Genomic DNA, 144,179 nt, shown 5'->3' with positions numbered 1-144,179 from the left:
CCCGTTTCCCTCTCTTCTCAGCTCCTGGCAACTACTATCCTAGTCTCTGCTTGGATAAGAGTTAGACTATTTTAGTTACCATGTAAGTGGTAACTAACCTGTTGTATGTATCCTGTGCCTGGATTGTTTCACTTAGCATCCTGTCTTCCACTTTCCTTCGTGTTGTTACAAATGGCAGAAGTTCCTTCCTAATACAGCTAAACAGTATTCCATCATATAAAATGGAATATTACTTTATATCATATATGTGAATATGTACTGTGCTGTGCTTAGTCGATCAGTCATGTCTGACTCTTTGCGACCCCATGGACTATTGCCCGCCAGGCTTCTCTGTCCATGGAGATTCTCCATGCAAGAATACTGGAGTGGGTTGCCATTCTCTCCTTCAGAAGATCTTACCAACCGAGGGATCAAACCCAGGTCTTGCACATTGCAGCCAGATTCTTTACCAACTGAGTCACCAGGGGAGTAAAATTTTCTTTATCCATTCATTTCTTAATAGATACTTAGATTGTTCCATATCTTGGTTCTTATGAATAATGCTGCAAGTAATGTGAGAGTGCAAATATCTCTTTAAGATTCTGATCTCAATTCCTTTAAATACACACCCAAAAGTGGGATTGCTGGATAATATAGTAGTTCTATTTTTAATAGAAATTTCTCCAAATAAAATATGCAGATTTCCAATAGGTACTTGAAAAGATGCTCAGCATCACTAATTATCAGAAAAATGTAAATCAAAGCCACAATGAGATATTATGTCACACTGTTAGGATGACTATTTTTAAAAAAAATTAAAATAAAAAAGATAAATAGTATTTGAGAAGATGTGGAGAAAAGGAACACTTGTGCCCTGTTGGTGGGAATATAAATTGGTGCAGCCACTATGGAAAACAGTAAAGCGGTTCCTCTAAAATTCAAAATTTTAGTATTAATTTATTGTCTATCTTAATGTTGTGTAACACCACTATTAAAAGCAAATATAAAAACATTTAATATTTATGCTGAATCAGCCAAGTCACACAATTTGCATTTTGTGACTTGCCTCAGAAGGTGCCTTGAGCTGGCCAGAATGAAGAACACAAGTCAGACCCAGAATGGTTAGAGGGAGGAACATCGGCATGGGGCGGGGCTGAAGGGGGCCCCTTTAGACTCAGGGAGCCCAGCACCAAGTGCAGGCCCCCCGGGCTCCTGTGTGCCAGGGCCTCACCTCTGCTCAGTGCCAACACTTGGGTGTGATGGCTGCCCGATGTCCTTCCTGCGTTTCCAAACTCACCCAGGGTGGGAAAGCCGAACCACGCATCGCCCCTTCGTCACCTGCTGCCTAAACCAAATCTAACAGGCGACTTGCAAGGCCACCGCATCTTTGCTCTGAGAGGGGCTGGGTAACAGGTCTGGGGGGTCATCTCAGGTGGAGTGCACATGTGCCCCACCCTAAACTGCTACCGCATGGGGTGCTCCCAATCCTGGCCCCCTCTGTGCCTGGGGCAGGAGGAGGGCCCCAGGGGTCTTTGGGTGGGGATGGTGAGGGGGAGGCAGTCTAAGAGGCCCAGAGGCAAGTGGCAAAGAATCTTCATCCAGGAGACAGGGGAAGTGGGATGTCCTGTGAGTGAGCTGAGGCCCCAAGCCTTTAAAGGCTTCGTGTTCTCTTTTCCCACCAGCTGTCACATATACAACACAAATTCAAAGACAAAATTATCAAGCATTTCAAGACAGTGACCACAGAGAATTAACTTGGAAGTCCCCAATCCTTTCAGCAACAGGGACAAGTTTCATGGAAGACAATGTTTCCACAGACTTGGGGGAGGGGGGATGGTTTGGGGCTGATTCAAATGCATTACATTTACTGTGTGCTTTATTTTTATTATTATTACATTGTGATATATAGTTAAATAATTATACAGTTCATCATAATGCAGAATCAGATCATCAGGCATTAGATTCTCAAGAGGAGTATATAACCTAGATTCCCTCACATGTGCAGCTCACAGGAGGGCTTGTGATTCTGTGAGAAACTAATGCTGCTGCTGGGCTGACAAGAGGTAAAGCTCAGGTGACAATGCCAGTGATGGGGGGCATCTGTAAATACAGATGAAGCTTTGGTTGCTCGCTGCTCACCCCCGCTGTGTGGCCTGGTTCCTCACAAGCCATGCACTGGCACTGGTCTGTGGCCCGGGGGTTGGGGGTCCCTGTATTAACCCCCAACTGTAGGACCCTTCTCGGCACAGGGGCCCTGCACAACTGCATGGGTCACCAGCCTTTGAAAACAGCCCCTGTGCATCAGGTCCGTGCCAGCACTAGTCACAAGCAGCATCCTGCTGTTCTGATAAGTGTAACACGCTGCAGTTCTTCCTATTAATATTCTGATTGCTTCCTTGTTCCAGTTTTAGCGAGTTTAGTTGAATATTTTAAGCCATGTATGCATACTCAGACTCAGTCGTGTCCAACTCTGTGACCCCCATGGACTGTAACTCACAAGGCTTCCCTGTCCATGGAATTTTCCAGACAAGAATACTGGAGGGGGTTGCCATTTACTACTCCAGGGGATCTTCCTCACCAAGATTGAACCCTGTCTCTTATGTCTCCTGCAGTGGCAGCTGGATTCTTTACTACTGCACCACCTTATATTTACACATCTGTATCTCGGTAACCATCGGAGAAAACGTTAAATACAGTCAATTTTTGTTTTTCTGACATATATTCTATAAAATCTCTTCCAACAGTAAGTTCATAAAAACTGAACCATTGCTCCTGGGGGATATATGTACACATATCTTACATAAATTATCATTTCAAATTCTAAAAACTAGTTCATCATAGTGGATTCTATTTTCTTTATTCTGCAACAGAGAAAGCTGGTTCAGAGATGTTAAGTGACTTGCCTGAGGCCACTCCACTGACAAGCTGGCTACTGAGCTAGAATTTCTGCTCTCACTGTACTGTCCACTTCTGTCTCCATCCTCTGGTCATCTCTGAGTGAGAGCCAAGACCAGACAGAGCCTTGTCTTGTTCAGTTGCAGCTGAAAATGGATGCATCAGAGGACTCAATGTCTTCACTGTTCAAGCACATCTGCAAATGACCACAAAAATGATGCAAGCATTACAAATAAACTTTTGCATGTAGGGTGACTCACAAATACTAATATGAAATCTGTAAATAATGAGTGTCAACTGTATTGTAGTAGACAGATAATCTTTATGTACTTTTAATCACCTTATTTCTTAACAGTGTTGAAGTAGCTCACAGTGTCAAATGCATAGTGTCAAAGAAGATTCAAAAAGAAGCTAGCAGGCAAAGCCTCCCCAGGAGATTCTGATGCAGGCCACAAACATACCTCTTCAGCATCACATATCACATAGCTTTTCTGAGGAGTAATTCTTATCTTTTAAAGTGCTTGATGCTTCCCCAGTGGCTCAGATAGTAAAGAATCTGCCATGAATGCAGGACATCGGCTTTGATCCCTGGGTCAGGAAGATCCCCTGTAGATAGAAATGGCAACCCACTCCAGTATTCTTGCCTGGAGAATTCCATGGACAGAGGAATCTGGTGGACTATATAGTCCAGGGGGTCTCAAAGAGTCAGACACAATTGAGCGACTAACACAATCCACTAAATATTAGGAGAACATGGCAGAACCTCTGAGATCTGCATGGTTTTTCTGATTGCTTTTTGTTTACATGATGGTCTACACTTTTTTCATGTTATCACAGATGCTTTTGAATGACCCCTCTCCACAGCTTTCTCCCAGGACCTTGGGTCCTTAGGGAAAATTATGTTCTTTAAAGTCAGCAGACCCATCACCATCACCCCTCATGTGGTGTTACACTTAGTACTTTTCAGAAGTCATCCATGTGAATTGCTTTGTTAGATTTTCACAGAAGCGATAGAAAGAAGGCAGGGTGCAGATTGTTATAATCCTCCTTTACATGTGTGTTGGCTAGATCTCAGGGAGCCCGTGAAACCCATTGGCTGGGCAGAGGGAAAGAGTCAGGACCCCCCAACGCACTCCCCCAGAGTGATGGCATGGAACCTTAAACTACTGAAATGCCAGTAGATTTTGTGCAGAAAGGTTTCTATTTCTATGGCTTTTTCAGGAACCTTGTAGCCTTCGAAACCAGAGTCCTGGTGACTTGCACCACTCAGAGGTGTTGTGGAGACAGCAGCTCTTCCTCTTTTGTTTTCTTCATTAGCCCAGCTTAGTGTATTAAGCATCATCACTGATAAATTATTCATGCCAACACATGATAACTAGCTGTCATTAAAATAAAATGGTAACTGAAAAAAATGAGAAGATTAAAAAAAGTGATTTCAACTGTGGGCCACCAATTAAATAGATGTGATGCTTTGCCAAGCAACAGTAACTAATCACAAAGCAGAGAAGGCTGGCAGAACTAGCTAGGGACAATAGGCTGTTGTTTTAGACATTTATACAAATGTTTGTCCATTGTTATGTAAAAATGAAAACAATACATGAAAGCAAAGCCTAAACTTCGATCCTTATTCCTACTCAATCCCAGGCCCCATCCTAAATGCAATGGCTGTTACCAATATCCAGACATTTTCTATGTTTTGATGAGCATGATATGTATGTATAGCCTGTCAAGCTTCTCTGTCCATGGGATTTCCCAGGCAAGAATACTGGAGTGTGGTGCCATTTCCTTCTCCAGAGGATCTTCACAACCCAAATATCAAACCCACCTGCACTGGCAGGTGAATTCTTTACCACTGAGCCACGTGGGAAGCAGAAATATATACGTGAATGGTGTTAAAACTCATTAGATAACCAATCCACATTGTTCAGACGTCCTCCTACCAAATTAATAATAGCAACATACTCAATGTGGGCAATTTACTGTGAAACAACTCCCTGTCAACATTTGGCCATATTTACCAAGTAGTTCCTTTCTTTCATAATTTCCTTGTGCAGAGAAACATTCCTTTAAATTACCCAGTATGTGAAAGAAGGTTAAAAAAATAAATAAATTTTCTTTCTCATCCCTGGTTTTGCTTTAAATATTGGGAAAACATAATGAATATTTTAAAAAGTAAACTAATATAGATGATTAAGTCAGTATAAAAATAGAATTTTTGTAATATTATAAATACATTTCTCCCCTCCTCCTTACCAAGATGTGGGCTTTGATTCTCCTGAATACACTCATCCCTCTGTGATTGGTATTCTAGTTTTACTCTAGTCTTGTTTGTGTGCATTCTAGAATAGAGTGAGATGGGTAGCTTTGGCCATTTGGGCTCTTTCATATAAATATGCATTTTCTTTTTTTTTTTTTTGATGTGTAATTCCATTAAATTGAACTCTCATTTGTAAAACACTTATCTAAAACAACTTTAAAACCAACTTAATTTTTTTTAATGAGGGGGAGCTTCTGGCTTTCAAAACCGTCTCTTTAAAAAAAATTATTTGAAACATGATTTTCAGCAAGCAAAGGGTATAATTATTGCATAATTTAAAAATTGCTTGCAACACTACTATTTGGATAGTAACAGAACATTTAGGGAGATTGAACTAATGTACTTCAGATTTTCAGTTACCATGAGGCATTACTAGAATCAGAGTTTTATATTTAATTACCGAGCTTAAATTCTGAACTCCAGACACCATGACTTTGAAAAAAATCTTAATATATCTATAGCATATCAGATTCAAATCTACAGGTTTCCCAGAGATCTCTGGAGATTTACTCTAACCTTTAGAATCTTTGTACTCTGTTTAAAGAAAGAAAGAATGGTTACCTGGACAAGATAGAAGGACAATGCAAAATGATGGTCACTAAGCCAAGTGGTTACAGTATGTTTGTCACAGACTTCCTTCACATTTAAGCATTGAACTCTGTTTCCTTCTTCCTTATATCATGAACATATACCAAATTTGCATTTTGAATGAGCCATGTCATATTACTCTGGTAGTAAAATAACTTTCTCAATAAAAATACTTCTTTTTTCTCCTCTTATGCAAATCTAGTTTCATGCATATTAATGGAAAATTATGTTACATATCTATCATAGAGTAGTGATTTAAAACTGAGAATCTGTTGAGGTCCTTATTAAAAATATTAAAGGATTTATTCTGCTCCATTCTATTTATAATAAACTGTGTTCTTTTGCAGATCTCTATGAGACTCTAAGAAACCCACAGGACAGAGGAAACCGCTTGGGCTTTCTTCTTCCAGGCAGATGGAAGTGGTCTCTTGGGGGTCATTTCCTGTGCCTTGCAACATTACAGGCAGGATAACAAGCATTCACTCACATTCATATACCTCTCTTTTATATGCAACATCATAATAAACCAGGTGGAAGAGTTAGCTATTTGCCCCTTTGTTTGATGTGCATTTTTGTAGCTATGTTTAATTCTTAAGGAGAAGTGTTATATGCTATCTTCAGAACACAGTCCAAAGGTAATAATCCAAAATCAAATCATTACTACTGTCATCTTTGTGGAGCATCTAATAAAATGTCCTTAATGATCTGAAACAATATATGGAATTGCGAGACAGCAAAAGAGACACAGATGCATAGAACAGTCTTTTGGACTCTGTGGGAGAAGGCGAGGGTGGGATGATTTGAGAGAATGGCATTGAAACATGTAAATTATCATATGTGAAACTGATCGCCAGTCCAGGTTTGATGCATGAGACAGGGTGCTCAGGGCTGGTGCACTGGGATGACCCAGAGGGATGGGATGGGGAGGGAGGTGGGAGGGGGGTCCAAGATGGGGAACACATGTACACCCATGACTGATTCATGTCAATGTATGGCAAAAACCACTACTATGTTGTAAAGTAATTAGCCTCCAATTAAAATAAATTGCAAAAAAATTTTTAAAGGGTAAACAAGGAAAAAAATAATCTGAAACCAAAAAATCACTGTATTTTCTTGATCAGATCCATGACTATGAAATCCTAGAATAATTATAGGCTCACCCAAAATAAAACAGCAGTCCTTTAGTAGAACTGTCTCTGTGTTTTGTGGGTGGTTTGAAACAATAATTTTCTTCAGCAGTGGCAGTGGTCAGATAGTGTACAAATATTTAATTTTTCTCTTATTTTGCTAAATCCTGAGGACAAGTTGAGAAGAAAATGTCCCCAGTAGGCATTAGGGTAGTTGGAGTCATTATATCAGCTCTACTTTAGGTGCCCGAATAGAAATACAGTTTCCCCAAGGAAAGAAACTTTCATGGGTAGATTTACGGTCAAAGTTTGTGATGGCTTAAAAATCATCAGGAAGAGTACTACTTATAATCTTCTCCTTAGGCAATGGACAGTCTGAGCTTTTCTGAGGTGGTCAAGAAATTTTATTAGAAGTGATCCAGTGAAAGTGACACAGCGAAATCCAAGATCTCAGGATACTGTCACTGTACATGGATACTCTTCCCTGGGATTTTGGCAAGCATGAAGTCACCAATACTGAGAAAAATTTTGCAGTGTGAATGACATAGATTTTCTTTTAGATTGCATATTAGAAAGTTGAAGATTGAAACAACAAGTTTTCTATAGGATCTTTGCATTGAAGAAAATCAACAACTAGAAAACTGTTTAAAGAAAAAACCATTAGAGAGTTGCCATATGATCCAGCAATCCCATTCCTGGGTACATACCCAGACAAAACTAAAATTCAAAAAGATATATGCACCCATATGTTCATAACAGCACTATGTACAGTAGCCAAGACATGGAAACAATCTAAATGTCCATCAACAGATGAATGGGTAAAGATACGTATATATATATGTGTGTGTGTGTGTGTGTGTGGAATGGAATACACATGTATGGAATACTACTCAGCCTTAAAAAGAACAAAAAAATATTGCCATCTGCAGCAACATGATGGGCCTAGAGGTTTTTGTTGTGCAGTCTCTAAGTTATATCTGACTCTTTGCAACTCCATGGGCTGCAGCATTCCAGGCTTCTCAGTTCTGGAATTTTCTGGAATTTTCTCAGACACTCATGTCCATTGAGTTGGTGATGCCATCCAACCATCTCATCCTCTGTCACTCCCTTCTCCTCCTACCTTCAGTCTTTCCCAGCATCAGGGTTTCTCCAAAGAGTGTGATGTATGCATCACATGGCCAAAGTACTGGAGCTTCAGCTTCAGCATCAGTCCTTCCAATGAATATTCAGGGTTGATTTCTTTTAGGATTAACTGGTTTGATCTCCTTGCTCTCCAAGGGACTCCCAAGAGTCTTCTTTAGCACCACAGTTTGAAAGCATCAATTCTTCAGTGCTCAGCCTTCTTTTTGGTCTAACTCTCACATCTGTACATGACTACTAGAAAAATCATAAATCATACCTTTGACTATATGGATGTTTGTCAGCATTGTGATGTCTCTGCTTTTTAATACACTTGTCTAATTTGTCATAGCTTTCCTCCCAAGGGGCAAACATCTTTAACTTTATGGCTGCAGTCATGATCAGAATCAATTTTCCAGATTTCTTAAAGGAGACTCTTTTGACAAAAATGTGAATTATCAGCTGCTGAGAGAAAGGGGATTTTGCCCTCACTTTGTTGGAGATAAATTTCCAAATCATGAATGACAGGTCTTATAGTGGCATCAGTTTTCTTGACATGGTCTTTATTTTCATTTTCCTCTTGGGCCCAAGGGAATGAGTGCAACAAATGTGCTTCTGATTTTTGTTTTGTTTTACACTATGTGAAAAATCAAGGTTTGCTTTCTTTTCCATTAGAACATCTTTTTTTTGTTTGTTTGTTTGTCTTTCATATTAAAGATGGGTTGTAAAAGACTCTCTTATGAAATGAAGAAACAATTTCTTTAAATGTAAGAGAATGTTGCAAAATAGCAAGGGATATACAATTTCACAAAATGAAACAAAACTGGAAGGATTTTTAGAATATTTAGAGTAAATTTTATTAATATTATTTGCATTCTCTAAAGCCAATCAAATCATAGTTAATTAACTTAGTTTACTAAATTTCACATTTATTTGACTGAGTTTTAGAGAGAAGACAGGGGTCACCTATGGAGAAGGAAATGTCAACCCACTCCAGTGTTCTTGCCTGGAAAATCCCATGGACAGAGGAACCTGGCAGGCTACAGTTCATGGGGTTGCAAGAGTCTGGCACAACTTAGCCACTAAACCACCATCAACCAAGGGTCAACTAATAATTACCCTCCTAATGAGCTAATAAGATAGGTTCCAGTGAGTCAGAATAAATTAATTCTGAAGTGGTCTGACTCAACTGCATCATAGAAATCTTTTCTAAACTTAACCATTGTTGTAATTTATCTCCCTGCACATAATTGATGATTTTAAACCACATGAATATCAAATATAATATTTTTTATTCTGCCGGTCACTTGAGGATAGAGCTCTTTACCAGTAAGATAATAATATATATGTTTATATTCAGTTCAGTTCAGTCACTCAGTCGTGTCTGACTCTTTGCGACCCCATGAATCACAACATGCCAGGCCTCCCTGTCCCTCACCAACTCCTGGAGTCTACTCAAGCTCAAGATCATCAAGTCGGTGATGCCATCCAGCTATCTCATCCTCTGTCGTCCCCTTCTCCTCCTGCCCCCAATCCCTCCCAACATCAGGTTTGTATTAATGACCTCTAAAGTATATTCCAGGGTCTTGGCAATATTCTCACAGACTTTGAGAAGAGCCTGTTGTGAACTCTCAGGGAACTGTAGCATGGTTCTGTCCTTACTTGGCTGTTTCCAATAATGATGTGATAAGAGACAATGATTTCAATGGAAAGAAAATACCTCATAGTCGATTTTCTAGTCTACTTTTCAGAAAGGCAGTTTTATAGATATGGTTTCATTCAGCCCTTCCCTCCTTTTCACTTGAGGGAGATTTCTGTTATTACTTTTTAACTATGGGTGACAGAAAATCTATCACAGTGACTGACCCCCTAGCCAAGAAGAAATATATGGTATACCAATTTTCTCCCACTGCTGTAACCCATGAATGAAATGACCAAAATGTGCCAGATTGATTAACTTGAAACCCCAATTTAGTATTCTTGAAAGTCTCCTTTTACTTGAATCATTTGATGGAAGAGACTCATAGTGAGAATATAGAGTAGATAATGTGTAAGAAATGATAGGTCCATTGTTAACAATTTCCCATGAAAATTTTAAAGTACAAAATGCCTGAAAAGAATGTGATTAAAGAGGGAAAAAAATCGATGAAACTTAAATTATTCTAGCAATATTCACAGAGTCCTTTAGTGAGTTCAGTAAGTCAAGACGTACTGAAGACAAGACATTTTTTTCCTTACCAAATTTTTAATTGTATTAATTACTTTGACTTATATTAAAAAACACGTGTGAGTCAAGTCAGAATTATTTCGGCAACTTTAATAACATTTGGGTCTTTCTTATGCTTTTTCTTCCTAGATCTCTGCTTTTGTTTTTGTTGTTATTTTTATTTGTTTTGGTGAGGTGAAAGTGAAAGTGAAAGTTGCTCTGCTGCTGGTGCTGCTAAGTCGTTTCAGTCGTGTCCAACTCTGTGAGACCCCATAAACAGCAGCCCACCAGGCTCCCCCGTCCCTGGAATTCTCCAGGCAAGAATACTGGAGTGGGTTGCCATTTCCTTCTCCAGTGCATGAAAGTGAAAATTGAAACTGAAGTTGCTCAGTCATGTCTGACTCTTTGTGACCCCATGGACTATACAATCCATGGAATTCTCCAGGCCAGAATAATGGAGTGGGTAGCCTTCCTTTCTCCAGCCTTTCCCTTCTCCTCTCCCTAACTCCAGGGGAGTTAGGAGTATGTCAAAGTCAATAAGGCTGTTATATTTGCCTATGACCACTTGGGAGCCAAGCCATTCAAAACTCCCTAGGATGTGAAGGAAGGAGAATGGATTTGTATTTATATATCAGTTTGCTTTTTAATGTTCAATTGACTCCTAATGAGTGTGAGGTTATATCTCATCATGAGTTTGATTTGCACTCCCCTGGTGGCTCAGACAATAAAGAATCTGCCTGCAGTGCAGGAGATTCGAGTTCAATCCCTGGGTCAGGAAGATCCCTTGGAGAAGGGAATGGCTCCCCACTTTAGTATTCTTGCCTGGGAAATCCCATGGACAGAGGAGCCTGACAGGCTACAGTCTGTGGGGTCAAAAAGAGTCAGACATGACTGAGCCACCAATGCTTTCACTTTTTTTTAAGTGATTAATCACATTGATCATCTTTTCATGTGATTATTGACAATTTGTATATCTCCTTTGAAGATATGTTTATTTCAAATTCTTTGCCCATTTTTGCCTGGTTGTTGCTTTTGAGTTTTAGGAGTTTTATATATTCTAGATATTAATTATTTTTCAGGCATATGATTTGCAAATATTTTCTCCAATTTTGTGGGTTGTATTTTTACTCTACTGATAGTGCCTCTGTTTCACAAATTGTCTTAATGTTTGCAAAATCTAATTTTCAAATTTTTATTTTGTTGCCTGTGTCTGTGGTGTCATATCCAAGAAATCTATGCCAAATCCAATATCATGATGTTTTCCCCTGGGTTTTCTTCCAAGAGTTTGCATAACTTTATGCCTTATATTTAGATAATGGATTTGTTTGGAATGAATTTTCATGTACGGTATTAGGTAAAGACTCAAGTTCATTTTTGCATGTGCATCTCAAGTTTTTCCAGAAGCGTTTATTGAAAAGACTATCTTTTCCCCATTAAACACTCATGGCATCTTTGTTTAAAATCATTTGACAAAGTTTATTTCTGAACTGTCTATTCAGGTCCATTGGTCTAAATGTCTGTCTTTAGACCAGACCCACACTGCTTTTGTCACTAGTTTTGTAGTAAACTTTGAAGTCAAGAAATATTAGTGCAATTTCTTTAACTTTATTCTTTTCTTCAAGATTATTTTAGCTATTCAGAGTTTCTTGAAATGTCTTGTAAACTTTAGGATGAGCTTTTCTAATTTTCTAATATCAGGGCTTCCCTGATAGCTCCTCAGTTGGTAAAGAATCTGCCTGAAATGCAGGAGACCATATTGTCCATATACTCTTTTATAATCTTTTTTATCTCTGTAGAATTAGTAGTAATGTTCCACTTTCATTTCTGATTTTAGTAATTTGAACCTTCTCTCTTTTTTTCTTAGTCAATATAGCTAAAAGTTTTTAAAATTTTTTTAAAGCAACTTTTGTTTTCATTGATTTTCTCTGTTCATTTCCTATTCTCTACTTTTTAAAAATCCTTGCTGCAATCTTTATTACTTGCTTTTTCATGGTAGTTTTGGGTTAACTTTGTTCTTATTTCTCTAGTTCCTAAAGTTGTAAAATTGAGTTGCTAATTTGAGACGTTCCTTTTTTTCTAAATGTAAGGATTTATAGCTATAGATTTCTCCATATAATAGTTCTTGATGTTTCCCATGAGATTTGGTATTCTGGGTTTTCATTCTTATCCATTTTCACATATTTTTTAAAAACAATATGGAATTCATTTCATGATAAAAGTCATGAGCAACATCAAAAATATACTTAGAAGAAGTCATAGTCTTAAATGCTTTCATTACTGCTCAAGAAAGACTAAAAAAAAAAGTTATTCCATAATATTAGAGATAATATAATAAATTTAATGAAAGTGAAGGCAAATAGAAAATAATATTTAAGCACAACTTAATGGGGGAGGAGAAAGTAGAATTTGTTGACATGAAAAATCAGACCAAAGTGTCAGACAAGCACTTGCATACAGAACAAAGCCTTAAGCAGAAATAACAAAACCTTAAAACAGACCCCAAATAAGATCTGCTACTGCTGCTAACTAAACAGTCAGTAAGTCATGTCCAACTCTTTGCAATTCCACAGACTGTAGCCTGCCAGACTCTTGGGATTTCCTGGCAGGAATACTGGAGTGGGTTGCCATTTCCTTCTATCTCCAAGTATTTTGAAATTTCCCTTGTGATTTCCTTTTTGACACACTGATTGTTTAAGAGTGTATTGTTTAATTTCCACAAATTCATGAACTTTTCAATTTTCTTTCTGCCATTGATTTTGGATTTCATCATGTTATAGTCAAAAAACATACTTTGTATGTTATCCGTCTTTTAAAATTTGCTGAGATGTAATTTGTGGCCTATGAACTATTTTTGAAAAATGTCTCATGCATTTGATAAGAACGAATAATCTGCTGCTGGATACAGTGTCTTATGTGTGTCTATTAGATGTAGTAGGTGCATTGTGTTAAGTGCTCTGTTTCTTTACTTACCTCTGTCTAGTGGTTCTATCTATTTTCAGGAGTTGGGTATTGAAGTCTCCAGCTATTATTGCAGAACTTTCTTCTTTACATTCTGTCCATTTTTGTCTCATATGTTTTGGGGATTCATTATTTGATGTGCAAAGTTTATGATCATTATAACTTATTGCTGAATTGAATCTTTAGTATATAACATACTTCTTTATTTCTTGTCATCTTTAAACTCTGCCTTGTCTGATTTTAATATAGCCTCCTCTCTTCCCTTTTGGTTACTATTTGCATGGCATATCTTTTTTTTTTCTTTCCATCCTTCAGTTTCAACCTATATGTGTTTAGATCTAAAGTGAGTCTCTTGTAGACAGTATATAGTTGGATCATCTATATGTTTTTAATCCTTCTGCCAATCCTGACTTTTGATTGAGAAGTTTGACTAACTTCCATTTAAAGTATTTACTAATTAGGAGGAATTTACTTCTGTCATTTTGCTGTTTATTTACCATATACCTTATTTTTTTGTTGTTGCAGTTTTCCATATTATTGTTTTTTTCTGTATTTAGTTGATTTTTTGCATTGAAATATAAGTTATTTTCTCATTTACTTTGTATATATTCTTTAGATATTTTCTTCATGGTTTCCACAGGGATTATATTTAATCTGAAATTTTAACACTCTAATTTGAATTTATACCAGTTCAACTTCAACAACAAACGAAAACTCTGTTCCTTTAACGGTTTCTGTCCCCATTCCTTTTAGTTGTTGATGTTAAAGTTATATCTAGGTAGATTGTATGCCCAAAAGGTAGAAAAATATTTTTAACTGCATTAGTCAAATTATGTAGAAAACAATTTGGAGTCACAAATTCAAGTTACAATTATACTCTTTGTCTAAAATATACTAGTCTCTTAAATCATGTGGAAAACAAAAAGTGGAGTTTCACACCTTTGCCGCAATGATATTAGCTTTTATAATTGCTCATTTATTTACCTTTACTGAGAACTTTTAAAAAAGTCATTTATTTATTTTTGACTGTGCTTTTGTTGCTTTGTGGGCTTTTCTTGAGTTGTGGCTAGCTGTGGCTGCTCTTTGTTGCTGTGGGTGCGCTTCTCATTGTGGCGGCTTCCCTTGCTGCGGAGCACAGACTCTAGGGCCGGAGTGCCAGTAGCTGCGGCCCGTGCGCTCCACAGCTGCTGTTCCATGCTCAGAGCACAGGCTCAGCAATTGTGACTCGTGGGCTCAGCTGCTCCACAGCATGTGGGTACTTCCCAGACCAGGGATTGAACCTGTGTCTCCAGCGTTGGCAGGCTGATTCTTGACCACTGAGCCACCAGGGAAGCCCTGCTGAAGTCTTTATCTTTTCACATAGTTTTAAGTTGTCCTTTCATTTCAAACTACATGACTCCCTGTAGTGTTTCTTGCAGGGCAAATCTAGTAATGAGCTCCCCAAGATTTTGCTTATTTGGGAAAGTCTTAACTTCTTTCTTATTTTTGAAGAACAGTTTTGCCTGTTCTTCAGAAATGATAATATAAGTACAAAATATAAAGTATTCTTGGTTGACAGTTTTCTTTTCTTTTTTAAGCACTTTGATTACCTCAGCTCACTTCCTTCTGTCCTCTGAAGTTTCCAATAAGAAATCCGCTGATAATCTTATTAAGGACTCCTTGTATGTGCTGAGTCCCTTCTCTCTTGATGCTTTCAAAATACTTAAATTTGTCTTTGCCTTTTGACAGCTTGAGCATGATGTGCTTCAGTGTGGATCTCTTTGAGTTCATTCTACATGGAATTAATTGTTTTTCCAGATGTCTGCAATTACTTCTTTTGTCAAATTTTGGAAGTGTTCAGCTGTTACTTCTTCAAATATTCTTTGCTCCTTTCTTTCTTCTTCTGGGACTCCCACGAGGGGTATATTGGTCTGTTTAATGATATCTCACAGGTTCCTTAGGCTCTCTTCACTTCTTTTTAATCTGTTCTTTTTATTTCGTTCTCTTCCTCAGACTGGATAATTTCCATGCTCTTGTCTTTCAGTTCACTGATTCTTTCATCTCAAATTTGCTTTTGAACCCTTCTAGTGAATTTTATATTTCAATTACATTTTTCAGTTCTATAATTTTACTTTTCTTTCTTTTTAGGTTTTCTCTCTATTTATTTATATTTACATTGTAGTAGTACATTATTTCCTTGACTTTCTCTGTATCTTCTTTTAGTTCTTTAAGCATCTTCAAAATAGCTGTTTCCAAGACAGGTCCAATAGACCTTTAAAATAGCTGTTTCCAAGACAGGTCCAATAGACCTGTCATTGTCTTTTTCAGGGACAACTTCACTTGGTTTATTTATTTATTTATTTTCTTTTGAATGGGTCATACTTTTCTATTTGTTTGTATGCCTTTTGTTTTCCTTGTTGAAACGAGGACATTTAAATCAAATGTGAGACTTCCATGGTGGTCCAGTGGTAAAGACCCTGCACTTCCAATGCAGGGGCTGCAGGTTCCTTCCCTGGTTGGGGAAGATTTCCCATGCTGCACAATGCGGCAAAAAAAAGTGCAGTCTCTGGCTCCAGTTGAGCCTGATGATGACTACAACTCTGCTTCCAGGCCATTGGCCACCTGAGACCCTGAGCCAGAACCCAACTGAGCTGCTGTCCGGTTCCAGACCCTCAGAAGTTGTGTGAGGTAATAAATGTTTTAAAAAATCATATAATGTGCTAACTCTGGAAATTAGATTCTCTCCCTTCCCCAGAGTTTGCTGGTATGTGTGTGTGTGTGTTTAGATTACAGTCTGTACCTGTGCTGAGGATCAGCTTGAGGTATAAATTTAGTCTCATCAAGTCTTTTCTGACCACACCTTCTCCTGTGCTGAGTTCTTGAAGGCAGAATCAGCCAGACCAAGAACTATGAACTTAATTGGCTCAGGTGGCCATGCCTCAAATTGCCAAGCAGTCAGTCACACTCTAGGGCTTCCCAGGTGGCTCAGAGGTAAAGAACCTGCCTGCCAGTGCAGGACACACAAGAGGTGCAGGTTGATCGCTGGGTCAAGAAGATTCCCTGGAGGACAAAACGGCAATCCACTCCAGTATCCTTGCCTGGAACATTCCATGGATACAGGAGTCTGACGGGCTACAATCCATGGTGTTGCAAAGAGTCAGACATGACTGAGCACATGCACACACACACACACGCAATCGCACCCTGACAAGCTTGAGCCTACTTGGCTCTGCCAAAGCTATATTAATGTATGTCCCCCTTAGAATGAAGAATGCTACTTTTACAGTAAAATTTTAATCAACATGAATATTCTGGTAGTGTTAGTATTTTCTGAATTAAGAAGAGGAGCTTTAAGCGAACATCTGTGTCACTCACCTTAAATTTACGCTCAGCGCTGTGGAAGCTTGTTTGTGAAACACTTTTTTCACATGTGTTTTTGTTTAACCATAGGTTTGGCATTGATTCTTTATTACCGTGACCTCTTGGATAGACTCTTTGTCCTGGTGTTGCTGGCGCACTCGGCGCCGAGCTCCCTCCTCGCACAGAGCGTGACTGGCGGCGCGAGCAGGGGGCCCGCGGCACAAGGCACACAGCGCCTGGCTGCGCTGGCTCTGGGGCTCCCTGTGCGCCCTCCGCCACTTCAGGACCAAAGGCGCAAAGCTTGCGCAGACGAGGAGGTGGGGACTGGTCCTGCAGCTGCTGCACTGAGGGCATCTGGCTGAAGGGCAGAGGAGAGCTTTGCAGTACTTTTTCAGCTGCAGAGAAACCCATAATTACATTCAAAGATAATGCTTAAATAAAAATTATAATTCCTTAAGGGTTTAAAATGCACATTGGTAGGCCAGTCTGGGGCAAGTTTTCGAATCTCGGAGGGCAACCTAACTGGGAGGAAAAAATAAATAAAACCCACAGATTACATGCCTAAAAGCAACCCCCAGCAGAAAAGTACCCCAGACGCTCGCATCCACCACCAGCAAGTGGGGGCTGAACGGAGAGGAGCGGGCAGCATTGCTCAGTGTAAGGACCGGACCTGAATGCCCTGAGGGCAATCGGAGGGAGCGAACGTGAGATAGCAACTTAAACTGTGGGATAGCAAGAGAGAGAGCAAATTAACTGGCCAAAAAAGCTAACTGAACACACTGCCAGCCCGTTTGTAGAACAAAGGAAGGACTGAGCAACTCCAGAGAAGAGTTAGCTGGCTGCGGACCGGCCCATCCCCCACTGGAGGCAGGAGGCAGGGGGGAGGGGAAAGGGGCAAACTCGGCCCCAGAGACAGCACCCCCTACCAAATTATGCAAACAGGCTGCCAGTTTCTAACCAAAGACTTCCTGAGATTCTGGATGGTCGACATCTGCGGGGAGGGTCACAGCTAGAGTCCAGCTCCCCAGAACAGATACAAGGCGCACCCAACCAGTGTGCGCAGAAACTGAGGCTGGGAACGCGGAGGGGATAAGGCGCACTGCATCTGGTGAGAGTGCGCCCGTCAAGCTCCTGGCTGCCTGAGCTGCTCTGGCCGGGGAAGGCACCAAACGCAGGCCCAACTGAGTCTGGACTTTTGTGGAGTACCTGAAAACAGAAACCGCACACAGCTCAGGGCCCGCTCCCTGTAGAGCAGCCTGGAGCCTGAGCAGTGTAGATGGGGAAAGCACAGGCGCCGGAAGCGAGGGCAAACCCAGTGTGGCCGGAACACTGCGAGTGCCCCCACACACGCCAGTGAGATTTGTCTGCAGTGCCCCTCCCTCCCCGCAGCATGACTGAACAAGCAAACCTAAACAAGAGACCACCTCAGCCCGCCTGTGTCAGGGTGGAAATTAGACACTGAAGAGACTTGCAAACAGAAGCCAAATAAACAAAGGGAACTGCTTCAGAAGTGACCACTGCAACAGATTAAAATCCCTGGAGTTAACACCGACTACACTGGAAGGGGCCTATATATATCAAGTAGTGTAAGGTGGAACAAGGAGCCATCTGAAACTGAACCGAACCCACACTGCCCACAACAGCTCCAGAGAAACTCCTAGATATATTTTTAATATTTTTTTTCCATTTATTTTTATTAGTTGGAGGCTAATTACTTTACAATATTGTAGTGATTTTTGTCATACATTGACATGAATCAGTCATGGATTTACAAAGCCACAGTCATCAAGACAGTATGGTACTGGCACAAAGACAGATATATATATATCAATGGAACAGAATAGAAAGCCCAGAGATAAATCCACGAACCTACGGACACCTTATCTTCGACAAAGGAGGCAAAAATATACAATGGAAAAAAGACAACCTCTTTAACAAGTGGTGCTGGGAAAACTGGTCAACCACTTGGAAAAGAATGAAACTAGAACACTTTCTAACACCATACACAAAAATAAACTCAAAATGGATTAAAGATCTAAATGTAAGATCAGAAACTATAAAACTCCTAGAGGAGAACATAGGCAAAACCCTCTCCAACATAAATCTCAGCAGGATCCTCTATGACCCACCTCCCAGAATATTGGAAATAAAAGCAAAAATAAACAAGTGGGACCGAATGAAACTTAAAAGCTTTTGCACAACAAAAGAAACTATAAGCAAGGTGAAAAGACAGCCCTCAGATTGGGAGAAAATAATAGCAAACGAAGCAACAGACAAAGGATTAATCTGCCCTAATTTTTAAGATTTCTTTCCTTCTACTAACCCTGAGGTTCTTCATTTCTTCCTTCTCTAGTTGCTTTAGGTGTAGAGTTAGGTTATTTATTTGACTTTTTTCTTGTTTCTTGAGGTAAGCCTGTAATGCTATGAACCTTCCCCTTAGCACTGCTTTTACAATGTCCCATAGGTTTTGCATTGTTGTGTTTTCATTTTCATTCGTTTCTATGCATATGTTGATTTCTTTTTTTGATTTATTCTATGATTTGTTGGTTATTCAGAAGCATGTTATTTAGCCTCCATATGTTTGAATTTTTAATAGTTTTGTTCCTGTAACTGAGATCTAATCTTACTGCATTGTGGTCAGAAAAGATGACTGGAATGATTTCAATTGTTTTGAATTTACCAAGGCTAGATTTATGGCCCAGGATGTGATCTATTCTGGAGAAGGTTCTGTGTAGACTTGAGAAAAAGGTGAAATTGATTGTTTGTGAAATGTCCTATAGATATCAACTAGGTCTAGCTGGTCCATTGTATCATCTATCCTTAGGTGTGAATGGGGTATTAAAGTCTCCCACTATTATTGTGTTATTGTTGATTTCCTCTTTCATACTCTTTAACATTTTCCTTACATATTGCCATGCTCCTATGTTGGGTGCATATATATTTATAATTGTTATATCTTCTTCTTGGATTGATCCTTTGATCATTATATAGTGTTCTGCTTTGTCTCTTTTCACAGCCTTTGTTTTAAAGTCTATTTTATCTGATATGAATATTGTGACTCCTGCTTTCTTTTGGTCTCCGTTTGTGTGAAATATTTTTTTCCAGCCCTTCACTTTCAGTCTGTATGTGTCCCTTGTTTTGCGGTGGGTCTCTTGAAGACAGCATATATAGGGGTCTTGTTTTTGTGTCCATTCAGCCAATCTTTGTCTTTTGGTTGGGGCATTCAACCCATTTACATTTAAGGTGATTATTGATAGGTATGATCCTGTTGCCATTTACTTTGTTGTTTTGGGTTCACATTTAATCACTTTTTCTGTGTTTCCTGTCTAGAGAAGATCCTTTAGCATTTGTTGAAGAGCTGGTTTGGTGGTGCTGAGTTCTCTCAGCTTTTGCTTGCGTGTAAAGCTTTTGAATTCTCCTTCATATCTGAATGAGATCCTTGCTGGGTACAGCAATCTGGGTTGTAGGTTATTCTCTTTCATTACTTTAAGTATGTCTTGCCATTCCCTTCTGGCCTGAAGAGTTTCTATTGAAAGATCAGCTGTTATCCTTATGGGAATCCCCTTGTGTGTTATTTGTTGTTTCTCCCTTGCTGCTTTTAATATTTGTTCTTTGTGTTTGATCTTTGTTAATTTGACTAATATGTGTCTTGGGGTGTTTTGCCTTGGGTTTATCCTGTTTGGGACTCTCTGGGTTTCTTGGACTTATGTAACTATTTCCTTCCCCATTTTAGGGAAGTTTTCAGCTATTATCTCCTCGAGTATTTTCTCATGGCCTTTCTTTTTGTCTTCTTCTTCTGGGACTCCTATGATTCGAATGTTGGGGCGTTTCACATTGTCCCGGAGGTCCCTGAGGTTGTCCTCATTTCTTTTGATTCTTTTTTCCTCTCTGCTTCATTTATTTCCACCATTTTATCTTCTGCCTCACTTATCCTATCTTCTGCCTCTGTTATTCTACTGTTGGTTCCCTCCAGAGTGTTTTTGATCTCATTTATTGCATTATTCATTTTTAATTGACTCTGTTTTATTTCTTCTAGGTCCTTGTTAAACATGTGTTGCATCTTCTCAATCCTTGTCTCCAGGCTATTTATCTGTAACTCCATTTTGTTTTCAAGATTTTGGATCATTTTTATTATCATTATTCTAAATTCTTTTTCAGGTAGATTCCCTATCTCCTCCTCTTCTGTTTGGCTTGGTGGGCATTTTTCATGTTCCTTTACCTGTTGGGTATTTCTCTGCCTTTTCATCTTGTTTAGATTGCTGTGTTTGGAGTGGCCTTTCTGTATTCTGGTGGTCTGTGGTTCCTTTTTATTGTGGGGGTTTCTCCCAGTGGGTGGGGTTGGACGATTGGCTTGTCAAGGTTTCCTGGTTAGGGAAGCTTGCATTGGTGTTCTGGAGCATGGAACTGGATTTCTTCTCTCCGGAGTGCAATACAGTGTCCAGTAGTGGGTTTTGAGATGGATCTGTGTGTTTGGTGTGACTTTGGGCAGCCTGTATGTTGACGTTTAGGGCTATGTTCCTGCGTTGCTGGAGAATTTGCGTGGTATGTCTTGCTCTGGAACTTATTGGCTCTTGGGTGGTGGTTGGTTTCAGTGTAGGTATGGAGGCTTTTGGATGATCTCTTATTACTTAATGTTCCCTGTAGTCAGGAGTTTTCTGGTGTTCTCAGGTTTTTGGGCTTAAGTCTGTTGCCTCTAGATTTCAGTCTTATTCTTCCAGTAACCTCAAGACCTCTCCAACTACACAACACTGATAATAAAAGTTCTAGGTTAATGGTAAAAAGATTCTCCACAGTGAGGGACACCCAGAGACGTTCACAGAGTTACATGAAGACGAGGAGAGGGAGGAGGGAGATAGAGATGAGCAGGAGGAGAAAAAGGAGGACTCAAGAGGAGAGAGACAGATCTACACAGTTCTCTGTTCCCTAAGTGTTCTCCTTAGCCCAGAACACCCACAGCGATTCACAGAATTGGATTGAGAAGAGAAGGGGGAGGGAGGAAATAGAGGTGATCTGGGGGATAAAAAGGAGAGTCAAAAGGGGGAGAGAGTAATCATCACACTCCTGAATAAAAATGGGTACTGAATATTGGATTCTTAAATGTCCACAATTGATATCAAATACTGAAAAACAAAGATTGAAAATCTAGAGTAGAGGTTAGAATCTTAAAAATACAATAATAAAAACAAAAACACAAAAAAATTTAAGAAATATAAATGAAGGTTGCTTTAAAAATAGGGTCTTTTTTTTCTTTTTGCAAGGTTATAGTGAAATGAAAATGAAATTTAAGGAGAAATAGAGGAGTAATAGAGGACTTTAAAAGAAAATAAAAGAAAAAAAGAAAAAAATTAATTAAAAGAAATAATAAAAATATATGAAAATGAAAATTAAGGACGAGTAGAGGAGTAATAGAGGACATTAAAAGAAAATAAAATTTAAAAATTTAAAAAAAATTAAAAATTTAAAATAATAGTAAAAATAAATGAAAATGAAAATTAAGGAGTAATAGAGGACTTTAAAAGAAAATGAAAATTAAGGAGTAACAGAGGAGTAATAGGGAATTTTAAAAGAAAATAAAAGAGAAAAATTTTTTTAAAAAAGGAAAAACAATTTTAATTAAAAAAAAATAGTTTCATTCTTTTACAAGTGGGTGACCAGTTTTCCCAGCACTACTTGTTAAAGAGGTTGTCTTTTTTCCATTGTATATCTTTGCCTCCTTTGTCAAAGATAAGGTGTCCATAGGTTCATGGATTTATCTCTGGGCTTTCTATTCTGTTCCATTGATATGTATTTCTGTCTTTGTGCCAGTACCATACTGTCTTGATGTCTGTGGCTTTGTAGTATAGCCTGAAGTCAGGCAGGTTGATTCCTCCAGTTCCATTCTTCTTTCTCAAGATTACTTTGGCTATTCGAGGTTTTTTGTATTTCCATACAAATTGTGAAATTCTTTGGTCTAGTTCTGTGAAAAATACCGTTGGTAGCTTGATAGGGATTGCATTGAATCTATAGACTGCTTTGGGTAGAATAGCCATTTTGACAATATTGATTCTTCCAATCCATGAACACAGTATGTTTCTCCATCTGTTTGTGTCCTCTTTGATTTCTTTCATCAGTGTTTTATAGTTTTCTATGTATAGGTCCTTTGTTTCTTTAGGTAGATATACTCCTGAGTATTTTATTCTTTTTGTTGCAATGGTGAATGGTATTGTTTCCTTAATTTCTCTTTCTGTTTTCTCATTGTTAGTGTATAGGAATGCAAGGGATTTCTGAGAGAACAGCATCGAAACATGTATATTATCTAGGGTGAAACAGGTCACCAGCCCAGGTTGGATGCATGAGACAAGTGCTCGGGCCTGGTGCACTGGGAAGACCCAGAGGGATTGGGTAGAGAGGGAGGTAGGAGGGGGGATGGGGATGGGGAATACATGTAAATCCATGGCTGATTTATTTCAATGTATGACAAAAACCACTACAATATTGTAAAGTAATTAGCCTCCAACTAATAAAAAAATAAATGGAAAAAAAAAAAAAAACAGGGCAGACATAAATGCAAAAGAAACAAATGAGACCATAGCAAAAATCAACAAAGCTAAAAACTGGCTTTTTGAAAAGATAAACAAAATTGAAAAACCATTAGCAAGACTCATTAAGAAACAAAGGGAGAAGAATCAAATCAACAAAATTAGAAATGAAAATGGAGAGATCACAACAGGCAACACTGAAATACAAAAGATCATAAGAGACTATTACCAGCAGCTTTATGCCAATAAAATGGACAACTTGGAAGAAATGGACAAATTCTTAGAAAAGTGTAACTTTCCAAAACTGAACCAGGAAGAAATAGAAGATCTTAACAAACCAATCACAAGCACGGAAATCAAAACTGTAATCAGAAATCTTCCAGGAAACAAAAGCCCAGGACCAGATGGCTTCACAGCTGAATTCTACCAAAAATTTACAGAAGAGCTAACTCTTCCAGAAATTTGCAGAAGAAGGTAAACTTCTAAACTCATTCTATGAGTCCACCATCACCCTACTTCCAAAACCAGACAAAGATGCCACAAAAAAAAAGAAAACTACAGGCCAATATCACTAGTGAGCATAGATGCAAAAAATCCTTAACAAAATTCTAGCAAACAGAATCCAACAACATATTAAAAAGATCATGCATCATGACCAAGTGGGCTTTATCCCAGGAATGCAAGGATTCTTTAATATCCACAAATCAATCAATATAATACACCACATTAACAAATTGAAAGATAAAAACCATATGATTATCTCAATAGATTCAGAAAAAGCCTTTGACAAAATTACACATCCATTTATGATAAAAAACTCTCCAGAAAGCAGGCATAAAAGGAACACACCTCAATATAATAAGTTATATATGACAAACCCACAGCAAACATGATCCCCAATGGTGAAAAATTGAAAGTATTTCCCCTGAAATCAGGAAAAAGACAAGGGTGCCCACTCTCACCACTACTATTCAACATAGTTTTGGAAGTTTTGGCCACAGCAATCAGAGCCAAAAAAGAAATAAAAGGAATGCAGATAGGAAAAGAAGAATTGAAACTCTCATTGTTTCCAGACGACATGATCCTCTACATAGAAAACCCTAAAGACTCCATCAGAAAATTACTAGAGCTAATCAACGAATATAGTAAAGTTGCAGGATATAAAATTAACACAGAGAAATCCCTTGCATTCCTATACAGTAAGAATGAGAACACAGAAAGAGAAATTAAGGGAACAACACCATTCACCATGGCAACAAAAAGAATAAAGACAAAACAAATAAAGACAAAAACAAAAAGAAAACCGACATAAATCACAGCAAGATCCTCTATGACAAACCTGCCAGAATATTGGAAATAAAAGCAAAAATAAACAAATGGGACCTAATTAAACTTAAAAGCTTTTGCACAACAAAGGAAACTATAAGCAAGGTGAAAAGACAGTTCTTAGAATGGCAGAAAATAAGAGCAAATGAAGAAACAGACAAAGGATTAATCTCAAAAATATACAAGCAACTCCTGCAGCTCAATTCCAGAAAAAATAAATGACCCAATCAAAAAATGGGCCAAAGATCTAAACAGACATCTCTCCAAAGAAGACATACAGATGGCTAACAAACACATGAAAAGAGGCTCATCATCACTCATTATCAGAGAAATGCAAATCAAAGCCTCAATGAGGTACCATTACACACCAGTCAGGATGGCTGCTATCCAAAAGTCTACAAGCAATAAATGCTGAGGGTGTGGAAAAAAAGGGAACCCTCTTACACTGTCGGTGGGAATGCAAACTAGTACAGCCACTATGGAGAACAGTGTGGAGATTCCTTAAAAAACTGGAAATAGAACTGCCATATCACCCAGCAATCCCACTTCTGGGCATACACACCGAGGAAACCAGAACTGAAAGTGACACGTGTACCCCAATGTTCATCACAGCACTGTTTATAATAGTCAGGATATGGAAGCAACCTAGATGTCCATCAGCAGGCAAGTGGATAAGAAAGCTGTGGTACATATACACAATGGAATATTATTCAGCCATTAAACAGAATACTTTTGAATCAATTCTAAAGAGATGGATAAAACTGGAGCCCATTATACAAAGTGAAGTGAGCCAGAAAAATAAACACCAATACAGTATACTAATGCATATATATGAATTTAGAAAGATGGTAACAATAACCCTGTATGCAAGACAGAAAAAAACACAGATGTATAGAACAGACTTTTGGACTCTATGGGAGAAGGCGAGGGTGGGATGATCTGAGAGAACAGCATTGAAACATGTATATTATCAAGTGTGAAACAGATCACCAGTCCAGGTTGGATGCATGAGACAAGTGTTCGGGGCTGTTGCACTGGGATGACCCAGAGGGATGGGATGGGGAGGGAGGTGGGAGGGGGGTCCAGGATGGGGAACACATGTAACTCCATGGCTGATTCATGTTAATGTATGGCAAAAACGACTACAATATTGTAAAGTAATTAGCCTCCAACTAATAAAAATAATTGGGAAAAAAAGAACAATAACAAAAATCAAAAGTATGATGAATGTTTACTGTACAAATCCTACATGAAGAAAATATACATTTGATAGAAGATAGTCTTTTTTGTTCTATTTATTTGATTTCTTTTTAATCATGATATTCAGTGCTTTAAAATTCAACCGATTTTTCAAAATAACTTTAAAGAAGGATATACAAGTGACACATAAGATATACAGTTCTCAATTAAATGTGTTTTCTTGGTAGATTGTATCCATTGAATGGGCTCATTGAACTTTAGACAAGAAATGTATCAGAAGGAACAATATGATTTAATGGGCATACATTATTTACTAGATATTTTACAAAATATTTCTTTTCATTTTCATAACAGCTCTAAAAAGAAGATATATGTCAATATCAAAGCAAGAAAACTGGTCTCAAAGTTTGATTCAGGTTTCCTTACCTAGGCTGTTCCCCTAGGCAATTAATTCAGGTGTGCCTGTTCCAATGTTCATCATATCCATTTTCTACTAGCCTTTGGTACACTGCTCAGTAAATAAGAAAGTGAAGTTGAGATATATGCTTTCTACTAAAAGAGGTTTTCTGTTTTGTGAGATACTATTTTTAACTCTCAATAAATACAAATATCATATCTTCATTATGAAATTACAGACAGCTTGAAAGCAGAATATGACTCTACTTTGTATCTTTTAGAATATCTAGGACTGAGATAATAAGTGAGCAGACTTGACATATAAATAGAGAAGGATTTCAAGAAATATGGGTGGAAGGGAAGAGGGAATCAGTAATAAATTAGCAGGTAACTGTGTCTGAAACAGTGGGTTTTAACTAGACAGATAGTATCCTTAGGACATTAGCTTACCTAAGTTAATTTATACATTTAATTTGATCCTAATTATAACAACAGTTTTGGTTTTCATTTAGTTTTGGTGAGTGGTGAGGTGCTTTAGTCAAGCTAATTCTAAACTTCACACGAAAAATAAAAGAAATTTATTTGTAAAACTCTGAATAAAAGAGCAATGAAGAGTAACAGCTCCTACTGGAGCTGTTCCTCTCAGGTGCCCAATACATTTGTCCCATCAAAATCTCAAAACTTTAACCCTTTCCAGCATCAATTCTAAGTCCAAACTCACCTAAATATCATCAACACAAAAATTCCCAAATCTCATCATCTAAATCAGGCAGCAATGAGACTCTGTGTATGATCTATGCATGGGAAAACTGTCTCCCCATCTGTGGACCTATGAAACTAGAAAACAACCTTTTGAAATAAGGAAGAATCTTTTGTATTTTATTACACAAGTTAATCACTAAAGGGATGTTGCCTCTAAGCTTAGATTATAAATAATGGTCCATCTCTGGGAACCCTGCTTCACAGGTAATGAGCAAGCTAAAATGCCTTTCTTTAGTTCACATCCTGACCAGCTATCTGTGAATGACCGTGAAAGGAAGAAATCAACACATCTCCTCCAGAGGTTGATGGAAACCAGGAAGAGTTTGATTTCACTTTTTCCTCTTTTAGTATAAAAGAAGCCTGGTTCTTAGGGGCACAACCCACCATCTTCTCAGTTTGCTGGCTGTCCAAATAAAGTCATTATTCCTTGTCCCAACAACTCATTTCTTGATTATTGGCCTGTCAGCTCAGTGAGCAGTATGAGCTTAGACTCAATAACTATTACCCCTCCAGGACAGAGTTGTTGCACAGGTGTAGGATGTAGCTCTTCAGTCACTAAATTGTGTTCGACTCTTTGTGACCCCATGGATTGGCTTGGAACCTTCCAAATAGTAAGTGCTGGTTCCTTTTGTCTAGTAGTTCCTTCTTCAATTTATCTTTTTCCTCAGGCATATTACTGTTGGGGCAAGTTTTGCTTGGAAATATCAGTTCCACATCCAAGTTTATTGCCTGTATGTTCTGTTTTCCACCAGAGTGAAAGAACACAATTCAGCCAAGTTTTCTGCTCCTTTATAACAAAAAATTACCTTTTCTCTAATTTCCAGTATGTTCCTCATTTTCTTTTAAGCTTTCACCAAAGACCTTTCTGAGCACAGTGGTAAAGAATCCACCTGCCAATGCAGAAAATGCAAGAGATGGGTTTTCAATCCCTGGGTTTGGAAGATCCTCTGGAAGAGGAAATGGCAACCCAATGCAGTATTCTTGCCTGGAGAATCCCATGGACAGTGGAGCCTGGCAGGCTACAGTCCACGGGGTCGGATACAGCTGAGCAAGCATGCACAGAGAGACCTTAACAATTAATATTTCTCTCGATTCTGTCCATAAACTGCAGGATATCAATGATTAGGCACTATTTACAATACTTTTGACTCCTCTCTGAGCTTCGCCAGAATCATCTTTAACGTCCTATTTCTATCTTAGCATCAAGACAATCTGAGATGTTCTATCATCACCCTCAAATTCTTCTAGGCCTTTACTCATTACCCAAGTTCAAAGCGATGTCCGCATCTTCAGGTATTTATTCCTACTGCACTCTGATTCTAGTACCAGAATCTGTGTTAGTTTCCTAGGGCTGCTAAAACAGATTTTCAGAAACCTGGTAGCTTAAAACAACAGAAATATTTTCTCCCTACAGTTTTGGAAGTTGGATGTCCAAAGATCAAGGTATGGGCATGGTTAGTTCCTTCTGGAAGTTCTGAGGGACTATCTGTTCCATTTATTGTTATTATTTAGTTACTAAATCATGTCTGATCTTTGTGACCCCATGGACTATAGCCCATCAGGTTCCTCTGTCTTCTAGTATCTGGACAAGAACATTTCAACAGAAGAAAAATGCCCTAATACACTATCTTATCCACCTTTTATGGGCAAGTTCTGAACACTTTTTAAAAATAATACTTTTTCTTGAAGTATAACTAACTTTAGTGTGCTGAATAGTGTCCCCTCAAAATTCATGTGTTTTCAGAACTTCAGAATGTGACCTTACTTGGCAATAGGGAATTTGCAAATGTAATGAAGATAAGGATTATGATGAGATTCTATTAAATTAGTGTGAGTTCAAATCAAAAGAGGTTGCCCTTATAAGAAACAGAAAAGAACACACACAGAGACACAAAGGAATGGAGTCGGAGATTGGCGGGATCAACACAGCAAATGTCAAGGACTGCCAGTAACCATCAGAAACTAGGAGAGAGGAGATCCAACCAGTCAATCCTGAAGGAAATCAGTCCTGAATATTCACGGGAAGGACTGTAGCTGATGCTGAAGCTCCAATAGTGTGGCCACCTGATATGAAGAGCTGACTTATTGGAAAAGACCCTGTTGCTGAAAAAGATTGAAGGCAAAAGAAGTGGGCAGCAGGTTAGATCGCTTCTGAGATGGTTAGATAAGCATCACCGACTCAATGGACATGAATTTGAGCAAGCTCTGGGAGATACTAGAGCCTGTTTGGCTCATTTTAAAGTCCTGCTACCCACATGATGTTTTAAACTGATCCTCCTTTTCTGTCGGGTAAATTAGACTTTCTGTCTCATTATGCTCCTGGTATTGAATTTTCTTTTTGATCTGACTGACTTCTGAAGTGATAAGTTCACAATTTTTTTGGTAATTTGAGCAGATAGATGCTGTTTAATACATCAGTGCTTAAGGCTCCCTGAGGGGTTTCTGTGATTTTCCAAGGAATCTTAGCAGTAAGTTTCATTCATATTTTCACACCATATTAACTATTATTTTGCAGACTCTGGTTTATTCTACCAATTTGTTGCATTTCCATTGATGGGTAAACTCTGTTTCTTCTTGCAGTTGTTCAGTCGCATCTGACTCTTTGTGACTCCATGGAGCGCAGCATGACCGGCTTCCCTGTCCTTCACCATCTCCTGGAGTTTGCTCAAACTCATGTCCATTGAGTCAGTGATGCCATCCAACCATCTGGTCCTCTGGCATCCCCTTTTTCTCTTGCCTTCTATCTTTCCCAGAATCAGGATTTTTTCTAATGAATTGGCTCTTTGCATCAGGTGACCAATGTTTTGGTATTTCAGCTTCAGCATCAGTCCTTCCAATGAATATTCAGGGTTGATTTCCTTTAGGATGGACCGGTTGGATCCCCTTGCAGTCCAAGGAACTCTCAAGAGTCTTCTCCAACACCACAGTTCAAAAGCGTCAATTCTTTGGTTCTCAGCTTACTTTATAGTCCAACTTTCACATCCATACATGACTACTGGAAAAACCATAGCTTTGACTAGATGGACCTTTGTCAGCAAAGTAATGCTTCTATTTTTTAATAAGCTGTCTAGGTTCGTCATAGCTTTTCTTCTAAGGAGCAAGCGTCTTTCATTTCATGACTGCAGTCACGATCCACAGTGATTTTGGAGCCCAAGAAAATAAAAAGTCTGTCATTGTTTCCACTATTTCCCCATCTGTATGCCATGAAGTGATGGGACTGGATGCTGTGATCTTAGTTTTTTGAATACTGAATTTTAAGCCAGCTTTTTCACTCTCCTCTTTCACTTTCATCAAGAGGCTCTTTAGTTCTTCTTTGCTTTCTGCCATAAGGGTAGTGTCATCTGCATATCTGAGGTTATTGATATTTCTCTTGGCAATCTTGATTCCAGCTTGTGTTTCATCCAGCTCAGCATTTCACATTATGTACTCTGCATAGAAGTTAAATAAGCAGGATGGCAATATACAGTCTGATGTACTTCTTTCCCAATTTGGAACCAGTCTGTTGTTCCATGTTCAGTTCTAACTGTTGCTTCTTGACCTGCATACAGGCTTCTCAAGAGGCAGGTAAAAGTTAAAGTGAAAGTTGCTCAGTTGTGTCTGACTCTTTGGGACCCCATGGTCTATAGAGTCCATGGAATTCTCCAGGCCAAAATACTGGAGTGGGTAACTTTTCCTTTCTCCAGGGGGTCTTCCCAACCTAGGAATCAAACCCAGGTCTCCCCCAATTGCAGGTGGATTCTTTACCAGCTGAGCTACAAAGGAAGCCCAAGAATAATGAAGTGGGTAGACTATCTCTTCTCCAGCAGATCTTCCTGACCCAGGAATTGAATAGCAAGCAGTCTCCTACACTGCAGGTGGATTATTTACCAACTGAGCTATTAATGTGGTCTGGTACATACTCAAAGTAATGAAAGAGAATAACCTACAACCTAGATTACTGTACCCAGCAAGTATCTCATTCAGATATGAAGGAGAATTCAAAAATTTTACAGACAAGCAAAAGCTGAGAGAATTCAGCACCACCAAACCAGCTCTTCAACAAATGCTAAAGGATCTTCTCTAGACAGGAAACACAAAAATGTTGTATAAACGAGAATCCTATCTCTTTAAGAATTTTCCACAGTCTGTTGTGTTCCACATAGTCAAAGGCTTTAGTGTTGTCAATGAAGCAGATGTCATTTTTCTGGAATTCTCTTGCTTTCTGTATGATCCAATGGATTTTGGCAATTGATCTCTGGTTCCTCTGCCTTTTCTAAATCCAGCTTGTACATCTGGAAGATCTCAGTTCACGTACTGTTGAAACCTAGCTTGGAGGATTTTGAACATGACCTTGCTAGCATGTGAAATGAGTTTCTCCCTCTATTGGTCTCTATTGGTGAATTATAGGATGGTTGTGCACTATTTTTCTTAGTTATGTGGTGCTGGTATGCCTGGATCCCTCACTAAAATGGATTCCCCACCCTTCATGAATTTGAGCAAACTCCAGGAGATGGTGGAGGACACAGAATCCTGACAGGTACAGTCCATGGGGTGGCAAAGAGTCAAACACAACTTAGCCACTGAACAACCACCACCACCACCCTTCCTGCTGGTTTCTCCTGATTTGTCATTTATAAAAATGTTCACCTCATACATTCACTATTTAAAATATGCTTCTTTCAGATAGAAGAGCAGCAAAATGCAATGGCTCTTACAGCTTGCAAACATAAAGTGTTAATTAAAATTTGTGGCTCTCACAGTTTCTAGTGTCCTATAAAATTCATTCTATTACCAGGATTTCAGTTTTCATTCTCTTTTCTTCTCTGTATCTCTAATTATAGACTATAAGCTAAAAGGATTTTTCCTACTTTTTAAGAGCTATAAAAGAAAATAACAAAATGTTTAAAAATAAAAACAGCTTCCTAAGATTCAACTGATGCAAATACAATTAAATAATTTGGTTTCACTTTGAAGTGAAGATTTCTAAAAGAAATGATTGTGTTTTTATTTCAAGGATTAGAATTTAGGGAAAACAATTTCAAATGCTGATCAAGCCTAATTAAATTCTGGGCATAATTCCATCTGTAGGTGATATTCACATATTCTTCATTTTCTGTTTTTAGCTAAATGGCACAAGAATGTGGAGGGACGTTGAGTTATCACTCTACTTTTAAAGCATACATACAAATTTGATCTCCTTGGATAGTACTCTTACATAGCAGTTGAAATGTTTATAAAGAAGAGTCAGAATCTTCTTGTGATATTAATAGCTGTCATTCATCAACTATTCCCTGTATCACCCACTTTTTTCTGCAACTCTGAAAGTTATTACTTTACTTTATTTTTACCAGTTTCTTTGGTGTATATATGTGTGTGTGTGTGTGTGTGTGTGTGTGTGTGTGTATCATATATATCATTTGCTTTGTTAGTTGTTTGTTTTAGTCTCTAAGTTGTGTCTGACTCTTCTGTGACCCCATGGATTGTAGCCCCCCAGGTTCCTCTGTCCATGGGATTTCTCAGGTAAGGATACTGGAATGGTTTGCCATTTCCTTCTCCACTGTATCACATATATACTCCATATATATATATATATATATATATATATATATATATATATATATATAGCTATATTTAGGTGTAAAATTCAACACTTTCTAGTAAATTTGTAGTTTCCATCGCCACAAAAAGATCTCTTGTGTTCATCTGTAATCATTCACTCCCATTCAAACTGTGAATGATCATTAACTCACTTTCTGTCTCTAGAGGTTAGTCTTTTGTGGACATTTCATATAAGTGGAATTTTATAATCTATGCTTTTTAATATGTACTTATAACATATTTGAGGTTTGTCTATGTTGTAGCATGGACAGGCATTTGTACTTTTTACACTTTTTGTTATGATACTGCTTGAATATTTATATACAAATCTTTGTATAGACACACATTTTCATCTCTCTTGAATAGGTACTCAACAAAGTAATTGCTGGATCATATAGTAAATTTATGTGTTAATTTTTAAATTTGTGAAAATAGCATCTTTTTCTATTTCCATGAGGAATGAATGAGGGCTCAAATTTCTCCATATCTTCTCCAGCACTTATTATTGTCCAGAGTTTTTATTGTAGTCATCCTAGTGACTGTGACTTAGCATCTCACTGTGTTTTTTGTTTGTGTTTATCTGATGGTTAATAATATTGAGAAACATGCAAGGAAGTACTTATTCGCCAGTCCTATTTATGTTGTCTCTGATGAAATTTCTATTCAAAAATTACATTTTTATCTTCTGATAATTGAATATGATTTTAAAGTATATTTTACATAGAAGTCCTTTATCACATATACGCTTTGAATTTTTTTCCCCAATCTGTGGCTTTTTTTTTTTTTTCCATTTATTAATGGTATCTTTTGAAGTTCAAAATGTTTGAAGACCAACTTATCTTTATTTAATCATTTGTGCTTTTGATGTTATATCTAAGACTTTGCCTAACCCAAGGTCACTCTTCCACATTTTTGTTACTAGAGAGGAAACTGAGGCTTGATGAGACCAAGGAGACACTTAAGTGCAAGACTGTGTTCCTGTGTAGGATATTGTCCTTACATGACTCTCCCTCTCCACCCACTGCTACCAGAATAGAATCCAAGTGAAGTCTGATACTGGGCCGGGACTTTTACAAGCTGAAAAGGTTTTGCAGAAAGCATAGCCATTTAGAGTGACTGAAGCTCCAATAAAAGAACCAGAGATGTCTTCTGAGAAATTTCTCTTCTAGTTTCTTCAGTGTACCTTTGAGATGAAGGTAAGAAAAATGTCTAGAATATATTTTTTTTTACCAGGGAGTTTGAATGAAGTAATACAGTCTACTTTTAGAGCATGAACTGGTTAGTCAGTCCTGTCTGTCTACAGCTGGCTGAGCTGTGGTCTTCACTGAAGGGGGAGGAACAGAAAAAAAGCAAATGTTATATGAAAACTGGGGGACACATTATTAAATTTGGAGTGATCAAGGATTTCAGTTGTATCATAACTTCCCGGTCTCAGGTGGGCCTTCTGGGTGTGTGAACTGTGAGGTCCATGATGGATACTGATGAGATGATATTTTATGTGAATTTGTTGTTATTTGAAAGTTGTACTCAAACTTGAAATGTTCTGTAAGCAAATACATAGTATAATTTTCTAAGGATCATTTAATCACTCTAAAATTGAAAATTATTTTCTTTGATTTTAAGACCTGTAAAAGTATTTATTTAAGCTCAAAATTGGCCTCTGAACTTTTAAAAAATTTTTTCTATCTAAAACAAATTTTATAATATAACTTTTTAGAACAGTTATACTTCAAGAGAAAAATAAACTTTAAAGAACAAATTTTATTTAAAAAACAGGAGACAAATTATTAAATTGGGAGTGATCAGGAATTTCAACTGTATTACCAAATTAGAAAAATTGCCTGTTGTGATTTGCCAATAATTAAGACTAATCATTGTGTATACTGTTTTGATGTTAAAACTGACAAGAGAAATTTTACGACAAATAAATTGTGGAGCCTGGCTCATTTTATATATTTAGAAAACATTTCAAAAATGTTCTTATGGAAGGCAACCTCTAAGATAATCCCCAAAGACTGCTATACACTTGCATTCCAACTGTTGTATGATCTCCCTTCCCATAAATACGGACTAGACTTATGACTTGCTTCTAAACAAATAGAACATAGCAGAAGCACACGGAAACATGCACTTCCACGATGAAGTGACAAAACGGCTTGTTCTGCCCTCACACTCACGTGCTCTGCCCCTCACACTCACTTACTCTGACCTCACACTCACGTGCTCTGCCCCTCACACTCGCATGCTCTGCCCCTCACACTCACGTGCTCTGCCCCTCACACTCACCTGCTCTGCCCCTCATACTCACTTGCTCTGCCTCTCACACTCACGTGCTCTGCCCCCACACTCACTTGTTCTGCCCCTCACACTCATGTGCTCTGCCCCCACACTCACGTGCTCTGCCCCTCAAACTCACTCTGCCCCCCACACTCACGTGCTCTGCCCCCTCACTCACGTGCTCTGCCCCTCACACTCACTTGCCCTGCCTCTCACACTCACGTGCTCTGCCCCTCACACTCACTTGCTCTGGAATAAGCCATGTTCATGGTGTGAGCTGCACTATGGACAGGTCCACATGGCAGACACTTGTGCCTCTGGCCAACAGCCAGAAAAGCCTTGCGGCTGGGAAGTATCAGTCACTGGCCCTGGGGAGTGGTCATGTCTCTCAAGGGACCCTCATCAATGAGGTTTCCAAATCTTCAGAAAAGTAAAAATATCCTTAAAATAAATACAACTTTTAGAAAAGCTAATTATTCCAATTAAATGGACACTGGTCAAATCAAGACAAGGTGAGTTCAATTTAAATATCCTTCTATTCTCCAAACAAGTGCTAATGAGAAAAATGCTCCAAGGAAGAGCTCCAAGCTAATGAGGAAAATGCTCCAAGTAAGGACTAATGAGAAAAATGCTACCAGCAGCCAATATAACCATACTAATATTTGTAGGAAGAGTAAGCTTGACTGACATAATTGAAACGGTTCCTGGCATTTTTTTTTTTTTTTTCCCTTGAGGGCTGCATTGAAGAACCAAGGATATCTTGCTCATTCAAACTGCACATTTTTTTTTCATTTATTCAACAAACATTTATTAAATGACTACAGCATGCTTTAAACCGAGAATATAGCAATAAAAAAATTAGATATTGTCACTTCCCTCAGTGGAGCTTGGAGTCTGTTTATCATAATAAGTGTAATCCTTACTTAATTGGCAATGCCTGCTCATTCTCAGAAGGTCTGGGAAGACAAGAGTGTGTCCCTCTGGCAGATATTTGTGATGTGTCCATCATGTGCCAGAAACTGCTATGTCACAGGTCCTGTCTGTGTCCATCAGGGAAGATAAACATGAGAAAAACATTATTTTAAGTAAAAAGCACTACTAAGTGAAACTGCACATTCTTAATGCTTGATATTCTAACTATTAAAAGTAAGGGATTTATTTTACATTCCTGTGTTCAGTGGTAGCTTAGCAAAGGACATAATTCAAGATCAAGCAATTAAAGGGAGCAAAATTTCTTACTTCTCTTTATAGTGAATGATTCTAATATAATGAATCATTCTAATAACTAGATATGGAGAACATAGCAACAATGAAAATGAAAATAAACAGGACACACTTTAAGATAGTGCTACTCAAAGTGTACAGATGACCTGCGGTATCAGTAGCATCTTTCATTAGAAAAGCAGATTCGCTATGCTGGCCTCAAACTACTGGATCAGAATCTCTGAGGCTGGGGGTCCTCCCAGTAACTAGTATGTCCTCTGACTTAAAACTCAACATTCAGAAAACTAAGATCATGGCATCTGGTCTCATCACTTCACGGCAAATAGATGGGGAAACAGTGAAAGACTTTATTTTGGGGGGCTCCAAAATCACAGCAGATGGTGACTGCAGCCATGAAATTAAAAGATGCTTGCTTCTTGGAAGAAAAGTTATGATCAATTGAGACAGCATATTAAAAAGCAGAGACATTACTTTGCCGACAAAGGTCTGTCTAGTCAAAGCTATGGTTTTCCCAGTGGTCATGTATGGATGTGAGAGTTGGACTATAAAGAAAGCTGAGTGCCAAAGAATCGATGCTTTTGAACTGTGGTGTTGGAGCAGACTCTTGAGAGTCCCTTGGACTGCAAGGAGATCCAACAAGTCCATCCTAAAGGAAATCAGTCCTGAGTGTTCATTGGAAGGACTGATGCTGAAGCTGAAACTCCAATACTCTGGCCACCTGATGCAAAGAACTGACTGATTTGAAAAGACCCTGATGCTGAGAAAGATTGAAGGTGGGAGAAGAAGGGGATGACAGAGGATGAGATGGTTGGATGACATCACTGACTCAAAGGACATGAGTTTTGGTAAACTCCGGGAGCTGGTGATGGATAGGGAGGCCTGGAATCCTGCTGTCCATGGGGTCGCAAAGAGTCAGACATGACTGAGTGACTAAACTGAAATAAAGTTTGAGAAATACTAAAGAAATTGTTTTCCAAGTGTGGCCTTGTCCTGAAACCAGAGAGTCTCCAAGACTAGCTAATGTAATATGCAATTCTACATTCTTTTTTTTTACACTGTGTTGAGGATTATGTATTAGTAAACTAAGCTGGACTAATTAATGACTATTCATAATTTATGTTCATAACTTAAGATCAATTGCTTAAGTTTAATGATGAATATCAATTTCACTATGTATTTTAGATATCTGATTGCAGAACTCCTGTATTAGAAAATAGTAAAAAATTCCACGTTTTTTCAAGAATGACATTTAGTTACCAATGCATCATCAGGATATACCATTAGACTAGTGAAATGTGTTGCTGACTGAGAAACCAGATTTGGAAAGTAGTACTGGCCTTATTAGACATAATTAAACAGTGATATAATGCATCTAATAGAAAAGGCAATGTCAGGCTTTTAAAATATTTTCCTTTTACAAAAAGATTTTCTGAAAGAAGAGACTGCAGTAGTTTGGATGGGAGATTCAAAACTCATGTATTTTTCTTTCTTTCTTCTCTTTTTTTTGAGGAATATTTATCGAGATTTTATTTTATTTATTTTTTTCCAGTTATTTTTACTTTACAATATTGTAGTGTTTTTTGTCATACATTGACATGAATCAGCCATGGATTTACATGTATTCCCCATCCAGTTCTAATGAGATGGATGAAACTGGAGCCCATTATACAGAGTGAAGTAAGCCAGAAAGATAAAGACCAATACAGTATACTAACACATATATATGGAATTTAGAAAGATGGTAACGATAATCCTATATGCAAAACAGAAAAAGAGACACAGATGCACAGAACAGACTTCTTTCTTTCTTTTTTCTTTTTTTTGGTTTCTTCCTTCCTTCTTTCCTTCCTCCCTTTCTTTCTGTTAACATTTCTGTGCCCTATTGAAAGAAGTGATACTGTTTGGGACCTTTTCTGGTCCCCAGGTTTTGGAGGATTTGAGGTCAGAGAGAATAAGGATGGGGATTCATACATCACCACCTTGAGTTCCAGGATGTGGAGGGCAGTGCCTTGTGTGGGGATGGAGCAGGGAATTCAGGGGAGGAGCAAGTCTGATGGTTCAGGACTCAGAGAAGACTATGTGAGGAGTTTCTGGAAGGAAAAGAAGGATTGAAACAAATTTTCCCTTCTTCTCCTATGAGGCTGTGAATCTCTCTGAAAAGTTCTTTGCATTTCTGAAAGCATTTTGGTTTTGTCTTTTTTTTTAAATCTATGCAGCAAGAGTAACTTTTTCTAGCAACTGTGAAATGGAAACATGAAAATCAAAGTAGAAGAGAGTAAATAGGAAAGGAATATGCACAGAGTGCTCTTCCCAGAATCAGCTGGACATCATCATGTCTATTAATACCTGCCCTGCTTAATATCTTTCAATTCAGTCATGGAAAAGGTTTCCATGGCCTCTGAAGTGGATGTTCCATATACCCTGACCTGGGAATTTTTCTCTCCCCTTCAACTCAAGACACCTTTAATCCAACCTCTCTCTTCTCCCCAAATTTTGATCCTCCTCGTGTTACGGTCAAAGATGATCCCTTTCTCATGGATTTCTAGGATAAGACATCTGGCTCTTTCTTCACACTTGTTCCCTTTATTCTACATTCTTGGGGGCAGCATACCATGTAAATTTCTTTCACTTGGAGGGAGTTTAAATGTCTATAAAACAGCTCAAAGATATATTTGTGTAAAGGGAACCGGGACCTTGACCCAAGGATGCATTACTGTTCGTGTTGACTGTTTGTTTCTCCCTGGTCTCACCTCCCCTCCCTTCCCTAATTAATAACTACTGGAATCTGTCAGCTGGAACTCAGAAAAGGTCAGGGAGGCTGAATGAAGCTTACTTCTTATAGTCAAAGAAATGAGGGACACAGAAAGGCTTTGTGGCTGAGAACCCCACTGGGCCCTGCTGCATATCATTAATAACTGCCCTACTCTAGCCAAACACCACAGAGAAATCTCAGCCTCTTCCCCAACCCCACTAGCAAAAGAAAAGTTGGGAGTGCAGATTTTCATCCTTGCCAGATGTAATGAGGCATGCAGCCAACTCCTCCAATCGCTGGGGGTCAGAGAAGGCTTGAGTAAGTATTGATGGAGCTGCTCCAAGTTTTTGCTTACAACTTCTAACATCCCTCCACCTCTGCCACCTTTAGTGCTGGTGGCGGTTTAGTCACTGAGTCATGTCCAACTCTGCAACCCCACACACTGTAGCCCGCCAAGCTTCTCTGTCCATGGGATTCTCCAAGCAAGAATACTGAAGTGGGTTGCCATTCCCTTCTCCAGGGGATCTTCCTGACTCAGGGATCAAACCCAGGTCTTCTGCATTTCAGGCAGATTCTTTACTGACTGAGCTACAAGGGAAGCCCTTCAGTGGGAGAGAAAGTAAATCTTAAGGTAAAGGGTTCAGAGTTAAGAAAGGAGGCTATACACACACACACACACATGCACACACACACACATGCACACATACACATACAGACACACACACACACAGATGGAACAAGCTGAGACCACGATGACAAATCTAGCTTCCAATAGACATTGAGTCTCATTATATGTTGATTTCACCACATTAGCTTATTAAATGACACAACTACAGGTGGTCAGGGCCAGAAATTAAGGACCAAAAAAGGATAAAAATGTGGTGGCACACTGCCTTGGAAAAAGCCCTTCCCTTCGCTTGTGGATTAGCGCATGTGACTCCACATCATCCACCTCACTCTTCCTCTTTGCCTTTATTCTTTACAATTAAATCTGTCTCACCAGGTGGGCAAGAAATTGATCTGTGAAGTTAGTTCCAGCTTCTCCATTCCTTAGCCAGCCAACCAAAGCTTGTGCTGTGTTGATCTCAGCGTCGGTTTCATTATTTGCCTACTCAAAAAAGAACCCTCCCCTGCTGAAGCAGAGAGCCTCCACTGAGCTCGGCCTGAACAAGATCCATATGAATTAATTTGATAATATAAGGAGCCAGAATATTCATCCTCAGCAGGTATTATGAGTGCTGGTGATATTGAGTGTCAGTCTCAGCAGTGTCCCTGAAGACCACAGAGACCCTGTACTTCCACCTCCACCCCACAAGAGCAAGGCACTCTGACTCCTCCCTGCTGAGGTGGTTTCAGAGTCAGGATGCTCATCACCATTCAAAAGTAATGGGTCTCCCCCATGGCGTCAGGTTAGGAAAAGGGGAAGCAGGAACAAGTCACCCATGCCCCTCCCAGCAGGAGGTATCAGCGAAGGTCCAGTGGGATCCAGAACTCTCAATGCACTGAGCAATAACAAGGAGACTCTTACCCCCTGGGTGTGAACAAAGACAAATCCAAGACCTGGAGACCACAACCTGGATCCCCACTTTTACCAGCCAGTAATGATGTGACTTGTCTTCCTCTGTGAGAGTGGTTTCAGGTTGAACAGAAGATTTATAAAAGCTCCAGAATCTCAAAATATAATACTCAAAACAACTAGGTTTTTACTGAAAATCACTCATCACTATGAACCAAGACAATCACAGCATATATGAGAAAAGACATTCAATGGACACCAACAACAAGATGTCAGCCACGTTCGAACCATCTGATTCCAACATTCTTACATAGCACTGATATTTCATAGGGAGATAAAGAGGTCTGATGTATTTGCAGAAGGAATATTCAATAAGTAGGAAATGGGAGAAAACAAAAGTGCTGTCTTAATTTACAAAATCTTTGCATTGGTTTCTAAACTGTTTTGCAGAGTCTTGCATTAAGAATATGAAATTTATTGATTTTTGGCATTTATAATCATTTATTGATTATTGGCTTTGTATACAGCAGTGTGTTTATGTTCATCCCAAACTCCTATACCTGAGTTACTTTGTTGTACATCTGAAACTAACACAACATTGTAAACCAACTACACTCTAATATAAAATAAATGTTAAAAATGCATTGTTAAGCTTTTTTAAAATGGGAACATAACAATAATGAAACAAAATACTTGAGAATATAGGCCAAAAAAGAATATGAAACATAAAGTTGTAGGGAATCCAAAGGGCTACAGAAGTCTGGTATAAATTATCATTTCTTTATTCCAAAACATGTTTTACTGCCTGGGATATCTACTACTATTGTCCAGAGCTTGGGGAAGGTCCTTAGTTTCTCACCTTGTGGATGATAGGTACATGATATAGAAGCACTTATAGATTATGGGAAGCTGCATCTCTCCCATTTAAAAATCCTGGGCCTTTGAATAAACTCCATAAATAATAATGTTAATCACAGAGAACAAGATAGTGAGAGATATACTACATGATATTGCCATGGACCCTAAGACTTTTCAGACAAGGCTCTCTGGTAAAAAGGAGGAACCATCCCCAAGACAGAAGAATTCAGTTTCTGTTGCAAGCTCAGGGCCTGACTGAAAAAAAATTACTTACTCTCTCTGATCATCAGTTTTTTCAACCAGTGTGTAAGGTGAGGGGTTTCAAAGCAAGTTGTAAAATGCTATCATTCTGACTACTCAATATAAATACTTACAAGCTTCACAGGTGTCTTACAAAACAGAACATGTTATTTATATGAATATTCAAGATTATTTTGTTCAGTTCAGTTCAGTCAGTTCAGTCACTCAGTCATATCCGACTCTTTGTGATCCAATAGACTGCAACAAGCCAGGCCTCCCTGTCCATCACCAACTTCCAGAGCTTACTCAAACTCATGTCCATTGAGTCAGTGATACCATCCAACCATGTCACCCTCTGTCATGCCCTTCTCCTCCTTCCTTCACTTTCCCAGCATCAGTCTTTTCAAATGAGCCAGTTTTTCATATCAGGTGGTCGAAGTATTGGAGTTTCAACTTCAGCATCAATCCTTCCAATGAATATTCAGGACTGATTTCCTTTAGCTGGTTGGATCTCCTTGCAGTCCAAGGGACCCTCAACAGTCTTCTCCAACACCACAGTTCAAAAGCATCAATTCTTCTACAACTATACAAAGCAATTCATGTGTAAAAATTGTATCCAAATTTCTATGAAGACAGGTATATATTTTAATTTTTATCTTTTTCAGTAGTGTATATTTCATCTCCTTAAAAGTACCTTTTATAGATACTGTGTATATACCAACCCTTGGGTCTGCTAAACCAGAAAGTCACTAGCATGATGGCTTACATATTTGATCTGACATCCCACTGCCTTTTGGCTAAAGTGATTTCAGTTTTTCCATTTATGAGGGTCTCCGAATCTGAAGGGGCATTGCAGTACACAGCAGACACCTGGTGTGCTCACACCATGGCATAAGAACCCACATCTATGAAACAACTACAGTCCAACTTGGAAGAAAGAGGTAAGTGGCCTGTGTCAAAGAAGAAACAGAATTCCATTTTGCATCAAAGAAGAAATAGAATTTATGTTACATCTTAGACTTAAAAGTTGTCAGAAGTATTTCACTTGAGTTCACTTTGTAAACAAAGTAGCAGGGAGGGAACAGAGAATCACTGTTTCAAAAGTTTGTGGAAGATATAAAGAATAAAAATAAGTGTAACTACTCTTTCTAAAAAAAATACTTACCCATGTCTTTGAAGGCCTCTGTTGGTCCTTTTTTAATCCTAACTTGTTTGTTATTTCTACTGCTTTTCTTTACAATTTCAATATACTGCTAAATAAGATGTTGTTTTGACTTGCATGTTTTTGAATTTTTAATAAATGGAATCAAACTGTATGTGTTCCACAACCTGCTTCTTTGCTCAATGTTCTAATATTCATTCTCATGAAAATTTTGCTGCAGTCTATTGTCATTGCTTTATAGCATTCCTTATAAAGTTATTTTAAGCAAAAGCATCCATTCTAATTGATTGTTTTTTCTCCATTTTCAATATTACAATAGAAACAGCTATGAATATTATCAGATGAGGTCTCTCGATAAGGGAGTTGGAATTTCTCTAGGTTATATACAGTGTAATTGCTGTGTCAAAAGGTTTACACATTCATATCTACTAAATTATGAAACACTGTTTTCCAAGGTGGTTGTAACAATTTACATCCCACAAGCAGTTTAAAGACAAAGTCACCCTTTTTGAATGTGTTCAAGTTGGTGTTTGGGAAATGATTTCTTATTGTATTTAATCTACATTTTCTTAATTACTGAGGCAGCACAGAAAGAGAAATAATTTTGGTTAGTAATAAATGCCATGAAAAATGAACAAGCCAAGGAGAAAAAGATGGGAAGGGCTACTTCGGAAGAAGGATTGGGGGAGAGGTCTCCCCATGGAGGATTGTCAGTGTCAGAAATAAGTGAGAGGGGGATGGGGAAGGAGATGGAAGGGAGGGTCAATAGGAAAGGGATATATGTATACCTATGGCTGATTCATGTTGAGGTTTGACAGAAAACAACAAAATTCTGTAAAGCAATTATCTTTCAATAAAAAAATAAAAATAAAAGAAATAAGTGATAAGATGGGGTGAGTCAGATAAGTAGGGTAGGGACAGGGGTCTGCAGGGCAGATTGAGGGTTTCTGGCTCTAAGCAGAGGCAAAATATTCTTTCAAATACTGAAACTAAATACTTTTAGTTGATGAGTTAGTGAACAAGCCAGAAGGATCTCAGCTAGATTGTGAGATTTAAACAGATGGTGTTGAAGAGGAAACAGAGCTTTGGGTATGAAAAGGAAGATGGTAGGAGCCATACATGGTGCCTATTTATTCTCTTAATTGGGGTCTGAAGTACTTTGCATTATAATAAAATCACATGTGAAAACAAATTTTTAAAAATCCTTAAGAAGAATTAACCTTTCATGAATTATGCAAATATTTTAAGCTTAAAAAAACAATTAAGACCTTTCTAGATGTACGGAATTGAAACAAACTTTGATCTATTAAATTTAAGGCATGTGGTTTTGTAGGACAATGCCTTGATTGTGGTAAATCTGGATGAAGCATTTCCAGTCCTTTGGAGATGCCTCTTATTCCCCAAGTTTTATTATCTGTCATCCCATTGAATCATTCATTTTCTGGACTGAAAAATAAATGAATGTTAAGCTGTCTTGAATGTTAAACTGAGTTGAGTGTTGTCGTTCACTGCAGGAAAAGGATTCATTTGTTATTGATCAATGAAGTCTGGAGGCATTTTCCTTTCTAAAAGAAACTTTTCTTGTTTTCCTTAGTGGATCACTTGGGGTGCTCTTAAAAGCAGATGCCAAGATGAAATCAGACATGTAAGTTATTTGCCAGGGAAACACCTATGGAGGATAAAGAAGTGATGGAGCAGGAAGAGGAGGGAAAAGCACTCACATTGCTTTGCAGATCTGACGCCTGCAAAGGGAGACGAGGATATAGGGAGTGTTGGGAGGAAGAGCCTCAGATTTCAGTGCAGCTCTGAGAAGTCTCGGCTAGGTGTACAGGGAGCCCAGGGGCAAAGGCTGCCAGCTATGGGAATCCCACACAGGGCAGAGAGGCCCTGATTCATTATCTAAACATTGGCTTGGAGCATACTGGAGAGAGCATGGCCTCAGCATAAAGGTTGTGTGGTGGTATCAAAGAGCTGGAGGCACAGCAGCTGGAGACTGTCACTTTCTCACACTCCTCACAATAGGTTTTTTGAAGGGAGAATTGAAAAGTTTCCCTCCTTAGCTACCTCACTTAGAAATAAAATCTATAAACTTTGGTATATCAAGATGCCTACAGTCTTTGATGTCTGCAGAACAATGAAATATGGTAAATACATCTGGGCTTCTAGTCAATATGCTGACCTATCAGTTATAATGTGTAAGAATATCTCACTTGGGACTTCCCGGGTGGTTCAGTGGTTAAGAATCAGTCTTGCAGTGAAGGGGACACAGGTTCAATCCCTGGTTGGGGAACTAAGATCCCACGTGTAGCAGGACAACTAAACCCGTGCACCACCACTGAGATGTGACACAGCCAAATAAATATATAAATATTTTAAAAATAAATCTCCTTGTTTTCCTAATGGTATTGAAAAGAAACAAAAATTGTTTGGTTCAAGGAATCATTTTACAAGACTTTGCTTTGTTTACAAACAAATTAAAACCTCACAATATTTTTTTTTTTCAACTTACAAATTAGACCAACATAGAGACATTTTCCAGAGAAGGCAATAGCACCCCACTCCAGTGATCTTGCCTGGAGAATCCCAGGGGTGGGGGAGCCTGGTGGGCTGCCTCTATGGGGTCGCACAGAGTCAGGCACAACTGAGGTGACTTAGCAGCAGCAGCAGCAGCAGAGGCATATTCTGTAGTTTCCTTTCTCAGGGGTTCTCTTTTGTGTTCCTATCCTCAGGCACCCTTAACTGGCTTACTGCGAATACGGTTTATTCTGCATAAACCCACATTAATTATTTATTTGGGATTTCATACACAGTAATTACTATCCCTGACACAGTGTTCCCAAACCACTCATGTCTCTCTAGAATATTCTGTGGCTAGTGATTCTGACATCTGACTATGGAAACCAGCCCTCCTTCAGTGTTTATGACATGATGTTCAGAACTCTCAGACTTGTTTGCCTCATTGACTTTATTCCTATTAATAACACATCCCATTAAAGCGGAAAAACACAACCACCAGATACACATAAAAGAGGCCAAGCTTAACGAAGAAACTTTTTCTTCATCCATCTCTTTGTTTCTAATGTTTGGTTTATCAAATTTACAATAGGAAAAGGGGTGAATAGGCTCACTTACTAAAAGCAGAAGTGAAGAATACAATGAATTAGTCAATTAGAGCAAGGGTACAGCATGCAGTATCAGCTTGGCCATCTGTGCGGGAGAAGAGAAAACTGCATTTCTGCAGGAGGTCTCTCTAAATGAGGCCACGCAACCCAAGAAGGTGCTGAGAACTCTGGAAGTTGGCATACATTTGTGCTGTCCATCATGTGACCTGCCTGTGTTTATATCTCTTTCTGTCTCAGTAGAACCTCTTACTAGCTGGCATGATTTATGCAGCATTAGCCCCACAATTGCAGTAATCTGGGAAGAGAGTAACTTTCCAGTTGAAAATCAGTATTTTTTGCTTTCCCAATGGCCTCACCTTCTGGGACCCTGACTCCACCTAGGCATTTTTGCCCTTGAATTGCTCTTACTGATCACCTAATTTTTCTTGCTTCCGTCGAGACTCCTAAGCTCTCTTTAATGGAAACAAAAAATGTTCAATGACAGCTGCTGTGGGAATACCCATCAAAAATAGAACACAAGTCACTGAACTATTAGAGGACTTTGTTGTTGTTGTTGTTTAGTCATTAAGTGTCCAATTTTTTGTGACCCTGTGAACTGTAGCCCTTGATTCATGGACCTAACATTCCAGGTTCCCATGCAATATTGCTCTTTACATCATCAGACTTTACTTCCATCAACAGCCACATCCACAACTGGGTGTTGTTTTTGCTTTGGCTTCATCTCTTCATTCTTTCTAGAGTTATTTTTCCACTGATCTCCAGTAGCATACGGGGAACCTACTGACCTAGGGAGTTCATCTTTCAGTGTCCTGTCTTTTTACCTTTTCATACTGTTCATGGGGTTCTCAAGGCAAGAATACTGAAGTCGTTTGCCATTCCCTTCTCCAGTGGGCCACATTTTGTCAGAACACTCCACCATGACCCATCCGTCTTGGGTGGCCATACACATCATGGTTCATAGTTTCAGGAGTGACTCTGGGCTGCCTGGAGATCCTGTAAATGTCAATGGACAAACTGGAGATGCCAAGAGTGAACATTGACATTTTAGGAATCAGCGAACTAAAATGTACTGGAATGGGTGAATTTAAATCAGATGACCATTACATCTACTACTGTGGGCAAGAATCCTTTGGAAGAAATGGAATAGCCATAATAGTCAACAAAAGAGCCTGAAATGCAGGAGTCAACAAAAGAGTCCGTTTTGGATGCAATCTCAAAAACAACAGAATGATCTTGTTCATTTCCAAGGCAAGCCATTCAATATCACAGTAATCCAAGTCTATGCTCCAACCAGTAGCGCAGAGGAAGCTGAAGTTGAACGGTTCCATGAAGACCTACAAGACCTTCTAGAACTAACACCCAAAAAAGATGTCCTTTTCATTATGGGGGACTGGAATGCAAAAGTAGGGAGTCAAGAAATACCTGGAATAACAGGCAAATTTGGCCTTGGAGTACAGAATGAAATAGCACAAAGGCTAATAGAGTTTAGCCAAGAGAACACACTGGTTATAGCAAACATCCTCCTCCAACAACACAAGAGAAGACTCTACACATGGACAGCACCCGATGGTCAATACCAAAATCAGATTGTTTATATCCTCTGCAGCCAAAGATGGAGAAGTTCTATACAGTCATCAAAAACAAGACCAGGAGCTGACTGTGGCACAGACCATGAACTCCTTATTGCCAAATTCAGAATTAAATTGAAGAAAATAGGGAAAACCACTAGACCATTCAGGGATGACCTAAATCAAATCCCTTATGACTATACAGCGTAAGTGATGGATGGAGATTCATGACACTGGACAGGATACAGGGATCAAGACCATCCCCAAAGAGGAGGAAAGCAAAAAGGCAAAATGGCTGTTTGAGGAGGCCTCACAAATGGCTGTGAAAAGAACATAAGCAAAAAACAAAGGAGAAAGGAAAATATATGCCCATTTGAATGCAGAGTTCCAAAGAATAGCAAGGAGAGATAAGAAAGCCTTCCTTAACAATCAACGCAAAGAAATAGAGGAAAACCACAGAATGGGAAAGACTAGAGATCTCTTCAAGAAAATTAGAGACACCAAGGGAACATTTCATGCAAAGATGGGCACCATTAAGGACAGAAATGGTATGGACCTAAGAGAAGCAGAAGATATTAAGAAGAGGTGGCAAGAATACACAGGAGAACTATACAAAAAAGATCTTCATGACCCAGATAATCACGATGGTGTGATCACCAACCTAGAGCTAGACATCCTGGAATGTGAAGTCAAGTGGGCCTTAGAAAGCATCACTATGAACAAAGCTAGAGGAAGTGATGGAATTCCAGTTGAGCTATTTCAAATCCTAAAAGATGATGCTGTGAAAATGCTGCACTCAATATGCCAGCAAATTTTGAAAACTCAGCGGTGGCCACAGGACTGGAAAAAATCAGTTTTCATTCCAATCCCAAAGAAAAGTAATGCCAAAGAATGCTCAAACTACCATATAATTGCACTCATCTCACAGGCTAGTAAAGTATTGCTCAAAATTCTCCAAGACAGGTTTCAAAAGTATAACCATGAACTTCCAGGTGTTCAAGCTGGATTTAGAAAAGGCAGAGGAACAAGAGATCAAATTGCCAAAATCCGTTGGACTATTGAAAAAGCAAGAGAGTTCCAGAAAAAACATCTACTTCAGCTTCATTGACTATGCCAAAGCCTTTGACTCTGTGAAACACAACAAACTCTGGAAAATTCTTAAAGAGATGGGAATGCCAGACCACCTGATCTGCCTCCTGAGAAATCTATATGCAGGTCAGGAAGCAACATTTAGAACTGGACATAGAACAACAGACTGGCTTCAAATCAGGAAAGGAGTATGTCAAGGCTGTATGTTGTCACCCTTCTTATTTAACTTATGTGCAGAGTACATTATGAGAAATGCTGGGCTGGATGAAGCACAAGTTGGAACCAAGATTGCCGGGAGAAATATCAATAACCTCAGATATGCAGATGACACCACCCTTATGGCAGAAAGTGAAGAAGAACTAAAGAGCCTCTTGATGAAAGTGAAAGAGGAAAGTGAAAAAGTTGGCTTAAAGCTCAACATTCAGAAGACTAAGATCATGGCATCTGGCCTCATCACTTAATTTCAAATAGATGGGGAAGCAGTGGAAACAGTGACAGACTTTATTTTCTTGGGTTCCAAAATCACTGTAGATAGTGATTGCAGCCATGAAATTAAAAGGCGCCTACTCCTTGGAAGAAAAGTTGTGACCAACCTAGACAGCATATTACAAAGCAGAGACATTGCTTTGCAAACAAATGTCCATCTAGTCTAGGCTATGGTTTTTCCAGTAGTCATGTATGGATGTGAGAGTTGGACTATAAAGAAAGCGAGCACCAAAGAATTGATGCTTTTGAACTGTGGTGTTGGAGAAGACTGTTGAGAGTCCCTTGGACTGCAAGGAGATCCAACAAGTCCATCCTAAAGGAAATCAGTCCTGAATATTCATTGGAAGGACTGATGCTGAAGCTGAAACTCCAATACTTTGGCCACCTGATGCAAAGAGCTGACTCATTGGAGAAGACATTGATGTTAGGAAAGATTGAAGGCAGGAGGAGAAGGGAATGACAGAGGATGAGATGGCTCGATGGCATCACCGACTCTGGACATTAATTTGAGTAAATTCTGCAAGTTGGCAATGGACAGGGAGGCCTGGAGTGCCATGGTTCATGGGGTCACAAAGAGTCAGACACAACTGAGTGACTGAACTGAACTGTAGCTGACCAGTCTCCTCCATCCTTGGGATCCTCCAGACAAGAATACTGGAGTAGGTATCATTTTCCTTCTCTGGAGGATCTTCCCCAACCAGGGATCAAACCCACGTCTCTGGCACTGGCAGGCAGATTCTTTACCACTGAGCCACCAGGAAAGCCCTCCTTATTAGAAGACTTACTGCAAACCAAATAATTAAGTATTCTGCAAGTCAGTGTTCATACTGGAAGCCAGACCACCCAAAGCCAAGGAAATCCCCTGACTGACAAATATGTTAACTGCTTCCCAATAAAATTTGACCACCCACATACTTCCCCTTGGTTAATCTTCTTAAGAGATGGAAACCTCTACTTGCAGAACCTTAGGCACCACAGCCTGCTAACACCTGAGGCTGAAAAGATCTCATTGGAAACAATCTGGATGTTTTGCCACTCAGATGGATTTTGGAGATACTCTGACAGCCACTTGATCTCTTGGTCTCTTGCCCAAAATCTAGTCCACAGTCTCCATAAAATTACAGACCGGGGCAAAAGAAATCTTGAAAATCTCTTTTACAGGTATTAGAGAGACAGGATGATGAGTGTTAGCTCTATTATTATATGGCCCAGAGATCCTGTATTTGTATTTCTGTGGATAAAGATAAGTGGATAAAGTTTAAATTAAAACTCTCTATTTGTGTCTGTATGTATGTTTTTTCTGTCTGTGAATATGTAATAATTTTCTACCTTGGGACAGTGTTACAAAATTACACTATGGAATTTCTTAAAGGGACCTCTATTTTGATTAGCTTGATTCATATCAATGTATGGAAAAAACCACTACAATATTGTAAAGTAGTTAGCCTCCAACAATATAAATAAATGAAAAAAAAGTAAAATAAAAAAGAGAAAAAATATAAATATATACAATTTGAATAGTTCTAAAATACCCAGAAATTAAGAAAATTGAATTTATGATGTTTTTATATGCTTAAAAAAAGTATTTGCAACCCCATTGACTGTAGCCAGCAGGTTCCTCCATCCATGGTCATTCTCCAGGCAAGAATACTGGAGTGGGTTGCCATGCCCTCCTACAGATCATCCCAATCCAGGGATCAGACCCAGGTCTTTCACATTGCAGACAGATTTTGTACCAGCTGAGCCACCACAGAAGCCCAAGAATACTAGAGTGAGTAGCCTATCCTTTCTCCAGAGGATATTCCCCACCCAGGAATCAAACAGGGGTCTCCTACATTGTAGGTAGATTCTTTACCAGCTGAGCTACCAGGGAAGCCTGTTCTTATAGAAATTAACTCAAAAGTTTTCAAAATCAAGTTTACATAATTAAGACAAGAGTTTGTCAGAAAACCAGTAATAGTATTGGTCTAATAAAGACAGTTATATTTTCAACACTATACTACTAGATATAATATTTTTTATAACACTATACTACTAGATATACTATATTTTCTTTTCTTTTTTTTTTTTTTTTTTTTTTTTACTGTTCGTTCAAGATATATTTATTGATAGGTGCTATGGGATACAAAGATGACTGAAACACAGATCCTGCCCATAAGGAGCTTACAGTCTAGTAGGGAAGACAGAACACATACATGGGATACATGGTCAGAGCTAGGTTTCAGTAAGATGAATCTAATATTGTGTAGAAAGTAGACTGAAAGTAAGAAGAGGTAAAGAAAGTTGAGAGGCCACTAAAGGGAAGTGAGGAGGAAGGATATGAAAGACTGTTGAGGTAGAACTGACAGGAATTAGCTGCAGACAGCATGTAAGGAGTAAGGAAGCAGGAAGCAGGTGACTAAGGTGACTTTGACTGGTGGCATGGGTGATGAGAAACTGAGAACAGAGTAGGTTTATGATAAGAAATGAAACTTGGCACATACAGCTCCTGTGCGTAAACACAAAACGCCCAGGATACTGGGCACAATCAGAAAGAAACAGGTAATTGCCCAGACCAGGGATGGAAGTACTTCAAAATGACCAGTGACTTCTCCCTCTTCTGCCCACCCCTCAAAACTTCACACCAATCTCCTCCGACATGAAACGAGTGATGCCTATAACTCACTGAATTATGCCCAATCCCTAGGCATGCCTCCCTCATAAGCATGAAAACAGGAATACATTATTCAGCTGAGTGAGTCATCATTTAAGGGTGCTTTCATGTACCTCCAGGAGGAGTGGATTAATTCTCCAGTCCTTGTCCTCCAGGAGATTATGTTATGTTCTAAGTCTAGGTTGAAGGGGTAAGTTGTAAGCTAAGAGAAAGGTATTAAATATGCTAGGAACACATTTAAAAATGAAGACTGAGATATTTTCAATATACACTACTATTCTACTCAGATACTCTTCCTCAACTTATATAGGTTTTCCAATTGAATAAAGTAGCATTGTATATACCAGGTGTTTCAGATTATGAAAAATATAAACTTTGTGTTTAATCAAAATGAACCATTATCAAGTCAATCTTACCACAACAATTCTTATGATTTTTAGTATGAAGACAGTTCCTTCTTTAGGCAACTTAAAATCTTGGACTTATGCTAAATTGAGTTAAATAATAGCTTTCTTTAGCTACCTGTATCATTTTAAAATAAGATAAAATACTAAAAATTAGTTGTTATTGTTATTGAGTCTCTAAGCATGTCCATGCAAACTCTTAGTTGTGGCATATGGGATCTAGTTCGCCCACCAAGGATCGAGCCCAGTCTTCCTGCATTGGGAGCACAGAGTCTTGGCCACTGGACCACCAGGGAAGACAGGTTGCAGGACCTTTAAAAAGAAGAAGTATCCCCAATTCCTTTCTCCCATCCTTGTGATATGACTGTCGATAATTCACTTATCCATGTGCCATAACTCCTTAACAAGTTACTATTATCACATCAAAGAGTTCTTTTTAGATTACTTAAGAATAAGAAAACCAAAGGATTTCATTTTATCTTCATTCATTCCTGCTAGGAGTCTCCTCCATTGTGTAGATCAAACTTTCTGATCTCTGTCAGTTGTTCTGTGTTTCTTGTTCATGGTGATGTAAGTGCCAAATGGTTCAAATTCTTCTAATGTTCTTGTTTCTGCCTCTCCTCTTGACTTCGGGGCTTCTCTACATACTGTTCCTCAGAGAGAGCCTGTATCTTGCAGTTGTTTGCCATGTGATCTCCTTTTACTATACTGGAAACCTGCTTCCCAGGTGGTTCTAGTGGTAAAGAACCCACCTGTCAATGCAAGAGACATAAGAGATGCAGGTTGGATCCCTGGCTTGAGAAGATTCTCTGGAAGAGGGCATGGCAACCCACTCCAGTGTTCTTGCCTGGAAAATCCCATGAACAGAAGAGCTTAGTGGGCTACAGTCCCTGGGGTCTCAAAGAGTCAGACATGACTGAAACAACTTAGCACTCACATACATGACTGTGATGGTGAACTGTGCGGGCAGAAAAGCATTCCATGAACTTTCAGTAAATCCCAGTCCCTACTGGGCCTCTGTTTGAGGTTGTGAACTTCACAGGTGTTTCTGACTCACCCCTGTGATATAACTCTTTCCCCTGCCTCCATTTCTTTCCTTGGCTGCAGCATTTCCAGTCTGTATCTTTGAAGTCCATCCCCTGTTGCTATGTCCCCCTACCCACTCATCCCATCACATGAGAAAGGAAGGATGCAGAAAACTGGATCAGGGGGAATTTATTTCCTCCAGTTGGGATGGGATTTCAGAATCACACTCTGGCCAAGTTCTTTCTCTAAAGGGTAAGATTCTGCTACATAAAAAGCTCTGGACACATTTCAAAACAGTTTATATCCGCCCTCCCCCCCCAACCCACTGCCACCTCCTCTCACCACCCCTTCAAGAGCCCCCAGGATATCTTTCTCTTCCTTACTCTGAGAATCTGGGGGGCAAGCCCCAAAGACTGTGGCTCCTGGGATTTTTCCCCCTTTCAACTAGTCGTGCTTGGCTTCTATCAATTTGTGAAAATTACCATTTAAGTCATCCTGCTAGTCTAGGGCTCCTGCTGCAAGTAAGTGTATCTTGGCTACTGTAACTCTCTGGATATGCCTGTCTCTCCAAATTTTGGGGTGACAACTAGTCTTGCAACTTTAGGTCTTTGTTGAGTCTAAGAAAAGTTGTTTATTTCCAGTGTTTGCAAATTTTTATTGTTTTGAGGATAGACGTGATGACTTCTGGAAATTGCTTCTCTTAATGTTAGCATCTTATATAATCATAGTACAGCTGTTAATACTAAGTAATTAGTACTGGTCCTACACTATTAGGGCTTCCTAGGTGGCGCAGTGGCAAAGAATCTGCCTGCCAACATAGGAGACACAGGAGACATGAATTTGATTCCTGGGTCGGAAAGATCTCCTGGAGGAGAAAATGGCAACCCGCTCCAGTACTTTTGTCTGGGAAATCCAATCCATGGGATTGCAGAGAGCCGGACATGACTGAGTGACTGAGCACCAATACACTGTTAACTTCAGAATTCATTCTAATTTCACCAGCCTTTCCATTAATGTCCTTTGTCTGTTCCAGATCCAGAAGAGAATAAAATACCGCATTTAGTCATATATCAGCCTTGTGCTTACTCAGCTGTGTCCGACTCTTTGTGACCTCACTGACCGTAGCCCACCAGACTCATCTGTCCATGGGGATTCTCCAGGCAAGAATACTGGAGTGGGTTGCTATGCCCTCCTCCAGGGGATCCTCCTAATCCAGGGATCAAATCCAGGTCTCCTGCATTTCAGGCAGGTTCTTTACTGTCTGAGTCACCAGAAAAGCCCATATATCAGCTTAGTCGTCCACAATCTGTGATAACTTCTCAGACTTTTCTTATTTTTCATGATTTTTTCAGATTTGAAGATCTCTCACTTAGTTTTTCTAGGATGTTTTCTCATGATTAGACTTGGGTCCCAGGATTCAGTATGGTGTCTGTACTAGCAGCGTCAGCAGCAGTTGGGAATGCTTAGAAATGCAATTTCTTGGCCCCACCCCAGACTTTTTGGCATTGACATCCAGAAATCTTGGTTATATCTACCTTCCGAATAAATGTGATGCAAAGAGGAATACTTCCCTGGTGGCTCAGATGGTAAAGCATCTGCCTGCAATGTGGGAGACCTGGGTTCAATCCCTGGGTTGGGAAGATCCCCTGGAGAAGGAAATGGCAACCCACTCCAGTACTCTTGCCTGGAAAATCCCATGGACGGAGGAGCCTGGTAGGCTACAGTCCATGGGCTTGCAAAGATTCGGACATGACTGAGAGACTTTGCTACTATGGGTTTGGGGCAAATATAGTACAGAGGTGAGTATTTTTTTATGAACTATATCAGAGGATACATGATATCCATATAACTTACAATCAAAGATGGGCAGTACCTGCCAGTTTTCTCCACTGTAAAGTTACTCCTTTTCTCTCTCAAGTATCTGTTAGCTAGAAATCAATCACTAAATCCAGTGTATGCTCAAGGAGACGGAAATCAAACTCCACCTCTTGCAGGCAGGAATTTATCTATTGCTTCATATATTATTTGTAATTTTTCTGAAGTTTATTTTTATGGTCAATAGGTTCTTTATATTCATATGGACTCATGGACATTTATTTTATACTTTGGTTTATAATCCGGTATTCGATTGTTTGTCGTGTTTGTCTTTGATTGTTTGTCTTGTCAATTTGTTAAAAGTGTCTAGCTTAATCCTTGTCTGGGCTTATAATGTATTCAGTCTGTCTATTTTAAGGAAATGAACGTCAAGTTGCTGTTCTCCCTGCAGGTGCCTGTCACTTGCTGGAATTCCCGTTGGTTGGTTGTCCTGTAACGTCATCATTCAGAAAGGTTTGAAAAAAGTCATTAATTTGCAGCAACATACTTTACAGCTCTCTGTATCACTGAAGTCAATTGTAAAATGTTCATATCTGTCAGGAACACCTTTCTGTGTATTCATAAAAACGTCTTAGGAAAATGTCCTGTAAAACATGATCCAACAACTCACATGAAAATAATGGGTGTACGAGGAAACTAGATCTGAAAGAGACACATGCACCCCAATGTTCATCACAGCACTGTTTATAATAGCCAGGACATGGAAGCAACCTAGATGCCCATCAGCAGACGAATGGACAAGGAAGCTGTGGTACATATACACAATGGAATATTACTCAGCCATTAAAAAGAATTCATTTGAAGCAGTTCTAATGAGATGGATGAAACTGGAGCCCATTATACAGAGTGAAGTAAGCCAGAAAGACCAATACAGTATACTAACACATATATATGGAATTTAAAAAGATGGTAACAATAACCCTATATGCAAAACAGAAAAAGAGACACAGATGTACAGAACAGACTTTGAGAATCTGTGGGGGAAGGCAAGGGTGGGATGTTCTGAGAGAATAGCATTGAAACAAGTATACTATCAAGGGTGAAACAAATCACCAGCCCAGGTTGGATGCATGAGACAAGTGCTCAGGGCTGGTGCACTGGGAAGACCCAGAGGGATCAGATGGGGAGGGAGGTGGGAGGGGGGATTGGGATGGGGAACACATATAAATCCATGGCTGATTCATATCAATGTATGACAAAAACCACTACAATATTGTAAAGTAGTTAGCCTTCAACTAATAAAAATAAATAAAAAAAATTTTTAAAAAAAGAAAAGAATGGGTGTATAATTACAATATAATTTTTGACTCTTTGGTTCTATGTGCTTTGAAGTCTTTTGATCCAGGTTGGTGACACTAAAGAAAATAAAAATAGAGAGATTATTTCTTAGTTTTCATTTCCATTCTCTCTCTTTGCATCACTTCCATTTGGACCTCACTTGACCTACCTATTACACCATGAGGACCATGACTCTTGGCTTGTTTTACACCCACCTTATCAATCATGCTTTCTTGCCTTACAGCAATATGCTCACTCTCTGCTTTGTCCACAGTGGAGAACACAATAAATTATCTAAAACAGAAAGCTCACATTACTCCCATAAAGCAAAGAAAACAAGCAGGGTGAATGTTCATGTAACACCCCCATCAATCAGCCCTCACAGAGAGGTACAACACCAAATATCAGTGGTGATAGAAATGCTTCTCAAATGGCCACAACTCCCAGGATCTGAGAAAGAAATGCAACATGCATTTAGGACTCAAAGAGGTTTAAAGGTCAAAACAGATCAGAGAGAGTAGATCTAATACTGTATTATAGATTTGAGCAATTACTTGAGGAAAAATCCACTACTTTAATATACCTGACAGATGCTGAGGAAGTCGTATATAAATGCACCATCTATGATAAAACATTATAAAAATGTATTCTGATGGGAGACCAATGACATTTAAATTGTAAAAAGCTGTTTTCATCTTCCTCTCTAGAAAACATTAGTTAGAAAGAGATACATGCCTACAGAGGATCTTATCTAAATGAATGAGAGAATCTGTAGACCACTTGAATTAGTTAAAACTTTTGGTTGCTGAGGACTCAAATTATTTGTCAAAAAACAAAACTTAAGTTTCTCAGTTGAATATTAGCACAACATTAAAGAATGAGTTCAGAATCACTAGAAATGGTAAGGGAAGCTACAAACGTGATGTATATTAGTGGCCTTCCTATTATTAATACTTCTCCAGATTCTACTGAAATAAATAATGACTCAATAGGAAAGAAAGGGAATCTTTCTGAACTTTGCCTTAATGACTGAGCAGCAGGCACTTCCCATACTTATGCCTTCTTTCATTACAGAGACAGAGATCATGATACATGTCAAGGAAATAATCCAATGTAATACTGATTAATTTTTATAGGGAGGGTCTGTATTTAATACTCGGGTTCCTCTCCTCTGTGCACACTATTCTAGTCAGATTAGGTTTTCTGAAATAGTTTTCTTATTGATTTACATTAAAATATGTGCCCTAAGGATTTCATAAGAAATGGACATTATCAGCCTAAAACAAGCACTGAGCAGGATTAGGTTTTAGAGTTCGTTAAACACAAGAAACAAAATTAGGGTTGTCAAGAAAGTGATGCAATAGAAAAACAAGTCCTTTAAGATACTGGATTATATCAGACAGAAAAGGAAAAATATCATATGACCTTACTTATACGTGGAATCTCAAAATAAATTATGCAAATGAACTTATTTACAAAACAAAAACAGATTCACAGACTTAAGAGGGTAAATTTATTATTGCCGAAGGATGAGGGGAAGGAACAGTTACAGAATATGGGATGGACAGGTGCACACCACTATATTTAAAATAGATAACCAAAAAAGTCTGACTATACAGCACAGGGGACTCTGCTCAATGTTATGCAGCAGCCTGGATAGGAGGGGAATTTGGCAGAGAATGGATACACGTATATGTGTGGCTGAGTCCCTTTGCTATCCACCTGAAACTGTTAGAACATTGTTAATCATCTATACTCCAATATAAAATAAAATGTTTTTGAAAAAGATATTGGATTATGCCAAATTCTTCAGTATTTTAGATGGAATCATATCTGACCCTTTAAAGGTGTTATGTAGCTGTTTTTAAATACAAAGTAAATAACTTCACATTATGCCCACTACTTTGCTGGAATTCACATGCGTTGCAATCCAGACATCAGCATTGTCTGATAGAATGCTAAGATCAAAGAAACGGGCAAACTGGAAGACTATGGTGGATGTCATGACATAGCTGTTGACAAGACCAAAAACCTTGCATTTCAGGAAAAATCATAATCTCCCTCATAATCATAGATGCATAATTCATAAAGAAATCATAAGCAAAATATAGCACAGTGAAGATGAAAAGACTTATGATACTAATGTAAGCATATATCCTGTCTTCCAATCCAGTGACATCATCCATATCATTGTACCCCATAAATGAGCAAAGGTAGTGGGGTATCCCCAAACTGGTACTTTATTATAAGGATGAAGCTAAAAAATTCTATTTGGTGGCATAATGATAAATACATGATGGTTCTTATTAGTTGTCTCTTATTTTCTCTTTAGTCCCAAGCTTAGTTATGCTAGGCATATTTTAATGCCCAATATCTCCTTATCAGTTTATTGGAAGGCCACCCTCATTATGCAAGGACAATCAGGTCACAATTGGCTTAAGCTGTGTGATATAAAGATGAAGGACTGGGTCAAGGGACTGTGTGATAGACCTATCTCTGCCACAACCTAGACATATGACCTTGAATCTGCCCAAAATGTTTCCTGCTCTCTAGAAATTTGCTATCTAGGAGAAAAGTCAAACATATCCATAGATAATTCTGCTATCAAGCAAATACTAACTGGTTTGAAAGAAGTAGAATGATACATGTGGAGAAATTGAAAATCTGCAGGATTCTTGAAAATTCTGTCTCTTTTTTTAAGAGGCTCTAAACTATATTCCTTTACAGTTCTGGGGATCAGAAGTCTGAAATCAAGTTCAGTGGGATGAAGTCAAAGTGTCAGAAGGGCAGACTTTCTTCTGGAGTCTCTGAGTGGATAATCCATTTCCTTGCTGTTTTCAGCTTCTAGAGGCTGCTCACTTTCCTTGGCTCCTGGCCTCATCACTCCAGTCTGCTTTCACTGCCTTCTCCCTTGACTATGACCCTCCTGCCTCTCTCTAATCAGGACCTTTACAATTACATCGAGCCCATCTGGATGATGCAGGATTATCTCCCCATTTCTAGAACCTTAGTTTAATCATGTCAATAATGTTCCTTCTGCCATATAATGTAAAACAGGTGCTGGGGATTAGGACATATTTGAGGGGCCACTATTCAGCTGACAGGGACTTTCCTAGTGGTGCAGACAGGAAAGAATCTGCCTGCAGGGCAGGAGACCTGGGTTTGATTCCTGGGTTGGGAAGATCCCCTGGAGAAAGGAATGGCAACTCCCTCCAGTATTCAGACAGAGGAGCCTGGTGGGCTACAGTTCATTGGGTCACAAAGAGCAGGATATGACTGAATGACTAACACACACATTCAGCTGAAAACAGTATTCCAGGGTCAGGGTGGAGATACAAGCACAAGTCTCTTTACTTATAGTGGAAGGAGGTCCAGAACCATTGATTTTTAGCAGGTATGAAGGTCAAGGAGTCAGAGTGAATGTGTGATGGAAGGAATCTAAAATTCTCTTAAAGGAGGTTTTCATAGAACTGTACTTTGAATCATGTTTAAGATGTTACAGTACTGTTAGAAAAGTGCAGAGAGAAGGAAAACCTTCATCAAAATAGCAAAGCACTCTTGAAATGCAGAACATCAGAAGTGGTGAACCTGCAAAATGTTTAGGTGAGAGGTGATATGCTGGGAATTTGCTAGTAAGAACACCTTGACAAAGTGCAGAGTTATGGTTTGACTCACTGCTAAGAGTAATTCTATTTTCAGACCTGCTTATGATGCTCTTTCCGTGTGTGTGTCAGAGCCCTCAGGTATTTATGGCACATATGAGCTATTAAACTATTAAATGGTCAGTCTTTTAAATCAAATCATGCCTGACACTTTATGTTGCATAACTGTTTTTAAATTGAAAGTAAATAAAATAACTTCACAATATGTCCACCACCTTATTTGATATTCTTCCATATATTTCTTAATTTGTCCCTACATCATTTGATGATATTAGGCAATAAAGTAGCAAATTCGAATTTGAGTCCCGGCCCCATAAAAAGACCTTTGTTTGACCTGTTAAGTATAAAGTAGTTTTATCTGTTGAGGAAGACATTAAACATGACTTTGGTGACTATGAAGAGAGTTAACTATGCAGCAAGTTATTCTGTGATCAAATATGCAGAAATTGGAAATAAATATGCTGTTGCTGTTCAGTCACTCAGGCGTGTCTTTGCAACCCCCTGGACTGCAACATGCCAGCTACCTATCCAGCTTGACGTAATAAGAGCAACTTACAAATGACTTCTCTTGGTATAACTAAGATCATCTTTTAATCAAGTAGAAGATTATCTTTCCATAATCTATATGTGTAGTATGTAAAATTGCCCAGTGAATATCTAAGCACTCATGTGCACCATAACTTCCCTGGTGGCTCAGACGGTAAAGCGTCTACCTACAATGTGGGAGACACAGGTTCAGTCCCTGGGTCTGGAAGATCTCCTGGAGAAGGAGATGGCAACCCATTCCAGTATTCTTGCCTGGAGAATCCCATGGACAGAGGAGACTGGTAGGCTATAGTCCATGGGGTTGTAAAGAGTTGGACACAACTGAGCAACTTCACTTTCTTTCTTTCGTGTGTACCAAAGGGTTCACAGAATTAATAATTTGTACTCAAGAAATGATGCTTAAGACCCCCCCTTCAGGTTTCATTTACTTGCTAAAGAGGCTCACAGAATTCAGGAAAATACTTATTTCCACCACTTTATTGAAGAATATGATAAAAGATGGGCTTCAAAGGACCTGCCTGCCAGTACTGGAGACATAAGAGATAACAGGTTTAACCCGTGGATCAGGAAGATCTCCTGAAGGTGGGCACAGCAACCCCCTCCAGTATTCTTGCTTGGAGAATCCCCATGGACAGAGGAGCCTGGTGGGCTATAGACATGGGGTCAAAAACAGTCTGACACAACTAAAGAGACTTAGCACTAGCAACAGCAGTATGGTAAAAGGTATATATATATGAACATCCTGATGAAGAGATACATAGGTTGATATCTGATACGGTCTCAAGTTCAGGGAAATCTGTCCCCTTAGACACCTGGAAACTCTCTGAATTTTATACTTTGGGGGTTTTTATGGAGACTTCCTCATGTAGGCATGATCAGTCATTAACTCCACTTTCAGCTCTTCTCCCTTCTCAAGAGAATGGTGGAGTGGGGCTAAAAACATCAAGCCTTCATCACGGCTTGGTCTTTCTGGGGGCCAGCCGTCACCCAGGAGGTATCCAGGGGCCCACCCAAAGGCATATTATGAGAACAAAAGATACTCCTGACACCCAGAGTGGTAATTACAAGGAAATTATCAGGAGGAAATTACAAGGTTTCAGGAGCTGATTGTCAGGCACTGGTGGCAGAGACCAATATATATTTTTCACTATCTCACAGAATCATATTGGAAGGTGCCCAAGCCTGATTTTCCAGGACATAATGAAACTTACATCTCAGTCAAAAGTCCCGCTGCCAAGAAGCAGAAACCAGGACCCACCATGATTTCCATTGATTCCAAGTTAGGACCATCCATGCTTCTCAGGTACCCTAATTGTTCACACTGTGGACTCTCATACCCCAGTGACAATATCATAAAGGGTGAAGAGGCTGTAATAAAAGCAACAACAGCTGCCAAAGCTATGTTCTTGAACATGTACATTCATGACAGTATAACCAAATACATATTTCACATATTAAGAAAAATTAACCAGGTAGTGATTAAAAAATATAATTCCCTAAGTGAATATCCAATTCCATCTGCCAAAAAGGATGTCCAATGATGTCACAAGGGAATTTACTATAACGCTCAAAATGGCCCCCTTTATAAGGTACAGGCAAGATTTGAAGCTCCAGAGATCTGGAAGGGGTAGGAGGGGGCAAACAAGTGTACACTGAAAAAGATAATATGTGTAGAACACACAGGAATATGGTAATAGGCTACTTAAGATGACTTTAACTCAGGCATTGGCTCCCCAGTCCCAATGTCCACTCTAAAGATTACAGCTTAAGCTCACCCAACCCATTCTTGGCTTTAGGTTGTTCCACACATGTTTCTAAACTCTGAAAAATGGACACTGTCTATTTTGGGCAGAGTAAGAAGCAATGTGGGCAAGATATGATACAAAAAATTTAAAGAAAATAAGGACATGGTTTGGATTTGGAAATATTGCATTGATCTGTGAAAATGTGTGTGTGTGTATATATACAGCATGGCCCATAAGTTTTTGTGAAGTTTTTCCAACTTCATTACTATAAATGCTACTAGCATAAAACATATCATTTACAGGTTCAATTACTTACCTTTTTAGCATACTTAAGTTTTATAAATTTTAAATAATCTCTAATTTGAATTTTCATATCAATTACTCTGAGTGAATCTGGCAAAGGTGAATGGAAACTACAACAAATTATTTATGCAAAATTAAATATAAAATAAATTTCTATTTCTGGGTTAATGAAAGTAAAAGACCTATCATATGGGGAAAATAGTGGTAATGTGCAACAATGGGAATGAATCTAGTGGACATCATGTTAAGTGAAAGCCAGACAGAGAAAGGCATATATTTCTTCTTATCAATTATGTGCAGAACCTACAAAAAAAGAAGCCAAACTTCTAAAAACAGAGAAGTGGTTGGCAGGGGCTGGGGTTGGGGGAAATAGGGAGAGGCGGGTAACAGGGTTTTGACCTTTTGCTATGAGGCAAAGGTCTCAGGATCTAATGGTGATTAGAGTTGATAGCACTATATTGTGTAACTGAAATTTGCTGAGGAAGTACAACTTCAACATAAATATATGAGATGGAAAAAAATGATGAGATTGTGGACAGAGGAGACTTTAAGAGTGTAAATCCTTGGAAAAAAACCCAAAATACGGGGAGACTTTCAGAGTTTCAAAAGCTATGAAATTGGTTGGTTCAAGTCAAGATCTCCAAGAGATGTTAGGAACCAGGAAATATCTGGTCTCCTGGTGGAGTGAATAGAAAACTGACTAATAACCAGAAGGCCCTTGAGGCTGGAGGGGAAGAGCTGTGGGGCTGGATGGCGGGGGAGGGGCTGTGGCCTAGGCCTCTCCACTCCTGTCCCCTCCCCCACCCGCAGGAGCCCTTTGTGACCAGGCTGCAGGCTCTGTGATGCCAGGCCTGGGGCTTTAGTCCCGAAGCACAAGCCCTGTGCTCAGCTACCTGAAGACAGCAGACAATGGAGAATCTCCTCTTTTCTCCAAAAACCATTTTCGACACTTGGCTGAACTCCAGTTACACTGCCTGGACAATTGAAATCATCTTTGCGTTTCTGTGTGGACTGGGTCTCTTTTTCCTGTTCCTTCCCTACCACCAGAATAATCCGTCTTTTCCTCCTCCTCAGAAACGTGGAAACAGCAGGAAGGTAAGGAACCCTTGGCCCAGACCCACAAGCACATGATTCTCTTTTCTATTATTATGTCTACTTTTCTGAACCAACTCAAGAGACTCCTGAGATGGGAAAGAACAGGACATCTATTCTCAAGAAAGAATAGATCATTATCCCTCTAGGGACAAACTAGGCTGGACAGGGGATCAGTGAAAACTAATTGTGAATCCTAGAGTGAACACTAGGATTTCTGTCCAAAGATCTCAGATCAGTAGTTCAGGTGTGGATGGGTCTCCAGGACAAATCCCTGATACAGTGACCAGGAGCCAAGACCTGGACACTGAGTTCATTCTCAGCCAGGAGAAGCCCCAGAACACAACCAGTTCAGACAAGGGCTGATCTGAGGACAGTGCTGAGGACCTGAGAGCCTTAGAGCAGGGGTTAGAGTGGGGCCCTGGCTTCAGGAAGCCAAGACCTACCTGATGGAGCTAAGATTCTCCAATAGGTCTGAGAACATGCATGTTCCTTCAGCAGGGGAACAGTGATGAACGAAATCCAGGGTGGGTCTCACATATTAGTTTTGGATGTACAGAAAAGTGATTTATATATATGTACATATATAATTATACTTTTTCAGACATATATATATTTTTTTCATATTTTTCATATATTTTCATATTCTTCATATATTTCACATATGTTCATATATTTCATATATTTTCATATATTTCATATGTTTTCATACATTTAATATATTTGATATTTTTTCATATATTTCATACATTTTCATAAATTTCATATATTTCATACTTTTCATATATTTCATATGTTTTCATATATTTCATGTTTTCATATATTTCATGTTTTTCATATATTTTTATATATTTCATATATTTCATACTTTTCATATATTTCATATATTTTCATATATTTCATATATTTTCATATATTTCATATATTTTCATATTTTTCATATTTTCATGTATTTTAATATTCTTCATATATTTCATAAATTTTCATATTCTTCATATATTTTTATATCTTTCATATTTTTCATATTCTTCATTCATTTCATATATTTCATATATTTTCATATTTTTATATTCTTCATATATTTCATATATTTTCATATTTTTCATATATTTTATATATTTTCATATATTTCATGTTCTTCATATATTTTCATATTCTTCATGTATTTCAGATATTTTCATATTTTTCATATTTCTCACACATTTTCATATTCTTCATATTTTTCACACATTTTCATATTCTTCATATCTTTAGAATATTTTCATTATCTTCATATTTCTCACACATTTTCATATTCTTCATATTTTTAGAATATTTTCATATTCTTCATATTTCTCACGCATTTCCATATTCTTCATATTTTTAGAATATTTTCATATTCTTCATATTTTTAGAATATTTTCATACTCCTCATATTTTTAGAATATTTTCTTATTTTTCATATTTTTAGAATAATATAATATTCTTGATATTTTTCACACATTTTCATATTCTTCATATTTTTAGAATATTTTCGTATTCTTCATATTTTTAGAATATTTTCGTATTCATATTTTTCACACATTTTCATATTCTTCATATTTCTCACACATTTTCATATTCTTCATATTTTTCAGACATTTTCATATCTTCATAGTTTTAGAATATTTTCTATTCTTCATATTTCCAACACATTTTCATATTCTTCATATTTCTCACACATTTTCATATTCTTCATATGTTAGAGTATTGTCATATTCTTCATATTTCTCACATATTTTCATAGTCTTCAATTTCTCACACATTTTCATATTCTTCATATTTTTAGAATATTTTCATATTCTTCACATTTCTCACATATTTTCATATTCCTCATATTTTTCATATTTCTCACACATTTACATATTCTTCATATTTTTCGCACATTTTCATATTCTTCATATTTTTAGAATAGTTTCATATTCTTCATATGTCTCACACAGTTTCATATTCTTCATACTTCTCACACATATCCATATTTTTCATATTTTTAGAATTTTTTCATATTTGTCATATTTCTCACACATATCCATATTCTTCATATTTTTAGAATTTTTCATATTTGTCATATTTCTCACACATTTCCATATTCTTCATATTTTTAGAATATTTTCATAATCTTCTTTTTTTAAGAATATTTTCATATTCTTCATATTTTAGAATATTTTCGTATTCTTCATATTTTTCGCACATTTTCATATTCTTCATATTTTTAGAATATTTTCATATCTTCATATTTTTCGCACATTTTCATATTCTTCATATTTTTCGCACATTTTCATATTCTTCATATTTTTAGAATATTTTCATATCTTCATATTTTTCGCACATTTTCATATTCTTCATATTTTTCGCACATTTTCATATTCTTCATATTTTTCACACATTTTCATATTCTTCATATTTCTCACACATATCCATATTCTTCATATTTTTAGAATTTTTTTAATATTTGTCATAATTCTCACACATTTCCATATTCTTCATATTTTTAGAATATTTTCATAATCCTCATATTTTTAGAATATTTTCATATTCTTCATATTTTTTAGAATATTTTCATATTCTTCATATTTTTCAGACATTTTGATATTCTTCATATTTTTGGAATATTTTCATATTCTTCATATTTTTTGCACATTTTCATATTCTTCATATTTTTAGAATAGTTTCATATTCTTCATATTTCTCACACAATTTCATATTCTTCATATTTCTCACACATATCCATATTCTTCATATTTTTAGAATTTTTTCATATTCTTCATATTTTTCACACATTTCCATATTCTTCATATTTTTAGAATAGTTTCATATTCTTCATATTTCTCACACAGTTTCATATTCTTCATATTTCTCACACATATCCATATTCTTCATATTTCTCACACATATCCATATTCTTCATATTTTTAGAATTTTTTCATATTCTTCATATTTTTCACACATTTCCATATTCTTCATATTTTTAGAATATTTTCATAATGTTCATATTTTTAGAATATTTTCATATTCTTCATATTTTTTAGAATATTTTCTTATTCTTCATATTTTTCACACATTTCCATATTCTTCATATTTTTAGAATATTTTCATAATCTTCATATTTTTCACACATTTTCATATTCTTCATATTTTTCACACATTTCCATATTCTTCATATTTTTAGAATATTTTCATAATATTCATATTTTTAGAATATTTTCATATTCTTCATATTTCAGAATTTTTTCATATCTGTCATATTTCTCACACATTTCCATATTCTTCATATTTTTAGAATATTTTCATAATCTTCATATTTTTAGAATATTTTCATATTCTTCATATTTTTTAGAATATTTTCGTATTCTTCATATTTTTCACACATTTTCATATTCTTCATATTTTTAGAATATTTTCATATTCTTCATATTTTTCGCACATTTTCATATTCTTCATATTTCTCACACATATCCATATTCTTCATATTTTTAGAATTTTTTCATATTTGTCATATTTCTCACACATTTCCATATTCTTTATATTTTTAGAATATTTTCAGTATATTCATATTTTTAGATTATTTTCATATTCTTCATATTTTTAGAATATTTTCATATTCTTCATATTTTTCGCACATTTTCATATTCTTCATATTTTTAGAATATTTTCATATTCTTCATATTTTTCTCACATTTACATATTCTTCATATTTTTAGAATTTTTTCATATCTTCATATTTTTAGAATATTTTCATTTTCTTCATATTTTTAGAAAAATTTCATATTCTTCATATTTTTCACACATTTTCATAATCTTCATATTTTTAGAATTTTTTCATATTCTTCATATTTCTCACACATTTTCATATTTATTCTTCATATTTTTAGAATATTTTCATATTCTTCATATTTTTCTCTCATTTCCTTATTCTTCATATTTTTAGAATTTTTTCATATTCTTCATATTTTTAGAATATTTTCATATTCTTCATATTTTTCTCACATTTACATATTCTTCATAGTTTTCAGACATTTTCATATTCTTCATATTTTTCACACATTTCCATATTCTTCATATTTTTAGAATTTTTTCATATTCTTCATATTTTTAGAATATTTTCATATTCTTCATATTTCTCACACATTTTCATATTCTTCATATTACAGACATTTTCCTATTTTTCACACATTTTCATATTCTTCATATTTTAAGAATAATTTCATGTTCTTCATATTTTTCTCAAATTTCCATATTCTTCATATTTTTAGAACATTTTCATATTCTTCATATTTTTCAGACATTTTCATATTCTTCATATTTTTCACACAGTTTCATATTCTTCATATTTTTGGAATATTTTGATATTCTTCATATATTTTGAATATTTTCATATTCTTCATATGTTTCATGTATTTTCATATTCTTCATATTATTCATGTATTTTCTTATTCTTCATATATTTCATTTAATTTCATATTCTTCATATTTTTCAACTTCTTCATATTCTTCATATCTTTCATATTCTTCATATATTTCATATTCTTCACATTTTTCATATATTTCATATTTTTCATACATTTTCACATTCTTCATATATTTCATAGATTTTCATATATTTTCATATTTTTTGTACTGTCTCCTCTTTGGTTTACTTGCCAGTTTATTGGGATTCTTACTGGATAACTTTCTGAGAGCTCATTTTTTCTAGGCCCTTGAATGTCTTAAAAAGTTTTCGTTTATCCCTTCATTGATATCATGGGTAGGTTGGGACTATTGGTTGAAAATTTTAATGTCTCCGAATTTTGAGAACATCAGTCAAATTGCCTATTACCATCCACTGCTAATTGATGGGATGTTTGGGTGGTCTGGTTTTGCTCTGAAAAACAGCATTGCCACATCTAGCAAATAAAAATATAGGATATACAACTAAGTTTGCATTTCAGATAAACAAGGAAATTCTAGCAACATACTTATTCTAAAAAATTACTTATTGTCTATTTGAACTTCAATGCTAACTAGCTGTCCTGTATTTTATGTTAACACTATTGGGACATTTTTAGGGATATTCTTTTTATCCTTAACATTCTGAAATTTCACAGTATTTCTGGTTGTGAATCTTTAAAAGAAAAAAAGTCTTTATATTAGTGCTTGAGCCCCAAGAAAGAGGGTATGATTATTATTGACATAATAATGTTTAAATAATGAGTCATTATTGCTTCCAGGCTCTGGCTGTCTATCAGCTTGAATCTGGGGAATAGGAACAAGAAAAAAAAATGTAAAAAGTATCATCAGTCTTAGGATTTGAATATCTTTAGAGTAATTATCAGAGTGGAAGCATGAGATGACTAAAACCTATTTCATACAGAGCCTGGTTATCTAGTAGAGTTGTCTGGTTTCAAACCTTGCCACCCAACTGGCATTTCATACGAGTATCAGTGAGCAACAAACATTCAGGCTGAAGAGCCTCATTTTATAAGAGTGAATATTCTGGGCACATCCCAGATTTAACATGTAATTGCTCCACAGTGAGCACAGTATAGATGTCTCCAAAGGAGAAAATTATTTGCTTGTGAGATGCATATTTCCTGTGGTTATCTCTGAGTGAACTAGCCAAAAAGTAAGTGAAGAGGTGAGAGACAAGAAGTAATCACTTTGCAAAGTAGTGGTAAAATCAACAAAGGTAAAACTGGTTTAAAGAAATTTGGAGAGCTATAGAGTTGAGAGAGAAATTTTTAAAACTGACTTTAGAGTCAGTTATCTAGGTCAGCCCACTTTTTATAGGTGACACTACCCAGGCTAACAGAGTGGAAGAGACTTGCCCAGAGTCACTGAATCAGACTAGACCAGTTCCCGATTCCCAGTCCAGTGTTTACTCCCCTTCATTGCTGCTGTGGGTTAGGACCTATTGCACAACAGCTCTATTTAATCATCCTGACAGCAATCCTGAGAATGATAAACTTTCTCTGCAACAATCTGACTCAGCTCAGGGTAGCAGCTTCACCAAATGCCCCATTAAAATGCAGTCAACTCCAAGGGGAGGTGAAAAAAAAGGAAGGGGGTGGTGGTCCAGAGGGCTTGGAAAAGTTTTTCCTAACCAAAAATATTGCCCGCACCCACATACCTGTGTGCCTGAAATTAACCACTGAAAATGTCTGCTGTAAGGCAAATTATCATCTTTAACATTTTGCTTGGATCTTTGGAGAGGCTCCTTAACAAAGAAGAAGGTCTTAATAGTATATGACACCAGACAAATACATTGTGATTGAATATGGCAGAATGACTAGACAGTGGTCTGAAATGTATTAGGACCCATCAGGTACACATAGCAGCAGGTGCCTACTTTACCATCATCATTTCACATTAGAACAAAGCAACAGATTGCTTTGTGCTCTAATCATTTCCCTGTCATCAGATTTCACTTTTGGTGTCTGATGTCACGGTAAGGTACTTTAGTAGACCTAGTTTCCTTGATTACTTGAATAATTCACATTTTGATTCTGAATATGGGATGTTTTCAGCAGAACAAAGGCCCTTTAAATGGCAATTGCAATTTCAGCATTGAGACTCAGTTTGTCTGGACTCGAAGTTCAAAGTTCAAAATGAATTTCCCACACCTTAAGGTCATTTGCCTTCTTCTTTTTGTGGTCAAAAGTTAAGCAAGATGAAGATCGAAAGATAACCATTTGCTTTTGTTAATGAAGAGGTAGTTTTAACCAGACCTGGTGTAATGATGGTTAGGAGGCCAAGGGCAGATTGCCATGCCTTGCTAAGAAACAAATGCAGGTGGAAAGGTGGAGAAAAATTAATGCACATAACCTTTTAAGAAGGTTGACTAGGACCAAAAAGAGAAAGTCTTTTATTGAAATGTTTGGATGGATATTGATTGATTGGTTGATTTTAAAGGGCATAGGGGAGACATGAGCATTTCTATAACTGGGGGCGGGGTGGGAATCAGGTCCTTAGCTTCTCCATCCAAATATTGCAGAAATGTTAATATAACTGTAGACAAAGAGTCTGTCCAAGGTCATCCAGCCAACTGACCAAAGCATCAGAATTAAAATCCTGGTCCTTCAACAGCTTGTTTTCTTGGGCACATGAGGTCTCTCCATTTTGCAACTGTTTTTGATTTCAGTGGGTCATGGGAGGATGAAGGTGGTCATTCCTGTATAACTGCATTTGTAAAGAGCTATAAGGTTCTCTTGGGCAGGGAAGGGATAAGGAGAATAAATACTTGATTAAGTTAACATTTTCCATTTGCCAGACACCAGGCTAAGTGCTTTACCTAAATAAGTTATTCAACCCTCACAGCAACATATAAAGAAGATTAAGTTATTATCTTTTCACAGACAAAGAAATTGTGGCTCAAAGAGATTTAGTAATTCACCTGAAATCACACCAGCAAAAGCCAAACAAAAAAAGGGGGGGTTTTAACCAGTAGATTATCCCATCTCTCATATGCTATTTCAAATCCTGAAAGATGATGCTGTGAAAGTGCTGCACTCAATATGCCAGCAAATTTGGAAAATTCAACAGTGGCCACAGGACTGGAAAAGGTCAATTTTCATTCCAATCCCAAAGAAAGGCAATGCCAAAGAATGCTCAAACTACTGCACAATTAGTGATATTTTTAAATATCACAATTAATTTTTTCTAGGTACAGTCACATTTTTGTCCTGTTTTATTTCCAGAAAATGCTGTGAGACAACTGAGAACGTCAACTCCATTTGAGAATAGGGACAATGAAACATATTCTCTCTCTCTCCCCTGCTCCCACTTCTCTCTCATACACAAACATACCCACACCATTAGGGAGGAAAGCCCATTAGAATGGAAATAATAGAGCCTGGATAGCTCGGTGGCCAAATTTGCCACAGAGCTGCCAGGACACGTAAGAGAAGAGATTCAGTCCTCTGCTGTTTTTAGCCAGCAGCACCTGGTGTCCAGGGTAAAGGAAATAAACCCATTCCATCAAAATGCCAGAATATATGTCCGCAGGCAGCTTTATCAGAAGACCAGGTGAGAGGACTCATAAATAATAACTAGGAAAACTATTTCCAAGTGGAACAAACTCTTAAAATAATAAACGCAGCAGATCTTGACCACTACTAGAATTCTTTCCTCTCCCCAGTGAACTACAATGAGTCTCTTGGCATCACAGGGCTCTGTGCTGAGATGAGAATTTGCAATTAGCTTTAAGAATAAAAGAGTAAGTACAAATTGGCCCCATATAGCCTTGATTCATAACATACCACTTAAAAGACAGTATCCATCAGTTACAAAAAAGAGTCTCTGTGCAAAGGCCAGCCTAGGTATGGTTTGTTTGTAATTTTTGTGCAAGAGCTATGTCTTACTCATCGTTGCATCCCCAGCACCCAGCATAATGTCTGGCACATTGTTAGTACCCAATAAGTTTTGTTTAGTGATTAGTGAATATTAGCCAGGATATAATGATGCCATGTCTGCCACTTTGCTCCAGTTCTCTAAAACCAAGGAATATATTTAGGATTATGTTAATCAAATATACTTAGTTGGATGAAGGTAACACTGGATTGACATCAAACAGCTCTAGCCTGAATTTCCTAGGGAATTGCCTCAACTTTTAACTTACATGGTTTGTAGCATTCTGATTTAATGGAAGCAATTCCATTATTAATGGGTGAGTTTCTAGATCAGCTTGTAAAATTCAGTCAGTTAGTTCAGTCATTCAGTCATGTCCAGCTCTTTGCAGGGCCATGGACTGCAGCACACCAGGCCTCCCAGTCCATCACCAACTCCCAGAGCTTGCTCAAACTCATGCCCATAGAGTCGGTGATGCCATCCAACCATCTCATTCTCTGTCATCCCCTTCTCCTCTTGCCTTCAATTCTTCCCAGCAGCAGGGTCTTTTCAAATAAGTCAGTTCTTTGCATCAGGTGACCAAAGAATAGGAGTTTCAGCTTCAACATCACTCCTTCCAATGAATATTCAGGACTGATTTCCTTCAGGATGGACTGGTTGGATCTCCTTGCAGTCCAAGGGACTCTCAAGGGTCTTCTCCAACACCACAGTTCAACAGCATCAATTCTTTGGCACTCAGCTTTATGACCCAACTCTCACATCCAAACATGACTACTGGAAAAACCATAGCTTTGACTAAATGGACCTTTGTTGGCAAAGTAAGTCTCTGCTTTTTAATATACTGTCTAGGTTGGTCATAACTTCCCTCCCATGAAGTAAGCGTCTTTTAATTTCATGGCTGCAGTCACCATCTGCAGTGATTTTGGAGCCCCCCAAAATTAAGGCTCTCACTGTTTCCATTGTTTTCCCATCTACTTACTATGAAGTAATGGGACTGGATGCCATGATCTTAGTTTTTTTAATGTTGAGTTTTAAGCCTACTTTTTTACTCTTCTCTTTCACTTTCATCAGGAGACTCTTTAGTTTCTCTTCGCTTTCTGCCATAAGGGTGGTGCCATCTGCATATCTGAGGTTATTGATATTTCTTCCGGCAATCCTGATTCCAGCTTGTGCTTCATCCAGCCCAGCATTTCGCATGATGTACTCTGCATATAAGCTAAATAAGCAGGTGACAATATACAGCTTTGATGTACTCCTTGTAAAATTATTTTATCAGAATATAGAAAACTAATGGCATTCAATTATATTACAGACCTGTTTTCCCATTGTAATCATTCTTACTTGGCAATATTTATTTGAAGTTCCAGTCTAAGATGGCAGAAAGAGACTACCTGCTGTTCAGATTCAGGAATTCCTTCTTAACTCTCCACTCTTTCTTACCTTCCATTACCTGTATTCACCTACCCACCTTCATCCAAATAAAGCCTACTTCTCCTCCTGTTTTCTGAATCTCAGTGAGTAGCACTTGTCATCTACCATTGACTAAAGTCTGACACTTTGGAGTCATTCTCCCTTAGTGTGCCCCCTCACTCGCATTACATAGATCCACATCCACACAGACATGTCTAGTGGGCTACCAGGTACTGATGATTCTATCCCAGCCACTGCTTTAGTTTAGGACATTATCTTTCTCGACTACTTCATATGGTTTCTGGGTTACAGAGAGAAGAAATCTGTAAATATGGCAAGTCTTCTTGCCATTTCCATGCATAGAAAATTTACCTGAATTCATAAGTTAGTACATATACTCAGGTGAAGACAACACTGAGGTAATAAATAAGGTTTTAGTAGTGGATAAACTCTCCAAAGAAGGACACAATCTTTCATCAGGACCTTGGAGAGAACCGGCAAAGGTAGCTGATAAATAGAACTAGGCAAGTTCTGTCAAAACTAGGATTATAAACGGGCAAATACTGGAAAGAAGTCAGCTTAGACTTTCCAGCCACAGGTTGACTTTCTGATCCTTAAATGCTTCAAGTACAGTCCTGTGACAGGCTTTTGCACCAGATGTTTCCCTTGATTGCAACCCTCTTCCCCCATATCTTTGCATTGCTGTCACCTTCTCACCATTCAGGTCTCAATCCAAATGACTGTGCAGTACAGCTTTTCCTCAATTACTCCTATCCCATTTCCCCATTTTACTTTCTTCATAACAATTATCACTGCTTGAAACTGTGTTATTTATTCATTTGTTTACATGACTATTGTCTCCCTAGGCTTCACAGAGGGTAAGCTTTGTGGGTGAATAGACCATGTCTATGTGATTAACTGTCATATATCTTTAGTGTTTAAAACATATCTGTCACCTAGGAGGCAGTCTATAAATATTTGACAAATGAGAAAATGAAATAAGACAGGCAAATAGATTTGAAGTTTAGGAGACTAGTGAGGACCTTGAACTGAGAAGTTGGAGCTAATATCAGACACTAATTATTGAGTTTGGAGAAATAGGATTCAAGATGCCATGTATAGATTTGTGTTCGCATGACCCATGTAGGGCCAAACATCAAACACACCCATTGTGTAGCATGCATACCAATACTACATTTTAATTTCTAGAATAATTACTATAGTTTGAATAAAAGCAAGATAGCCCTTATTTTGATCTCTGCAAAAGGAACAACACTTTTCCCTGCATTTTCTCTAGAAAGGGATTTTTATTCTCTCAGTGGCATTAAGTGGGAACTGACCAAGCAAATCAGTGGGTGGGTTGTTTGACCACTCCAGAGGTCAGTGAGTTAGGACTATTTCCCTTGAGCCCTCACTTCCATAATTCTTAGAAATGAGAGAGTCCTGTGGCTTGGAAGCTTGGATCTTGCAATTTGTCTCTGCAAATGGAGAAGGCACACAAAGGGTGCTAGGGCAAACTATATTAAAATCCTATATTATATAGGATTTTAATTAGGTACACATGTTTCATTTGGCCAATGCAGAGGTTTTAAATGTTTTTGATTAGTCACCAACATTATAAAAATCAGGAGATTTCATATAAAGAAAGATTTCCAGCCTCTCTTAGAAATACAGAAGTTCTAGAATACTAGCCCTTGATTTCCCACATGACAAAAAAATCACCTGACATGGAGTGGCAGCTGCCCCTTCAAACAGGACTTGTCGTCTCAACACCGCCTCTGTCTCCAGGCCTCCACCTACTTCACTCATTTACCATAACTACATGGCCTTTGCAGGTGTTTGAGTCTGAGGTCCTCCATTATGAAATACAAGAATTAGATGATTCTAAGAATTGGAGACATGAGAATAATTATGAAGGTAAACTATCTATAAGGAATTACAGTGTGCATTTCCCCAAAAAAGCAACTAATTTTTGGTATATTGCTATGGGTATGAAACTTGTATGTATTATAAGATATTTATGAGGATATTGACACCATTCACACAGTGGCTCCCTAAAAGAAGATCTAAGGAAATTGTGTTTATGTGTGTATGTGTTCACACATACACACAGATATGCACAGAGTAGATACTCAGTAAATATTTCTTGAATAAAGTAATGAGAGGCTCAAGAGCATTCATCAAAACCCTAAGCAATAATAAATATTATGAACTGCTGCTCTACACCTCACAGCTTATGAACTCACTCTACTTCTCTTTTTTCTCTTATTTTCCCCCAGTTGTAGTCCAAGACTGAGAATCTAATTGAGATATAATGAAAATTTATTAATTAATTGTAAATAGAACGGGTTGATCAAGCATCAGTTAGCCTACCTGCATTAGTTTGATGTGATCTGAGAGTGAATTCATTACTATAGTGAAACCAGAACTTCTTAGTTTGGAGATATGGATTCTGGCCCTGATTCTGCCACTAACTGTAGTTCTTTGAATAAGTCACTTGGCTCTCTGGCCAAAGTTTGATCATCCATAAAATTATATGGTCTTCAGGGCTTCTCTCTGCTTTATGATCTCTCTTTATGTGAAAAATGAAGACACATCAGAGGTAAGAGCTAGAAACTCAGAGCCAGCAATGTCTAGCAAGGAAAGACCAAGAAGAGATTTTTTTCCCCCAATAATTAAGGCAAGTAAGTCTCCAAACGCATGGGCAACAATCCATGGAGGGACAAAAGTGGAAAGTGAACTCATTAGCAGAATGTTGAGTAAAACTCAGGGAGGAAAACAGAGTAATAGAGAGGGAGTCCAGCTGTAGACTAAGAGAATTCTAAAGAAAAAAAATGGAAAAACTGCTGCTAATTAGGTCATTTAGAAACTGAACAACCGAATGTAATTCTTGCTGAAGCAATAAGGAAACAACCATGGGGTGCACAATAATAACAAGAATACATGCTAATAGATAAAACTAGGATCCCCCAAGTAACTTAACAAGTCCCATGCAAGCTAGTAGATATCAGGTGGAAAACAGCACTTGAATTCCACACAGATTTTTAAAATATACTGAGGAAACATGTAGCAAAGGATCAGATAATATTTGCTGAATCAAATTCTGTTATTAAAAACTCTGGTATGCTTTACTATTTAAAAACTTTAATGTGAAAAATTAAAAATTTGAAAAATCTCAGAGTGATTATTTCTTTTTATAAAAGAATTCACTGCCGGTATATTTTAAACAGAAATCTTTCACCCTTAAAATTAAAAAAAAAAAAAATTGAAACATTTCCTTTTACAAAAATCTTTCATTAACAAAAATGAGGTAGAGCTCAGAATCAATGCTTTATTTAATTTTACATTCACATCACCTAATGCAGCGTCAGGCACAGATGGACAGTTCAGTAACTTTCAGTGAATGGATTATGTGTGGTTTTCTACTGCTGCATAACAAACCACCCCAATTTAACGGCTTAAAATGACTTTACCTTTCACAGTTCCAAAGGTTGACTAGGCTCAATGGGAAGTTCTTCTGGTGGTTTCACTTGGATTCTCTCGCGTGCTTGCAGTCAGGTAACAGCTTAGCATGGGTTCATCTGGAGGCTCAACCAGGATACTGGGTTGACATGGTCTCTCTCCCTCTCCATAGTCTCAAGTTTCTTCCTCTCTATATAGACTCTACATGTGGTCTTTGCAGCAGGGAAACCAGACCTCTTACATGGTGGTGCCTCAGGCATCCCCAAAGTACAAAATCAGAAAACTGCCATTGTCCATGGGTTAAAACAGATCACTGGGCCAGCCCAGATTCAACGAGTAGGGGAACCACAGAAGAATATGAACAGGAGGTGTGATTCATTGGGGCATGTTCATAGACTAGCCACCCCAGTTTGCCTTCACTTTGGGCCCTTAACTTCCAAAGAGATAGGAAACAGGTTTAGAGTTATACAGCTACAAATATAGGCCATTTTAATGAAAACGGAAGAATGACTCAGAGCTAGAACCCAGAGGATAAAACCAAGAGCAGAGGGAAACCATTCCTAAAAAGCAAAACTGTACCTTAATCAAGGACTATCCTCTGCCTTGAGTTAGAGAAATTGGGATATGCACCAGGTTGGATTTTAGAATTGCTATAAATCAGGAAATGCTCATGTCTCCCTTTTCTCCTCTTTTTGAACATGGGAGTCTGCTGAAGTTTTTCTGTCTCTTTCACCATTACATGAAAGAGATGGGTTGGGGGTGGGTGGATAATCTGCTCTTCTTCACTGGTCTCTGCACCTGAGAAAGTGCATATGAGAAGATGCCTTCGAGCAGTCACATCCATACCAGCACCTGATTTTGTTGACGATATCCTGGAATTTAAACTGATATCATATTTAGGATGAGATTTGCAGAGGTAAGCACATTTTTCATGTAGAAAGGCCATGAATCAGTAAGAGCCAGAGGATGGTACCCCGGTCTCCAAAGATGGCTCCCAATGAACCACATCTCTTTGAATTTACACCATGTATAGACCTCTCTGTCATTGAAGCTGGGCTTTCCTCGGACTTGATTTAAATAACAGAATATGGCAGAACTGACACTATACCAGCTAAAGCCTAAGCTTTATAGACCTGGCAGCTTCCACTTTTTAGTTTTGAAAACCTTGAGTCTTCACATAAGAAGTCTGGCTTTCCTTCTGGAAAGATCACATTGACAGAAAACATAGAGAGGCCACACGGAGAGACAGAGGAGGCCACTTAAAGTGGGAAAGAGGAGCAGCTATCCTGGCATCTCAGCCAAGCCTCCATCTAACTACAACTGCATGACAGAACTCAAGAGTGATCAGCAGAAGCACTGCCCCGATGACCCTAGGCATCCCATAGAAATATGAAAGGTAATAAAATCATTGTTTTAAGCCACCAAGGTTTTCAATAGCTTATTAATGCAGCTATAGATAAATAAAACAGTATACATAAATGAATATGGACAAAGTACCCTATTTAGCGGAGTTACAGGTTCACATACTAACCATAAAGTTCTTTTCTCTATTCAAGAAATATTTACTAAGTCCCTACATCAGTTAACACATCCTTCTTATGTATAAAAGAAAGATTTAGGCTTATGGAAAAACATCTTTAATTGAAAACTGGAATGTTTAGTTGAAGAAAACTTTCATCTATCATTTGCTCTAGCATCCTCAGGCCTCAGGGGAGATAATTTTGATACATTAACAACAGGAAACTATTGCAAACTCTTGGGGGAAGAGTGACATGATGGAAATGGTATTTGGAAAGGTTCATTTGGCAGTAGAAAACAGGGTTAGTGGCAGGGTTAGTGAGGTTAGTGAGGCAGTTTTGCTTTTTGCATCTAAATCTTAGATGCAAGTTGATCTGGATTGAAACCAGGGTAAATGGAAGAGGAAAGAACTTGATTATAGATCTTGAAATTTTGTTGAAAGAGTAAAAGAGAACATGTCCAAGATTACAGAAGCTGGGAGAATAATGGTGACAACAACAACTAAAGGAAGAATGTGGGACACTTGGAAAAAGAGTCATGAATGGGAAGAACAGATCTGTACAGATTTGGATTTAATCATTTGGATAAGAGGAAAATTGAACAGAGCTATCTGATAGACAGCTGGTATTTCATTAACTTAAAAACAAAACAAACAAGCAAAAAGACTAGGGCAGCAAACTACAGTGAGAGAAAGGATAAGGATTCAGGAGATGATGATCTGCTTCTATGCTTACACCCTTGGATTCAACATGGCTTTGCCACACCAGCCAGTGAACCGTGTGGTCTAGGCCACAATGTCTAGATCTGAGACCTGGAATTCTGCAGACCTATCCAGTCATCCTGCTTCTAATGAAGATCCTAATGCATGTGGGAGGATCCAGGAAACAGTGGAGGGCTGAGTGCTAGCAAGGAGCAGATATCAAAAACCAAATCTCTGTGGAGCAGCCAGTGGCTAAGCTAGCAAAATTTAAACACAGAGCATATCATTTTCTGACTTCTCCCTCAAATTATCTTCAAAGTGGTACAATTTCATTACCGATTGTCTTGGACTGAATGTTTGTGTCCCACCTCAAATTTATTTCCTGAAGCCCTACCCCTAAGGTATAGCATCAGGAGGTAGGGCTTTGGGGATGTGATTAAATTTAGATGATTTCATAAAGGTGGAGCCCCCATGGTGGGACTAGTGCCCTTAAAGTAGAGGAGTAGACATCAGAGTTTCCTTTCTCTACCATGTGAGGATACAGCAACAAGACAGCCATTTGCAATCCAAGAAGAGAGCCCTTACCAAGAACCAAACTGGCCAGCATCTTCACCCTGGACTCACCAGCCTCCAGAACTGTGAGAAACAAATGTCTGTTGTTTAAGCCAGCCAGCATGTGGTATGTTTTATAGCAGCCCATGCTGACTAAAACACTTTATCCTTTAAGTAGATACTATATTCTATATGGAAGTGAATTTGGTGAGCTTCCAATAACTTCATAATGGTTTAGCATAAGTGGAAAAGAATTGACAGTCCCTTGAACTGCTAGGAGACCAACCCAGTCAATCCGAAAATAAATCAACCCTGAATACTCATTGGAAGGACTGATGTTGAAGCTGAAGCTCCAAAACTTCAGGCACCTGATGTGCAGAGCCAACTCACTGGAAAAGACCCTGATGCTGGGAAAGACTGAGGGCAGGAGGAGAAGAGGGTGACGGAGGATGAGATGGTTGGATGGCATCATCGACTCAATGGGCATGAGTTTGAGCAAACTCCTGGAGATAGTGAAAGACAGGAAGCCTGACATGCTGCTGTCCATGGGGCCACAAAGAGTTGGACATGACTTAGCAACCGAAAAACAACAAAAGCTCCCTTTGGGATCACTTTGTGTCTCCAACCCCTGTGGTACTAGATATTCTTGCATTTAAGCTGTAAAGCAAAAATAAACAATGCTTGTGAAGATGATGGAACAGAAGCTGAGTTCTTTTAGTTCTAACATTCTATGTGATCACATGCTTTCTATTTGTATTCAAAAGTTTAGAACATGAAACATCCCACCCTGCCTTCTCCCACTGATGATTTGAAAGAATAGCAGCAAAACATGTACATTACCATATGTAAAATAGATGACCAGTGCAAATTCAATGCATGAAGCAGGGAATCCAAAGCCTGCTCTGGGACAACCAGAGAGAGAGGGTGGGGAGGAAGGTGGGAAGGGCGTTCAGGATGGGGGAGGGGGAAACATGAATACCTGTGGCTGATTCATGTTGATGCATGGCAAAAACTATCACAATATTGTAAAGTAGTTATTCCCCAATTAAAGTGAGTTACTCAATTTAAATAAATAAATAAATAAATAAAACACTGAAACAGAGTGACCAGGGTGATTATTTGAAAACATGCTCAAATGAAACTGAAATCCAAATACCTCTGTAATGTACTCCTCAAGTGTGCAGTTGGGCCCTTGTGTGTTAAGGGCCCATTCTAGCTACATAATCCAATTAAATCTCAATAGTATTGCAGTAACTGTTTAGGTCTTCAGTTCAGTTCAGTCGCTCAGTCATGTCCAACTCTTTGCGACCCCATGGACTGCAGCACACCAGGCTGTCCATCACCAACTCCCAGAGTTTCCTCAAACTCATCTCCATTGAGTTGGTGATGCCATCCAACCAGTTTATCCTCTGTCATCCCCCTCTCCTCCTGCCTTCAATCTTTCCCAGCATCAAGGTCTTTTCAAATGAATCAGTTCTTCACATTAGGTGGTCAAAGTATTGGAGTTTCAGCTTTAGCATCAGTCCTTCCAATGAATATTCAGGACTGATCTCCTTTAGGATGGACTGGTTGGATCTCCTTGCAGTCCAAGGGACTCTCAAGAGTCTTCTCCAACACCACAGTTCAAAAGCATCAATTCTTCCGTGCTCAGCTTTCTTTATAGTCCAACTCTCACATCCATTCATGACTACTGGGAAAACCATAGCTTTGACTAGACGGACCTTTGTTGGCAAAGTGTCGTCTCTATTTTTTAATATGCTGTCTAGGTCGGTCATAACTTTCCTCCCAAGGAGTAAGCGTCTTTTAATTTCATGGCTACAGTAACCATCTGCAGTGATTTTGGAACCCAAAAAAATTGTCTGCCACTGTTTCCACTATTTCCCCATCTATTTGCCGTGAAGTAATGGGACCAGATGCCATGATCTTAGCTTTCTGAATGTTGAGCTTTAAGCCAACTTTTTCACTCTCCTCTTTTACTTTCATCAAGAGGCTCTTTAGTTCCTCTTCACTTTCTGCCATAAGGGTGGTGTCATCTGCATATCTGAGGTTATTGATATTTCTCCCAGCAATCTTGATTCCAGCTGAGTGGATGGGGGCTGCCAGGGTGAGTGGAACGCAGAGCGTGTTCACAGACTGAGCCCTTAGACACCAACGACCTCACTCCCTTTGCTGGTGTCTCCAGTGGAAGGCTTAAGGCTTCAGGAAGTCCCCTCCTTCTCTTTCTCCCTCCCTTGATATGTCCTCAGCGCTGCCAGGCAGGGGGCCTTGTTCCCACCTCAAAGACCTCCTCCTCTTGGGTCCGTGAATCCCACACTGAGCTCGTCACCTGCTCACCTCTGCCTTCTCCAAGCCTGCTCTCCTACCGGCCCTGCTGGTTGACGGGATGGGAATCCAGGGCGCACTGCTTGCTTCAGTCTGTCCTCATCGGTCCCTGAACCCCTGAAAAAGGGACAGTGGCTGTTGTCCATTTGTAGTTCTGGCTCTGGGCTCTGAGTCTGGAAGGCAGGAGACTTTTATCACAAGTTTTCTGAATGTATGAGCAAGCTGGTCCAGAGTCTCAAGGCTGGGTCCCTGCTCAGGTCAGCCAGGCCCATGAAGAACTAAACCCAGGAGCATTGGGGAGGCCAGCCAGGGGTCATACTGAGGGTCCTGTCCAGGCAGGCCAGAGTCTAATCTGGTGCAGGGTGGTGGGCTTGGGCCTTCCGTGGGCGTTCACTGAGACCTGCTGTGAGCCGATGGGTTCTGGGTCCTGGCGACACACCGTGGACGAGAGGCTGACCCGCCTTCCAGTAGCCCAGGTCCCTGGGGGACACACGGGCAGATGCTCCTGGGTGGTGATGGGGGCTGCCAGGGTGAGGGGGCAGCTCCGACTCTTTGAAGACACAGTGATGCCACGTTGCCGCGGAGCCTGAGGGCAGGAGAGGCGCTGGGGAAGCGGCCCTTGGGCATAGGGCCTCACGGGGCGAGTGCCCGAGGGAGCCCGGAGACCTGGCCCAGGCTGGTGAGCAGCGGGGCCCTGTGCCACCATCTCCGGGCTTCGAGTGTGCGGTGGGCTGATAATTCACTCCGCGAGCCCAGCCTGTGAGCCGGGCGCTGTTCCAGGAGGACAAACAGACAGTCTGCCTGCCCTTTTGGGGAGCTTCCACCTTAGCGCCCCAGTTCTGAAAGTGGGGGTCGGTGGAACCCTGAGAGGGGTCCCCAAGATGCTGTCAGGGGAGCCACAGGTCAAAGCCGCGTTCACGGTAACACTCAGATGCTGTTGTTTGCTTCTTCTGTGTTGGTGTTTGCACGGATGGTGCAAAAGCAGTGACAGGCAAAGTGGCTGATGCTCGGGCACGGATTGGAGCGGCAGCGCCACGTCCTGCCGCCGTGTCGGGCGTCTCCTGGGCCGCGCACCTGAGCCCCGCCCCGCGGGCAGCCAAAGCCGGCTTCCCTGAGGCTCGGGGCTCTCCTTCCAGCGCAAGCACCCAGCTGTGCAAGCGCTCTGTGAGGGGCGGGAGACACCACCATGGTGGTCTCGGGAAGAGCCCTGAGCCTCTGTTTTGAGTTACAAGCTCGGCCAGCTGCCTTTCCCCAGGAGAACTCAGCCCTGATGGCCATCCCCAAGTGTGGCCTCAGCATCCCGGTGTCAGCCCCAGCTCTATGACTCTCCGAGGGCCCTCCCGGGCCTGTCCTGCAGAGGACAGACCCGCCGGGAATAGGAACAGCCCGGGGCAAGGCTGCAGCATCAGGGGCTGCGGACACAGACCCTACTCCACCCACGAAGCCCAGGGGCCCTGGGGGTCGTGACCTCCCGGGATGTGCCCTCTCATTGGGAACACGGGGTAGTTACATCCTCCGCGAGGTCTTCTCCCAAGCCCAAGTGTTTGTAAAGTGCCGACATAGGTAGAAGTTCTAAAAATGGCCCAGTCATCACTGGGAAGAAGAATCTTCCAGCAAACGTTAGGAGATGGGCCCCAGTAGTCTATTTTCAAGAGGAGGAATCTGAGGCTCAGAGCAGGAGCTGACCTATCCGGGGGTGCCCAGGCTGGCCACCCCACTCCTTGGGGCCACACGGTGCCTCTTCCCTGCCTGCTCTCTCAGACCCCCAGGGCCCTCCCAGGCCTGCACCCAACCCTTTGCAGCTCAGGCCCTGCAGGGCCCACTTCTCAGAGCGGCTTCCCGTCCGGAGCTGGCTTCCTGGGCTCTGTGCTGGGCACTGCCCTCTCATCCCCATGTCCTGCTGACGGGGGGCCAGGTTGGATGCATGGAGGGAAAGGGGCGCTGAATGAGCGGGGGTGAGGGGCGGCAGGGGCGAGGAGAGATGGCTTCCGGGTGGCTGAGAACCTCTGTCCCATGGATGGGTGTGTGTCTTTTCTGTACCAGGCAGGAGTAGGGGGCCAGAGGGGCTGCAGGGAAACCGGGGAACCGGCAGGCCCCGGGGATCACAGTGGGGCTTAGGGGCTCTTGTGCTGCTGTTTGATTTCGGCCGGGGAGCCAGGCGTGCCAGTGCTCCTGGCAGTTCCTCACCCCTGCTCTCTGCACGCAGTGCAGCACCAGGCAAGCTGGACGCAAACATGAGAGCAGGGTGACGACCAAGGGGCCGCCTGCCGGCAGCTGCCAGAGTGGCCTGGGTCCAGGCAGGGTTTCAGTTAAGGCCGAGTGGGGGCTGGAGGCTTGGACATGAGCCCAGGGGGCACAGAGAGTGCCCTGCATGGCCGGGGAGCCTGGGAGTGCTGGGGTGGAAGCTGTGTGTCAGAGGCGGTCTCGGGAAGGTGCAAGAGTAGCCTTCCGTCAGGGAGCAGCCTGTGCAAAGGTCCTGGGGTGGGAACGATCTGGTGTGTTCTGGGAGAGGAGGCGTCTTAGGGCCGGACTGAGGAGTGGGGGTTTGGGGGAAGATCAAGGGAGGTCTTGGCCATGCTGGGGACCTAGGTTTTCCCACGAGCAGGATGGGGGCCCCAGTAACTTCGGGTGGATATTCTTAGAGGATTTTCTGGCTTCTCGTGGGCCACAGAGCAGGGCAAAGGGAGGCGTGGAGGCAAAGAGGCCCAGGCCTGCGACAGGACGCTCCTGAGAGGGAGTGACCGGGCCCCTGGAGGGCGTGGGGGAGGCCGATGCCCCAGCTGGGGTCCCTCAGGGCAGGTGCGGCACAGGCGTCGGACAGAGTCCCAGCCTCGAGCTGGGGGCCCGCCAGGTGCTTTTTTCATGGAGGCTGCAGCCCTCTCCCAGCAGCCCTGCTGGTGACTTGGCCCTGGTGGGACCCACTGGGATGGACAGACGGACGCGTCAGGATCCGTGGACAGGCAGACGGTTGAGAGGGGGCTCACTGGGAGGCGAGGGCAGGCCTGGGGGGGGGCACCACAGGGGGCTCGGGGGGCAGCAGGGTGGAAACGCACCCATAGTCCTAGGGGAGCCCTGGATCCCAGGTTCCTCACATGCTGTCCCATGATAGGTCCCTCTCTCCCACTCCCAACCCCTGGGGAACCTGTGAGCCCCAGGCACCTTTGCCCTCATCAGGGGTCTGGGCCGCTCTCAGAGCTTGGTGAGCCCACCTGATCCCAGACGCGTTGGAGGGTGGGGGTCCTCCTCCTCGCCGCCCCAGGCCCAGCACACCCAGGTTCTGCGTGGCTGTGGAGTGAGGCCGCCTGGCCGGGACATGGGCTCGAGGGCAGACTGCATGGCATGAATTCACTGGGTTCCCAGACTGGCCTTGTCCTTGACTTTTGAGGGACCTTGAACCCTCACTGCCTTCTCTGAGCGGCCACTTGCTAGTGAAGGGCCAGAGGATTCCCTCAGCCCCTCCAGCCTCTGTCTCCTGGGATTCCAAGACCCTCCCTCCTGGCAGTGATGGGCAGGGCTGGCTTGTCCCCGGGCGTCAGAGCTGCTGGAACGTTCACTCTTGGAAAGAACACGCTGCACAGAAATAGCAGCCTGGTGCCGACGAACATATGCTGCTTCCCGGGGGGTGGCAGGGAGGGGCGAGGGCCCCTGACAGGCTCAGGCTGGAGGTTTCGCCACTCCCCAGGAGGGCGTCTGCGTCGCCAGCACCGACTGGGCATGGCAGAAGGGCTTATGAGGCACCTACTGTGTGCCAGTTACTGCTGTCTGTGGTCTGCGGCTTCCCGAGGGCCTGCGGGCAGGTGGTGCTGCTGTCCTTCTTCCAGGTGAGGAGACCGAAGGGAGAGCAGCCGAGTGACGGCGAGGTCACACAGGGGAAGGGCAGAGCCGAGGCATCGGCCTGACCTCGAGGGAGGGGGCGCTGCTGTTGGTGTGGGTGGAACAGACTCCCCACCCATCCACCCACCCACCCACTTCCTCATTCATCCACACATCCGCCCACCCACCCAACTGCCCACCCTCCCACTTGCCCACTCACCCACATCCTCATTCATCCACACATCCACCCACCCACCCACCCAGCCACCCATCCACCCACTTAACCCATCCATCCATTCACCCATCCATCCTTCTCTCTTCCTTTCTTTTTCTTTTTTTTCAAGTCTTGTTGATTTACAGTGTTGTGTTAGTTTCTGGTGTACAGAAAAGTGGTTCAAGTACATATATATATACACACACACATATTCTTTTTCATATTCTTTTCCATTATGGTTTAGTACAGGATGTTGAATATAGTTCCCTGTACTATATGGTAGGACATTGTTGTTTATCTATTTTATATATAGTAATTTGTACCTGCCAATCCCCAATCCCTAATTTATCCCTCCCCCACTCCCTTTTCTCTTGGGTAATCATTGTTTCCTGTGTCTGTGAGTCTGTTTTGTAAACAAGTTCATTGTGTCATATTTTAGATTCCACATGTATGCCATATCATATGATATCTCTCTTTCTGACTTACTTCATTTAGTATGATAATCTCTAGGTGCATCCTATATGTACCACGTCTTTTTTATCCACTCCTCTGTCCATCCATCCATCTTCCCATCCATCAGTCACTAGACTGAAGAGAAAGTGAAAGTCGCTCAGTTGTATCCGACTCTTTGCAACCCCATGGACTACATAGTTCATGGAATTCTCTAAGTTTGAATATTAGAGTGGGTAGCCTTTCCCTTCTCCAGGGGATCTTCCCAACCCAGGGATCAAACCCAGGTCTCCCCCATTGCAGGCATATTCTTTACTAACTGAGTCATCAGGGAAGCCTCAAAATGTCCTCACTCACTTGTACCCTAGGCCGTAGCAGGGAGTCCTCTGGGCCTCAGTTCCCCCTATGGTATAGAGGGGGCCCACTTGAGGCCCCCAACTCTCAGGCTGAGAGTGAAAGTCACCTCCCCAGCTCTGCCCGCTGCCAGGGCCACTCAGCTCCCTAGTGTGCATGCAGACTCTCAGTCCAAGCAGCCTGCTCGTCCCCTCCTCCAGTCGTCCCAAGTCTGCCTCCATCACTCCCCATTCGGGCTCCTCCTTGGTGCTCCCAGCCCCCTCCTGTGTGATGTGGGCCCTGATCGGATGGAACGCCATGTGAGGCCGAGGCCACGGGGCTCCGTGGTCAGGGATGTGACTATATCTCTGAGGTCCGAACAGGGCTGCACACCGCACCGGGCTGGGGGCGCTCCTGGAATCGTCACCCTGGGGTTCCGGAGTCCTTCCTCGTGTGTGTCCCGGCTTCCACCTGCTGCAGCTCCGGTCAGCTTCCTCTTTGGAGCCTCAGGGCGGCAGTCAGGAGGGTCAGGGGAGTGCAGGGAAGGGCTCCTGGCCCAGCTGAGGGGGCTGCACGCGCTCCTACAAAGGTTCTTCCAGTTGCTTCGGGCGGCTGAGCTGTTGATGGAGAAGCTGGAAGCAGCCTGGCAGGGAGTGGAGAGGCGCCCCTTGGAAGAGAGGAAGGAGCCGTTTTGTGAGCACTGCGGGTGGCTCTGCCGCCGTCTCCCCCGGAGCAGGATGAGGAAGGACGGAGGCAGGACGACTCTCCTCTTTACTCTCCATCACAGGAGGCTTGTGGTTGGATGGGGAGCTCAGAGAGGACCACCCAAACCGCCGCTCCCCCTGGGGACCCCCTGCCCCACCGGGTGAGATGAGCCATCCCCATTTGTGGGGTGAGGTGCCTTCGGGAGCCCCAGAAAGTCTCCCTCACTCAAACATCCCGAGACTGCCCTCCTAGGGCTTCCAAGTGACCTGAAAACAGCATTTCCCCTGGGAGGTCAGGAGCAGCGTGTCAGGGTGGCAGGGGTCTCGGAGCCACTGGGATCAAGCCCTGATGCCTAGGTCTCACCCTCTGTGCTCTCAACTGTGGTGAATGGGAGGGTCCCCGGGCCCCACCGGCTGACTCCAGGTGGGCCCGGAGAGGCGCCCTCTTTGTGAGCAGAGTCTGAGGGGGCCCCCCTGCCCCATGCAGGTGCGGTCAGGCCAACACCCCCCGCATACCTTCTTCCTCGCCTTGTTCATCACCGACAGACACCTTCCTGGAGGGGCAGGGCACCTGGGTGGGGTCCTCTCCACGTGACCCTCCCCATGGCAGGGTCTTGCCTAATCGCTTCACCGTCCCACCCAGTGGCAGCTCAGGCCTGGACCCGGGGACCCGTCTGCTGGAGGTGGGAGGCCAGGGTGCTGACCCCCGAAGGAGCCAGCTCCACCCAGGACGCTTCTCACGCTTTGATCAGCCGACTCCACGCTGGCTGGGGAACTGAAGTGAAGCCCCCTTGAAAGGCGGATGGGTCCCTTGCCCTTTTGGAAGCCAACACGTTTGAAGGGACTTGGAATCTGATTGTTCATCGATGGAGGCCAAGCTGCTGCACATGTAAATTTCCAACTAAAACAGAAATTAATCCTCTCCCCCAACTACCTGCTATCTCCAGCCGGATGAGCAACAGTTTTATTCTGCTAATTAATGTTATCACCCGTTAGCTTTATTTACATAAGCAGATAAAATTCACATGGCTTTGCAGAAGCTGATGGAGAAACTTAAAAAAAAATTTTTTTTAAGTTAAAAAAATTAATTACCTTGATCCTCCCTCTTGCATTCTAATCACAGACTTGCAGGGTTCCTCTTTGGTGCTCCCTGAAACCCCTGGGTTGGCGCCTTCTTTGATGAGTGGGAGCTTGTTCCAAACAGAGAGAGGAAAAAGTTGAAAATTGAGCAGCTTGGAGGGGAAGCCAGTACCAGTCTTCATATGAAAGGCCCGATGGATGTGATAATTATTTACGGTTTCTGGTGTTGGGTATTTTTGTTACCCAGTTAAATAGACTCCAAATACACATTAAAATCTTGCAAAGATCCTGGCAGATTAATAAATCACAGCAACTGCTCGGCATTTGGCATGGTTTGGGGGGAAGTTTGAGTCTGTTTGGTGACTGCACCTGCAGTCGCCTCCCTGCAGGATCCACGTCTGAGGGTCCCCCGAGCGGAGGAGCAGCCAAGAGGCATGGGACAGGACGTCCCGGGCCCTGGGCTGGAGATTTCGTCCCTCCAGGGCTGTGTCGAGGACCCCGCTCAACTGTTGCTTTACCCTGAGGAAACGGAGACTCAGATGGTCAAAGAGGCTGCCTGTTGACTGGAGACTGGCATTAAATATTACGCGTTGTCCTAGGTGGGAGCCGTGAAGTTGGTGTGACAGTCAGTCATCAGACACTTGGAGAACTGTGCTCTGGATCAGTGGTTCCGGCCTTTTTGGCCCCAGGGACTGGCTTCGTGGAGGACAACCTTTTCACAGCTGGGGTGGGGGGCGGGGTATGGTTAAGGTGGTAATGTGAGGGTGCGGAGCGATGGGGAGCGGCTGGTGAAGCTTTGCTTGCCTGCAGCTCACTTCCTGCTGTGTGGGCCGGTTCCGAACAGGCCACTGATGGATCGGTCTGCGGCCCCGGGGTTTGGGGACCCCTGCTCCATATGACCTGTGGGTGTGAACTTTTTAGTCTCGGCAGATGGAATCAAGACGAGGTCATAGCGGAGTGGGGTGACCACCGATTGATGGACTGCGTCCTCTCAGAAGAGGGAGGGCTGGAGATAGACACCGAGGAGGGTCGGCGCCCCGTGGAGACACAGAGTCTGAGGGAAGAGGCGGAGACTCAAGCCAGGACCTCACGCCAAGGAGGCTGGAAGAAGGAACGGGCCCTCCCTATCCCGGGGCTTCAGAGGTCCACCTTCTAACACCAAGTTTCCAGATTTGTGTCTCCAGCCTGGGTGGGGATGAGTTTCTGTTACATGAACTCACCCAGACTGTCCTAGGAAAGCAACACAGCTCTGCAGAGTTCCCTGTCTGGAGCGGGAGACAGACAGACAGATCGTCAATACTCCAGGAAGCATCAGGAGTCTCCTGGGGTGGGCGGAGGAGTGCAGGCTGCCTGCTGCAGCCCGGGGGTCAAGGAGGGCTTCCTGGAGGAGGGGAGGCTGGGCTGAGGCTGGGTGCTGGCAGTCAGCTGGGGGCTCAGGCGGGCTGTCTCTGCACAGTGCCCCAGCCCCACACCTCTGCCTCTGCCACCCTGTGACCCGGCCGCACTTCCACTGATTCCCCCCCTTGGAGGTCCGAGTCCACCTGGGGACCCCGCCCGTGGCCCTGACTGTGGCCCTGGCCTTGGTCCTGGGAGGCCCTCTGGGCACCCAGCCCTCCACTCCACCCTTCAGCGGCCTCCCACTCCAGCCCCGGGGCTGGTGCTCCTGCTTCCTTCCCCCACCAGACCTGAAGCTCCTCGGGGCCTCACTCCACACCGTGTCCCCTGCCTGTCCCCCTCCCACAAGTGCCTGGCAAAGGTTGGAGACTCTCCGACGGGGCCCCTCTACCTGGGGGGTGCGGGAGCCCAGGGAACCCTTGGGTGCCAGCCTGGCTCTCCCCAAGTCTGAGCCCTGGGCTTTGCAGAATCCGCCTCCCCTCCAGGGCCTCACGTGCCTCAGGGCTGACGTGGCCGTGGGGAGGCCTTGGGCAGTGCTGAGCAGCTGTGGGGCCTGGGCCGTGCCCCTGTCCCCTATCCCAGGTCAGTTCAGTTCAGTTGCTCAGTCGTGTCTGACTGCGACCCCCTGGACTGCAGCACGCCAGGCCTCCCTGTCCGTCATCTACTGCCTGGCGGGGGGAGGCCTGACCCTGACCATCCCCTCCCACCAGCCAGCCTGCATCTGGGATCAGACGTCATCTGATCTGAGGCTGGGGCTTCTGAAAAGCTCCGGGCAGGTGAGAAGAGACAGGGCTTCTTTCAGGGGACATGAAAGTCAGCCTAACTTTGAAGAAACCCCCTCCCCACCACCCCCACCGGTGTGGAGAGCAGCTGCCAAAGTCTGAAACAGCGTCCTGCCCCCAGAGAGATTTGGGTGTTTTTTTTTCCCTCCTTGAATGAAGGAAAGAAATGATGCTGAGTGGAGACTAATTACGCAAATTGAGGCGGAAATTAGTCGTGAAAGGGGGAGGAAAGGAGATCAGCTAGGAAGTGCCCCTACCCCCAACCACCGCTCTGCCTTCTCCTCCTGGTCGGGCCCCGGGATGCTGTCATCAAAGTGGTTCTGGCTCTGATGGCCTGGCCCCTTCCTGCCCCCAGTGAGGGCCCCAGGGGTTCTCATCCCCCACCTAGGGTCTGCCAAAAACCAAAATTCTACAAATTTTGCCTCCTAGCCTCACAAGGGTTTCCCAGGTGTCCCTAATGGTGAAGAACTCGACTGCCAAAGCAGGAGACCTCAGAGACATGGGCTTGATCCCTGGGTGGGGAAGATCCCCAGAAGGAGGGCATGGCAACCCACTCCAGTATTCTTGCTAGAGGATCCCATGGACAGAGGAGCCTGGTGAGCTACAGTCCATGGGGTCACAAAGAGTTGGACACAACTGAAGCGACTTAGCATGCTTAGCACTAGCATCATAAAATGGTAAAAATATCTTAAAGGGGCAGAGCCATAGAGTTCTTTTTCTTTCCTCTTTTAAAATTATACTATTTTACTTTTTGGACTATTTCAACCAGGAAAGACTGAATGACACCTGTGAGCAAGTGAAAGCAAATGCAGCTCACCCATCACTGTCTCCAAGAAGACCTTGTCGACATGCGGGGCGTCTGGAAATTCTCTTCTTTTTGGTGGAAGCTGTGACAGGGATGTGGCTGTTTGCACGCTGACCCCATACCCCATGAGGGCCTTGGTACCTCCCTGAGGGGGCTGTTCTCAGGGGCAGACCCACTGAGTTGTTTGAGGAGCCTGGAGCCCATTTCTGAGCTTTGGGAAGTGGTTCTATATATGCCTGGGTGTGGAAGGGGCAGGTCAAATGTGAGGGGCCCACTGGGTCGCCACTTCAGAGTCACAGTGGGTCACGTAGACGGCCAGAGGGATCCCCGTGAGGAAAACCAGTTAACTCTGAAGAAAACTTTTAACGCCAAAATAATTTATGGAGCTATAGTTCACAATGATATATAGTTTATGGGCTTCCCTGGTGGCTGAGCTGGTAAAGAATCCATCTGCAAAGTGGGAGACCCTGGTTCGATTCCTGGGTTGGGAAGATCCCCTGGAGAAGGGAAAAGCTACCCACTCCAGTATTCTGGCCTGGAGAATTCCGTGGACTGTATAGTCCATGGGATTGCAAAGAGTTGGACATGACTGAGCGACTTTCACTTTCATAATTCACATACGATACAATCTGTCCACTTGCAATGTACAATTCATGGTTTTAAGTATATTCACAGGTGTGCTGTCATTTTTAGAACATTTTCATCACTTCACAAAGAAACCTCAACACCGCCACGCCTCAGTCCGCACCCCATACCCTTCGCAGCCACGAGTCTGCCCTCGGCTCTGAGCGTTTCCCGTTCTGGGCGTTTCCTACAAATGGAATCACACGTGTGGTCTCTTACTGAACCTCTCGTTGTCAAGGCCCATCCACGTGGGAGCCTGGGTCAGGGCTTCATCCTTTTTTTGAGGCCAAATCACATCCTGCTGTGTGGATGGACCCGTCTTCACCAGCGCCAGGTGACGGGCCTTCGGGCCGTTGGCACCTTTGCTGCGGATGCGGCTGCCGTGGACATCTGTGTACACGTGTTTGTGTGGATGTGTGCGTTCGTTTCTCTTGGGTACACACCTCGGAGCGGCACTGCTGGTCACATGGTGACCCCACTTTACCTTTCAGGGGACTCACCAGGCTTTCCCAAAGCGGCTGCATCATTTTCCGCCCCCACCAGCTGTGTGTGAGGGTCCACTCTCACCTCCTGCCCAGCCCTTAGCATCTGTTGTTTGATTCTGGCCATCCTAAAGGGTGTCATGTGGCATCCCATTGCATGTTTAACAATTAAGCCAAACTTTCACAAACCTGCTTGAGCCCTGGGCCCCACTCTGAGGAGCCAGGGTGTAGGACACGGTGTAGCCACCCTGTCGCCCCTCGGGACATGCTGGCCTGGCACAGGGATGCTGGGGGGTGGGTGTGACCTTGCGAGTTGGCACCCAGGGCTTGCATGGGGCGTTGCTTAGTGTCAAGTAAACCCTGATGCTTCTGGGGAAGGGCACACAGACCTTGGCATATACCTTGTTTCAGAAACAGGCAATAGCAAACAGCGTGTTCACTCCACCTACTTCCCTGGAGAAGGGAAGATCCTCGTGAGATGGGATCAGATGGGCCATTGGTCCCAAGTGGAGAGTTTCCCTGAAGGGCTTTCATATTACTGTATTATGGGGGTGGTTTGTGGATATTTCTTCTGCACATCAAACACTTCACAGTATACATTCACATGGAAATTGCTAGTTAAATGTAGCAGCTGTAGAGCTTCCCCGGTGGCTCAGTGGTAAAGAATCCACCTGCCAAAGCAAGAGACAGGAGTTTGATCCCTGGCCCCAGAGGATATCACATGCCATGGGGCAACTAGGCTGGCGTGCCCCAGCTATTGAGCCTGTACCCTACAGCAGGGGAGCCGCAACTACTGAAGCCCGTGTGCCTGGAGGCTGTGCTCCATGACAAGAGAAGCCGCCACAAGGAGAAGCCCATGCACCACAATGAAGAGTAGCCCTCTTAGCCACAATTATAGAATGGCCTGTGCAGCAATAAAGATCCAGCACAGTCAGAAGTAAATAAAGGGGAAAAAAGTAGCAGCAATAATAATGTTTGGAGTTTTGTGTTCATCAGTGGTTTCGTTTTACAGGACACTTTTTTTTTTTTTTTTGCTGAAACCATAGATTCTAAGTTGCTCTGTCAAGGTAATCGCTAGAAAAATAAGCTATTCTTAGCATATAAACTTTAGGAAATTTCTCCTACTACTCTTCTCTATTTAATGTATTATATGTTGTTTTCAAGAAACAGTCTGCCTGCAGTGCAGGAGATCCAGATTCGATTCCTGGGAGGGAAAGATCCCCTGGAGAAGGAAATGGGTACCCACTCCAGTATTCTTGCCTGAAGAATCCCATGGACAGAGGAGCCTGGCGGGCTACAGTCCATGGGGGTTGCAAGAGTTGGACACGACTGAGCAACCAACAACTATCATCATGTTGTTTTCAAACACATAAGTGGAGACATCACAAAATGAACATAACCTATGGCAAATTTGTTTCTGCACAAATCTGTGTTTTTTTCTAGCTACCAAAAAACTCAGAGACCAAGCGGGGAAAGGAATTGTTTGAATGGCAGATAGTGCATAAGACTTAGATTTGGTTACAGTATAAGTTTAGCATAATACATTATAAGGTGATGGCCTGGATGATCTTCAGAGGTTGATGAACTTCGGTGAATTAGTTAACTTTGAGGTTTTTTTTTTTTTTTTTTTTCTGATTTAAGGAATGTTGTTCACCATACCTCTCCTTTCCTCCTCTGTAGTTTTAGATTAATACACTTACTAGGGAAGCAAAATACAGCGGGATTACATACCTGCATCTAGTAAGAAGTCTGACTCTCCTGAGACCAGCACGCGCTGATGGCTGTCTGGCTAGTCCCAGATGTCCCAGCCTTCAGAGACTAGGCATCTGACGGGAGAGTGAGGAACTCAGCTGACAGCCAGAGCAGACCCTCCAGCTGCGTGGCCCTGCATGAACCATGTCCAGCAGCTAGATCCATTCCAAATGAGGCCCGAACTCTTCTGGGTCAGAGAGGGGTGGTCCCCACCGTGCCCTGCCCTTGAGGACCCACAAAATTGTGAGCATTAGAAAACGACTGTTGTTTACATAGATTTTCATTGGTGTACAGTTGCTTTACAATCTCATGTTAGTTTCTATTGTACAGCAAAGTGAATCAGTTATATGCATACATATGTCCCCTCACTTTTGGACTGCTGTCCCACTTGGGTCTCCACAGAGCACTGAGTAGGTTTCCCTGTGCTACAAAGTCGGTTCTCATTAGTTATCTATTTATACACAGTAGTGTATATGTGTCAACCCCAATCTCCCAACCCATCCCACCACCTCCCCTTCCCCCTTGGCGTCCCCATATCTGTTCTCTATGTCTGTGTCTCTATTTTTGCCTTGTAAATATAGTCATCTATACCATTAGAAAATGACGATTGTTTTTAAAAAATGCTCTAGAGGAACAGAAACTAGAAGGAGAGGCACACACACAGACACACACACACAAAATAGAGAAGGCTGAAAAGTAAAGAATAATTGTATCAGTTCTCAAACTGTGCTTGATGGTACACTTAGTCCAACTTTTTCACTTTTCCAACTTTTATTATTCATTTAGTCATTCAAGAAAAAACATATTGAGCCTGCTGCAAGCCAGGCATTATACTTTGTGCTGGGGATACAAAAAAGCTGAATAAAATAGCTCTGTCCTCAGGGGAATGGCTAGTTTAATGAGGATGTCAAGCTATTACCATACAATGGGATACAAGGCTGCTTTAGAGAAGGAACTGATTGCCCTGAGGATGCAGAGGTTTCCTAACTTTAATAGTCAGAGAGCACTGCAGAGAAGGTTCTGCTTGAGATAAGCCTCAAAAGAATGAGTAGAGGTTTACCAGATGGCCAAGGTGGGACAGGGCAAATTCTATGACTACAAAGAACAGTGAATTCATTTTTGGGACAGTAGCTTCAGCTGCTCCTGTGGTCTCGATTTTTCCTTGTGTCTCCTGGGCAAAGCATTGATTGCATAACCAGAGAATTACTTTCAGATGAGTATTTGGTTTTATCTGCATGATAAGTATGACTGGAAAAACACAGGTCATGGGGTGTATGGCCTTACTCAACCTAGGCTTGTCAAACAAGTGCCCTACATAAGCTAAACTTACTCAACATAGGGGACAAGGCCTTAGCCCTCCCTACCCCCTACACCCCCACCCCCAATGTAACCTGTGTTATTGGTTTGTTTGTTTTTTCCCCAAGTGTGCTGTCTATTCAAATCTGACTCTTCAGACAAGTTCCCTGGCCCCTACCTCCTTCCAGTTTGCTGTCTTAATCCCTTTTGATAGAAAAGTTCTAGAAGTATTTCAAGGTGAATGCCATGCTATGAGGATAAAAATTGATTTGTCTCCAGAAAAGGGCAATAGATTCATATGAGAAACATTTCATGTCCTAAAAATCCGTGAGCTTTGTTTCTAGGAGACAAACTTGGTGAAAAAGACATCTTCAAACTTTTCCCTACTGCCAAGTTTAATGAAACTCCTTTTTCTGCAGTGTTTCTAACATCAACTTTGTTTCAGGAGGCCGTTGTCAAAAAGGCTAGGAGAAACTGAGGGGAACATGGTGAACCACTGCAAGAAAATGGTTCTAACTTCAATAAGGCATCTTGGCCAAGGATTCCGTTTTAAGTGTATAAAATTAAATGGAAGTGCAGAGAATAAACGTCTTAAACATCCCAAGATAACACACAAGGGAAACAAGTGGAAATAGTGAAATTTGGAAATGCTGGGGGAAAAGAGCGTTGGCATGATTAAGAACAAACAACTGAAAGCATCTACTGTGAGTGTTTTTAAAAATCTCTCTGCCTTGTTCTAAGTGGATTTGGCAGTGAATTATTTCCTGGGTAAGTATAGAGGGGAGGAGCTCTCTGATGAGACCAGTTAAGTATAGACCACATACTGTTACAGTCTTTGGAGCTAGGAGCAGCTGGCATCTGCTTTAGGAAACCAGCAGCCTGAACAAGGCACTTCCAGAGGAGAACAGCTCCTCTACCTTCGCTTGGAGGTGATCAGAGGAAGCACTGGTGGGCTGAGAAAAATTTGAGATTTCCTATCATATTTAGACAAATGGAACTAGAAGTAAATAAACCATTAAATGGCAGAGGAAAGTAATGGCCCCAAGAAGGCAAAAGGAAACCCCTTGACTCTTCTAGAACTGCAGACTTTTCCTAGAACTTGTCTGAGAAAATGCTTCAATATTTGGGACAGTGACTTGTCCAGTGAGCATTCATTGCCCTGATGGTATGGTAAACTAACGACTTTTTCATTTTTTTAGAGCATCATTTCAGCTAAATTTGCATTCTCATCTCAACAGACTCACTTGGCAGAAGGAAACCTAGATGGTGTGAGAAGAGAAAGAAGGTGGGAGAATGGTTCAGAAGGAGTAGGGAAGGAAGAAAGCTGGAACAGACATGGGGTAGTTTATTACAATATGACTCCCAGTATTGTCTAATGCCCCCACTTACTCCAAAATCTGGATTATAATGTTCTGAAGTCGGGAATGAGAGAAGTCAAGTTGTTCCACATGAAATCAGGTATAATAGTAATTCTCAACTTTTTTGTTCACACATGCCACTGAGAATATGATGATAAGGGTAGACTCTACATCCAGAAAAAAATGTACCTATTACACACAAAATCCTCTTTTATAAGACCAACAAGTTGTAATACTCAGGATAGAATCCAATTACTCACAACACACACATATAATATATAATCCTGTTTACTTGACCATTGTGGACTCTTTCTTGCATCTGGCCTAGTTTCATTCTACAGTTTGTCTTTCTCCATTTTTTTGTCCTTTTAACTTAAGAAAAGATCATTATAGAACTCCTTGTATAACTTTTTCAAATATGCTTGCAAAAGGCTATGAAATTTTATCATGATCATTCTTGCTTTAAGTTGAAATTTCTCTAATCTTTCCTTAGAGATTGTTCCTTACAAAGCGTGCTTTCAATATCTAGTTTCAATGTCTAGTTCTCCCTTCTGCATTAGTTACTCAGCTATATAATTACATTTTCTGAGCCTCCCTTGCAGCTATGTATGCCCATGGGACTAAGCTTTAAGCCAATGATATGTAAGCACTGTGCTATGTGGATTTCTGAAAAAATCTCCCTTCTACTCCTCCACCCTACCGTCTAGAATGAAGACACAATAGCTGGAGATAAATAGACATCCTGGGCCATGAGCTTGAGGGGTGATGGATAAGACTGGTTTGTGGACTCCCTTATCAGAAGATAAATTTCATGAGAACAGGGACCTTGTTTTTCTTGGTCAAAGCAACCTAAACCTGAACCTAAAAAGTGTGGCTTATAGTAAGAGCTCGGGAGCGTGCATGCTATCTCTTCAGTTGTATCCCACTCTGTGGGACCATATGGACTGTAGCCTGCCAGGCTCCTCTGTCCATGGGATTCTCCAGGCAAGAATACTGGAGCGGGTTGTCATGCCCTCCTCCAGGGGATCTTCCTGACCCAGGGATTGAACCTGCATCTCCTGCATTGGCAGGCAGGTTTTCACCTCTAGCGCACCTGGGAAGCCAAGAGTTCAGATGCTGTGCTTAATTGCTCAGTCATGCCTGACTCTGCCACTCCATGGACTATAGCTTGCCAGGCTCTTCTGTCCATGAGGATTCTCCAGGCAAGAATACTGGAATGGGTTCTTTGCCCCACCCCAGGGATCAAGCCTAGGTCTCCCACATTGCAGGCAGATTCTTTACCTTCCGAGTCATCAGGGTATTGAACAGCCATTAAATGAATAAGTTGAATTAATGAATGCATTTACTCCAGATCCATGTAAAACAGGGAATGTTCATACATCAGTTGGCATATGCAAATATCAGGTTCTATCACAGAATCAGACTCTAGCTTAATTCAAACGTCATTACTGCTCTGCTTCCCTTTTCTCTCCCAGATTTGCCACAGTCATAACAGGATAAGGTTTTTTCTCACTGCCCTCCAATGTTCTTCTAAAACAAAATATTTTCAAATCTATTAATACTTTCATAATGGTGCTTCTGAATAATTTTTCTGCTTAGCAAATTTAAAATTCGTTAATTTTCAAGGTCATGCCTATCTATTTTTGTATGTGCCTGATGTTAAATGCAGGCAGTGTTTTGAAACTTAATCTTAGGCATTGTCCCAAGTCTATAAGAATCATCCAAAATGGTAGCTAATGACATTCCTAGGACTTCAGACAATATTATTATTGTCATGGAATGTAGTCACTAGGTCCTAAGGATTTAACGAGAAGTTGTTCACTGAAACTGAACTTCCTTGAATCCTTTCCCATTCTACCATGGTTTCCCACATTTCAATATATTGCCTATTTTTGTATCCAAACCTTACTTATATCTTTTAAACAATTAAATATTAATCATCTTTGCTTCCTTGATTTTTGAGGTGACCTTTCCATCCCGGTATCCTTTTAACAAAGGAGAATACTCCTTCTGGGTTTTTTTCCTTTCCTTTTGGTCTTATGTGTGATGAAAGGGTTTTGTAAAAGTTCACATTTTTGGCAATTACATGTAATTCCTTAATTTTTTTAAAAACTCTTCCCCCTTGAAATTTGTTGCTATTTCTTTTTACTATTTGGAGGAACAAATGTTCCCATCATTCACTTTTGTGACATACCTGTTTTATACCCTAGCTCCTTGGTTTTTTTTTTTTTTTTTTTTTTGGTTTTTTGCTCAAATTTATTTTCAACTTTTCTGATTTTGAGGGAAGCTATCATTTTCTTTTTATTAGGTATATCAAGCTTTTCTAATGTTTAAACTTCTTTACACATTATCCTCACTTTCCTGGAGTAGCTTTCCAAACAGAAGCCTATTATAACAGAGAAAAATAGAGGTCATCAGATGAGCTCTTCTTAAACATCTTCTCTATCAGAAATGTCTCTATTCTGACAGACCCAAAACAGGCATCTGTCACCCAGGTCCTGTTTCCTTCCTTGCTTTTCTCTCAATCCAAAGCTAATCTATGTCTGCCCTGGAGGACATCCACTTCTGCCTTCTTGAGGACCTTGCTCTGTCAATTTTCCCATCTCCTCTAACCTCAAACTCCTTTTTTCTCCATCGGCTCATACCCTTTAACATATAAATATACTCACATTTTTTTTCCATCTTAAAAAATTATTAACTGCACATTTCCTTCTAATGACTGGCACATCTCTCTTCTCAGTCAAATGTTTGGGAAGAAAATCCTTGTCTCCACTTTATCACCTCCTATTTATTTCTTTTACTCACTGCTTGCCTTCCAGTTTGCACCCATCCTCAGTTACCCATGTACCACGGTCAGTGGTATTTGTAACTTTCCTGCCCTCTGGACAACACTGGACTCTGTTTAGGGAATTACAAATTAGAGCTTCTACTGGCCAGGTACTGTTCTAGGTGCTCTGTTCCAGAAAAGAGCAGATGTGATTTCTACCCTCATGGAACTCAGCTGATCAGCCATTTCTGATTAATACACAGGTCCCTTGATTTCCACTTCTTCCTTTGGCAGGTTTACTTACATGCCATTTAAATTTCCCTATTTTTGAAGTTCCCTCTCTCCCTCCCTTCATTCCTTTCCTTATTATACATGTCTTCTCGAGGCAATTACTTCTACACCCATGGCTTCAACTACTTTGTATGTACTCCAATGACAATTTTAATATTGTTCTCATTTAACAGTTTTAGTTTACATAGGACATGTCATTTACTAAAACCATAGATTCCAATTTGCTCCATGAAAAATATTATAGTCTTAACTGTCAGCACAGCGTTAGGGGATTTCCCCAACTACATTTTAAAATTGATTTAGTATGTGTTATTTTCAGAAACATAAGATGGGATATCACGAAATGGACTTGGCCTACAGAAGTTTACATCTAACTTTCAACTGGAGAGCTCTAATTCCACGCTCTCCTTAACAGAGCCCCAAATGATCTTCCTCCTCAAACCTCTTCCTCTTTCTGCACTATCTAGGAAAAAGTCACTGTGCTCTCCCTAGTTCCCTAAGTCAGAACCCTAGCAGCCATTTTTGCCTCTCTTTTCCCCCTCTTGCTCCGTATCTAGTCACCAAATGACCTCAAATCCTTTCCCACCACACCAGTCTCTGCCACTGCCTTCAGTTTAAACTCTCACTCCGCTCTTAGATGAATATAAAGTCTCTTCATTGCTCTTGTTTCTTCCATCAATCCTCCTTATTGTCCAGAGTGACCTCGCTAGAAACCACCTGATTGTGACTCCTTAACGTCACAACATTCAAAGGTTTTCATGTTTCTGGGGGGAAAAAAATCAAGCTCTTTACCCCAGAACCTACTTTGGGGTTAGACAGATCTAGGTTTGAATTTCAGGTTCAAGTACTTGGCAGCAGTGTGAGTGACCTCAGACAACTGGACTTTCTAAGCCTTTGTTTTCTCATGTGCCTGACGGAGCTCATCGAGGGCAGGGCTACTGCAGGAACACAGTGCCTAGAAAGTGGGAGGGACTAACCAATGTTGAACGAGGGGAAAGAATTTTAAAATCCACTTCAAAAAATTGTTCTCCCTAGAGAAAATCCTATGCCACTTCCAATCAAATTTGACTTCTACCTTTATTTTCTTATAATCCCAATAAGGTGCCTTTGCGGATCCAAACAATCGGAGACCAAATCCTGGCCATACCCCTGAGCAATCATGTGACCTTGGGAACATATCTTTACCATCACCTTCATTAAATCAAAACCGTGGTACTTCACTTTGCGACTCTTCAGTTTTGTATGAGAAAACCGTGCTTTATGCTTTATGTGACCGGTGAAAGTAGGGAAACCTGGAGACTCGGCCGTGGAAGAGAGAAACAGCGAGAAAATCGAGTTGCTGAATCCCAGCGTTTCAGAGTTGGGAGGGAGGCGTTCGGTCCCTAATTTACCGATGAGGAAGCGGGGGGGTGACGCGTCCTCGAGTCTCATTCAAGACACGGACACAGCTCTTTATTGAGGACCCGGGGGATTGCTATGGTTAAACTGAAGGCGGAAACTAACACTCTTTAGAAGTCAATTTGAGAGGAGCATTTAGTTACAAAAAACTGTCAACAATTCGGGTGTAACTAAGTTCGTTGAGGAATGCAGCAAATGAGTCAGCTGTCAGACCCGGTGAAACCGAGTTGCTTAACGGAACTGACTCTTTACTAACAAGCCTTCTGTAGAGTCCACTGGCTCTCTAGCTTCGATTCACAAACTCCCGCAATGCTTCCCGAAGGACCGGATAGCTCCGAGCGCCGCACGAGGAATGGAAACAGGAGTCCGGGGCGCGCCACTCGAGGGGCGGAGCAGTCGCGGGGTGGGGGCGGGGCATCGTGAGTCACGTGCCTGCTCTCTGAGGCGGGCGCTGGGAGGAAACTCTGTGTGTGATTGGTCCGCGGTAACCAGGTGCCCGAAGGACGCGTTCCGGTTGGCAAGGGCCAGCCAGGCGAGCGGCCTTCAGTCGGGAGGCGGCGGCGGAAGGAGGAGGGGCTCCGACCGCGCTCTCTCCCGGCAGTGGCTGCGCGTCTCAGCGCTCGTCGGGTCCCCACCCCTTTTAAATAAGCCGGGCTGGTTGCCACCTTCACTGACTAGTTGACTCCGGGCAGGCGGCGGCGGCGAGACAGCGGGGGTGCGGCCGGGGCCGGAGCCCTGCCCCGGGCCCGGCGGCGGGGCGGACAGGAGAGAGGCAGGCGAGGCCGCGTCTCCATGTGCGGCGCAGCCCCGGCATAGCCCGGGGCTGCCGGTGCCCGCCGCGCCATTGTTGGGGGAGGGGGCGGCCTCTGAGCTTGGCGGAGTCCGGGGCCGAGCGGAGGCGACGGCGGCGCCCCATGGGGAACACGCTGACCTGTTGCGTGTCCCCCAATACCAGCCCCAAGTTGGGCCGGCGCGCGGGGCCGGCGGAGCCAGACTACGAGTTTGAGGTCTACGAGGCGGCGGCCGGAGACGCGGTGGCCGTAGCACCGGCGCCGGCTGCCGTGGAACCCACCGAGTTGGATTTCCGAGCGGGTGAAGGCCACCACCTGCAGCACATCAGCGACCGGGAGATGCCCGAAGGTAAGGAAGCGGCCGGCGCGCCTCGCCCCTCGCGGGGCCGGCGCCGTCTGCTCTCGGGCTTACCTCTGGCCTCCGCCGACCCCCAGGTCCCCCGGGAGGAAGCCGCCGCCTAGGGCTCCTTCCTGCCTGGAGTTGGCTCTCTCGGGGCTGGGCACCAAGGACGGAGGCTGGCCCTGCCTGGCGTCCCCACCCCTTATTCTTTCTCCGTCGCGTCCGGCCAGTCTTTCTCCCTCTTCTCTACCCGAACGCCCAATTCTTCCCCATTCCCTTTTCGCAACCCGACCCAAGACCCTCAAGTCTGTGGCTCCTGTTCGTGATTCTATTTAACATCTCGTGGGACTTTGTAAAGACTTTCTGATGTATTCTCTCTTTTCTCAATGAAAACTTAAATACTCCCAACTTCGGCGATATCCATCCCATCTTCCTATCCTTACCTATTCAGATGGTACCTAAGAGAAGGAACGAGGTAAGGATCTAGATACACTTCCACTCGTTAGGATAGTTGATACTCGGGGCAATTAAGACAGATTTTAGGGTTTGTTATTTAAAATCAAAACTGATATCGACAGAGTTAGTGTGGTGTTAAGTAATATTCTGTCTAGAGTTGTCCTGATTGAAGCGACCTTATTCTAACTATAATTTGAAAACGATAAGAAAGAAAAAGGTTAGAGGGGGTCTTAAAATAACTGAACGGTGTGAAACGTTACTGCAACGGCTGCTGGGAATAGTTTTGTGGTGGTGGTTGTTGTTTTTACTCAAAGACGATCCCACGGAGCTCTGATTAAGATTCCCACTTTGACACAAAAATGTCTTCAGCTCCCCAGCTTTAACCAATTTCACTTGCATGTTGCCTCTTCTAAGGGAGGATTGGGGGTGGTTCCTGAGACTGTTGGTCAAAAGTTTCAAAGGAGAAAAAAGAAATTCAGACTTTAATTTGTAATACAAAGATTTGGCAGTTTAAGATGGCAGATCCTGCAGGAAAGTTGTCTCCATGGCTACCTCTCCTTCCAACCCCCTCCTGCCAGTGGAATCCTATTCAACTTTTATAATGTTCAGGTAAAATTCTGAAGACGAAGTGGCTGGGGGTGGGGGTGGGTTGTCATGGAGAAGAGGAAAGAGAGGAGAGGAAATGTTTGATTTTTTTTTTTTTCCTCTAGAATTCTGAAACTGAACGGCTCTAGGTTTTAAAAAAAAAAAAAGATTCTGGATAACACTGTGGCTCATTAATAAAGACTGTGTTCTTTAAAGTAGAAAACATTGTGCCGTGAAGATGTTAAAGCCCCACTGGCCCACTTGTTTCATTTAAATGCCAGAGAGTATTTCTTTATTTCATAGAGGATATGTCTTATAGCTCTTCTATTTAAATTTTATTTGGGTTTACTTAATTTCTTTCAAAGTTAGGATAGGTAAGCCTGTGAACTCACCCATATGATGGACATGGCTTTGTAAGTGGAAAGTACTCCCCTTTTCAGAATAGTCAGATACTGTGAAAGAACAAATTATGTAAATTAATTGTAGCTTTAAAAACAAAGCTTGTGCATACCTGTGAAAACCGCTCAGCTTGTCGCTATAAGGTAAGCCTCTAAGTGATTTTAAAAAACAGTAGTAGGCTAGTGTAGGGAGACCAAAGTTGGACTTCTGTATGATTCTTTTATGATTTACAATGTATTTTCGGGTGTATTTCACCTGACCCTTCCATCTATAAATAAGGCCTGTGAATATTCTCCCTGTGATGCCAATGAAGAAGCCAAGACTTAGAGCTCTGAAATAACTGTGTAACATAGCTACTGAACAGAAGAGACAGACTTGAGAATGGTAGACGCACCAAATTCAGTTGTTGGGTGCTTAAAAAAAAGTTTGGAATGCACTTTTTATTTTATAATTTATCCATAAGATAGGCCTAACTCAACTTCAGTTTGGTTATTTCCATTTGAGTTTGTTGTTCACAACTCAGAAGCAACACATACCTCTCCATTCTGTGTCTGTACATTTATTACAATGGATAGGAATAAAAGAAGTCGTGAAATAGCCTCAATTTACCAGTCAGGTAAACATGTTGGTATATTTTAAAGAGTTTGTTCTGCTGACTCGAATTGAAGCCCAGAATGCCCTGGACAGAGGGACATTAGGAGAAACCGGTAAGCGGGCAGGTAAGGTACGAAGCATTTAGTGAGGGGGAGTGCTGAGTCGGGAACTAGAAAAAGAGAGTTCATGAGCACAGAATTTACTTTTTTATGTTTGACATGATTGTTAAAATTTTACTTAAATTTGTCTCTCTTTTTTGGCATTCAATAAAGTGATGAGAGAAACCTCAATTTCAGCATTTGCCTATTATTAAGTTTCCATAGATACGAGGTCAGAACACGAATGTAAAGTGCAAGCACATTGGAAGTTTGCTCTTAATGTTCAGGCAATTTTATATCAGTTTCCCTGGAAACTGAGAAATACCTGCATTGATATAAAACATTTTGGCTTTTCTGCAATGAAGAATTATTTGGTTACTTAGACAAAACCAAACATAAATGATGCTGTGTTTTTTTCTTCAGAAACCTTTGAGAAGAACATGATTTCTTCAAGCTGTTTCAGTTAACTCCTAAGAACCTAGTATAAATATCAGATAGACTCAAAAGAATTTTGTCGCTATCTTGCCTTTCACAGTGTATCTAATGTAACTGATGTTAGTGTCAATAATAGAAAATAAGATGCTGAGGTCCTGTTATCTGATTTTACTACTATGCATCAGCTTTTCAAACAGCCTTGATATTCTCCTCTCAGGAACTTTGCTCATTCTCTGGTGCAAGCTGCTCTCTCAAGTGGTTCCTTCCTTCCATCCTCCAAGGAGTGGGTAGGGAAGGAATTGACAACGTAATGGGGGAAAACCTCTGAGCAACAGGTTTTTCCTCCTTTCAGTAGCTATTATAAACACTTTTTTTTTTTTTTTTTACTTTTTTGATAACAATAAACATTTGAGGTAAAAGATTTGCAAAATACTAAAAAGTCATTCACTCATACTCAGAATATCCAGAATTTTCATTAATATTTTGGTGTTGGTTCTTCCTGAACCTTTTGTATACGAATAAACAGAATGTTGTGTTTATTGTATGAGATTGTTCTTTGTGTGCCACGTTGTAACTTTCTCTTGTAAAGTGAAGACGGGAAGCTCCTGGAACCGCGCTGACACCTGAAGCGTGCTCCAGGATGTATTTCCACGCAGCTGCATGTAGCTGTGCAGTCTGCTTTTTACCACCTGTTTAATGGTTGGAGCATCATTCATTTACCCACCCTTTATGGTTGTCTTTTATAATCTCATCATATTGCTTTAATCTGGGCACAGACATAAAAAGTGATGTATCGTACTTCCCTGTAGAATTCTGGTCTTATGGCTTTGTCTTACGACTTAATTAAATTCATAGGGTGAGTCATTTTGTAGTTAAGGTATTTTAACATTAAATGTCCTTTCCCCAAATTAAAGTTACCATTGATTTTTCACTGAACAGTAGATTTCCTCTCTTAGGTTTTTGTGGGTCTTGGTAACCTGTCGGTGTCTTTGAGTCTGAGTAACTAAACTACCACTCAAAGAGATCTGAAATTAATGCTGGTCTTGGGTGACAGACACATCAAAGGGAAGAAATCTTAGATGATGAAGGAAAATTGGGAGAAGCATAAATGATTTGGGGTACACTGAAATGGATGATTATTGGGCACCATTTAGGGGCAGGACAAACAGAGGTTTTATTGACAAAACCCAAACCCTATCTCTGGTCTTTACTTCCTAGAGGTACCTGGGGCCTGTTGACACAGGAATAATGTCAAGTAGCGAGACACTGAGAAGAAAGAAAATGATGGTCATGGAGTGGGGAGGGGGCAGTGTTACTGGGTGTGGTGTCCTTAAGTGACAGTGAGCATCCTAGGAGTGAGGGGGAGCCGTGTGAGGTCCTCAGAAGGAAATATGCTCGGTGTAGGCAGAGGACAGAAAGAGGGTGGCTGCAGCTGAGTGAAAGAATGCCAGGAGGAATATCAGGGGGTTAAGGCCTTGTGTCTAGTAGACCTTGACAAGAAAAAATACGGATTTTAGTCTAATTGTAATGGGAAACCATTGAAAGGTTATATGCAAGGGAATGGTGATAATTCTTAAAGAAGGGGAAGGAGATGTGGGGAGAGGGGAGGGAGATCAGACGAGCTACTCTAACGTGGGCAGGGGTAGAATGAAGCAGGGAGACAAGCTAGGAGGCTGGTGTAGTCTCTCAGCTGAGAGCTAACAGTGGTTTGAGCAAAAAAGCAACATTAATAAGGGCCTAAAATAGGCTGACTTGAAGAAACTGAGTGAATCTAAAAGTAGGCTAACAACAATATGAATGGGATAAGTCACAGAAAAAGAAATGCAGATGGCTTTTAAGCATATCCTCACACATAAGAGAAATGAAAATACAACTACTGTAGCTTGTGTTGGGAGAAAATTCAGAAACTTGGCACTGCGTTCTTTGGTGATACTGAAGAAAGTTACATTCATATATTGCTGGTAAAAATGGGAAATTGGTCAACCCTTGAAGGGGAAGTTTGCACAGTCTCACTTAATCCAGAGATCCTACTAAAGGAATTTATTCTGAAGGTATAGGCTGCATATGTTGCATTATCTTCAGTAGCAAAATACTGGAAATAATTCAGATGTCCAGTAAGAGACTGGTAAACTAGCACATCCAGACACTGAAGAATTAGGGAGCTGTGAAGGAGCTCTCTCCACTGTTACTGACTTCATCTCCAGGGGATGTTAACCTGAAAAAAAAAATGGGGATAAAATATACACTAATCTCCATGATAGAAGCAGGAGAAATGATATGTATTTGCTTATTAAAGAAGAAAAAGGAAGAACACTAGGAGAAATGCTTGCCCTTGGGTACTCTTATCCTCTTTCCTTTAGTGGGTGGCCTGATTCAATGACGTGAGTTTGCACAAACAGAATCGTGTAGGACTGGGAAGCCTGGCGTGCTGCAGTCCATGGAGTTGCAAAGTCAGACACAACTTAGTGACTGAACAACAACAAAGCACTATTTATTTAAGATGTTATTTGGCTGAGGGTGATAAGTGGACATCAATTTTCCTATGAAATGCTAAATGTTCACTTTTGGCTTTTGAGTTAATTTGTGAAAGCTGTGATGTGTCATTTATTATGCTTTATATAGTATATCCCCTCATGGATTGCAGCCTTGTCATGGTGAAGGGGCTTGTGTAACTCAGTGAAGCTATAGTGTATGGATTGCTCTTGAATTTCATTTGATTCTTATCATGTTCTGAGTTAGGCAGTGTAGGGATTCTTCTCTGAGGTATAGAATTGTCCAAGGTTTTACTCATTTTTAAAACCTTGATAGATCAGGACTGTAAATTCCATATACATGACATATAGGGATAAAATTTATTGATGTCATTTTGTGCTCTGCTTTGAAATACTACCTTTTTTCTCGCCCCTTTTAGAAAAATTGTTTATTTTTAGGGTATTAAAGTAATAAAACTTGAAGAGTTAAAACAGTAACATTGTATGATGTGAAATGAAATCACCGTAGCTTGCAACCCAGAAAGGTTCTTAAAAGTCCAAGAAGCCCGAGCTAAGTACTCTTTAGAAATACATAAAGCCAGGTATACTTACCTGTATATCATCTCTTGGTCATCATCATTACAGCATTTGATTGAGGATTAAAGTAAGGCAGGACTGAGAACCAAGTTAGAGGCAAGTTGAGAAGCAGTTTGGAAGCCAGGTTGGTCAGAAACTGGGGAAGCAGGTCAGTTGAGGGGGTTGCAGGAGCATGCCGTGTGCCCTCCGGTGAGACAGCCCAGGTCAGCATCTGCTGGCAAGAACCGCTTGGCTAGGGTGTAAAGTGTGGACTCAGATGAAATCACCGGATGACTGTAAGCCATGAAATGTATTATTAGCCATAAAACTAATATACTGTACTACTAGGGGTGATAGGGCAGTTCAGTAAATGGAGTAAACCTTTAAGTAAACTGGAGCCCAGAAGTTGGCCCAGAAAATGCTGACAGTCCTGTTTAATTGCAATATATTAAGTGAAGGAGAACTAAAGGGCCTCTTGATGAAGGTGAAAGTGAAAGAGGAGAGTGAAAAAGTTGGCTTAAAGCTCAACATTCAGAAAACTAAGATCATTGCATACAGTCCCATCACTTCATGGCAAATAGATGTGGAAACAGTGGCTAACTTTATTTTTCTGGCCTCCAAAATCACTGCAGATGGTGATTGCAGCCATGAAATTAAAAGACGCTTGCTCCTTAGAAGAAAAGTTATGACCAACCTAGACAGCATACTAAAAAGCAGAGACATTACTCTGCCAATAAAGGTCCATCTAGTCAAGGCCATGGTTTTTCAGTGGTCATGTATGGATGTGAGAGTTGGACTATACAGAAAGCTGAGCACCAAAGAATTGATGCTTTTGAACTGTGGTGTTGGAGAAGACTCCTGAGAGTCCCTTGAACTGCAAGGAGATCCAACCAGTCCATCCTAAAGGAGATGAGTCCTGGATGTTCATTGGAAGGACTGATGTTGAAGGTGAAACTCCAATACTCTGGCCACCTGATGCAGAGAGCTGACTCATTTGAAAAGACCCTGATGTTGGGAAAGATTGAGGGCAGGCAGAGAAGGGGACGACAGAGGATGAGCTGGTTGGATGGAATCACCGGCACAATGGACATGGGTTTGGGTGGACTCCGGGAGTTGGTGGAGGACAGGGAGGCCTGGCATGCTGCGATTCATGGGGTCGCAAAGAGTCGGACTCGACTGAACTGAACTGAACTGAAGTCAGTATGTTGGCATTAGTCTCCTCCTGTCAGATGATTTCTTGGTCACTACCCTCTCTCTGATATTTTGACAGGGAAAAATCATTTATTGACAGTTTGACAGCATAATTTTAACACTTTTAGGCTTCAGTAATGCATCTTGTTTGTCCTAAGTTGCCTTTATTTTCATACTTTTAACATCTACAATTGAGATGGATCTCACGATTGATAGAATGTTAGGTTGGAGGAAAAGTAATGTTCAGTGACCTGGTATTTTACAGGTTTCCTCCTGGGAGTGTTTATATTAAGACCCAAACTTAAATTTTTTTAGTCATCCTTTTTCCACATAAGTCTATCATGCTGTCAAATAAGTTGCAATTTAAATTGGTAATATAAAAGTGATGGGTCTTAAAATATAACTTTAATGATAACCCCTAATCATAAGCTCAAGAATATTTCTCCTGGGTTAAAACATTCTTAAAGATTGCTAGAGAAGTAATTTTAGGAAGAATTCACATATAAAATGCACAGTAATTTCTCAAAATACCTCTAACATTACTGTGTGTGCTTGTGGGAGAGGGGATGAGGGGAAGTGTGGGTGGTAATGCTTTGCTTCAGAGTTGACAGTCTTACCTTTGTGACAGTGAAGAGTACGGTAGAGTTTTTTCATCGTCTCCTTAGACTCTTGGCAAAACAGTTAATGGAGTGTGCAGAAATATTGTGTGTATGTATGAGTTTACTGTCTAATGGCTTACCTGTCAAGTCTATTATAAAATAGTGATGTAGTTTTCACTGGCAAAAAGTGCAAGTTGTATAGAAAATTGTTATATAGGCTGTAAACAGAAGATTAATATTTTCTGAAAACCTCATGCAAATTGACAGCAGTAAGGCCCTGGTATGTTTAGTATGTATGAATGATAGGCGGCTCACCAAAGTGGAAATGATGCTGATAATTATGGGAAAGTAGTAAAAACTGTGTAATCGAAAGAAATACAGATTAGATCTACAGTGCTGTTCCTTATTTATATTAGTAGGACTTCCCCCCCGCCTCTCAACTGTACAGAGCAGGGGTCGGAACTAAACTGTCATGATTGGTAGTATTATACATTAATGTGGCCCCACCTTCTTCAGGAAGCAGTTTAGCACTGTACCTTGAGCCATGAAAATGATCTAACCTTTTGGCTTAGACATCCCACTTTTGAAGATCTTTGCTAAGGAGATAAAACCATTATTTATTTAAAAAGCTGTATAACAATAGATGAAAAGTTTCCTCATCAAAGAATAGAACGTTGTAAGTACCTAAACCCCAGCAATAGGGGATTGGCTAAGTCCAGCACAGGAATAACGCTTGATGGGCTGTTGTGTATTCATTAAACAGTAAATATGCAACAGTCAGATGTAGAAGGGTTGTTAGTAACAAGAAGACATAAATTATACACTAATTAGAGCTTTTTCTAATGTATAAGGAAAACAACTAAAAGTAAGGGTTGTAAGTCTGTGGGTTAGTTTTTAAATAGGGTCATTTTGGCTCATGCAAATTTTTGTTCATGACATTTGTTAAAGGAATGAGCAAGTGACTTTTACCTTTCCCCACCTTCATTGTGATCATCAGTACTGCTGGTTAACCAGGTCTCTTTCAGTTGCAAGTTTGAGAAAATGTCTCAGAATAGCTTAAATTAAAATATATATATATTGACTTTTATATAACTGGAGTTGAATGAGTAAATTAAGCAGTACTTGACCCAGGAGTTCAATGACCTCACAGCCTATCTCAGTTCTGCTGTCCTCTATTGATCTCTCCTGAAAAGCCTTTCCCCTCATGATGGCAAGAGGAGTGTCCAGCAGCCCCAGACTAGCTAAGGGTCCTAGGGCACCGCTCTGCCTTCTTCTGCTTTTTGGGAAGTTCCAGGAAAGCTGTGATCTATCAGTCAGTTCTGGGTCATGTGCCCACCCTTGAAACCTCTAGGGTAGGGTAGGGGGAGTGCCAGCTCTTTTCTGATCACTTGGGCAAGTTTACTGTTTTCCTGCGTGTTGTCATTTCTTTTATCCCAGCCTTCTTGCTTTCTGTATATAGATCCGTAGTAGCACATCATAGCATACCTGTAACACACCCTGGTTTGGCAGGGGTGTGTGTGTGTGTGTGTGTGTGTGTGTGTGTGTGTTAAAGCTTGCTTTACAGCATACCTGTAACACACCCTGGTTTGGCAGGGGTGTGTGTGTGTGTGTGTGTGTGTGTGTGTGTGTGTGTGTTAAAGCTTGCTTTACAGCATACCTGTAACACACCCTGGTTTGGCAGGGGTGTGTGTGTGTGTGTGTGTGTGTGTGTGTGTGTGTTAAAGCTTGCTTTACAGCATACCTGTAACACACCCGGGTTTGGCAGGGGTGTGTGTGTGTGTGTGTGTGTGTGTTTGTGTGTGTTAAAGCTTGCTTTACAGCATACCTGTAACACACCCTGGTTTGGCAGGGGTGTGTGTGTGTGTGTGTGTGTGTGTGTTAAAGCTTGCTTTACAGCATACCTGTAACACACCCTGGTTTGGCAGGGGTGTGTGTGTGTGTGTGTGTGTGTGTGTGTGTTAAAGCTTGCTTTACAGCATACCTGTAACACACCCTGGTTTGGCAGGGGTGTGTGTGTGTGTGTGTGTGTGTGTGTGTGTGTGTGTGTGTTAAAGCTTGCTTTACAGCATACCTGTAACACACCCTGGTTTGGCAGGGGTGTGTGTGTGTGTGTGTGTGTGTTAAAGCTTGCTTTACAGCATACCTGTAACACACCCTGGTTTGGCAGGGGTGTGTGTGTGTGTGTGTGTGTGTGTGTGTGTTAAAGCTTTACAGCATACTTGTAACACACCCTGGTTTGGCAGGGGTGTGTGTGTGTGTGTGTGTGTGTGTGTGTGTGTGTGTTAAAGCTTGCTTTACAGCATACCTGTAACACACCCTGGTTTGGCAGGGGTGTGTGTGTGTGTGTGTGTGTGTGTGTGTGTGTGTGTTAAAGCTTGCTTCTCTTTGATCCCGACACTTATTTTTCCTGGACTTCCATCGACTCTTGTTAAATTTTACCATTCCATATGGCTACTTTGCAAGCATTTCTGCTTATTTTTTAGATTCCAGTGTAGTCTGTTTACTTTCTGGTACAGGTAAGTAGTCATGAATCCTTTCAGAAACCTTAGGTCGAAAGTCTGTGCCTGTCAACTTTGTGTATAGCTGAAATAATTTATTTTCCCAGTGTCCCACTTTTCAAATATGTAGGGGGGAAAAAACTTTAAAACAATTTTATGGGTCTTTTACATAAAATTGTTGAGTAGAATATTTTCTCCAAAAACAGCTTAATAAACTCCAAATGCAGTGAAGGAATTTTCACAAAGAACAAAGCAGTCGGTTTAGCTATGTAAATTTCTAGTGCTGGCAGTAACAATTAAATTCCCATTAAACCAGGAAGTCCCAAATTACTGTTCATGCAAAATTCTTTCTTTGGGGAAGAAAAGGATTCTAGGTAGATAACATTTGTGAAATGCTGGGTCAGACAGAATTCACTATGGGACTGGTTAGTTTTTATTTATTTTTCCTTTCATTTATTTTTATTAGTTGGAGGCTAATTACTTTACAATATTGTAGTAGTTTTTGCCATATGGGATGGGGAACACATGGTTAGTTTTTAATATATCAATGTATATATTCTTTTGATTCTCAGCGATAATGTGTAAATCACGTTGACCACCAAAGTCCCCTTTAAAAATAGGCCAATTATTATGTGGTTTGGGAAATGCTGCCTTAACTGTTGCTCTTTAAAAATCTTGGTCCAGTTTCTTAAAAGGTTGTTTAATTGGTTTGAGGTGGACTTCACTAAGTAACTGCCCATAGGGCTTTTACGTTTGTTTTAAACAACAGCCTTACTGTCCAGCATGGCAGCTTGTGCTTGCTTGATATTTCTGCCTAAATAGAAGACTGTCCCACCTTGGTGCAAGGTGAACTGCCAGCAGACCCACCTTTTTTATGTAGGTATGGGCAAAATTTTTTTCAAGCAGCCCTTTGATGTGCTCCAGGAAGTACTGTTACTGAAGCCCTCTATTAATCATGCAGCATGAAAGGAAGAAGTGAGAGTTTAGCTTTGGAAATAGAGGGCAAAGTTAAAACTCACTATCCTGGAAGTGTTCCTATGGATCAGAACATTGAACTCTTATGTAGTCCTCTTAAATCTGCCATGATGAATAGCCCCTAGATAAATGGCAGCCAACTGAATGAGTTCATTTGTTGAGTGTAGTTGGAATTAGCCATTAGATTGTCTGAAGAACGTTTGCCAAAAGCAGCTCATTTGGTTATAGCATATTTGATTGATTGAGCTGGTATCTGATAGTAATTGACTACAGCATAACTTGCTTCTTGAGACTTCCTGAAATGTGCTAGTAATATCAGCTTAAAGAGAGGTGACTGAATTTTTAATCAATATGTAAGAGGGAAATCACATACATGATTCGCCTAAAAGTGGCATAGATTAGGTGCAAGTTAAAAAAAAAAAAGCCTAAGACATAGCCCTGGTTTTATTCCACTATATATGGAGACTTTCTACAATTTTTCTGTTTCCCAATAGAATTTTTGTATTGTTGCCTTTACTACAGTTTCCTTCTTGTCATTACTAAATGCTCTTCTTAAGACTATTAAACTTGATTAAAATCAGCGTGTAGCTGTTTTAAAAGTCATGTCTTTTTCTACTCAACTAAATTGTCACACCTTTTTCTCTTTTTCCTGTGCAGACTTAGCTTTGGAATCAAACCCTTCTGACCACCCAAGGGCAAGCACAATTTTCCTGAGCAAATCTCAAACGGATGGTAAGACAGTGTTTTCCCCCCCTGAGAAAAAGATTGAAAACTGTTTTTGTTTTGTGTATTATAGGAAGATACAGAAAAGCACTTAGAATGGTTTAAATATTTTTTTTCATATGTGATAATATTTTAATATGTGATGTTTTATTTTAATATGTGATGATACATTTTTCATTTAGGTGTCACTGTTTTAATGAGGAGAAACACCTAGACCATCTGTTTATACACTTTGCTATTTCATTATCAGCAGTCAGCTTGCCACATGATTTAGTTGTGGTCTCTTTTTCCATGCTACTTTGTCCTTTTCCTTTCACTCCAAGAGCACATGAGTTAAAGATGAATGACACGGTTTAGGTCACAGTTAGGTTTGCATAATCAGTTGTTATATACGGGAGTCGAGGCTTGTGATTTCGGCACCATTTTACACAGTGCTCAACCGGGTGAACCTCTCTCACATCCAGATTCATGTGAATTTTTAAGTTCTTTTAAAAGTTCTTATAAGAACTTTTAGCTCTTCAAAGTTCTTTCATCCTGATGTAGTGCTGGGTCAGGGTAATCAGACCAATGTGCCTGCCATATGGGATTTTCCAGAAGGTTATCCTCAGTATGGGAAACCTTGTGTAAATTTCTAGTGTCCTGCTTGTTTTAAGATGAGAATCAGAAGTTTTTGCACTCCTGCTTGTCTTCCTTAATATATGTTAAATCCTAGTTTATTTGCTAAAAAGCCATATATGATCAGGTTTTTCGGTTGTTTATGAGAGCAGGAATACCAGAAGTGAACGTTCTATAATATTTGAAGTAATACAGCACAGTAAAAAATAGAGGGTTCTTTTCCTCTTTTATTTTCATTAGATTACTGGTTTTTATCAAAGGGTCTGTCTCAGGAACAGCCAGACGGAAGAGGGCCAGGCATGGGGGCAGGACCCAGAGTGTACCACATGTTCTCCAACCTGGGAGCTCCTGGGGTTTCTAGTTTGCATTTTCTTAAAGTGTGTGTACTTCGCCTTGAGGCAATTATTTTTAGTTAGGATTACTGTATTTCTCAGTCTTTTCCAGACTCATGAGCTGCTCACACTGTAGAGAGACGGTGGAGAGAGTAAAAGAAACACTATCCCATGCCCCTGTCTCTCCTCAGTCTAAAGGAATTCGTGCTTGTGATGCCATGGGAAAGTGTTTGGCCTAAGACCCTCTTTGAGCTTATATTCTTCTGGCCTTTGTTGGAGCAAAACAGTTCTATGTGCTGTCGATGTATGTTCAGTGAGGTCAGCACGTATGTTAAAATTTATAGATTACTTTCCAGTGTGTAAAGAACCTGTATTTTTTAAGTTGGGTGTTTGAGTAGGTGACCAATAAGTGGTTCAGGATGCTTCCAGAGACACGGGTGCTTGACCAGAAACTGGAACTTAGAGTTGTCATCTGTTAATCCTGGTGACGAAAGTACATGTAGAACTAGAAAATACTACATACTGTGCAGCTGGTAAATTTTTTTATTAGCTAAATATCTCACCTGGCCTAATTTGCTTTGTCCTTTTCTTTTGTAAATGGAGAGTCTTTGATTTGTACCTAATACAGAGTATCTGTTAGTATTAGTCAAATAGTAAAACTAAGTTTTTAGATATTATTTATAGGATTCATTTTGCTGGGTGGTTTAAATTATATATTTTGTTGGAAATTATTTGAAAAAACAGAATGAAATTTTAACTCATTGTGTATATTGGTAATCCATCAGATAATTAGTGACTTATTTTTCTATGGTAGTTTTATCAGAATTCATCAGTTAATTTTTTTTTATTCTTAGTGCAAGAAAAGAGGAAGAGCAACCATTTAAACCATGTAAGTAAATAGTTGAAAAGTTAAGAAATCAATAGTTTGATTAATTAAAAGCATGTCTGCCATGATTCCTAAAAAGTATGATGGATCCAATACTGTTAGCATTAACCTCTTATTTATAAAATTTCTGAATCTCTAGTTCCTAATTATCAAGTATATTCAGAAAGGTTTTTGACTTAGTAGTACCCTTTTCTTTTTTTAAGGGTCCTGACATTTAAGTTAAATTTCAATAATATGGTTATAGCATAAAGATCTACCTTAAATTCTTTTGCCTTAAATTTTTTATCTTAGTTTTTAACCAAAGTAATAAAAGTGTAATAGGTAATTTAATTTTTAGCACCGTCCATTGACTTCTTGGCACAACAGGTGAAAGCTTTTATTTCCCTCCTTCTGTTCCCTTTACATGCATCAGTTTTTATTAAATCGGAATCCCTGTTTACATTATTATGACTAAGCAAGTATTGTTCATTGCTGAGCCATGTAGTTCTCTGTGCCCCCTCCTTGTACACCTTTCATTCTTTTTCTTCAATATTAATGAAATCTGAGCACGTCTACTTTTCTCAGGATAATCCAGTTCTGCTTTTTCTAGCAAACATGATCTCACACAGCTCAACATAGTTGAGTAGCTCCCTGGCCAGTCTCCCTGTTTTCACATTCTTCATTTTTTTTCCTGTGGAATTAATTTCCTGACTATATTCACTTGCCTGTTTTCTAACAGCTATTTTTTCCCCCAAATGTTGTAACATTTGTCACATGTCTATCAAAAATATTTACCATCCACAAAACCACATCTGTTCCATTTCTTCTTGGAGACAGTCTTCGCCAACCTTTTGTCGCCAACCTTTTGTCTTCCTACCCCCTACATACTAATGATTCCTGGACTGGCTCTGTGCCTGTTTTCCTGGGATATCTGTGTGAAGTCACCTGGGATCTCACATCACTGCTCTCTCGTGTTGGATCCCGTAAGTCCTAGATTCTGTTTCCCTCTGTCCTGTTTTACTGGAGCACATTTTCCTGGAAAAAGGCACATGAGCAAAAATTTTATAAAGACCTAGCCTCTGTGAAACTCCTTCCATTTGATAAAGTGTAAAATTCTAGGTCGAAACTAATTTTTGCAGTTTTAGAGACATTTCCCTCTTGTCTTCTCATTTACAGTGTTGCTCTTAAATCTATTGAATTTGATACATTGTATATTACCAAGTTAGTCTTTTCTCCATTCCTTCCTCCTGTGGAAACTTGTAGTACCCTCTGTCTTTGTGGGGTTTTGAAATTTCATAACATGGTTTGGTATAGACCTTGTCACGCTATTGGGGCATTTAAACATGCAGAACATCTTTTCTTCTAGTGAATTTTTTTGTGTGCTGCTTTGGTATTTTCTATTTTTTTCTTTTGGATTCCTGTTAGATGTTGAAAATTTTAGAGCAATGTTTCTGCACAGATTTTTTTCCCCTTCTGTTTTCCATTTTGTCTTCTTGTCCTACTTCATGGAGGTTTCCTTGACTCTGCTCTAATCCTTCTATTGAATATATTGTTTTGTCTACCTTATTTTTTAGAATTCTCTTCCATCCTTTCATTCTTTTTTTTCACTGATGCAATTTCTCATCTTTCTGTAGATGTTGAAGATTTTTTTTTTAAGTTTTTATTTGCTCCTGGATTTTTATCATTCCCATCAGTTCCTTCTCCCTGCTTTGATCTGTGACTTCTTGGAGGTTTCCCTCAAACATGTGATGGTCCCTCGCTGTCTGTTAAGATCTAATTGGAAGCATCACTTTGCTAACTGATAGACCTCACTGCACGGATTTGGCGACCACGTCTCTGAATTTTGAACCTGCCTTGGGTTCTGTAAGACAGATTGGTTTTGTTGTTCCGGGCCCAGTCACTCTGTAGTTCCAAGGTTGTGCTTCCTCTGTTATGCCATGTCAGTTACTACTCCTTTATCTCATTTTTTCATCTTTCAAACATCAAAAATCATCTGCAGTTTATCCTGTCTTGGGTACAGCTTTTTTAAAAAAATACTTTTAATTCTAATGAGATGATATCTCTGAAAGAAGGTGGGAAAAGAAGTAGATTTGTGGTTGGTCCACTCAAAGTTGGATTTATACTTTGAATGTAAATTCTAAGTTTAAAAGTTTTAATTCAGTATAGTTAATGATACTGATTCAGACAATACTTTCTATTATACCTACAATTAAAATACTGTACATTTCTACTAAGGCCTTGATTAAGAATCCTGTTCAAACTACTCATCCTGCCACATTGTCCATTAATGTGCAGTAATGTGGATGGAGTAGTTTACACTAATGCACTTCTTGTTGTTTTGTTGCTAAGTCAGACATGACTCTTTTGCAACCGCAGGGACTGTATCCCACCAGGCTCCCCTGTTCATGGACTTTTCCAGGCAAGAATACTGGAGTGGGTTGCTATTTCCTTCTTCAGGGGATCTTCCTGATTGAGGGATCAAACCTGCGTCTCCTGCATTGGCAGGTGGATTCTTCACCCACTGAGCCACCAGGGAAGCCCCACGCTAATGCATAGAATATTACAAAATTTTAAGTTAAAGTCTTAATAATTATTAATAAACACATCTAAAGCTTGTGGAAAGGGGAAGAAAAAAGTGAATTTCAGCTTAATTTTTTTGATGGGTTAAACTCAGAGGCAGTGGGCAGGATGGGAAGATTCACTTGGGTGGAGGCAGAATTTCAACAGGTGCTTGACTTTTAATGATAAGTTTTGGGGGGGGATTGTTACTTATTAGTCTTCCAGTATGGTGATTTTCTAGTCTTTGCCATTAAACCTGAAGTCTACTAAGTAAGCCTTTTCCCTTCTTGTAAAGATTGTAGAAGTCCATCTGTTCTGTCCTTAGCTCTGAGTGAAGGTAAATACTCTTCTTCATTGAACATTAAACTATCAGTGAGTGGGTTTTGCTGTTTGATTTTTGTATTTGCATTTTATATCATTAATCTTTGTCAGTGTAGTTTATTGAGGTTTTGAGCCAGTGATGATAAGGCTTTAATCATAAAGGACAGTTACCTTAAATTTTAAAGTGAGATGAGGGGAAAGTAACCTGTTGGCAGCTAATACATCCAGGCTTTGCTCAGAGGCTTTAATTCTTCCATCCTTTAGTAGATGTCAAAAGTTTGAATCACTTCAGGAGTAGGCCTGGAGAAGTGTTCACTATTTCTTTGGTAGGATCTAGCCAGTAGTCTGTAGGTTACTGATAGACTAAATGAGCACCCATAGTCTGTAGGGCTACGTCTTATTAAACTTCTTAAACGTTTCAGCACTAATATTTCCAAAGATAAACAGATATAATTCATAATAAAGAAAAAGTTTTAATAGAGAAAAACGGGATAAATGTTACCCAAAGCCAAAGCTCTACAAACTAGTCTATATTTTGGTGCATTTTCTTACTATTTTTATTCCCCTCATAGATAGATTTTATAGTCAGAACTGACTTTGACTGTGTGTAATGTGTCATACTCTTAATAGTGGTGACCTTTTAAAAGATAACTTCATTTAGAATATAACTATTTGAATGAACAGTTTTCATGCTGTGTCTCTTTTGAGATTCTAAAATTACACATTAACCAGATGGCTTAAGGAATATATGAGTTTCAGTTTAAATCATTTCTAGCTTGAAGGAGAAATTCTTCCCAATAGTGCTACTTTTCAGGTATGTTATGTGTAGAACTTTTTGTTAATAAGGAGTAAGTGGCCTTGCCATAAAATACCTGAAACAAGCAAAACGGTGGCTTATACACCCATTTGGATAGTTCTTATTATTGGCTACTGGCAGTGTTTATTTAAATGCTCTGTATTTTAAAAAAACATTGACTAGATTTTCTTGTTTCACCTTTGATGCGTTTGTGGAGGACACTGATAGAGTGTGACAGCGTGGTAAAAACTACTTTATTTTAATGGAAGGAAGGCTCATCTGAATTAGTAAACAAAAACCAACAAAACCAAGTGTTAAAACTGTTTGTGTTCTGTGGTATTAAAGAATGCTATTACTCAGAGCTACTGACAGTGACTGGGATTTGATTATTGGCCTTTACTTAAAGGAAGAGAATTGTCCTCACATAGTTCAGGCTGTTTTAGTATTTGACTATGGCTGTGTTTTGGGCTCTTCACAAATAAATGGATACTTCTAAAGTGTTTTAAAGATAGCTTATTCTCCTGAGGGTCTGACAAAGCTCTTTTTCACCTACCCAGCACCACTGCAGATAGTTTGAATGTGTATCATTAGCATGATTTACCTTCCAGTTGTAATCGATCTTAAATAATTGGTCAAATGCTTCTTGATTCCTAATTTGTCTCAGATTCTGTTCTCAGCAGCTGGAGGAGGAGCAGTAAGAATCTGTCACCTGGAGGAGCTTGCTTGCTTACTTAGGAGGGGGATACCAGGCAAGCAGTTGAGACCATGTAACAGGTGGTGAAACAGAGGTGTAAGTGTGCAGAAAGGTAGAAGTTTGGTGGTGTGGCTGCTGGCTGAGGTTTGCTGGAGGTCAATGGGGTCAAGCTTGCTGGGACAAGGAGGAGGAAGAAGCCACTACAGGCAGAGAGCAGCATGGGCAAGGCAGCAGAGTGCCATGATGAGTGGCAGATAACATGTAGAGTAGAATTAATAAAACTGTGAGATGAGTGGAAAGTATTCTCTGAGGCTCTCCCTTGTGTAATATAATGGCAGTCTTACTTAACCGTGAAATTCTCAGAGCTGCTTTGTCTGTTTCTTGGCTGTGAGAGAATCTTAAAGCTATACCCTTTCATCCTCCAGATAAGGAAACTGAGGCTCAAAGAGATCTATGGCCTTCAGTTCACTAGTGATAGAGCAGCCCTGGCATGCCCAGCCTCTGATTCAAAAACACTTGTTTCCTCACACTGTCTCCCAAACTAATACATTTATGATTGGCGTTCATTTACTGCAATGAAATGCTCTCACATCGATATTATATAAAGCATTGCATTTTATTGTAGTAAATGAATAGAAATAGAAATCTCCACTGCATTTCATTGCTTAAGGAAGAAACACTGAAGTCTTACTAAAAGCTTTCTCATTACTATAAAGGCAATTTATAATAGGTGCTTTCCAGGTTCATTTGTGGGTCCTTTTTCAAGAGCAGCAGTTCATACCACATTTCTCAGATCTTGCCTGTGGAAGTTAGAGTACAGAGGTTTCCCATGGAGCTGCACGTGATGCAACACTCAGCAGTTCATGGAGTATAAGGAAAATCTTAATGCTTTATCGTTGGACATTTTAACCAAGGAAAAAACACACTTTTATAGGTTTAACTTACTGTGACATTTTCTTCTATCTCCCTTCCCCTTCAGGTATCTCCAGGGCAGCTTACTAAAAAGTATAGCTCGTGCCCAACCGTATTTCTGGATGACAGCACAGTCAGCCAGCCTAATCTTAGAACCACAATAAAATGGTGAGTACAGCTAGGTTGCCAAGGCTGAGTGGCAGACCCCCTTCATGCTGAAAGCATCCTCGCCATACATAATTTAATTCGTTTGGTTTGTCCTTTTCAGTGATCAGGTTAAGAAACTGGTGTCAACTCTATGTTGGTTTCAAGGACCTCTCAATATGAGTCTTCAGTTTCCATGTTAATCATAGAGTACATGATAGAAGGGAAAGTCAGTTAGCAAGTGAGAAATCCCAGGAAAAATGTAAACCTCATTTGATTCATTTCTATTGTTAAGACAATGTTGAACATAATGAGAAACAGAGGTACCTGTTTATTGTATGTTTCTAGAAAAAAATTATTTCTTTATGAGTTGGGAGAGTCCTACAACTATGTATACTAGTTTGGAAGCTACCATTAGAAGAAGGAACAGCTTGTCCCCTACTGGCACCGAAGTGAATCTGCAGTTAAGTTTAACTGGACTTGGTCAGATTTATCCCACCGTGCATTTTTTTCCTGCAATATTTCTGTAGGAAATTTTACTTCTCCTTCCTCTCCCCCAAAGAGGGGGAAAATATATCAAAACAGTTTTAAGGGGCATACTCTCAAGCTTAATTTCTCCATAGATGAAGTTTGTTCAACTGAGATTTAACTTAATAGACACATTTAATTTTTGTTTTTGTTTTTTTTAAATTTTTGTTTATATATGTGTATCTCTAACACACTGTATCAATCAAAGCAGAGAACAAAAAAAGAGATGAAGTTTCAGAAACAAGGCTGTGGCCAGGCTTATACTTAAGAAGACATGAACAGTGTTACGATGACAAAAACTATTCCTCAACTTCTGGACGCCCCTAGTCCGCAATTGGAGATGCACAGTTCAAAACACCCTAATCATGGGAATGTTCAAGTTTATTTAAGAGAGAGAATTAAAAACCAAACAGGATGCAGACCTTCCTACCTCCCTTGGGGTTGTCCATGGAACATTAACTAATGTCTTCTTAGCATATGAACGTTGACTTTCCAGAACAGTTTGGGAAATGCTACTTGAAAATATTAGTATCCTTATCATTAATTTTACTTTTCTGTCTTAAATATATAATTAGCTTATAAATTTAATTTAATTTTTAATGTGCAAGGCTTTTTATTTTTTAGCTATTTAAATGATCAGTAACTTCTAACTTTAATTAAAAACAACCAGTTCACAATCATAATAATGTAACTTTCTTATAATATTAGTTTCAGTCAAATCGTATTTCAACAAAAACTGAGCCCCATTGCTCTTTAAAGTCCTGAGTTTTGGCACTTCTGTCATAATCACTGAATGTTTTTATTCAGCCAAGACTCTAAATCTGTGGGTTAAAAACTACTCTCACTGTGGCTAGACTCACAGCTTCTTTTGAATTCAAAAGAGCCTGATGTTCCAGTATATAATTCAGAAGTAGTTTTAAAGATTAACCTTGCTCAGACAAGTAGGTTTCATGCTTTTTATTCTCAACCTAGTCTTAGTGTTTGGAAATACAGTAAATTTTTTTCTCATTAAGTTTTAAAAATGACCATTCACATTCATTATTGATGAAATAAAGGTTTACTGAGAAAATTAATAGGGCAAATTGGCTTTTAGGAATGATTTTGAAAAATACGATGGGATTAGTTTTCATTTGGGGTAGGTGAGCCTTATTAGAATCACTTATGCAACTTTTTCAAGATGTATGTCTCTGAACACATACATGAATTCCACCTTTCCTCCCTGCCCTCAAGACACAGTCTGTGGGTCTTTCTGCCTCTCTGTCCCTGTGTCTCTTTCTCTCACACACACACCCCTTTTGACAAGCTGAGGAATGATGTGTGAGGCATGATTTCATAGACAAAAGCATCCTGAGAGATTCTGATCTTAACCCTGACTCATTCATTCCTAGACTTGGCTGCACGTTGCAGTCACCTGGGGAGCTTTAAATACAATCCTGTTGCCCAGGTCGTACCACCTAATGCAGTTAAATCAGAACATTTTGAAGCAGAAGCCAGGCAGTGTTTAAAGCGTCCCGGGTAATCCAGTGTGCAGCTGACCTTAGGAACCACTCTCTGCTTTGAGGGTAGGAGAAAGAGAACTACTTCTGATAATTGGTGGGACCTTGAGTAAGTCAATTTTAAGCCTTGATTCTCTTATTTGTAAAATGGGTTAAGTATCATATTAGGTTCAGTTGCCCTTTTTATCATGTAACTTTTAATTCTGTGACTTTAAAATCAATTTGAAGAAACTTTGAAGCACTATAGAAGTATCCATCTTTGATGCTAACAGTGTTACAGGCCTTTCTGCAAATGCTAAGATTCTATAGACGAGTTACAAAATTCAGATTTGCCTTCTCTCTATTATTTTGAGTTTCATTTTAGATACTGAGAACAAAGGGAAGCAAATAACTTAACCAGAGAACCCCTTAATTGCCTAATACACAGCATCTGTGAATAACTTAGGGCTATAGTAATGTAAAAACTATCTGAGGACTTGTACCTGTTGGTTAGTTAATACTTTATTTAAAATAATGTGGAAATACCTGTCATTAATAGTGTACTGTGCTGTATTGTGCTGCCTTATTAGCAGTGCTTATTTCAGGATAACTAGGCCTATCATCAATTTTGTGACTATAAAATTTTGCTATTAAATTTTCTAATAATTATGTGTGAAAGTGATTTTAAATCCATTTTATTTGATATGGAGCACTTGTATTACTTACTTTTAGAGAAATAATGGAAAATAGATGTGTTAGGGGGAATACCGAACTGAATCAACTGAAATGCAGTGCCTAACAAAAAGCCACACACACAAAATCTGTATGGCTTAAATTTAACCATTTGGATAGATGATGTAACTTGTATGGGATGAAAGATTCTGTGCATAGAAGGACAAATGACCAGGGAAATATATAATAATTTATATATTATAATAATCAACCCAGACATGTCTTCTAAGAGCACATCTATATTTTGGGTCTCCTAATTTTGCTAAAAGCCAAAGAACCTAAAACATGGGGGATACCACCTATGGGTACTGCTCTGAATTAGGGGGTGTGGGGGCCACTGGGCATCTGGATGGTCTCACCTCTCTGCCAACCCTTTAAAATGTCTTCAGGCCTAGTGTGATAAAAACCAATTATTACAATATTTTTTTTCCTCCACAGTGTGATCTTAGCAATATATTACCACATAAAGAACAGGTGAGCTCTTTTAAAACCTGTCTTATTATTCCAGCTAATTAATTTACACAGTATCAAGTTTAGTGTTAATAACAATAGACAGTATTAGAGTAAGCTTTTACTGTTAGAGTGCTTTCATTACAGTATTGAAGTGAATCATTTATTTTTATTTTGGGACTCTTAATTCTTTAAGTTTTATGTGGTTTATATGGATATTTACTGTATTAGAAATTGAAATTTAAAAAATTAAATCCACTGTATGTTAAAACAGGCTTTCCTTAGCACTGCTGAAGTTTTGAGCTGGATGAGGCTTTGGTGTGGGGTGCCACCCTGTGTGTCGCAGAGTATTTAGCAGCACCCCGGCCTCTGCACTGTAGGTGCAAGTAAGGTGTTCTGCTTCTCTCCACATTAGGACAGGAAAACTGTCTCCTGAGGGATGAGATCACCATCTGACTGGGGACCCCAGTGTTTAACATAAGTCATTTTTTTAATGAAAAATAACCATTTTCCACAACAAAATAGTGGAGAGGATAGTATCTCATTAATAGGAGACAGTTGATTCTCATGTCAACATTGTCTTCAGTCATTTGCTTTGAAGAAGCAATATGAAGATCCAGCTACATGCAGACATATAGTTGGGAAGAGGTGAATTTCTAAAGCCTTGAGATAATTTGACATATTCTTTGATACTGTCCCCAAAATCCACATGTGCCAGTTTATTAAATTAGTTAAGATGGAGTTCCAAGTCATTATCAGTGAACTTGAGGTAGATACTATGTTAAATTAATGCCCATTGATCTGTCATGCATACTGAGTGGATCTTTTTATCTGTACATGATTTTATAATATTATACATTGTCATTTGCCAAGTATTGGTTCACTTGTCTTCAGACAGTGTCAAAATCTCACTCTTGTTAGTATCACTACCAGTCTTATTGGAAAAGTCTTTAAGTATTGATAAATCAAGCTCACCATAAATAACACACTGGAAGGTACAAATTTTCCAAAAATCCCAATATTTTTAGCTTGATGGTTTGAATTTTATCATTGGCAACAAATAGTTTAGAGTTTTCTTTGAAGTGACAGGCTCACTTTGTTCATTTTTGAAAAAAATGACTGTCAATTGGTGTTTCATGAAAAAAGTGGTTTAAATATGATGTTCTAGGGGAAAAAGTGACTTGGTTCCCAGTGAGTTACAAGTGCTGTCCCTTAGCACGGCCATATCTCAGTCCATACAAGTGCTTAATGCATCCTTTCCGCTTACTCAGAGTATGAGGAAGAAGAGTAAAGGTTTAAGAACACTTAATTTTTACTCTTTCATCATGGATGTTCTTAAGTGAAGCAGATTTTTTACATTCATTTGTCCAGGAATAAGTGAATGACTTCTAATTTAGTTTCATACCACTGCCTTGAGTCACACTCAGAAATGAGCAATTTTTACCCACTTTTGCTTTTATACAATCATAGTTAAGTGTCAAACAGTGTAGAGGCAGGTGGTGTCTTGGTATTCTTATAAAAAAAAGTTTTGACCTCTTGGACTTACAGGATTTCTGAAGAAGGGCCAGGGGAGATTCCCAGAGGCCTATAGACCACATTTGCAGAACTGCTGTTTAAATGGGCATAGTGTAGTAGTGTGGTGGAATTTAAAAGAAAAAGCCTGGTCTCTCTTAAAAGACAATTAAAATTTTTAACTCAAACTATTTAAAAGAGACAAGAAGAAATAAACAATAAGAATATAATATGAAGAACAAAAGGGGGTGGAGACAAGAAAAAATCATAAATCTCATATTTACATTCATTGAAGTTAGAAGACTTTATTGCCCACTACTACCACTTTATAAAATGTTCTTGTATATTCCATTGTGAGGTTAGTGAAATGGAAATGTATTGGTCTACGAACATTGCCTGTTAGAAGGGGTCTGTGTGGGTAAAGGCAGCTCTGGCTGGTTGTAGAAGAGATTTCATGCAACTTGGTGTGCTGAGTATAAAATAGGTCAGAAAACCTTTCTAAGGGCAGAATCCAGGAGAATATGTAAAACTGTTTGCTTTATTAAGGTTAAGCTTCCTCTACTCCTCTTTCTACTTTTAGCAGATATTTTACTAAGCTAGTAACTCCTGAATTAATTTTTAAAATACACATTCTTATTTTACAGAGATGCCAATAAGTCCTTGGACATTTTTGATGAGAGATCACATCCACTCACAGTAAGTGTCACTTTTATTGAAGGTGTATTTTTCTTTTATTACAGTCATGTTTATTTCATGCTGATTTGCTTTGAAGTTAATTACTAGAAGAAAATTATTGCCTCCAGCTCAAAGCCAAGATTGTCTTCCTTTAAGTCTTCTTCCCCCACCCCATATTATGTCAAGTAATTTTACCAAAAGCATGTTGTGTCAGGGGTGTGACTGATAAGAACCAAGTTACGCTTTGTATGACGAATGAGCAGGTAAGTAAACATACCCAAGTAACAGAAAATGTAGCTAAAGGATGATTTTCCATAGCATCACACAATATAAACATTTCCTAACACATGTAAGACCTCTAAGGAGAAAATTTAAAAACTGTTTAAATTTTAAACTAATTAAAATGACAGGGTTTAAAAACTCACTTCTTCAGGTGCTCAGTAGACACATGTGACTGGTGACCGCTGTGTAAGAGAGCACACTCTTAGAGCCTCTGGTTACAGGACACTGGAAAGGTGTTTTCATAGTTGACTGCAGAAAAGTATGATGACGTACAATGATCAGCAAGACTTTGAGCCTAAAAATAGTTTGCATTTGGTTAGAATTCTTTGGGGAAGAAGGTGAAAATACATTTTCTGAGGTTGTGCTTGCATTTTTCTTTAATGAATAGTAGTGAGTATTGAATCACTATGGTACTTTAGGATCCAATTGTTTATATTTAAAAGACTACAAGATATGTCACCTAGTCAAAATTATTTTAAGTAGCACGTGCGCCCACGTGTGAAGATTGCTATCTTGAGGGTACTTTTAAGTATTTTTCTTCAGTGGATACTTAACATTGTGTTTTTTTCTTCTTTCAGCGAGAAAGGGTTCCGGAGGAGTACTTTAAGCATGATCCTGAACACAAATTCATTTACAGATTTGTTCATACTCTTTTCAGTGCCGCCCAGCTGACCGCTGAATGTGCAATAGTGACTTTGGTAATATATTTTTCTCTTAATACAAGCATCTCTAGAAATTTTTTTCTTGTACAGAAGGTATGGGCCTGTTTTTCAAATGAAAGTAGGTTCCTGAAATGATCATCAGAACTTTATTAAAGAGAAATGTATCAAAAAGAATTAAAACATACAGATTTGAGCTTTAGTAATCATCATGATTTAAAATGTTGCCATTGCTTTTCTCATCACAAAACAGTTGATGTTAAAGGCAGCAGGAGAGACTTCTGGTTTCTCCTTCCACACCTCAGGATGCATGCACACACAGTGCACACAGGTACACACCGGCAAAGTGTGCTGGGTAGTAGGATGGAGGCGATCACTGAACTTCCTGGCCCAAGGCAGGTGGAGATTCAGTGTGTTTCTGAGTCTCAGGCTGTGTTGCCTAGGCAGTTGTGATGTGTATCTTGATTGAGACCGACTGCCTTCACCTCCCTGACCTTGGACGGCAGTGTTAACCATCTCTACTGTCCCCTGGTGCCGGCGTGTGAAGGTACCCAGTACTGGGGTGTTAGCAGTGCTTGGAAAGGCTTTACTCAAGTTAGCCTGCCGAGCTCCAGCTATGTGAGGACCTTTCTGTCATCCATACTGAATTCCTATGGTAAAATTTTATCATTTGAATAATACATCATATTCAGCTGAGAGGTAGTTGGGATTGCCTAACTCCTCCCTATAGCAAACCTATAGGGGAAGGTCAGCTGCATGGTCTGAAGGGAGGGCCTGCGTCCACCGCTGCCTGCGCCCCTGCAGGCAGAGTGTAGGAGAGGCGGCTTCCCCGCAGTGGGCCCCGGGTCAGATGCAGGCCTTTTCTTGGAGCTGCAAGCCAGTTACAGTGCTCAGTTAGCATGTGCTTGAGAGAGGCAGGAGTGGCGCTGGCACATGGAGAGCTGGGAAATGCAGGCAGGAGAGGGTATGTGGGTTGGAAGAGGGGCATTTCTTTGTAGACAAGCCCGATGGACCTGTGAGACAGCAGAGTGACAGTGTCTAGCAGTCATTTGACTGTACGGGATTGGAGCCTGAAGCTGAGCAAGAGGCAGGGAATTATGTGTAGCTGTTCAAATGCAGAGAAAGTACATTAAATAAAAGTTGAGGAGAAGATAGATCTGTGGGGACTGTCAGCACTTACAGGACACATCCCCAGAGGAGTGGCCACTCGGAGTGGTAGGAAACCCAGGAGAGAATCAGAAGAGCTGCCAGGAGAGCTTGAAGAAGGAGAGCATGGTGCACATGCTGAGTGCTGCCAAGGAGTTCCTTAGGGCATACATAGGCACCAAATGCCTGCCCGTGTCACGGTTCTCAGTGCTGGGCATAGAGGAGAGTTCTTGCCTTTCTGAGGTAAGTATAGCAGACATAAGGGTTTTGTTTTTCTCTAGTTTTTATGGAGTATGGTTCATTTACAGTGTGTGTGAGTATCGGGTGTACCACAGAGTGTAAGACTTTTAAAAATGAGTATTTTTAAAAAGATGACTGTTTGAAGTAGTAGTGAAAGCTAGAAAGAGAAAGCAAGGTAAAGGGATGGAGAGATTAGAGGGGCTTCCCTGGTGGCTCAGACAGGAAGCAGTCTGCCTGCAGTGCAGGAGACTTGGGTTCCATCCCTGGTTTGGGAAGATCCCCTGGAGAAGGGAGTGGCAACCCACTGCAGTATTCTTGCCTGGAGAATTCCCCATGGACAGAGGAGCCAGACAGGTCCATGGGGTCACAGAGTCAGACACGACTGAGCGACTTAAGGCATGCACGCTAGAAAGACCAGAAGAGCCTCTTTACAGAGGTGAGATCTGAACCAGGACCTGGCTGGACTGAGGAAGATGAGGGGCCTGATAGCACAGGCAGGGGGCAGAGCACGAGGCGCAGAAAGGAGCGGGTTCTGTGCTGAGGGATCAGCAAGGCGCCGCTGTGATCAGAGTAGGGAATGAGGGAAGGCACAGGCGATGAGGGCACAGAAGGACGATGGCATCTCACACAGGGCCTCGTAGCTAGCCGGCCACAGAAGTGACCTGTTTGATGGGAGAGCCCTGGCAGATGTTGAGCAGGCCCGTGAAGTGCACTTAATCTGAGAGGCTCTCCTGGCTGCTCTGGGGAGAACGGACTGTGGTTGGCGGTCAGTGGAAGCAGAGAAGTTAGGAGGCAATGGCAGTGATAGAAGCCAGAAGTGACGGACAGAAGAGCAGAGCCGGCAGGTGACCAGTGAAAGTGGAGATAAGAATTCCCAACAGATGGTGGTGAGATAACTCAAGTGGAGGTCTTTGGTCCCGGCAGCCAGGCGTGTGGCAGTGTCTCTCAGCTCTGAGCGCAGGCCTGGGGAGTGGGGCGCTGTGATGAAGAGTGCTGGCTGTTTGTCATGAAGGCAGCAGTGACCATGCCTCAGTAGTTTCAGCGGGGCAGTGGCGGCCAGGGGCAGACTAAATGGGCTAAGGAGAGGATGGGTCATGAGGAGCCAGTGTCAGAACATTTCCTGAAGGAAGTGTTCTAAGGGGTGGTGACGGATGGGCTGAGAACATGTAAGAGAACATTGGAGAAAATCTCTGACAGAGAAGGGGGGTTGTTCAAGAAGAGATGAATTGTGGGAACAGTGTTCTGCAGAAATGAGAGGTGGGACTGACTTCATTCATAGAAGAGTTAGCTTCAGGGAAAAGAAAGAGATGTCACTTCCGCTGAGACAGGAGGGCAAGTGGTGTAAATGAGACCAGGTTTGCCTTCAGTGAAGCTGAGAGGAAGCTGAGGGACTGCCCCTGAGGCTGAACTGCCTCTGTCAGTGCCATAATACAGCAGAGGGGCGGACCCTGTGGGAGACTCGTTCTTAGAGAGTACTGGCGCATGCGGAGTTCTCTGGGGAGTGGGGGGCAGAAGTTCACTAAGGGTATATAATCTCAGTAACCGTGTTTGAAACACAATTGAGTTTGGAGAGCTTTGGCAGATCGGAGCTGTCAGTCTGATAACGGGACATTTTTCTTTTTGTCAAATGGCATATATTTTCTTCTGCAGAGGTAACACCATCACAACTTATGTCTTTAATCTTTACTCAGCTGTTAACTTGGTCTGGTTCTTTATAGAATAGCCATTTGACACATATAAAAGAAGCCATGAAGTCATCCCACAAACTACCTGGCAGATATAGAGGAGCCCCAGGGATTCAGACACCGGCAGCTCTTAACCACCTTAGAACCAAACAAATTGACTAAGTTGCAGAATATGTAAGACCAATGAGTTATGAAATAATGGAGATGTGAAAAATCGGGGATATGAACAAAAAGCTCTTTTTGTGCATGAATCTTCCCTAAAAAGGCACTAAATGGAAAGCACAGCTGCTTTGTGCTGCCTGTCCTGCGTGGCACAGCAGGGAGGCTCCTTGATCTGGGAGGCTCTCTTGACCACCAGTTATTATCTTCAAGTTCACCCTCTGAAGAGAAGATAAAGAAATGCTCAGTCTTACCAGAGTTTTACATACTCAAGCTTTATGTAAAATTGCCACGTACTCACCACCAGTATGGTAGGTACATTGCACACGGTAGGCACTCAAGCATTTACTGAACGGTTGAATCGATGCTGGGCTATACGTGCTGCCTTTTACAAGTGGGAAGGTAATAACACAATGCCTGTCTTTAGAATGCTGAGATGTCCTTTCATTCCTGCGACCAAAATTGGGTTGGAAATTCACATGGGCAGAGTAGAAATACCAGACTGACAGAAATATTTGCCTTACAACTGTGACCTGGCCTTTGGCCTTGGCTGGCCGAGCAAAAGTCTCTGTAGAACCAAAGAATAAAAGACATGTTAAAAACAGATGAAACCTATCATTCCTAACAATTCTATCACGGCCCTTAAACTGAACTAAAATCAAAGGTCAGTCCTCTACTTTTGCAGGTTTACTTAGAAAGGCTTTTAACTTATGCTGAGATCGACATTTGCCCCACTAACTGGAAAAGAATTGTTTTGGGAGCCATTCTTCTTGCCTCCAAGGTTTGGGACGATCAGGCTGTTTGGAATGTGGACTACTCCCAGATCCTAAAGGACATTACAGTTGAGGACATGTGAGTTTGTAAGGTTACGGTGAACTGTCTAACCATTTTCCACTACCTTATTTGCTCCCATAAAGTTTACAGCTTAAGAAATGTTACATTTTAAGAAAGGTTACATTGCGCAGAGAGCTGAATTAGGTATAAATATAAAATTAGACTTCTTTCTGTCTAGCTGTAGTATAACCATTTGTATTTCCCATCATTAATTAGTTAAATCTTGGTGTGTTACTGTTGTAATATTCTGCTTGATAAACTGAAATTACTTTTCTGGTGGTTTTTGCCATTTTACAAGCTCACTACCAGAACAACATGATGCAGTAAATAACTTCACGTCTTTCTTAAAGCTGTCTACCAGGTCCAGTCTGTTTTTAAGAGACACATGTCTGGCCTTGGAAGTTAAGTGGTCACTGCTGAGGTCTTAGCACTTCCAGACTGCTGAGGTTATAACTTCAACTTGAGTCACACATCGTATGTTTGGTTTTGCAGGTCTTTTCTTCTTTTGTAATCTGAGGTTGTCTCTAAGGTTCTGTTGTTACGGAAACCATGATGTACAGATGACCAAATAGAAAGGTTTCAGATCTCTGTGTTCTGTCTCCTCCACTGTCAGGAGTGTTTCCCATGTTTAGAAGTAGGTCTGCTGAGTTAGGAAACTCCTTTGTCTCAGGTAGCCCAGGAAGTGTCAGTGGGGCCTCACCCGGGGCCCTCAGCAACCACAGTGGTACTTGGTGGGGCCTCGAGTTAACTTGGGGGGTTCCTCACAGATGGCATGCTCCCATGGGCATGAAACATCAGGCTTGCTGTCTAGCTGCAGGGAAGGGCCCCGAGGGTGGGAGGCAGCAGGAACCAGAGAGGTATTTGCAGCAGACTCTAGAAGTGCTCACTTGACAGCAAAAATGTCCTTGTGGGTGGCATAGGAAAACGTAAAGGGGCACCTCTTTATTATAGTGAACAGCAGAGGACGATCAGGGTCATGGCAGGCAGTGGCAAGAGTTTGTTTTTGTTACCTTTGCCCCTGACTCTTAATTCATATTTACCAAAGTGCATATTTACAACTGAAGCAAAGAAGCTTGTGACTAAGAGAAGGGACCAGTGATTGTTGGTAGCTGTCAAAGTGGCTTTTGGTGAAAATGGCCACTTTGATGATAAAAAGTGTCATGGTGATATTGCTGGTAGCCACCTTAGTGTTACGGCAGATAATTCAAGATAAGTAGAAGTACTTTTGGAATTTGTAGAAACTAAGGTGACATTGAGCACCACTATCATCCATCTTTAAACTGGTTCCTTGAAGGAAGGAAAATGTGTAATCATAAACACCAGGTCTGCCATGATGGCAGCTGAAATTTTCTCAGAACCTGCAACTAAGCTGACGGGGGCTCTGGGTCCAGTTACAGCATCAGAGAACATGCAGGGAAGTGTGTGGATGTTCATAGATGTGAGCCCAATAGCACTGATGGCAGTGTCTAGCTACAGGAAGAAGCTAATTGTAAACAGCACTTTTCTGTGTACAACAGAATCACCAGGAGCTATGTTCGTAATAGGTTGCTTTTGTTTATGATCTTTGGAAACTGGAAAGCATTACAGCCAAGTGTTCAAGTCACATTTGTCTCATCCCCCTGCTGTTGGCTGCTATTTGTAATGGTCTCATTTTGAGTCTAAATTGAAAAATTGGCATCTATCAGCTTTTCCTTAAAAGTTTTCTAACATCCATGTATCTTGTTTGAATATATTGAGCAGCTGCTGTTCAGAAAATTTGCTGCACCTATAAATGGCATGCTCTTCAGTCATCTAGTCATTTAAAGAAAAAAAACGCAGAAGCGTATTCTGTAGTCCTAATGCCTTTTTCTTCAGTAAGTAAAGCTCTGTTAATAGACATGTTAATCCTATGAAGTACTGTATTTCCACACAATTAAAATGTATTAGTGGAAGAGAATATAAAAGGGATAGTGAAGTGCATTTATTCCTGTAGTAAATTAAGTCCTGATTAGCTGATTATCAAAACATTATCTGATTTACATTTCTATAGACTTATGGCCATATGAACAGGAAATTAATTTTGGAGGTAGGTTCAGTTAGGTTTAAAGTTCGGCAAATGAGAAACCTCATTTCTGCTCACACTCTGCTCTCCACGCAGGAGAACATCAAACATTTGATGACTTACCAATGGATAAAATATTAACACTTTAAAACCAGGAAACAAATATTTTGAAAAATAAGTCACTTTCATTTGTCTGGGTATTTATCACTTTTATATAATTAACTCTTTAAAGTGATTGCTGTGAAAGTGGTAAGACTTACTCTGATTTTATTTACTTAAACATTAGACAAGCTAATGACTGTGTGTGGTCCCACAGGAAAGACCTGCTTCCAGGACCCTACTTTCCCACTTCATTGAATTTGCCCCCTGCGTGCCTATGCACCTTCTGTCCTAGTCAGGGCCGGCGGACGGAGCACAGGGGGAACTGCTCCATCGGGGTCATTGCTCAGGTGCATTTAGTCTAGCCAAGACGTCTCCCCTTAATCCTACTGCCTCCCATAGCTTAAAAAGTGTATCCCATCCTGTCCCAGGAACACCTTCTGGTCCTACTGGGATTAAGAGGAACAGAAACTTGCATGCTGCCCTTTGCCACAGTCCCCTGCACTGGAGCGGGGGGAGGGGATTCCCTTTCGCATCGAGTGTAGCTTATTTATTTATTTATCTGAGATGAATCCTTGTTGCCTCAAGAGTCTTCTCCCCTCAGAGATAATAGCAGTGGCTCTCCATGGCCCCATTTGTTGCCGTGGTGATGTGCCTACTGCTTTTGTTGGCGTGTCTCTACTTCAATAAGCCCCTTCCTGTTATCTGTGAAAATGTCTGCAAGTTCTCCAGAGCTAATAAACAGCATACATCATTCCTTTCATCTGATGACTATAGCGGGGCCTTGTGAGTGAGCGTGGAGCATGAATGCACAGCTGCACTAATGGAACTCTGAAGAAGGAGCCCCCGAGTCAGCAGCATGGGTGCATAAGAGGGCCGTAACCTCCCCCCCTTGTCCTGAATTCCAAGTGCCAGGACGCAGGAAGAACCACAAAGAGCTGTACCTTGTTTGAACATTAGTGTATTAATCCAGCTGGGGAGCCATTATTTGTTTCCAAACTGTATTTAGAGCTGTTGTGGCACAGAATGGGGTTTCTGAAGATAGCCCAGTTGACTAAAATTGTCCTATGTTGGTTTTGTCTTCTCCTCCCCCAGGAATGAGATGGAAAGGCACTTTCTGGAACTCCTTCAGTTTAATATTAATGTTTCCGCCAGTGTTTATGCCAAATACTACTTTGACCTTTGCTCCTTAGCAGATGACAACAACCTGAGTTTTCTAATTGCTCCTCTTAGCAAAGAAAGAGCACAGAGCCTAGAGGTAAGACTGGGGATTCACTAACTGGGTTTTCTGTCAGCCACCAAAGCCAGCATCTGTGGCTGACTTACACTACGCAGTGACTGACTAACAGTTTGAAGAGCTTATTAACCCATTGGCATCTTATTCCCTGTGTCTTTTATGGGTTAGACAGAGATATCACATTATTTTTTTAAAAAAAATTACAGATATCGCTTATGTAACCATAATTCAGAATATTTTAAATCAGATTTAATTGTTCTTAATGGTTTTCCATTTGAACCTCCACACTTACATATAACCATACAGGAATAATTTCTTATAATTGTATCCCTAATCATATGTACATTGATAATTACTCACCACTCTTAACTGCCTGAGCTTGTAGTGTGTGTTTGTGTGTATCACAGTTCAGCCCCATGAGTTTATTAGACCAGAAGCATCAGGGGCTAACCTGTGAGACCTATACTTGGAAATTATAATGTGGGTTCAGAAACTGGATGTAGAAAGTAGGTGGGTTTTTGATGGAAGTGGTAACATACATGGGATGAAGTAATTTGTAGTAGTGGTTTGAAGAGTAATTTGAAGTAGTTTGTGATTTCTGGTGGGTATACAGCAAAATTTACAGCTGAAATGAATACATATAAAGTTGACACTTTTTCTGGTACCTTGGTACTTTAGAAATAAGACATTTTTCTACAATAATTTACATGCATGTGAAATAGCACCTTGTAGTGCTTCATCACCAGACCTTTCTTGCCTTCAACACACACCTACTTCATTAAAATGTTCTCAGTGTGTAGTAAATAATGAAGACTGAATAGAAGTTGAATAGCTGGGTAAACACTGATTTTGCTCAGGTGTGTTCATTATGCTTAAGGACCTAGTATGTAGGTAACATCATATTGCTGTTAGATGGGGCCTATTTTGGGAACCCAGTTTTTAAATATGTTCCTCCCTGCCCCAGCAATCTCATCATAGCCCTTGAAGAATATTATCTTAGGGAATCAGCAGTGTAGATATGAGCTATCCAAAGTAGCAGCAACTGTCAACCTAAATGAATGCAGATGTGTGGCTTATCAATGCTGCTTTCTTTAAGGTTGGAACTTTTTTCCCCCAATTATACTTACGTTCTATCTGATTGACTTTCTTAGGCCATCTCCAGACTGTGTGAAGACAAATACAAAGACTTGGGCAGAGTTGCTGTGAGAAGGTCTTTCAGCGCTGATAATTTCATTGGTATTCAGCGCTCCAATGCCATCCTCTCATGAACAGAGAGGTGAGGGGCTGTAACATCATGAACCCCTCGCAACAAGGACTGGAGAAATACCACCTCTCCTGCTCAGAAACCAGCAAAGTTAGTATTTTCACCTAGAAGAAAGACACTGAATTCAAGAGACTTGCAGACAGCAAAGGTTATGGTCATAGGAAAAAACTGGACCTTGTCAAGGCAACACACTCTTCTGTCCTTTTTAATGGAAACAGAGTTACAAAAACCACTCCAAAGCTAAAAGCTCCCAACCCACCCACAGATATTTGCTTACTGTGTAGGCCGATAACTGTGAACTATGTGAGGTTTTTTTAATAGTTTAAATTTTTAGACTTTAAAGACACTATGTAACTTTTACTTTTTCCTATTTTTCTCGCCCATATTGCTGCATATTCCTTTAGAATCAATGCAGTATTGCTGTTCAAACACGGGACTCCTGACGACTCATAAAGCCACTTAGGGAACAGACTGTTTGAAGGATTCTTCCTCCCTATTTCATTGAAGCTGCTAGTCATTTTTGGCAATCAGTTTAAACCAAAAAGCTGCTGAATAACACTTGTCATTCAGTTTTTTTTGCAAGCACTACTTATTAGCATATTAGCATGTTTGGGATCATAAGCAGAGAAAGTATGTTGTTACCTACTTCTGTTGGGTCCGAGCTGCGTTTCTTGTTAACTCTAACGGTGCTTCTCATTTTCTGATGATTTTCCTCTTTGTTAAATACTTGTATTAAAGGATATTTTCATAATTCTAGCCAACCTGTTAGTCCAGGAATAAGCAGATAGTGAAATAGAAGGTGTCCCAAAAGTCTTGGTGCAATTTTAAGCTTTAATACAGTGTGCTTGGACACTCCAGGACACTGCCGCAAAAGTATAAATGCTACAGACACAAAATGTCACTTGAAAGTTTACTTGAATTTCTTCTAAACTCATTTAGTTTTGTAAATCTTAGATGTTAAGCTTTTAATTTGAATTTTTTGTTTCAGTCCCTCTTGAAGATGGCAAACAATAGGCTGAAACAAAAGATTAAAATTAAGAGCTTAATGTTTAAAATTTACAAAACTAAATGAGTTTAGAAGAAATTCAAGTAAACTCTCAGGTGATGTTTTGTAAGTTTGTAGCATTTATATTTCTACAAGTATCAAAGCTTCAAATTGCGCAAAGACTTCAGGAGGATATCTTGTATCTTTATAGACCTGGCCTCCTCTTTTTAAAATAGTCCTTTGCATGGCTGGGCTGTTGATCTGCTTGAACACGGAAGTTTCTTTTTTCTAGGTTTGGTAAAGGAATAATGAACAATAGCATTAGTTCTCGGTAATAAACTGAAAGGAACTGGACCCTAGTAGTAGTGACAGGAAAGTAAGCGACATGAAACAGCTTTTCTGTTCTGCGTGTTAACCTGGCTGTAGGTGTGTCACTTCAAGTTGTTACTTGAGGAAAGATAAATCTTAGGAACCCTTACCTCAGGCTTTTTAAAACACAGGGTACCACTTAGCCACCAGGAAGCCCATTAAAAGACAGGGAGGTCCAGTAATCAGTCTTTTAGGAAATTGGTAATGATGTCACCTAAACTTGAAACATTAAAAAAAAAAAAAAAGTGTTCTCAACTATGTAAAATCTTTCTCCTACCTTCTCAAACATAATCCTAGGAATTTTGCCTGTAAACAAAGCATTTCTGGGCTAGAAATACTTTCTCTCTTTATAGCAAGGCTTCACATTATATTGAGTGCCACAGGTTCCATCATTTTTAAAGGACAGAGACATAAATGATAAATAATGGATATAAAATATTACAGTCTACCACCTCAAAAAATATTGTTTATGGAGCTTGGAGATTCAAGTATCGATTGCAGTTTTATTTTGAAAAGAATGCTACAACTTGTGTGGTTTTTCTTCCTCATGTTTATATTAAAAGAAAAGCTAATAAACTCTATTTTAATTAAAATACGTGGCTGTTGTGCATCTTCTCACTGCTCACATAACATCACGGCTCTGCTTAGCGCAAATGTTCTCAGTCCGCTCTGATAGGCAGGCCTGAAAGCATTTTCCGACTACCCATTCAAAAGTTCCTTTGACCGTTGCCTTTAGTTAAGAGGCATTTATTTCTTCGGCTTATGTTCTTTTCAACCAGAAGATAATTTAGTACACTTAAAATCACTGGCTGTGGTGCTCAGTGGCATAGTGCATTAGATGGCACTTTGGAATTGTGTGTTATTGTACCAACCGGGAAAAAAAGCACACTGGAAGATAAAAGGTAAAACACAGAAAGGAGTTACAGAAATACTGTTGAATCAGAACATGAGTTACTTGAGGATTTCAAGCCACTGAACAGGAAAGAAGATGGAATAAGAGGAGGTAGAACTGTGTTGTTATAAAGAGGGTGATGTTAAACAAGCCATGTGATGTACCAGACCACCATCAGGTTTCTCTAGGACCCTGGTCACTGCACTCGCGCAGTATTCCATCACTCCTGGTAGTGCTGTTGTGTCTGCATCCACCTTCATTCACTACCTAGGGTCAGATCTTTTAACTTTGTTCTTGGTAAGTTGTTGATTAGGAGAAATAATCTGAATTAGTGCAAAAGGAGAGAAAAACTATGACAAATCACTAAGATAGTTTGTACCATGTAATAATATGCCAGTTACTAAGCAGAAATGCTGTCACATCTTGAGTGGTCAAAGGTGAAAAAAAAGGGGGGGTAGGAACACTGCTTGGACACGACTGTAGTTTGAAGACAAGTTAGAATCACTAAAAATTGCTCTTTCAGTGTTAATTCTAGAGACAATTACAGCCATTTTGATAAATGGAAAACTTAAAGGTTCTCATAAGTACTATAGGGCATGAAAACTAGTTCCTAGTAGGGGCAATAGGGTAGTGTTGAGATTTTATACCTAGGAAGAGTTTATTCCCTAAAGTACTAAGACTATAAAAGAATACCTCAACTCAAATTTATTTTCATTTTTAGTTTTTGGAATATACTGACGGTGCAATTTTAACTGGAATACTGTGAACTGAACTTTATAAGGACAAGACAAAGGTTTCAAATCTATGTTTGAACCAAATGAAATTGTCATTTTTCTACATTAAATTCACGTGGTTCACCCTAAGACAACTTAGGGCCCAGTGTTTCTGAGAAGTTTTTTCCATTCTGTATCAGATTCTATCATGACCCTATTCTATCACATCTAAAGTACCCTGTATGCCCATTACTGAAATTCAACATTACTAAATCCTGGTTTTATAACAACTCATGTTTCATTTGTTAGTTTTCCCATTTTATAAGATACACCATTACTTGATTTTTTAAAAGTGCTGATGAAGTCAGTATTTACTGGAAAATCATTCACTCTATATTTCAGGTTATGCAATGTTTTGGGAAGTGTTTCCATACAGCATGTAGGTTACCTGAACTCTTTGATCACACAAGCCTTCTAACCACGTGTAGAGTGACTAGGACTGTTCCTCGCCCAGAAGCTGTGGTCTGTGAGTTCAGAGCTACTAGGTAAAGCACCTGATGGCTGGCAGAGCCTCTCTCAGGCAAGCGCTAGTTTCTGTGCAGAATCTGTCGATTATCTCTAGCATCTACCAAGGATTAGATCACCTAAGATCTCAACTGTTGGCCACTTACCACCCTGGCTGGCCTGACACTGCCAGCAAAAATAAAATCCAGGAGCCCTTCAGCAAAGTCTGCCCCTTGTACACAGGTGCAGTCTGGTTTCTGAGGCAATTTAGTCTATTTTAAATGGGTTTGGCAGATGAAAGAACAATTTACTTAATGTGAAACAAATTTTAAGAATACCAGTTTGTGGTTTAGGGAACTCTAGGATGCAGAAAGAACTAGGAAAGTGAAATAGAAATTAAGAGGAATCCAGAGTCAAATGAAAAGTGGTTAACCTTCTTTTAAAAAGGCCCAGGTAAATGTGAAGGGAGCTAGTAATTTGAATATTAGAAAAATTCAGCGACAGCCTCAGAACCTAAGGTACTCAAGAATGTGTCCATATCTACTCAGATTGTTCTCCTAACTTTTTCTTAAAACATCTATTCCTTCATCCTAGCATTCTCATTTCCAACCTTTACTTCTGGCTCCCCAGACACTGGCCCTGTATTTCCTCCCTGTGGGAACTGACTCTTCCAAGGGCAAAGTTTCAGTGTTTGGTCACCTCCCACTGGCCTCTCTCAAGAGGATCATCTCAGCTTCACCCTCTGACTTTCTGCTGGTGCCAAATGTGGCAGTGCTTGATGCTGGTTACTACTGTGATCCACTTCCAAAGCCTTAGCAGGTTCCAGGAAGTACAGGATTTATATGGCTCACAGGCTAACTGGTCCCTGTGATCCCCTTTAATCAACTACTTGGGCCCTCCTCAAGGCGCTTGTTCCCCATCTGCTGCACTCAGTCCCCTGACCTGCCCACAATTCTAGACGTATCACCTCAGGCTAAGCAGCAACCCCACGTTCCAGACTCCACAACTTGTTTCACCTGGCGTTAGGAACAGATGCCTCACTCTTAAGGTAACCCCTCTCATCCAACGGAGGCAATTCCATCCCAAGGCTTAAAATCAAACTGCTATATCCACCCCCATCCCCTCCAGAGCCTCACCAGTTTATTCCCTTCTGCTTCAAAATTGCATTCATCTTCCCAACATGAGGATAGGGCAGTTTGACCTTGCTTGGTCCTTTACGTGTCCCAGTATTTCACAAGATGTGATCCCTAGACCATCTGCCTCTCATGGGCTGAAAACCTGTAAGAAATGAGTGGAATCCTGGAAGATAAAGAAACATTAGTAGAAAATCTGGTGAGATCCAAATGAAGTCTGGAGTTAATAGTAATATGATAATCTTGACTTCAGTTTAACAAAAGTGCTATGATAATATGTTAATATTAGGGCAAGATGTATATATTTTTGCAACTTCTGTGTAAACCTAAAATCTAAAAGTTAAGCAAACAAAACAAAAAGAACCACTTCCTGGACCCTAGACTAAATGAATCTCAGTTCCTGGAGCGAAGCCAGGAAATCTACATTTCTAATAGGAACCCCCAATGATTCTTACACAGACACAAACTTGAAAACTAGTCTTTCAATTCTCTCCCATCCCATGCCTGAATGGCTGCTTCCTCCTCATTTTATTGATACTTACCTTAACCTGGTTTAATCCTTCAGATCCTCTCGACTCTAAAATATAAATACTATCATTATCGCCCTTTCACAGATGAGAAAGTACTAAGATGAGAGTACTAAAAGGTCAAACAATCTGTCTAGGATCAAGCAGCCATGATTGATGGAGCTGGGATTTGAGTCCCTAGTCAGTCTAGCCCCCAAATCTATGCATAGAACAATTACACTGCCTCTCCTTCTGTTGGATGTGACCAGTTAAAGAGCTGTGCAACTAAGCCACTAAAAATGCATTATGACCTGTTTCTCTAGCCACCCAAGTCTAACAGGCCCCTTTTCTACTGGTGGGGAATAAGCAATGTCTTAGAAAGCATCAGGAAGATGTGTCAACTATGGCGACCTGTATTGGGAAGGCACAGTGGCTCTTCTACCAGGATCCAGCTCAACTGCTGTATTTTCTAATCTCTCAAATGCCCTAATGTGTACCAATCTAACAATGCTCATCTTACTTTGACACTACATTCTCTCAGGTTTGCTAAGCATCTGTCCATATTGTCAGGGAAGTGGTAACTTTAAATCAACTTACAATAGGTCCTCTGTATCCACAGGTTCTGATCAGTGGATTCAATCACCATGGGTTGGAAATACTTGGGGAAAAAATTTAAGAAAGTTCCGAAAAACAAAACTTTAATTTGCTGCATACCACCAACCATTTGCATTATACTTAAAACAACTCCTTACTGGGGATTTGTATTGGACATTAGAAGTAATCTAGACATGATTTAAAGTATATGGGAGGATGCAGGGGGAAGACAGAAGGACTGTGTGTAGGTTATATGGAAATATTGCACCATTTTACATAAAGGACTTGAGCATCTGTGGATTTTGGTATTTGCAGGAGGGAAAGTTCCTGGAACCAGTTCTCCACAAATATAGAGGGAGAATATATATCTCCTTATCTGGGCTCCTTGACTGGTGTTTAGACCTTAATGAAAGTGAAGGTGTTAGTTGCTCAGTCATGTCCAACTCTTTGTGACCCCATGGACTATAGCCCGCCAGGCTCCTCTGTCCATGGAATTCTCCAGGCAAGAATACTGGAGTAGGTTGCCATTTCCTTCTCCAGGGGATCTTCCAGACCCAGGGATTGAACCCAGGTCTCCAGCATTGCAGGCACATAATTTACCGTCTCAGCCACCTGGGAGGCCTTAATACCAAGTTGTAAATTGAATGATCAAGTTTGGGGAGTTCATGACTGCCAAGCAGACACACAGAACAGCACCGCTTCCATCCGAATTGCTTCAGCAGTCTAGACAGAGCTGACGAAACAACACAATGTCAGGCAGTGCCTCTGTTCTTGTGTATTTCCCTTCTTCCAGTGAATCATAAAACAATCACAGGATTGGCAGGAGAAACCTAAGAAGTATATTCAAGTAAAACATGTTTTCATTAGTTCTGCTTCTGTGATTGGAGTTTGCTTAATTTCATTATCAATAAAAAGGTTGCCACTCATATCTGAAAAATCTGATAATTAAGTTAGAATCCACATAGTGCCTTCAGCCAGCACATGCTCATTCATGTCCAACTCTGTGAGATGCCGTGAACTGTAGTCCACCAGGCTCCTCTGTCCTTGGAATTTTTCAGGCAAGAATACTGGAGTGGTTTGCCATTTCTTACTCCAGGGAATCACTTAGAAAGCAGTGTGTCTCTTTGTAAAAAGCATGAGGAGAAAAATACTTGTGTAGCATCTTTTTACTTACTTTACCATTGCTTTAATGCACTTTAAAATTTATCTATATTAATTGGGAACAAAGAAAGAAAAACAGACATTTCTTTGTTTTTCATAAATAGTTACTCTCCATATTTGATAAAAATCTCAAACCATTATTTTAGCTTCCCACAAATATAATACATACAGATTTTTTATCTGAAATAGTGTCAGCAAATTAAGTACCTTGAAACTAACATAACCACATACAACTGCTGTTCTACTGACTTCCAGGAACAAAACAAAAAACTTTTTATCAAGATGCTCTGGATTTCCTTTTGTTAGTGTTAAGAGATTCAATATTATAATCATCTGCCAGTAATAATTTATAGATTTGAGTTGATTATCTACAAATAAAATACCACTGGCATTGCTTTATGAGTTCTGGATTTGACATGACATCGACAATACCTCATGGGACAGGCAATACACATATGTGGAAATCAGAAAAAGTAGTGAATGCCCTGGGCTCAAACTACTGACTCGGTATGTGCCTCATTTGGCTCAGTAATAAATTCACCTGCACCAAACCCGTATCAAAAGTCACTAAATCTCCCATATATATATAAATTATTTATATACACCCACAACACATACATACTATGCATACAGTTTTTAACAACATGAAGTAATATTGTCTTCAAATGATGTACCACAGACATTATCCTGGCTGAAATAAATCCTGTAATTGTCATCAAGCTGCTAGAAGCTTTTGAGAGTTCTGAGTCTGGTTACTTAGTTACTTTCATCCTGCCTCCCCTCACCCTGCTTTCATGTCCTGGTAGCTTTTTCTTTCAGAACCACCCTCCTCAACCCAGGCAGATTTCTTTCCCAGAATCACTTGACTGGACTTTGGAGGCAAGAAAGGGCACGCAGAGGGAGCAGGCAATTCTCAGCCACTGTACCTCACACCTGCCTAGATTTGTGATGTTCTCTGTCCTGTTGGCCCCATTTGGTGTTAGAAAGCAGTGATTCAAAGCTTTGTCCCTCCTACCCTCCTTGGTCTTTCTGTAGAGCACAAAAGTGAAAGAAGCCTCTTTAGCAGGGGTCGCAGTTCATTAAAATATACAACTACGTCTCCTAGCTCTGGGGTTCCCATTCTGTACTTGAGACTGCAGGTCACGGATGCTGTTACTAAGGTTTGGTGTGGATTCCATGAGGTTTTCTCCTGGCAGCCGGTGTCAGGATTAGTGCAGCCCTAGCCCAGGAGGAAAGGGCCTAATGAATACCAACTTGGAAACAGGGCTGCTGGCACATTATTTAAGCCTGTACATGCGCACA

At 40.6% G+C, this 144,179-nt stretch overlaps 1 protein-coding gene and 1 long non-coding RNA gene across 3 annotated transcripts; both read left to right on the top strand.

Moving 5' to 3' along the window:
• The first annotated feature begins 96,521 nt into the window (after window positions 1–96,521).
• LOC133058997 (uncharacterized) lies at window positions 96,522–100,855 on the top strand. The gene is made up of 2 exons (XR_009693467.1): window positions 96,522–96,677; window positions 100,737–100,855. It is a non-coding gene; the product is annotated as an uncharacterized LOC133058997 (long non-coding RNA).
• A 1,090-nt stretch (window positions 100,856–101,945) lies between these two features.
• Window positions 101,946–137,969, top strand: LOC133059338 (cyclin-Y-like protein 1). Of its 2 annotated transcripts, XM_061146310.1 has the most exons (10): window positions 101,946–102,173; window positions 113,699–113,773; window positions 115,566–115,600; window positions 120,926–121,026; window positions 124,176–124,211; window positions 126,344–126,395; window positions 127,235–127,354; window positions 131,231–131,397; window positions 134,615–134,777; window positions 135,908–137,969. In XM_061146310.1, exons 1-10 carry the CDS (start codon window positions 101,948–101,950, stop codon window positions 136,022–136,024), a joined length of 1,092 nt encoding a protein of 363 aa, XP_061002293.1. In that variant the 5' UTR covers window positions 101,946–101,947; the 3' UTR covers window positions 136,025–137,969. The 2 variants fall into 2 exon arrangements, with proteins under 2 accessions (XP_061002293.1, XP_061002294.1); XM_061146311.1 differs by lacking the exons at window positions 120,926–121,026; window positions 126,344–126,395.
• The last annotated feature ends 6,210 nt before the right edge of the window (window positions 137,970–144,179 follow it).

The sequence above is a fragment of the Dama dama genome, chromosome 7 (assembly GCF_033118175.1).
Source record: "Dama dama isolate Ldn47 chromosome 7, ASM3311817v1, whole genome shotgun sequence".
In the NCBI taxonomy this organism is placed as follows: domain Eukaryota; kingdom Metazoa; phylum Chordata; class Mammalia; order Artiodactyla; family Cervidae; genus Dama; species Dama dama.
The sequence above is the reverse complement of the archived record's forward strand: the minus strand, read 5'-3'. Positions and strand labels throughout refer to the sequence as shown.

Excerpts from the sequence above, each read along its gene's own strand:
- LOC133059338 (XM_061146310.1), top strand. The coding sequence starts at position 101,948 with ATGGGGAACACGCTGACCTGTTGCGTGTCCCCCAATACCAGCCCCAAG. Across the intron at positions 113,774-115,565 it reads GAGCAAATCTCAAACGGATG|TGCAAGAAAAGAGGAAGAGC; the intron begins GTAAGACAGTGT and ends TTTTATTCTTAG. Across the intron at positions 121,027-124,175 it reads CTTAGAACCACAATAAAATG|TGTGATCTTAGCAATATATT; the intron begins GTGAGTACAGCT and ends TTTCCTCCACAG.